Below are 144,179 nucleotides of genomic sequence, written 5' to 3'. Positions count from 1 at the left end.
TTTAGTCTGCATGATAAAGCTCCAGACATGCTTCACAGAAATCATAATCCACTTAAAGGAGGAAAATTCTCTTTCATCTCCTTTTCCTCTTTTTTTGCCCCCTGTATTCATTACCTCTACTGTTCATTTTTGTGACCATTGGATAAAGCAGACTCCATGCCCTGTGCTATGACATTTCATCAGAATGAGGAATATGTAGGAGAGATAAAAAGTATGTCTTGCAGTTTTTCAGAGTGCATTCAAGCATATTTAATCACTTGTATATTTTATATTATTATTTTGAAGGACATGAGAATATTACAAAATGAATTAGAAAGGTAAATTATTAGGTAAACAATGAACTTGAATCTCTCCTTGCTTAAGAAAATATTTGTAACTGGTTCCTATTCTCCCTTGTTCATAAACATATTCCAATGAATCTTGAAAGGGAAATTCTCTCATGTCCCACAGGCATATTTTTATCTGAAATTAAAAGAAAGATTATTGCTTCTCAAATTTCAAATTTTATTGTTAAAAGTTTTATTTTTCATTGCATGTAAATGCCTACAGGAACTTGTGGAAAGGGGGATCAACAGATCTGTTCTAAAATGAATGAAAAATTCAGTGTATCAGTAGCTGGAGCAGTGTCATTGTTATGGTTTCAATATGAATGGTGCCCCCCAAAGATTCATGTGTTAAAGGTTTGATGCCCAGAGTGGATGACTTGTGCAGTTTTGTGGACCTTCTTGAAAGGTAGGGCCTTATGAGAAACCCTTAGGTCATTAGGGCATGTTGCTGAAGAAGATTGTGAGATTCTGACCTATCCTCTCTCTGTGCTTTCTGATTCTTAATGTAAGCATCTTACTTTGCCACACACTACTACCATGATGTGCTGCTTTCACCAGAAGCCCAAAGCAAGTGGGAAACCCAGGCTTAGTCTAGAGTTTCCAGAACCATAAGCTAAATAAACCTTTTCTCTATAAATTAATTGTCTCAGGTATTTCATTATAGTAATACAAAGCTGACTAAGTACAACCATCGATTAATTATCAATCAAGTTGGAACTAATTAAGCAAGCACTTAGTATTTAATAGTTATTTATGAAACTGAGGAAAAACCATCATTTTGAATCTGCCCATTTCCACACAAAAAAAGTACTTTTTCCTTTGAAAGTGATGAACAAAACACCAACTTAGGACATCTGGTATCTGGACAAAATCAACTTCAAATACTAATCAAGCTCAATTCAGCCTGGACCATTAATACAGATGGAATTACTGTTCAAGTTATAGTTTCAGGATTATAATGAAAATGGGACTTTTCCAACATTGCAAGTGGACCAAGTTTTCAAAAATATGCTACTAAGAGTTATTGAAATAAAATGTTTTACTAGTGAGCATATGGTTTTATTTACAATTACTCTTTCATCCCTAAATAATTATATTCAATATTCATTTTGAAATTGGTACGAAGCCATGACAAAGAGCCCTAAGTATTTGGCAGCACAAAGCTGCACAATTTATCAATATTTGGTAAAGCAGAAACAGCATTTATAAAGACCAGATGGTCTTTGCACATGAAATTTAAGTAATGAATAGCATTTATATATGAATTATAGGGTGAAAAATAGAATAAACAATTTTTTTAAGAATATAGCAGGACAGTGATTTTTCTGTCCTACCTCTGGTTCTGACTCACATGGTCCTAAGTCATCTTTGGATGCCTTTATATAAATATTCAACAAATATTTATATTTTAAATATAAATATATTTAAATATATTTATATTTATATTTATATTTATATTTTGTAGTATAAAAAATACTACAAAAGTATAGGTAGTATACTGTAATGGATGTTAAAGATTTTCTGGGTTCCCAGTTACACAGATCATGAAGGTGTGTTTCAGAAAACGTAAAGGTTGAATTGCCCAATTGCAGGTCATGGTGGACGCCAAGTCAACATGCTCTCCCTTCTCACCAACCACGCAACATCATGCTTCCTCTTTAGATAGACTAGCTTATTTAGACTGATTAGCATATTATTAATATTCACTAAGTAGTGACAATGGATTAGGTATGAGACTAAAGAAATACATAAAGAAAAACACATATACCATCATGTATTACCTTCGTACAGAGGGTAAATAAGAAAGACAAAAAGTAAGATGGAAACAAGACTACCATTTTAGCAGGAGAAAGGACATGAAGGCTAGGGTTGCCCATCTTTTTGTAATTTTTTTATTTGCTATTTTTAGTTATACATGACAGAAGAATGTATTTTAACATATCATTCATACACAAGAGTATATCTTACCATTTTTGTGGTTGTACATGATGTCCAGTTACACTGACGGTTGCCCTTCTTAAGTCAGCTGCACTTCTGACCAAATGCTTTGATAACCAGACAAACCTCTTAAGAAGCATATCTAGTAGATCGCCTATTTAGAGTTCAGGGCTGACTTTAATATTGGCAATGATCTAAAACTTTCTATACCAATGTGAATAAATCATATGTATTTCACTTGTTATAATACCAGTAATTCTGCACATCATTACCTGAAATTACAATATAACTGTCTGGAATTTGGAACATTAAGCCAACCTGCAAACCTCAGGAATAAATTTGAGCAGAATTCATCTGAAGAGTATTCATAATCCAATTTTTGACATAATAAAAAATTAAAGTTCCAAAAAAACAAAATAACTTTGAGTTCCTAACAAAGGAATTTTAACTTACCATGTTCTAAAACCTGGCAAGTATATTTCAACAAGGACAAAACTCTCATTTAAATCACTTATACATGTATGCTATATAGATGTTTATTCATTTCCAAATTCAAAATCTAGTAAAGGTTATTTAGGTTTAATTTTGAAGCTAAAGCAATGTATTATAATGAAATGAAAATCATATTTGTAAGGTGAAGCAAACAGTAAATCCAGATACAAGGGCAATACACATCATCGTACTTCCAGTTAAATACATAAAAATATATGCCTGTTCCCATATTAATAAAATGATTATTAAAATCTTGGGAGACTTCCACACAAAGATGTCTGTGGAAAGATGTCTTCACTTTTTAAATTTGTTTCAAGTAGAAGCAATAAAAAAGAAAAATAGACAGGAAACTTATCTTTTAAAGAAATTAATAATCAGTCTGAATCCTATACCACAACCTATGAATAACAGCTGCCAAACAGTGTAACTAATTTCAAATCAAAAGAAGATGCCAAGAACTTATGCAAATCACTATAAAATTCCTTAAAAGGTCAGACTTATTTGAAATTGGAAGTCGCAGACCTAGAAGGTACTACCTCTAATTAAACAGTCGAGCAGAAGAGCAGACTGAAAAAAACAGGAAGCAAGAAAGTTGTCTGCTCACTCACTGCTTAAGTCTGCTGTACCCAGATTGAATACCTCTTGTTATTACTTGAAGCTATACTCGAACTTGCTTGGAACAGGGAGCTCCAGTGATTTGGATAAGCCATGGAAGAATTTCTAAAACATGTTTCCCATGACACAATGACTGACAAAAGGGCACTGAAAGCTTGAAAAAGAAATTCAAGAAAGCAAAGAGAAAGATGGGAAAAAGAAAGAAAAGGAGGAAGGGAGCGAGGGAAAAAAGAAAGAAGAAAGGCTTGAAGATGTGCCAGCATGGCATGAAGGAGGTAGAAATCTAGAAGAATCAGGAACTCTGTTGGCAGTAATTTATTAATGTCTGTTAAATAAAGTTTAAATCATTCCATGAAAAAATTATAAAGCAGAACTACTGTATCTGAACACAAAAGTGAACATGAAATAAAAGGCAAAGATGTGCTCCCTCAGATAAAAGACAAAAAAAAAATATTATCTTACTTGCTATTGCTATAGCCAATACATTACTTCTCTCAGATGTTTGCTTCTCCCAATACTAATTTCCTCTCCCCCCAAATGAGCAAAATGCAACAAAAAAGAAGTGATATGGTTATAGTAAAAGAAAACAAGCTGTCATGATTTTGGTTTCCTGGGAAATTAACACCAGAACTCTGAGATTTGCATGCAATAAAGAAATTGGGGAGTACTCTCTGAGAAACCTATCAGGGAATCAGGGAAATAGGACTGGACAGAGGAAGAGATTGAACTGGTTCTTTTTTGTTGTAAATTCATAGGTCTTGAAGTTGGATGATATAAGCCCTCCACAGTTCTTCTTCTTTTTAAACAATGTCCCTTTTGTTTTTCTATCTTCTTTGCATTTCTATCCCCATTTGACAATTTGAATGTCAGTTCTAAGGGGAAAAATGCCTACCAGCAATCTGACTGGGATCCAGTTAAATTAATGGATCAATTTGGGTAGAATTGACATATTTTATCTCAGTAATATTTTGCAGTTCACAGTATAAAATGATTGCATAGTTTTTGTCAGACATATCTTAAAATTTTCCTTCTTACTCTGATATCAAGTGATGCCATTTAATTTTTAATATTCAGTTACCCACTGCCTGCATTTTGATCTGTGCAAAAATCACCTTTTAATTTTTACTATAAGTTAGTGTCAAAATAGAAACTCTGAACAGTGAAAATGTGCAAAAATGCAGTGATTACAATGTGTGCATTGTGACAGTATGAATGCAGTGTCTTAACAATACACACATTGTCAGAATAAGAAAAGACAGTGAATTTCCAAAACCATTTGTTCACAAAATATGAACAGAAACATACTTTCACATGACTGCAGGAAATATGATGGACTGAATGATGTGGAGATTAAGTACAATAGCTGTGTTTAGTTCATAATAGTCATTAAAATGTGGCAGTTCTTAATATTTATCAAGAAACTTAACCTAGTAAATTTGTGTGTTGATTAGACATTGTCAAGTTCCCATAGCCAAGTCAAAATTAATAATAGGGAAGACAATCTATATAATATCTACCCACAAGTACTGATTTATTTACGTGATAAGTTATTTTTTGTCCATCAAAGTCCAACTCTTGCAAACTTGGAAACAGAGGAAGTGTAGGAAACAGCAAAATCTCAAGAGGTTTTAAGTAGTGCTATTAAGAGACATAAAATCAGGTAGAAAGAAAGTGTAGAGAGGCAGACAGTCAGGGAGACATAAAGAAGGAGACAGAGAGCCAAAGGTCTTAAACTTCTGGATATCCTCTGCACCCTAAGAATAAGTGAGCTACATACTAGTTGCAATTCAAAACCATTTCCTCTGATTCTACTCTCCAAAGGACAGATTAGCAGGAATCTATTTCATTTAATATGATTTTTTAAAGACAGCTTTTAAAGAAATATTAGTCATTTTTCCCCTTAAGGAAAGCTCCAAGGTATCCATTTACTTTTAATACAAGAAGGCATTTCTCTCTATTTAATTATTTTATCATTTTCTCAACCCTTAGGATTCAGCTCAGGTACCACCTCCTACACTAGGTTTTATCCTCCCCCTTTTAACTCTGATGCATAATTCTGTTTAATGAGCTCTTACAGCACTTACTTTTCCTCAGATTGCTACATTACACAAGTTTATTAGAGAAAAGGGAGATATCCAGTATTTTTATATCCCCAAGGCAAATAAAGATATAGCAGACATATAGTACAAATTAATTTTTTTTAATTAAGAAAAACAGGTTTGGGATTTTTTGGGGTTTTTTTGTTTTTTCAAACCTAAGTAATTGAAAGTTCTCCATGCATACTGGGATAATCACGACTCCAATATTTTCCACATACATTTCCCCTATCCTTATTATCGCCCTGCCCTGCATCTCCAAATCAAACCCTATCCATTTTCCAAAGATTTGTTCACCCTTCAGGGCCACACTGAGTTACTTGATAACCAACTAAGAAATGAAATGGGAGGGCAATTTAGAGTATCAGTGTTTTAGTCTGCTTCAGCTGCCACAACAAATACCATGAACCAGTGGCTTATACAAGAGATAAATATTTTCCAAGAATCTGGAGGCTGGAAACCCAAAATCAGGATGCCACCATAGTAGGAGTCTGGTGAGGGTTCTTTTCATCACTTGCAGACAACTAACTTCTCCTTGTATTTTCACACGGCCTTTCCTTGTTTCTTTCTTGTGTTGAGAGATAAAGCAAGCTCTCCAGTGTCTTTTTTTTTTTTTAATAAGGACACTCAACCATGAGTGCTCTACTGACATGATCTCACCTTACCCTATTACTAAAGCCCACCTCCAAACACCGTCATATCAGGAGTTATGACTTCATTGTGCAGATTTTGAAGAGATGCAAACATTCCATCCAGAACAATTGGAAAAAGTAAGGACTTAGAATTAGCTGGGCCTGGGTTCTAATTCTGAAACTACTACTTCAAAGGCATGTAAATTTGAATGATCCATATCTGTAGACTCATCTATGAAAGAAGGATGTCAAAACTAACTTCATCATCATGACCATTACCACCATGACTTCAATAATTTTTGAGTATTTACTATATGCTAATAATCCTTCCAGTGTCTTTACAGCTATTTTATTATTTAATTTTCAGAATAATCCTATGAAGTGGGTGCTATTATTCACCTAGTTTTATAAATTTCAAAACTGAGGCACAAAGAGAATGAACTACTTAATAGATTTGATATAAATATTTTTAAAATGCATAAATCGTCCAGTATATAGTAAAATTTTGAGTTCCATCCCACTTACATATGCAATAGATTGTCAAGGAAGTTAAACACAAAGTATCTGTATCATCAAGAAAGAATTGTTATGACAATTTTTCAATTTAAAATATTTTTCTTTTAAAAGCACCAAATTGTCTTTATACTTGAAGACAGCACACATGAACATACTGACAAAATTTAGAAAGAGATATTTGAGGTTTTTTTCCATTTCCTGTGGTCTTAACTGTGTCAATTCTTCTCAACTTAGTAGTACTATCTATCCAAAATATAGTTCCTCCTATGGCACTTGCCATTAAAAACAATTGACACCAATATGAGACTATACCTACTTTACTTGCATGTTTAAAGGTGTGCTTCTTCAGGATACTGGTGGAATATGAATTTCAAATTAAATTAGAACTTCTTTATCTGTGTTACACATTCGAAAGTCTAAGAACTTTTAAAAACTGTCCATGTCCAGGCCTTGCTCTCAATTACTTGATTTAAAATGTCTGGGGATAGAGTCTGTACATGAGTATTTTGGAAAGAAGAAAGAGAGAGAGAGAGAGAGAGAGAGAGAGAGAGAGAGAGAGAGAGAGAGAGAGAGAGAGAGAGAGAGGGAAATAGCCAGTTTTTAATCGGGAATGATTAATGTAAATGTTCAAAGTCAAAAGCACCATGTGCATTAACATCCATGACATAAAGAATGTTGGCTTATGCTTACCTATAAAATCTTGGCTTAAAGAAAAGTTATAAAAATGTAATCTCAACAGGTTTCCCATAACTAATCTGGAATCCTAACAAGAAAATAGCAGAACTAGAGATCTGATATTATTAAAAACTAGGTAAATAGGTCTGAGTCTTGAGCCTCAAACTCTCATTAATACCCTAGAATCATTTTCAACTTACTGGAGAAAAACTGCTTTCTTTTCCCTGAACAACCTGTTATGTCTTACCAAATTATTTTTATCCTCCTCTTAAACTATTTTATTCCCTTCTGAAATCCAAACCATTAGAATTACAGCATAGCCCAAGTTGAATAAAAATTTCCCTATTATGGGGAAAAACATCACTTACTCAACAAAGTTTCATGATTTGACTAATGTATGTATTATATATACATGGCAAAAATTAAGGAAATGAGAAGTTGAACAAGGGTGAGAATATTATAAGACTAAAAAGTGGAAAATTTATATGCATGGTTAATTCTTTCATATCTCAGAACTTAACCAGAAGGTGACCCTAATACACTGTAGACCTATATTGGTTTGTGAACCTATATTGCTGACATTTTTCTGAATTCATAATTAGAAGAGTTGTACTTGTCTCTCACATATACCTGTCACTGGTTCTCATATCTATGAAATAAAATACATGATTCTAGAAATAGCCAACAAGAAGTTCCTACAACTTTCTCTTTCTCAGGGAAAACAATTTGGAATACAGATAAAATTTTATAAATTCCCTAAAACTGGAGATTTAAAAGAGTGTGGGATTGTAAAGTGATTCACTTAATATGCTCTTTCAATTCAGCTGTATGCTCCTGCTAAATGAAATACCCTGAGGACAGTGAATAGCAGACTACTGTAAACTTGATTGTGCCAGGGCTCTAATCACAGTCATTAAGTGACTGCATCATTTTCACTGGAACAAAAGGACACAATCTCTGATACTTCATATGTGACCAGTAATTTCATGAATGTGTTTCAATTTCCAAGAACAAAAAATGAATGATCAAAGCAATTCACATACATGCTCACGTAGAAGAGATAGCAGTCTACATTCATTGACTATCATGAACCCAAGTTGGCTCATCTACTCTTGATCTCAATGCACTCTATAAAGATACCAGTTTGGTAATGGTTTATTTGTTATGCCATATATGTTATTAGAACTTTAAACCATCTTGTTACTTCATATATGATAAATTTTTTTAAATGGTTTCTTAGCCCAACTGTTGACCTTTGAGAATTTACAACAGAAAGCACATGTATTTCTACGAAAACAAATGAGCAAAACAGCATAATTTTGTCTTCTAAATATAACTCTACTCAACATTTTCTTATTGCCTCACTCATTACCACTATAGTCTAAGCCAACCTCATCTTTTGCCCTGATTAATGCAACACCTCCAAGTAATCTTTTCTCCATACTTGAATTAGAACCTTTAAAGAGGTTCCAGAGTGATCTGTGCAAAATGAAAATTAAGACATAGTACCAACTCAGTTCCTTCAATGCCTATTCATCCTCTTAAAATATAGTCTAAGCAGTTAGGCAGGTTCCTGGTGTACAACTTCACTGAACTCATGAGCTATTATTTCCTCTTCGAATTTATCTTCTAATCTCTTGAATTAGCCTTCTTTAGTGTGTTCTTGCTTTCCTCAAAAGCCCATCAAGTTTATTAAAATCTCAGGGGCATTATACTTGTTGAGGGAATGTCTTGCCCTAGATTTTGCAAGGCTTATTCAATTATTTTATTCTAGGTCACATTCATACGTCAGACAGATACCACTGACCCTAAGTTAGACCTATCCATTTCCCTTCATACATAGCACCACTTTTTCTGTACTTATACTGTTTTTATTAGACACAACTATCTGTAATTATATTTTATTTATATTCATGTGTTCATTTTTAAAAATTGAACACCTTTTAGAACATAAGGGCATGGAAGTATTCTCGATGTTGTTTTTCATCAGTGTATTTATGACCAAGGAAATGTCCAGAGCAAAATAGGTACCCGATAAATATTTGCTGAATAAGTAAAGGAACTAATGATATTCTATAACAGAGTAGACCTAAAATTTATAGTCCACACTCAACTCTACTTGAACAAAAGTAATCCACAATTTATTTCTTTCTGAAACTAATATATTTTTCTGTTATCTACAAGCATCTTTTGATTATTGTGATTATTAGAATTTCAGGACATAAGTTTCTCCTTGTTGAAGAAGAAAACATACAGGAATCATTGGTGATACAGGGACTTAAGCATAAAGTCATTAATGACTTTAATGTGCATCCTAAAATTTCTATTCCAGGACCAACCTAGATTGGAGAAAATGACTCGAGTAGGAAGCTGAAGTGGCATTTATTACCCAATGCTGACTCTGAAACCTTTATTTTCAAATGTTTCTAAATTATGATCATGTTGATAGAGTGAATAAAGTCTATACACTTATACCCAATTACTAGAAGAGGAGACTGGAAGCATCTACTAAAGTAGATCCTGTCAATTTGAAGCCTTTTACTCTCTCTCCAAACATATTATGCATCCCCAATCAACCTGATTTTCAGAAAACAGTTTTGTCTCTTAATTTATAGAGAGATAAAATCCATATATCAGCAATTCTCTCAAAATCTTTTTTTTTCCAAATCTGCAGCCTTCATACACACACACACACACACACACACACACATTTTCTCCAAACCTACCTCCTCTTTAAAGTGGACAGAGTATTGCTTTCCAAGCAAATTGTTCAAGTTATGGTCTGAATCCCTCTCCCTCTCTCCCTCTTGTTTCCTGAAGAAACTTACCTCATCACCTAACCCTTCTTTGTTTTATATTTGCAGTCATTCTTCTCTGCTAGATCCTATCCAAATCCAATCCAATATGCCCACTCATATGTTGAGGTCTATTCAATGTTAAGAAAAATCAAGCTATCTCTCTCACATACTCCCTCTTCCAGACACCATCCCATTTTCCCTATTCATAATCAAGCTCTTAATATTTAAAGTTATTCCCTTCTCTTCACTCCTCATGCTTTAATCTGTTTTACCCCCTTTAACTCCATCATAGGAAATCTTATGAAAGTGACTGAATCCTATGGTTTCAGTCCTATATCTCAGAAATAATTACCACAGTTTTCCTCTTTCTTTTTGTTACAACACTTCTTTTTCTTTTATCCTATTAGTGCCAGTTATCCTGGTTTTCCTCCCATTTTTCTGGATCCTCCTTCTTCTTCTCATCAGGCTTATCATTCCCCCAATCAAGAAATACTGCAGTCTCAGATCTTTGACTTGTACCATCATCCCATGCTGTAATCTGTCCCCCATGTGATTTGAGCCACCCTCATGATTTTGATTATCATGTTTACACTGATAATTCCCAAATGTATCCTTCTAGCATAGACTTGTTCTCTTAGCTCCAGTTCTTCTCATCACTTGCTGGAGAGATAGCAGAATCATTCCAATTGGCTGTCTAATAGAATTTCCCTCTAAGGGCTGAAGAAAAGTATGTGTCCTACTGTCAGCTAAACAAAAAAAACATTCTAGCCCCCAAGAAAGATGGTAGTCATCACTGCCTGCCACTCTGCCATCAATTGAGAAAGACCTGTGAATCTCATTCTACTGTACTTTGATGACCATTCAGGTCTTTTCATTAAGAGAAAATAAAATCCATTTTTATCCACAAAATTTTTTTGGGGGGGAGCCTACTGAGGATTGAACCCAAGCACTTAATCACTGAGGTACATTCTCAGCCCTTTTTAATTTTGGTTTGAGATTTTGAGACAGGGTTTCTGAATTGCTGAGGATCTCGCTAAATTGCTGAGCCTGCTTGAACTTGCAATCCTCCTGCCTCAGCCTTCTTAGTCACTGGGATTATAGGTGTGCACCACCATGTCCAGAAGTTCACAAGAATCATTTATGGCATTGATGCTAACAGTGACATTAAGTGACCTGGCCTTTTAAAGAGTCTTCCTTCTAAACTCTGAAAACTACAATGACAGCTGGGACACAGAACACTTTCCACCAACTAACCAATTTTCTTATTTCAAACTCTAGTGCTACCCTCTTCTGGAAATGTGAATGACCCACAAAGAGCAGTCGTATTTATTTTCAGTATTTTCATATGACACTACTATTCATTCAGTTTTTTTGTTGTTGTTGTTTTTGTTTTGCCTATTTCCTTGTTTTCTTTCTGACTCTATTGCCCACACCACCACATCTCATTTTTTCTCACTTTTCTGGTTCTTCCTCATTATTTCTCCTTTTCCTTGAGTGGATTTCAGACACACACATTTTATGTGTATTCTCAGCTTATGCAGTTAAAAATGTGAATTCTATCCATCAAGACAACAGCAGAAACTTAGAATGAACAAAAAAGAAAATCCCTGCAGTTGTGTCTTGTTTACTGAGTTGGTGGTTTGAATTGACTTTGCAAGGGAATATCTCTATAAATCTATCGTATATAATGTTGAGTTTTAAAGTCACTAAGCACTATTATTGACCACAGATGAGCTGAACAAAAGGTGAATGTTTTTCCTGACTTTTTAATTCATATTCTTTATCTACATACTGTTTTTCAGTACCACTTCCAAACAACTGTAGTATTACCTAACTTCAGTATCTCATTGCTTCATAGGGCCCTTACCATAGCACCTCACTGACCTTTATCTCTGAATTCTATGTATCTACGTAAGCCAGCATCAAAGCTATGGTATACCATTTGGCAATTCACATATAACATCAAAAATTGCCGGTTGTGCCTCTTTTAAGCCCTGATATCTGAAGAAGACAAATTAAATAAATAGGTTCTATTAATTCAAGGTTACCCATAGCATATCATGGTAGTTTCCCAGATTATACTTAAATTTTAAGTGTAATTTAATTTTAATTTTAATTTTAGTAATCTCTGTAAAATTAACCCAGGACCTATCTAGACATTTAAACTTCCCAATTGTAATTAATAGGATTACATTAGAGTGTGTGTGTCAGGGGTTCTCAGATACTGGGATCTGGAGGCAAGTCCTAGAGATTTGCTTTATTCACATGAGTTCTAAAATAGTATAACTACCACATGCTATAGGTGTTAATGGGTGTAAACTAGCTGTGAACTTTGTATGTCACATTGTATGATAGTAATTTACATGGAAGAAGAATATCATACAATGCCCACTTCATAAGATAAATCAGGAAAGTAGATTCACATTTAAAGAAAAGGAAATTTGTGATGGGACAAGTTAAGTATACTATTTTTTAAAAGAAATTGATAATGTAAGAATATGTTAATAGAAGTAAATTGATCTTTAATATAAATGCACTGGCCAGAATATTAGTTACTTCTCAGGGAAACATAATGATTCCAAGGGGATTCAAGAGAAATTTCTAGGTCCCTAAAAATATTCTGTAAAATTTCATTGAGCTATACTTTAAAATTTGTGTGGTTTATGTGTGCATGGTGTGTGTATGCATATATTCACTTTCAAAAGATTTTTTTGATATGATAAAAAGATTAAGTGAGATCTTTTTGATGAAGCTTGTCTCATTTCCATGTAGGCTTCATGATAACTCTGTCTATTTCTATTCTGTTTTCAACCTCTGCGTTCTTATAGCTTCTCCAATTCCAAGTAGACAATAACCTAGTGTAGTCAGTTGACTGAATTGAAAAAAAAATCAATAAAAAAACATAGTAGCAAATCTTCCCAGACAGGATAAGTTCATAAATCATTGCAGTTTATCTGCCCCATGAGATAGTCCCAATATGGATCAGTGATCAGTACCACTTATACCTCAGTTCAGTCCAAGTATTTTCATTGCACCTAAATAGTTCAAGGTCCTTCTGCTTCTTCCTTTATAAATGAGAATAAAATCCCAAGAGCCAATTCATAAGAATTGAGAATTTTGACACATTTTAGAGATGATTAGTATTAAACTTTTCATTTTATAAATGAGCATATAGTAGTTAAAAATTAAGTAACTTATTTGAGGACTCTCCCTATACACACCAGTGTTAGAAACAGAATCAGACCAATATCCAAATTAGCACAATTCCTTTCTCTGGACTTCTTCCTCTCCTCTTCCCACCCCCAATCCCCCCCAAAATCTTACAAATAAATGTATTTGTTTGGGCATATAGGTACATTTTTATGCATTTACTCCAAAGTTTTCTTTGATAGAGAAGAGTTTCTTTTGCCATAGGATTTCCCTACTAACTATCCTCTACATAAACCCTAAATGTTCAACATCTCTAGTAATAAGAGAAATGTAAATCAAAACTACCCTAAGATTTCATCTTACCCAATTAGAATGTCTATTATCAAGAATACAAGCAACAATAGGTGTTGGTGAGGATGTGGGGGAAAAGGTACACTCATACATTGCTGGTGGGGTTGCAAATTGCTTTCTGGAAAGCAGTACGGAATTCCTTAGAAAACTTGGAATGAAACCACCATTTGACCCAGCAAGTCCTTTGGTCTATACCCAAAGGACGTAAAATCAGCATACTACAGTGATGCAGCCACATCAATGTTTATAGCAGCTCAATGCACAATAACTAGATTGTGGAACCAACATAGATGCCCTTCGATAGATGAATGAATAAAGAAACTGTGGTATATATGCACATTGGACTATTATTCAGTCATAAAGAAGAATAAAATTATGGTATTTGCAGGTAAATGGATGGAGTTGGAGAAGATCATGCTAAGTGAAATAAGCCAATCCCCAAAAACCAAAGGTGGAATGCTTTCTCTGATAAGCGAATGATATATAATGGGGGTGGGGGCGGAGGCAAGAATGAAGGAAGAATGAATTGTATAGAGGTAAATGAGGGGTGGTGTGGGGGGAGGAAAGATAATAGAATGAGACAAACATCATTACCCTATGTACATATATGATTATACAAACAGTGTGACTATTTCATGAACAGAGAAATGAAAGTTGTACCTCATTTGTGTACAATGAATCAAAATTTAAAAAAAAGAAATAGAAGTAATCTTCTAAAAGGATTACATTAAAAAATAAAATAAAATTGCTTTAGAGCCATTTCAGTTATCAGAATATTTGTGCTATGACCATTAAATTTTGCCTCATTTCTTTATTTAACATTATTGAGGTTCTGCTCCAGGCCATACTCTATAGTTGCTACTTGGTGCTCAGAAATAGAGAAATCGTATAACCCTTGTAGTACCCTAGATTAATTAAAAATTTAAAATAATTATCCTAGAATGGGAGGGAAAGCATAGGAACCATGCATGCATGATTTTGTCAAAATGAACCCAACTCATATATAATTATAATGCACTAATTAAAAAGCAAAAAGCAATTATCCTAAAATTAAGTGCATAGAATAAAGAATATGACTCCATTCTTTACATTAAGAATGTTAAGCTGACAGCTTTCAAGATCTACCACTTCCTTTTTCCTTTCTGACTTACATCTGGGCAAGGAGATGGGAAACCCCAAATCCCTCCTTTGGTGACATACCCCTATCCACCCCCATCCACCCCCACCCTCCCACAAATACACATCATCAGCAAGAAAAAAAGGGAACCTTATTTTTAGCAACTATGCAATTATTCCAGAATACTTATTAAGTACCTTCTATATGCTGAAGACCATATTAGGTACTGCCTATCAGACAGTGAGCAAGACAGATATGGCCTGCTCTTGCTAAACTTTCAGAAGAAAGGAGAGGATTAAACAAATTGTTAGAGTGGAATGGGTATTATGTCGGATATGTTCGGAGAACCATTGGAGCTTATATCTAGGGTGACAAGCCAACTTTGTGAGTCATACTAGGCTTCCTGGAGGAAGTGATACTTAGATCAAAACATAAAGGGAAAGAAGTAGAAGGCTAAGAAAGAAACTCACCAATTCCTAATATTTCTTCTCCACCTCACCACCTCCTTCCCACAAAAGAGTTGATTTATGTCTTAAACTTTTGAAACAGAAAATTTCCCACAGCAATGTAGTGAACAACTTCCGTAGGCTGGGAAAGGAATTTAGAAAAAAAAGGAATTGAGAAACTCCTAGTAAGGGAAAGAAGAAGAAACCAAATGGAATATAATTTTTAAAATGGTACTTTTGAGTGATGTCACCAAAATGGGATTGGGTAGGTAGTTCCAGGTTCTGATCTGTCCCCGGAATTATAGAACATACAGAAACAGAACTAACTTTGTCAGATCTCTGAATAATAGGCAAAGGTTTAAAACCAAAAATAAAAATGTTGACTCAAGGTTTAAAAAGTTGTCTCCATTTCTCTTTAACAAAACCTCTCTCTAGTATGACATCAGTCTAGGATAGGAAAACTGTTCAATAATTTAAAAAAGCAATATCTTTTCAAAATGTTTGACTTTTACACTGAAAATTACCTTCTCAATGTACACATAAGTCCAAATGTAGTTTCTAGAGGATTTGTAATTTAAAATACATGCAAATTCCTAAAAATTCATATAAATTATTTTAGAGATGACTAATACAATGGAGGTTGACAGTTAAATAAGATACATTAGGAGGCATCAAGTTTCCAGAGAATTTCTTAAGAAGGTTTAAAGTTAAGACACCGAAAGGAATATTCTAAGTTTCAATATTATTCTTCCTTTAAAAGAATGAATTAATGTCCAGGTAATCACTTTGAAATAATATTATGAAAATTTATAATCAGATCAATTCCTCAAATATTTCCAAATGTGTGTTTGTCCTAATATCCCCTAGGAAATGGTGCTTATAATAAATTTTAAAATACAGTTATTCAATGGGAAGGTATACTAAAAAGCTTCTTCACAGCAATAGAAACAAACAAGAATGTGAAGACAGAGCCTACAGAATGGGAGAAAATCTTTACCACTTGCACCTCAGACAGAGCATTAATCTCCAGGATGTACAAATAACTTAAAAAACTTAATAACAACAACAGAAACTAAATAATCCAATCAATAAATGGGAAAAGGAAATGAACAGATATTTCAAAGAAGAATAAATACAAATAATCAACAAATATATGAAAAAATGTTCAACATCTCTTCCAACTAGAGAAATGCAAATTAAAACTTCACTGAGATTCCATCTCACTCCAGTCAGAATGGTAATTATTAAGAATACAAGTAACTGCAAATGTTGGTAAGGACGTGGAGAAATGGAACACTATGCATTGTTGGTGAGACTGCAAATTGGTGTAACCCTTCTGGAAAGAAGTATGGAGATTACTAAAAAAAAGTAGGAATGGAACCACCACTTGACCCAGTTATCCCACTCATTGGCATACATTGCAAAGGTTTAAAATCAGCATACAGTGACAGCCACATCAACATTTATAGCAGCACAATTCACAATAGTTAAACTATGGAGGAAACCTAGATGCACATCATCAAATGAAATTGGTAATGAAAATGTGGTATATATACACAATGTAACATAACTCAGCCATAAGGAAGAATGAAATTATGGCATTTGCCAGTAAATGGATAGAAGTGGAGACTATCATGCTAAGTGAATAAGCCAATCCCAAAAAACCAAAGGCCCAATGCTCTCTCTGAAATGTGGATGCTAACACACAATAAGGGGTTGAGGGAAGAATAGAAGTTCGTTGAAAGGGGAATGAAGGTAAGGGAGGAGAGATGGGAATACAAAAAATGGTAGAATGAATTGGATGTAAAGTTCCTACACTCATATATGAATACATGACCAGTGTAATTGCACTTCATGTAAAACCACAAGAATGGATTCCTAATTAGAATAAGTATGTATGTATAATATAATATATATTATACATACATATGCATGTATAATATATCAAAATATATTCTACTGTCATGTATATCTAGAAATAACAAATAAAAAATGAAAAATACAGTTATTCATTTCTTTGCTATAAATTTTAATAATCTACACATTATTATTTGAAATGTAAAGCTTTTAAAATTTTCAGTACAAGCCTACTTATTTATATTCCTTTCCTCTTTTAACTCTAGAAATATGTTTTGATACATTTGTGAAAACTATTTTAAATGTTTCTCTTGAAAGTAACATTTACCTAAACAATGGACATTATACTTCTATATATTACAACATATCTGAGGAAAAGCCATATCAGCAAAATCATACTATCACTGAATCTCTTTCTCTTTTTGATTTTATTTCTTCTATGGGCCTTTGATTCTTATTTTTATGAAGTAATAAAATTTTGCGAAGTTAATTCATAAGGTAATTAAAAATAACTTAATGCTAAATTTATTAATGATAATAAAAGGGCATAAGAAGTTTGAGAAATATATAAACTCCTTTATTTTGATTTTATCAAGATTTTTGTAATTGTTGTTTTGTGCTTTGGTGGTCCAGTGAATTTGGCAGGACAATAATAAACAAGAAATTTTATTCAACCATTTTTCACCCCAGTAAGTAATTCACAGATTGCTTCAGGATGTAAAGAATGTGTTCTGTGAAGGATTCATAGACAAATACATTTATAATTTTCTACTCTGTTGACAAGTTGGTCTTAGATTGAATCATACCACTAACTTTTCTGATTTTTTAGTGTGTAGACAGCAAATCATGGGAGTTTTCAGCCATCATAATCATGTGAGCCAATTCCTATAATACATATAGACAACAGATATCTCCTATGGGTTCTGTGTTTCTGGAGAAACCTAACTAATAAAATTTTGGTACTAAGAGTGGTTCCAGAAAAACAGAATTTTAAGGACTAGTTTTCTGAATTGGTTCTCAGTTTTCTGGATTGGATTATCTAATCTGACTGGATTTTAGGAAATTTATTACCCTTTTTGTAACAGTCAAGAGAGCACTGACGGTGCATAGAATTAACTGCTTATAGCAATACACAAAAATTCTCCACTGTATACTCCTAAACAGTCATCTGTAACAATTTAGGAACTGAGTGACCTTCTGTGTGATAGTTTTGAACACTTTTGGAAAACTACAGATATAATGGTTCATCACTTCTAATGTCAGTTCAACAACTTAGTGAGAAGTAAGGCATTCAAATTCTCAGCATAAAGACCTAAGAACTTCTAGGCATGCCCTGAAGGGAGTCTTCTCTTCTGTACCCCAGGGCTGTAATGCTGAAAAACCAGTTCAGAATCTCATCCTGAAAATTGGCAGAATTACAACAAAAGTTGAACTTGCAGCCTTATATAATGTCTACTGTTAAAAATGAGAGCATTACATTGGAACTAATTGTATCTTGTAAATTGGGATGCAATATGTGAGAAGATCCTGGTGGGTCTGAGGATACTCTACAGTAGGGTGACTAAATGAGGATATATGGGCTTTAAAAATGCTAGAGTTGAGCTGGGTATGTAGCTCTGTTGGTAGAGTTCTTGCCTTGAATGCATAAAGCCCTGGGTTCAATCCCTGGCACCACCACCACCAACAAAAATAAATAACCTCAAAAAATGTTAGAGTTAATAATAAATGACTTCACCACAAAAAATAATAACTATGAGAGGCAAAGCATTGACAATAGCTATACTTAACCATTTCACAATAAAAATGTACTTCAAAACATTGTGTAGTACATGATAATTCACACAACTTATATGTTATTTTAAGCAACAGTGAACACATTTTTAAAATGAAGAAAGAAAGCAGGTCCCTATGTTCTACGTTTTTCAGAAAATATCCATTAACCCATGGAAACATTATATACAGTCTCTTTGAAAATAATATGAATCCTTGTTTTTCAGCATAATGGAGATGACCTGGAACAAAGCACTACTAACAAGATTAACTGGAAAATAGGTCAATCCTAAAACCTAACACCATTATTCAGTCAAAATAAAATTTTCAAAAGACTCATGTATTTAAAATAAAACACTGCTTACTGACACATTGCAAAAACAAAATTTGCTACTAATGAGAAAGAACATCAGTTCTAATTCTTAAAGCTATAAAATCACTAATATCATCTAAGTAAATGTCATGGAAATCCAGTCAAGATTTAGGAAATAGAAATTTTAGTAATAAATAGTGTTAATTACTTTATAAAAGAAAGTCAATAAGCAATTATGATCCCAAATTCTGATTTTCTAATATTACTCTAAGTGGCTCAAGAATATCATATTTACAATCATTATTTTTACTTTAATTAAAAGTAACTATCATTACTCGATCTGTGGAAAGGAGGAAGAAATAAGTAACTAAAGGGGGCCTAATCAAATAACTACAAATAGGATTTTTGATATTACAAACATATGCTGCTACATATTGCATTTATATAATTACATATATAATAAGATTGTGACACTGAACCAGACCTTCAAGTGCTTATGATTTGGGCAATTAGTAGAGTCACACTTCTGCATGAAAATAACCTATTTGGACACTGCCCTTTTTGTGTAAATGACAGACCAGTTTTGCCAAAGGGAATTCTTAAACTCATTTAATATGTGGTACTCACTATAGTTGGTTTTATTTAAGCACCACACGAAGAATTTTTTCACAGACTATCTTACCCTCTTCTTCCTCTCTAGGTGATTAACTAGGTCCATTTTTAAATGGAAGATATACACTTGATATTTAAATGTAGTGCATCTATTCTTTTCAAATCTCAGAATGAAAGGCATCCAGTTTCAGTCTCTCTATGGAAAACTGAAATCGTCCTCTCTTTTGAAAGAAGAATAAATACTACTTTCCCTCTTCTTTAGCACTTGAGCCTCTTTACCTTTTTCAGTCCAGAGTATATGTTGTCTCAGTGTAGAGCATTCAAAATTTGTACCTTATCAAGAGAAAAAAGAAAATTAGTCTTTCATAAAAAAATAGAACAGCTATGTTATTAGTTCTTAAATCATATAAAATGTTGATTCTATACATTAGAAATACTTCCTAAGGACTTAGAGTTCAATGACAGTCCATAAATAAAATTGTTTGGGTGACTTAATGACAACTTTATGAAAAGTTTTTATTAATTATTGTGAATAAAAAGCATATATTAGTGCTAGGCAATTAAAATTTAATAACAGACATACTTCAATTATTTATCAATATTAGACAATCTTAAAACTTATGTGTAAGGTAAAATGCACTTTTATACTCTGTCATTAGAAAATCAAAGAATTGTGCCTATATTCATAGAAAATGGACTCATAGTTCTAACTAATGTTTGTTGATTTAGTTGTTTTTACTTTGAATCTATGAACTTTCTAAATGCTGGAATGGGAGGGAAAACAAACATTAAGCGAACAATAAAAACTATAATTTTGTGTATATTATGTGATGTATATGAGAGAATATGAACACGGGAACACTATTTGTAGGAAAAGGAAGAATCAAGTACATATCTTCAAATAGTAAATAAATAGAAAACCAGTTGTCTAGACTACAATTGACCACCAGTTTCCTTTTGTTATAAATTAAGTGGAGTATATTTTGAACTTACTTCATTTAAATTAAGGACAGTATATTCACCTTAGAAAACTAATAAATGCAAAGTATGTTCACTTAAAAAATTTAGCAAACATTTTTAAACAAAGAAAATAAAAATTACCTCAACATACACAAGTGCTGTTATCTCATCATACACTATACTTGTGTGCCTGTGTGTGTGTGTGTGTATATATATATATAGGCACACAAGTATAAACATATGCATTACATATACACTTTATAAGTGTAATGTGTATATACTTATACATTTGTATAATCAAATATGAAAATTTATGTATTTACTTTGTGATTTTTTTCTCTATATTTTAGTTAATATTAGATGTGATTTATTAGTTTCCACATTAAAATACTTTTTAGAGATGAGATTTTATTAATTCCTGATATGACAGAGTTAGAAGCACTTATGAAGTGTTGATGAAGTAAACAAGTTAAAGTGTTCCAACTATCTGTGGTATTCATCCCAAGGAAAGAAAATAGAGAATGGTTCTTGATTCACAGAAACAAATTCATCAGGAACAATAAATGCATAAGAATGTTTTAAGTTGTTGGAGCCACTAACCATGGTTACCTGTAGGAATAAGTGACGTGATCACTGAGAATTGCAACGCTGACAGTTCAGTGAATCCTCTTCTTTCTATAAGGATAAGCAATGTCACGGAAACTCAAATGTGGAACACAAGGATCTGGATCAAGAGTGGGCCAGATTCATCTAACTGACGTGTAAAACCATTTGTATTCAGCTATAGAAAATGTGATAGCATGCTTGGGGTGTAGCTCAGTGGTAAAGTACTTACCTAGAATGCACAAGGTCTTGGGTTAGATCCCTAGCATTGCCCAAAGGAAAGAAGCAGTAAGAGACGGGAATTAATCAGAGTTCATGCTTGTCACACTTTGTCTCATGTTGGACTATTACCACCTTGATCTAGAACTCAGGATCATTCAGGAGAGAGTTTCCAACACAGTGGAATGTTGTTATACAAGATAATCACAAATAGGATTTTGACCTCATTTTAATGTAAAAAACAAAAGATATGTGATGGCATTTTCCCCTGAAGTTAGTCAACTGTCCAGAAAACTTACTGTGTTAGTTCTCTAATTTGCTTAATCCCAGTTAAAGAAATGCTATCTATATCATTTTACTATATTTATAGTGTTTCTGTGAAGGAAACAAAGTAATTAGATAAAGAATGACTGAAGGGTGAGACCTATTTCAGAAAAGGTGGCAGAATAAGTCTACAGGAGGAAGTGACATTAAAGCAATAAGAAGATAAGTCAGTCAGATAAAGAGAAGAAATAACATTACAAGAAAAAACTGCATAACCAGATCCCTACAATGGAAAATCTTATAGCGTATCTGGGTAAATGATCATATATCAGTGTGAGGGACATACACATAAGATGTGACTGAACAGATTGATAGGGACTAGAATCTACAAAGTTGAGGATTTTGATTTTCCTCTGGATGCAAATAAAAGTCATTAAGCAGTTTTGAAAAGATAATGGAAATAACCAGATTTATGTGAGATACTAGTAAGAAGACTGTTCAAACACAGTAAGGGAGAATAAATGGTGACATATGCTAAGATGGTAATGGTGGATATGAAGAAAAATATGATACATACACACACACACACACACACACAAACACACATATACACACTACTTGGAGATATATTCCACAGGAAACACTGATGCACTCTGTGGAATGTGAAGAATAGTAAAGGGAGTGAGGATTATTTCTAGGTTTTGCTTTGAGTTAGTATTTAGCTTATTATGGTTTGGAAATGAGGTATCCCCTAAAAGTTCCTGTGTTAATGCAGTAATGTTTGGAGGTAAAATAATTGGACTGTGTGAGATGTAACCATACCAGTTTGAATGGATTAATGGGAGCATGCGTTCAAAGGTTCATTCACCCTGTGACCCCGTTTCTTCTTTCACTGCTTCCTGACCACCATGATGAGCAGCACCCCTCTATCATACCCTTTTGTCATGATGTTCTGCCTTCAGAGCACTGGACTTAGCCCACCATAGACTAAATCTCTCAAACCTTGGCCAAAATAATCTTTTTTTCTCTAAGTTGTTCTTGTCAGGTATTTTGATCACATTGATGCAAAGTAGACTAACTCAAAATTTGGTATAAGGACTAGAGTTGTTGCTGTGACTAAACTGACCATGTGGTTCAGAAGTCTTTATAATTGTTTTTGGCAAAGTCTGGAGATACATGCTGGAAAAGTTTTAAAATGTTGTGAAGGGAGTTTAATGAGTGCTTCTGGTGGATACTCAGAAGACCAGAATACAGACAGTAAGGACCATGTTCATGATGATTCAGAGATAAATAAAAACTCTATTGAGAATTGGATTAGAAGTCAGTCACCATACATTCTAGCAAAGAACTCATCTCCATTTTTCCCATGTCCTGAAACATTGTGTGAGCCTGAATTTAAAGGTGATGAGCTAATAAATCTGGTGGAGAAAAGTTCATGTCAGCACAGCATTCAGTCAGTGGCATGGATTTTGCTGGTAGATCTTAGCCAGGTTTACTGTGAGAATTGGGAGCAGAAAACAGAGTTAAAGGGTTTTTTAAAAACTTTCAGTATGTCCAGAAAAATGTATGTCAATCTAGGGCCCAGGAAGATATGCTTGTTGAAGATATTACAGCCACTGAAGAGATGCTAGGTGCTTTGCACAGAAATGATAGGAAAGAAGGCTTGAGGGCATCTCAAGAATTTGCAAGACCATACCCATTGCAGGCTCAAGGATATAGCAGAAAAAATTCCTTTGAGAAGAGATCCTGAGGGCACCCTGCTTTTACAGGGGACCTAGGAAGTTGTTTCACTGTGATGAGTCTAACAAGAATTAAGAGATGCCAGTAATATGGACTGTCTGCTGAGAAAAGTTGCTGCTTACAGAGGAAGTCAGGTCAAAAGAAAGGCCATGTGCACTAGAACTGGCAAGGCCACATAGGCAAGCTGCCAAAGTCCTTTGAGGAACACATCTTACCACCATGTGTCCTGGATGCTATATACAGAGTTATTGGACCTGTTTGTCTGACTGGATTTCCATCTTGTTTTATTCCCAAGCCTTCCTTCTATGTGTTAATTCCTCCTTTTTGAAACAGACATTTTTACTGTGTGCTGTTTTAGATATGTAACTTGCTCTTGATTTGCACATGGGCTTATTGCCTAGAGCTTGCCTTGAGTTTTAGGTGAGACTTAGGACTTGAATGTTCAGGTAATGCTAGAACTATTAAGACAATGGGACTCTTGGAGATAAAACAAATGACTTTTGCATTATGATATGGATATGAGCTTTTGTGGGTCAGGGACGAAATGTTATGGTTGGTTATGAGATGACCCCAAAATCTCCTGTATAAATGCAGGAACGTTCAGAGGTAAAATCATTGAATTGCGATCTATAACTTAATCACTCCATCCTAGTTTGAATTAATTAATGGAGTGGTAATTGTAGGCAAGTGGGGCATAGATGGAGGAGGTACGTAACTCAGGCGGCCTTCTCTGTGGTCCCTTCCCTTTCTGTGTCTGCTTCCTGGTTGTGGTGTGTTGAGCAGCACTCCTCCACCATGCCCTTTGATTATGATGTTCTGCCTTACCTTGGGCCCAGAACAAAGGACTCAACCATTGAATAAACCTCTGAAATCCTGAGCATAAATATACTTACCATCTTCTAAATTATTCTTGTCAGGCATTTTGGTCACAGCAATGCAAAACTAATTAACACATGGCTTATGGCACTGTTCAATGAGAAAGAAAACATTTGCAAAATGTATCAGCTCGGATGAAGGAGTAACTGAGGTTACATGTTAATTGCAGAGACACATAACATGTTTCCCAAACTTTCCTCAAAGAAAAGAACCACCAAGGGAACTTAGTACACACACGGATGATCAGTTTTTCTGTTAGAAATTCTGTTCAGTAGGTCCTAGTTGAGTATATGACATGTTGCTGTTGTTGTTCTCTCAAACTACACAGGTATTAAGTATACATATATACATATATATACATATGAAACCAAGAAGGTATCGATATATAGTGATATCCAAGATACCTTCAAGGCAACGTGAGAAAGAGTACCTCTAAGTACCTGCCTTATACTTAAGAAAGAAGAAAATATATCTAAATGCACATATATCTGTTCATTTGTGCAAAAGTGTTGTAAAAAGAATAAACCAAAAACTAATGCTGCTGCATATTTACAGGAAGCAGATGAAAACTGAGCAGAAAAAAACAGACTGGGAATGGGACTGAAGGGTTAAAAAGAATGACATTTCTATGAATATACCTTTTGTATAGTTCTGACTTTTAAACTATGAGAAAATTTTACATACTCATGTAAATAAATTAAATAAAATATAATGTGAAAAGATCTCAAAATGGAACACAACCTTTAACAAATTATTTTTATTACAAATCAATTTTAAAATTATACTGAAAGAAGTAAGGGACAAAACTAAACTAGAATTTTGGAAAACAGTATTTTGACCACACACTTTTGGGATCATACACATACTATAATTCTAGAGACAAAAATAACTATACATAAATAATGTACTTGCTAGAAATTTGATTTTCCTAGAACTGAGGAAATAAAGAATTGGATTGTGGGTAATAAGAATCAGATTTCTCACTGTGAAAGAAAGAATGATGGAGACTAGAATAAACCCTATGGTGTTGAATTGAAATCCAGGTATCCACTTGAACTTAATGGTTTGATTGATAGGTAGATAGGCAGACAAATAGATATTCAGATATATGTGTTTGTGCCTATATACACATGGATAAATATGAAAACACTGATGAATATAAAAATGGAGATGTGCATATGAGTTCATACATATTTTCTTAGTGTTTCTGTTGGAAGGACAATGAGGTATCTTGAGTAGCAATGAGTATACCTCATGTCAAGATGCTGGTTTATAAAAACTTTTTTTTTTTTTTTCTTGTTGTGGTACTGGGGAGTTGACTCAGGGACTCCTATCCATGAGCCACATACCCAACTCTTTTCATTTTTTGATTTTCAGACAGGGTCTTGCTAAGTTGCTTTGGGCCTTGCTAAATTGTTGAGGCTGGCTTTGAACAAGTGATCCTCCTGCCTCAACCTCCCAGCTAAAAACCCTTTTTTAATTCAAGGAACCAGAACTCCCTGTAGAAATAGCTGATTCAGTTCTGGAATAAAGAAAGTTTCACAAAGTAAGATGTGATATTACCCAAAGAGTGTATGATCAGGAAAGAGCTTTAAGGAGTACCAATAACTAAACAATTTAGGCAACAAGTTAATTAATGATAGAAGTATATTTTAGCCAATAGTATAAATAAAATAAATATTTATAAGTTCATACCTATCTAATTAAATTTGTAATTAAACAAATTTAGAAACGAGGGGGGAACAGTTCTTCCTTATAATTAAATTATAGTTAATAACTGTAGAAGGTATGATGGAAATAAAAAATTGACCATTTGTGATACACCATCATAGTTCTTGAAGACAGAAATTATTGATGAAGCTAAAATTAGTGTGGGGAAATGAAACAGGAAACAGTTGACTTACAGTTCTAAATCATCTACCCCCAAAATGCTTATTAAGTACAAACAGAAAAATAATAATTATGGAGCTACCACTCTAACCAAGTAACCAAAGTTAATACCACCCAGTAACAAGAAACAGGGATTCTTCAATTTCCTGATTCAATGCACTGAGAAGGGCATAGCATCACTCCTGTGTTTTGGTCGAGTCGTTACATAATCTCAGTCTCACCATGAGAAAATGTCAAACAAGAACATGCTGCAAAGGATTCTTTCTAAACTCAGGTCACTAAAAACTGAGGAACCATCTATTTTACATTGGAGAAGAGTAAAAAGATATGGCAAATAACTGAAATAAATGATCCTGGATTTGATTCTGGAGAGCAGGACAATAGGAAGTATTTGAATATGGTCTGTAAATTAATTAATAGTATTATACCAATGTAAATACCTTGGTTTCAATAATTTACTCTGGTTATGTGCAATGTTAACACTTGGAGAAACTATGTAAAAGCTATATGACATGCATGCTCCCATGTTTGAAGTTTTCGATAATTTAAACTTGATAATAGTTCAGTAAAAACTTAGTTTGGAAATTTCTGAGACTTCAAACTTTCTTATGAAGTAAAGTCCCCTGTTTAGCAATCTTACTGATTCAATAAGGAAGATAAGATTTACAAAAGATGGATCCTAAATTCATAAAGTATAACATGGGAAACAATTTTGTCCACTTCAAGGTATCACAGAATTGTATCATGAGTGAGATGCATGAACTACTCCCATATATGAGTTGGAAAACCATGGCATCAGAGAATTTACTCATTGTAGAGCCCTTTAGAGTTGACTTTTCCAACTTTATAGATTCAATTTCTATTAAAACACTTGGATACAGGCAGTTTGCAATTTTAAAATACAATCTATTTTATTGTTGAAAAGTTAACCTGACTTACTTGTCTAAAACATTTGGTTTGGAGAAACCTAACGCTTTACCATAGGACAACTCCTCAAGATTTTTATAGCTGCTACATAGTTTCCTCCTAGACTCCTTTGGTCTTGTCTATTCCCAGTTTCTTTAGCTACTTATTCTTTTATTTTAGATACCAGATGTTTTATAGCAGTGATCACTCTCTTTAGCATAACTTATTTGTCATATGGGGTACTTTAAACCTACCTGAGACTGTTTACTATGATATTCAGAAAATTCAAACATAAAATTTCCGATCAGCTGGTAAGTCTTCAACTAACATGATTCATATGCAACAACTGATATGTAAAAGGTAAATTCCAAAGTACTTAATCTTTAAGAGCTAGTGTATATTTATCTGGAATGTACATGCAATGTGAACTTTTTATCTACACATCCTTATCGTTACTCTGTGGCAGGAGAAAGGGGAATGCCTCATGTGATGATATTTAATACCCTACTGTGAACTAAGAAATCAACAACTTGAAAGGATTATTTTATCCCAATATACATATATAACACAATTTTTCTCTATTCTTTGCATTTTTCTCATCTTTATTTTTCATCAGTGGGCACTTAAACACATTCGTCAACCTGTATCATGAAAATCAAAGTAGACTACATTGTTTTAACTTTTGTATAAATACCTTCATAAGTAAAAGAAGGAATGATTGGGGCTAAGGTTGTGGCTCAGTAGTAGAGTGCTTGCCTAGCACATGTGAGGCCCTGGGTTTGATATTCAACACCACCTAAAAAAAATAAATAAAAAATATAAAGGTATTGTGTCCATTAACAAAAAACCAGAAACGGTTGTTAAAACACTCATTGCTCTCTGGGAGCCAAGTCATAACTGCTTTGTTAGGCACAGTGAAGCTATTTTAAAAAATCATATATTAAAATCCTAATGAAATTCAGACACTGATGTGTGCACAATCCCAGGAAAGGACTTTCTCACAATTTGTATTCTTCCGTATGCAACCCTAGCAAGTGAAGTTTAATCAGTAGCAAACTTCATTTTATTTATATTTATGAAATGTCAACTTAATTTTTAAAAACCAATATATCCCTCTTAATTTAAAACACTATGAATTTTCATCTTTAATTAAAGTTGAGACCAGGTCTCAGTTGGAATTCTGTATTCTCATTTTAAAAGAATGTTTTTGAGTATCATCTTCTAAAGTTCGTGTGGTGTGATTCCTTAACATAATTACAATCTTGGAAACTGAAGAAAAGGGTCGAATTTGTGATTTGAACCTGTTTGTAAGTCTGGATATTTCTTTAAAATGAATTCCCACTGACCACAATATCTGTACTTTGTCTTTTTTTTTTTTTTTTTTTCCCTTCTCTCTGCTAAAAATAAGAGCAACTTCATGTTCAATTCCAGCATCAACCACGAGGGGGCAAACATGTATCGTATGCACAATGGAGGGGATATTAACAATGATAAACTAGATCCAATGGGGGGAAAAAAAAAGAAGTGAAATCAGTAAGGACATTAGCCCATGTTAGAAAGAAGATAATGCCAATATAGCCCTTTGATGATAAGATGTTTAATTTTTATTTTTACCTCATATTCAGTGCCAGAGGAAGTATATCTAAAAGTTGGAGTCAAGTGTAACAATAGAGATGTGTAAAGCCCTTGAAATCACTAAGAGTTCTGTTCTACTTACTCTATTCTAATAGCTTTGAATTTTTTAAAGTAGATTTTAAATTGTATATATTTGTGGGGTACAGTGTAGTTTTTCAATGTGACTAGAGCATGTAATGATCATCAGATCAAGGTAATTAGTATATCCACCATTAAGGGTAGTTCTATAGAATACATTTCTGAAAGAATTGATCAAAAATGCATCCTCAATCAGTATGGAGGTTTCTGAAAGACTACGCATGGAAACACTATGTGCCCTGGCTATACCACTCTTCGGTATTTACTTTAGAATTAAAGTCATCATACTACAGTGATACACGCATACCCAAGTATATAGCAGTACAATCCACAATAGTCAAACTATGGAATCAGTCTAGATTTCCATCAATGGATACCTGGATAAAGAAAATGTGATACACACACACACACACACAATGGAGTTTTATTTAACCATTAAGAAAAATGAAATTATGTCTTTTGCAGGAATATAAATGAAACTTGAGTTCTATATGTTAAGCAAAATAATTCAAACTCAGAAGGTGAAGAATGTGTTTTCTCTCATATGTGGCAGCTAGAGAGGAAAAGGAAAACAAAGTTGGGGAAGAATCTCAGAAAATCAAGTGAGAACAGTAGAGGAAAGGGACCAAGTGGTGGACGGAGGCATGGAGAGTGCTGGGGTGTGATATTGACAAAATTATGTTGTTATATTGTATGCAGGTATGAATATGTAACAACAACTTTCATCATTATGTACAATAATAACACACTAATGAAAAAATGTGGAAAGAAAAAAGAAAAAAAACCGACAAGGTCACAATTAATATAGGAAGTTTTAACACAGTTAACTCCATAACTGATATACCAGGCAGTCAAAAGTCAATAGAATAGAAAATACTGGAACAATGTCATGCTAATAGTCAAGTCTAAACAATGCTCCTTACAACTGCAGAACACATGTTCAAGTAAAGTGGACTATTTATAAAAATAGATCAATACAACATGGATGAGCCCAGAAATCATTATGTTAATTTGAATTGAGCCAGCCACTGAAACAGAAATGTCAAATTATCTCACATATATGTCCAATCTAAAAATGTTGAAACTCACAGAAGCAGAGAGTAGAAGAGTTAGAATAGTGGTTCCAGCCACTAGGACAGGATTCAAGGGAGGTGTTGATCAAAGGTTACAAAATTTTAGTTATTTAGGAGAAATAAGTTCAAGAGACCTATTGTACAACATCATAACTATATTTAACAACAACATATTATATTCTTGAAAATCACTCAGTCAATTTTAAGTGTTCTCACACAAAAAATGAAAAATGCATGTTAATTAGCTAGATTTAGCCATTTCATACACATATATATATTTCTTTTCATCTTTTTTTAAAATTTCTTTTTTCTGTTACTGGGAATTGAACCCAGGGGTACTTTACCACTGAGTAACATCCCCAACTCTTTTTATTTTTTATTTTCCGATGGGTCTTACTAAGTTGCTTAGGAACTCTCTAAATTGCCCAGATTGGCCTCAAACTTGCAAGCTTCAGCTTTCCCAGTTCCCAGGATTATAGGCTTGCATCACCACACCCAGTCATGATGTATACATATTTCAAAATGTCATGTTTTGCACAATAAATATGTACAAATTTTATTTAATTTTAAAAATAAGTAAATTATCAGAAAATCAATCAATAAAATGGTCTCCATGAAAATCAGAATTAAAAGTACATTTCTCATCTAAGATAATGTCATTGACTTAAGGGCCAAGAAGTCACAGACAGAAATTCAGCTAAAATATGATCAAGGATTTCTGTGTACTGGAGTGAACTTTGGTGTTCTAGTTGTTGGCTTTTTATGTACCATTGGTGTTACGATTTTCAGACACTATATTATAACATGAAGTTAAAATTAAGTGTAAGACAAGCGGTCATAGTTGAAGTCCTCAGTTCCTAACCTATCCAGATCAGAGTCCATGGTCCATTTTGAAGTCATTCTTCTGTATACACCCTGAACTCCCTAAGCTGCCACCTCTGTTGCATTTGTCATGCAAATGCCAAGCTTGTTGAATGAAATAGAACCCTCTGCCAACTCAACACCTGTATCAAGCAGCTAAACATGACTAGAGAAAACTCAGTAACTTTGCTAATGATTCTTATTTAAATTCAAATAATTAACCCTAAGTACATTCCTAGTACTTATTAGAAAACTAACTGCTAATCAATTCTTTTGTCCTCTGTCCTAGGCAACTGTTAGAACTTCTCTTTTCTCATCTCCCAAATCTCTCCAAATCCTCAGCTGCTTCTTATTTCACTGAGAATATAGTGGAATGAGAACAGAAATTTCCAAGGGCTTCAAAGATTAAGTCCATCAGCTTGTCTGGGTCCACCTGATGCCATGTTCTCTTTTGAGGGAAACGTTTGCCCTCTGATCAAAGGCCAAACCCTCTACTTTAAACTGGATTCTTCTCCTCTTACCTACTCAAGGACTTCCCTTGTAGAGTGTGAGTCTTCTCTTTTCTGTATCATTATTTGCTTTTTGTGAGACAGTCATATCAGAATACAAAGATGCTCAACTTACGAAGAAATCGTTTTCTATTTCTACATCAAATTTTAGTCATTGATCCATGGCTCTGTTTCTTTATATAGCAAAACTACTGAAAAATGATGGCTGTCTTTAACATTTCCCCTTCTTTTCCTCCCATTAACTTGGTTCTGCTCTCTCCACTACACAAAAACTATTCTTATCAAGTTTATTAGTTATCTCTAGGTTACCAAGTCCTTTATTAAATTATCAGTTCTCTTCTTAACCTATTCTTGGTGTAGGAGCTATGATCACTCCTTCTTCCTTCTAACATCTTTTCCACTTCCCTTCTGGGGCTGTTCTACCTATCCCTGGTCACTTCTTCAGATTCTTGCTTGATCACTAGATACTGGAGTGTCCCACCGGTCAGTCTTCCAGCATCATACACTGACTTCTGTAATGATTCCATCTGGTCTAAAGATTTTAAATATCATGATAGCTCACAATTTTTTCCTGCATTCATGACACCTCTCCTCTGAATTTCATACTAGTATATCCCATTGTCTATTTTACATCTTCACTCAGATCTCATCAAGATCACACATTTAATAAGTTCGAAAACAAACTAATTCCCAAAAACTCTCTTCCTAGAAGGCCTTAAATAGTCTTTCATTCACCTATGTTTTTAACCCCTTATGGTAACAGTTGCCCCTTTGATCATTTCAGTTAGGCGAATACACATTGCCCAATTAGATAAATTACCCCATAGTAACTGTTTTATATCAGTCTGGTCTTTTATCTTAACTCCCTAACAGTAAAAGCAAGGTGAATTCTTAGCAATGTCTAAAGAAACCGTTTCTGTTTTGTTTATAGTCATTTCCCCTTTCAAAGTCCTATTTTTGTTATATATGCTACTCTTCAGTATCAAATACCAATCTTCATATAAATGATATTTTACCTTGTATCATTGCTTTCACACTAATGTATAAAACTCTTAGTCTATCTTTATTTACTTAAATATAACTGTTAGACTCCCTATCCCTGAACTACACTGTATACATTTTTATAAGAATCCTCCTTTTATCCTTTCTCATAAATCCAAATTATATAAAACAACATTGATTGTCAAGGACAAAGTGCTCAATTCTTTAGTAGACCAAGCTCCCAGCTTTAGGCAGACCCCTACAGAGTGATGAGAGCAGAAGACCTGGCAGTCAATCCTGTGACAGATGCTGGGACCAAATCACCCTGACAACTCCTCTCAATAATAAATCTGAGAAGCTAATCTCTGCTAAATTGTTAATGGCTGCTAATGAGATATTCAGTTACCTTTTCTCATAGGAAATTTGCATTTAAATGAGCCCCTCTGGAAGGACTCCTGTAACCCAAAGGTGGGTTCTAAATGCTGACCCTGGTCTCTGGCTCTGGTTTCACCTTGTCTCTTCTTGACACTCATGGCCTTAGTAGGTCATTTGATTTCTAATTTAAGACTATCTGAAAGGAAATATTTCAGACCTCAAAGTCAAGATCTAAAGTTTTCATTTCTAAAACAGATTGTGCAATGAAAAGTCATAAAGTAAAAATTTAAAAAGACCTCTTTCATAAGACTCTACTCTTTATAAATTAAATTATGTGGCAATTGCTGAGTGTCAAATTCCAAGAAGAGAAATTCAACCTTTATATGTGTAAATAAAACACTTCCTATTTATTTTTCCTTTTCTTTCCAGTTTCCCTATGCCTCTTACCACACTGTATTATCTGAAGCAGTTAAACACGACCATTTCATGCCTTTAATTTTTGTCTTTTCCATGCCATCATCGATACCCTGATTTCCTTCCATCAGTAAAAAGCACCTGACCAGAGTGTTTGACAGATAAAGTGTCTACATACCTGTGAGAAACTGTCTGCCTCTAGTGAGTCTGGCTTCACATAATGGAAAGAGTACTAGAGAGGATAAGAAAACATTCTGGGGCTGTCCCAATCACAACACTGCCCACTGCCTCAGACAAAATGAAAAAAATAGCTAAGTATCTTTTACTCTTGGAACAAAGATGTATATTAGCCTTTCTTCTCCTCACTTAAATTAGAGACACTGCCAGTTGTATATGTAAGAATCCTCACCCAGGGTTGAAGTTCAACTGTAAAACCTCCAGTCTTCCAAGTTTCTCAGTCTCTTGTTCTCTTCCCCTTCTCATCCTTCCTCCCTTTGACTTTATATGAGCCTTTATTTTTAAGACCGGACATCTAGCAATTCTTTCAACTCAGTTGTAAATTGTTAAGATTGAGCAGTTTCATTCTTCAGAATGGATGAACTTTAGATTAGGTAGAGGGAAATGAGAAGGGGGGTTATGAAAAATGGTGGAATGAGACAGACATCATTACCCTACGTACATGTATGATTACTGGAGTGGTATGAATCTACTTCGTGTACAACCATAGAAACTAAATGATGTACCCCATTTGTGTACAATGAATCAAAATACAGTCTTTAAAAAAATAAATAATGAATTTTTTTAAAAAAGTATTTAGCTCTTTAGAGATGAAAACCTGTCCAACTTGACAAGAATAATATTATAGAGTGTGCATTGCCCTTAAAGTTTGCACTAAGCAATTTCACATCAGATCATTTTATTCTCACAACAGTTCTATGTTGGGATTCTAATATTGTCATTTTGTTTTATTTTGACATGAACCTTTTATCCTGGAAAGCCTATGTAACACATCTCAAAATAATAAATTTAAAGGCATAAAATAGATAGCATATATATACATACATATATATATAGCATATAGAATTGCAAAGAAAACTATCAATTTTAAAATTTAATAAAATATGAAACAAATTTATGATTTAAAAATGTAAGGGCACTTAAACTCATTAAATAATTATAGCAGTTATCTATTAACTACTATACTTTTTAAAACTGAAATTAGGGGAATGGATTAATAATTCTGGTGCTGATAAACCTATATACTGGAATTAAACAAGTGAAAACAGCAGATGATAGGAGTGATGTTTTTCAGTGTTAGAGTGTGAATTTACATATAAGCAAGGGGAAGTGGCTAGAATGATCTCTGTGACAATGGATTAGAGCTGGAAACACTAGTTTGTACTCACAGTTTACAGACATTTGGACACAGACATTTACATGTAGAAATATTTTTAAATGGACATATAAAAATATTTAAAGATAAGTGTACATATATGGGTTAGTAAATACATATATATCTTTTCTATCTTGGTTAAGAAGTCCTAACAAAACAACACCAATTAGCAATGAATGTACCTAAAGCCCAGATCTTGGTTTGTGTTACCATTCTCCAATAAATGGAACCAGGGTTCCTTGGAAAAATGGCTGATTCTAGGACTAGTCAGAAAATAAACAAGATTAACCTGGAACATTTTATACTACCATGGAAATTTTACATGCTCACACACATAATTAAATCATAAAGGATTGTTAACACACACACAAATTACAGAGGTGAGTCAAAGAAACACAGATACCAACTAAGAACTCCCAATGGCCAATGCTGGAATAATTTGAACAAAATAAATGATATGACTTATTACCTAAAGAACAAATACATATCCACAAATCTATATTGACATAAACAAATAATTGAACAAATTAATATGTAGGGGAGAATAGACAAATCTTCTAAGCAGAAAAATTCCCAATACTTGATGCACACACTTCATCCTTAAACGTAATTCCTCCTCCTTAGGTTTGACTTCCAATAGTGACTTGCTTCCAACAAATACCAGTAAGGAAGGGATAGGCAATAACTTCACAATGGAGAAACACAGCAAACAGTGCCTCAGCTATGTCAAAAACAGCAGTCACACACTGATTGTAATAGTCTCTGTATGATGTGATGAAAGGCCACTTTATCTCTGGGGTCATCCTTTCAATAACCCATAACCCATAACCACAGTCTTATCCAAGAAAAACATCAAACAAACTGCAATAGTGGGACATCCTACAAAATACTTGACTGCTACTCTGCAAAACTATAAAGACAGTTAGAAACAAAAGGTTTGAGAAACTGTCACAGCCCAAAGGAGCCTAAGGAGACATGATGAATTAACATAATGTGGTATCTCAAATGGGAGCAAAGAACATAATTAAGGATATTAAATAAAAACCAAAGGAATGTGAATATAGACTTTACTTAATGATAATGTATCAACATCAGTTCATTAATTGTAACAGTTACCATACTAATGTTAAGATGTTAATAGAGGAAATTGGCATATATGGAAAAACTCTGTACTATTTCTCATTTTTTTGTGTGTAAATTAAAACCATCTAAAAAATAGTCTATTAAATAAAAATTTTAAAAGTAATGATTCTAACACTAGAGTGCTATTATTTTAAGATACTTATGAACACTGCAACAGGGAATTACCTATGATTTTTATGGATGACAATGTCCTAAGTATTCTTAATATTCTTGTGGTTTGTTGACTATATTTATATTTAAAGAACAAGCTAAATACTAAGTTTGTTAGAGATTAGTGAAACTAAATATATAATTTTGTTATCCCAATTCCATACTCCCATTCACATACCCCTTTGATATAGACTAGGAAGGCTCTGTTGCATGGTAATATTAATGACTTGGTTTTTATGAAAATATGTCTCAGATAAATGAACAAAGTAGTCCCATTTTTCAAAATTCTGAATTTTGCTACAACATTTTGACTATACCACCTCCCTGTTTTGGAACCTATAACTGAGGGGTGGGAAAGTTTCACTTAATTAAGGTGCTTCCCTGACCTTAAAGGACTGCACTCTTTAGATTGCTGGACAAATTCCCAGGGTACAGATGGCCTGGACCTAGCATTGGGCAAATCCAAGAAAAAGACAAGTTAAATGAGGAAACTACAACACCTGAAGAATCCCAGCATTATGGAACCTCCCTACTTGGAAATGACTCAATTAGCTAAGAAACCCTGGCTCAGTTGCAAGATAGCAAATGCTAGGCCCTTTTCTCTATGAACAAATAACTCTTAAACTGTTGATATGGTCAGTAATTTGGGAAAGAAACAAAAGACTGAGCTTGAGAATAACCTTGATAATAGCTGGTACCAACTTAAAAAGAAAAGGCCGGGGCTGATATGCATACATGTTTATTTCATTTTTAAGGTAAGCTCTGATAAATCCTTTAGGAAAGAATGAGTTACAGCCATCCGTTAATGTGAACTCTGCCTCTGGGTTTCCAATTGTTACTGCTGTCGCCAGAGCAGTCTGTTCAATTTGGTGATAGCTGGGGGTGCGGTCCGAAGGAGGGAGCTGGAGAATGAGGGGTATTAGAGCAAGCAGTTATCTGCCCACTAGTGAACCAATAAACAGCAACAAAATTCTGGGGTGACTCCTTTGTTTCCTTGGGTGCTTTCTCTAGTCGGCCCCGCTTCGCTCCTGAGGGAAATTCCCTATTTATTACGTAGGCAAGAGGGCTAGAGAGGTCCCAGCTTTTATAATTGTGAGTGGTTTAGCTGTTTGTGTGTGTGCGTGTGTGTGTACATGTGTTTGTGTTAGAGGGCGGTGGAGCGTACTAAAAGGGGCTTTGAATGATCGATTGCTAATTTTAAAATATTTTTGGAACATTTGAACGTTTATCTCAAAAGACAATTCCAGCTCTCAAATTCAGCGAAATGAACAATACTGACAAGGAAAATGAAGAGGGTGGGAAACCCACACAGGCGAATGGAGCTGCCCATGCAACCAGAGTGGCAGGGGAGCGCTTGGAGGAAGGAAGCTCTGCAGAGAAAGTCTCTCTGGATCTTGTCTTTTGGTCCACAATCCAATGCTGTTGCGACTGTAAGAGCATTAACAGAAAATAAACCTACAGCCCAAAGGAGTAGCGTTCGTCTGGCACAGTTTCCAGGCTTCTGTCCCCGCAGCTGGAAGAGATCCCTCTCCCCCCGCGGCTCGAGCGAAATGTGGTGATCCGGCGGAGGATGACTTCATGCACCCGAGGCTCGGCGGCGGGAGCTGTAGCTGCAGCTGGCAGGTTGGGTAAGGGCGGTCAGAAGCTGACCACGCATTTTACCCCGCGCGGCGACTGTGGCCGCGGGCAGCTGTCGCCTGGGACACTAGGTGACTCCAGCCAGGAAAGGTAAGCTGCCTAGCTGTTATTAGCCTTGGCCACATTGCGCGGTGCTTTCCGCTGGGTTATGGGGTTTGCAGTACAGGGGAAGAAGGGGGATAACCCTGAAGCATTCTGCGGGCGGTAGAGGGGCAACAACTGGGATTGAAATGTTAATCAGCCAAGTGCTGGAGATTGGAGGAGCGGTGTTACTGGGTAGACAAAGGCGGCGTTCAGTCACTCTACTTTTTGAAAAATGTTCGACCATTTCAATTCCAGACTCGTTTAGACCCTGAAGAAGATTCAAAACGTAAAATAATTTGAGTTGATCTTTCTACCTTTATGCCTTCTACCTTAACTTGATTATTTCTGGTCTTGGAGCAGCAGGTTCCTGGCAACAGCCTGGGGAAGTAACCAGACATCTTCCCTCTCTTTCAATGGTGCTAGGTCCTCTCTCCTCCCAGGTATCATACTGGGTCTATGCTCGTCTCAATGTCACAACATCTGTCTCAATACAGAGCCTTTAGAACGGTCTTTAGGTGAAGGAAAAACTTCCCTGATCTTCCGGAGTTCAGCTTGATTTGAGCAGCACTTGATATCCTCTCCCTTCATTTACCATCTTCTCTGTCAATCATTTCATTGATCTTTTTCGTAGATGCCATAGTGGGTTCACAGGACAGTTCTTGTCAGCTCATATCTATAGTCTCAGGTCCATGACCGATTTTGTCAAGGACCCAGAAAGGGCATTGCCTCACACAGGGTTTCCCGTTCAGTATTCTCACTATATACCCTTAACCTACGTCCTTCCCCCAAATAAACGGAATGAAATACCCTGCTTTTAGCCCAGTACCAACATGGTTTCCCACAACTCCCTTCCTTGTAGTCACTCTGGCTGGCTACCAGAAAGCTTGAGAGGACAAAGTATATTTGGGGTGTGAGGGCTGCTTCTTATGTATGCATAGGTAGAAACAAAAATGTAAATTCCAGTCTGTCCAGTATTTCTTGAACCATTTTTAGTCCAGATGGGGTGTGAAAGAAATAGCTGTTAGGGGTTAGGGCAAGTCTTTCCCCAAAAGCAAGTGTTATGTTTGCCCTAGGATTCCCAAGAACCTTAAAAGAGTTTTCAGAGAGCCTTTCTTCATTAAGCAGTCAGAAAGCCAGTGGAGCTGCCCAATTTAAGCCTCAGGCTATTTGAACATCTTTAAGTTTTTCTCCCCATTTACAGGTTCCTATCGCTTGTTTTAGGATTTCTCTCATAGACCCTTGTTACTGAGCTCAAGTTCTTATTCTTATTGCCTCCTAGGGATGTACATTTGAATAATATGCTGTGAAATGGTTAAGATGGCTGTTATGGGGATTGCAACTGTGCCACTTTGACAATAGAGAACAACTGGGATAAGCCAGATTGTGGTGTGTCTTGTGCCAATATTCTCTTTAAAAAGGATCTGTTATCTTTAACTTGAAATTAGAGTATGACTCAACAGCAATGTAATTTCATTTTAGTAAATGAAAATGGATCAATGAAAAAGAGTTTATGGCAAAATATTGTACCTCTGCTTACCTTCCTTTTTCAATGTAGCTTTTTAGACATATTGATTCTGAAAAATCATGTTAATTCTATTATATATTAATATTGCTTTTCTAATCACAAATTCTGCTTTTATATAATACAGGTCAGAAAGATTTGAATTTGTTTCTTTGTCTCCACCTTCAGTATATGAGGTAGAGGGAGAGGAGAGGAAAGGGTAGGCAAATCCCACTATAAAGTGGCCCACTTCAGGGACTGCCCCCTGGGATCTTGAAGAACTCAGGGCTAGTCTACTGTTGTTATTTAATACTATTGTTACTAGTATGTGTTGAGCATGGTTTGGATTTGAAATATTAAATATTTGAGATCCTAGAATTTTGACCCAGGCATACCACCAAGAAGAGGTAACAAAGAGCAAAATCAAAAACAAAACCCTCTATTCTGTCACCTTTCTTTCCTAATATGAAAATACTTGACAACATAAATTATTGTTCTTAAAAATAACTAGTGATAAATATTAATACAATCATTCTTTTTACTAGATTATCTAAAGGCATATAGAATATAAATGATAAATTGATCTTAGAAGTAAAATAATTTTTTCTTTAGTTTAAGAGTCATCTTTTTGTTGAAGATCAGAGCATAAAAATAGTATAATGATGGTTTGAAATTGATAATTTTTACTATTTCTAAAGAAACTACATTATTTGGCAAAAAATAGGGTCAGGATTAAGGGACTGGTGTGAAGGCGGTATAATAACTTCCTATGATTTTACAGGTGGGATTAATCCACTAAGTTATTGACTGGAGTTGAAGAAGCCTTGTTGGAAAGAAAGAAAACAAGTTAGAAAATTTAAATTTCATTTTGATACAATTGAGAAAAATAATTAAATTGAAGGATTTTCTGAATTTGTACCTTGTATGTTAAGTAATTTTGAGGAATGTTTCTAAATTCAGAGCCTTAAGTAGAAATGTATGTATGATTTTGTGACTGGAACTGATATATGACTTCATTTCCTTGCCTTTAAACATTTCTCAAGGAAAGGAAAAATTAATTGGCTCATGTTTGGAAGGAAGGCAAAATAAAAAAATGGAATGATGTGCATGATTAGATACTAAATTAACTGCAGGCACTTTTGTAGTTTTGACAAGATAGAATTGAAGTCAATGTATTGCTTTCCAGTCACAAGAAAATATTTAGTCTGGCAGACAGTCAGTGTTATGAGCAGCTTAGAGAATACAAATTTAGGGGGTAAAGTTGCTCATAACAAAAGGGCATTTTTCTGATGCTGCATTACTGTCATTAGCTATAATTGAAATAGGCTTATCTTGGGTTTTTGAAAAGTAAAAAGTAAATAAATAAAACAAAAAAATTTAGAGATAATAGTAAGACTGAGGAAGAAATTTCATTTCTTTTCAACCAGTACCTCTACTGAGAGTGTACTATTTTGAAAGTTGCCAGTGACCTCGTATTTGATAGATTTCTGTAATATTTCATCCTGTTCAGTTTTATTAACAAGTAGTATGTGTCAGGCTCTATGATACCTCTTGATATAGTTTCTCCTAATCCTGTTAAATCCACACCTAGCCTAGACTAAGTGGTCTTTACTTCCACTGTGTGCCTCAGGATGTCATACCTGTAGGTCTTCATTTGTTCCTTGAGCCCGCTGGGCTACGTGTTGAAACCCTGCTCACATCTGACACTGCCTCTTCCACGAAGGTTTCTCCACACCTGCCTCCCTTCCTTGGTCAGTTGTGCTTTCTTTTTCTTTGTCTAAATTCCTATAGCATTTTTTTTTTATCGTGTTTTATGCTTTCATGTGAACACGGTTTGTCTTCTTGTCTAATATAGCCCTAGACAGCAGGGTCGGGGACTGTTACCTGCAACTCATGGTATAGTGCCTAGCTACGTTACATAGTAGCTGTTCAGCCATTTGATTTTAGTGAAGAAATGAATTATTCCCCAGAGGCATATATCTATCTACCTACCCTTCTCCCTCAGAGCAGTTGGGCACTCAATATTTGTCCACGTACTGATTTAGTTTTTTATTTTAAAATAAAAAACCTTATTTAATAGTAAAAATATAAATAATTATATTCAACAAAAACTATTGAAAGCTTATGTGCCCTTTAATTTGTATTTAGCTCATGTATATTAAAAGTGTGGCATGTACAAAAAAAAACTTTAAGGAAGATATTGTATCTGCTTTCAATATACTTGCATTTCAAACAGGGAATGGCACCTAACACATATGAGCACTTACCTTGTTTCAAAGCACTAGGCTAGGGGCTTTCATCTTTGGCGTAGCATTTAATGCTTCTACTACATGCTAATTTTACATTGACAAAACTGAAGCTCAGAGATGTCACCTAAATGGCATGGATTCTTTCCACATTACCATGCAACTCTTTGAAGTATAACAGAGTGAAGGAAAGCATTTTTAAAACATTAAGGTCAGAGCCATCAGAGTAGTTTCAAATTGTTTTGTGATTAATTTTTCTAGTGTTTTCGTTTTTTGTAAATTCCAGGTGTTAACATTCCCTTTGATAACACAGTAAAAACTATGCATTTTCTCCCAAAATAACACACACGCACACACACACCCTATGACTTTGTATACAAGGGCGGGTATTTATGCATTCACAGAACTCTCCTGTGAATAGTTTAAAGCTGTTTTTCTTGGGACTGGGGTTGTGGCTCAGTGGTAGAGCGTTTGCCTAGCACATGTGAGGCACTGGGTTCCATCCTCAGCACCACATAAAGAAAAAATAAATGAAATAAAGTTATTGTGTCCATCTATAGCTAAAAATATTTTTAAAAAGGCTCTTTTCCTTGACCTCTCTGACAATATGTGTGTCTTTTATTAGCCCACACATTTCTCATGCTTGGTATGAGGTTCTTCTATTGTTCTCTCTGCCTTAGGACCTGCAATGACAGCCCTTCCTTAGCACTGACACAGACAGCTGAGATGACGGGGAAGCAAGTGCCAGTGAGAACAGTGATTCAGAGAACCTTGATTCATGGAAAAGACATCCTAGAAGGAGCTCTGAATATGACACATTCCAAATGGTTTATTTAGGGGTTTCCAATCAAAACCATTTTCACAAAAAAAGAGACAGTTCTCAGACTTACTGCCAAATATGTAGCAGAACATTGCCAGCAGTTGACTAGTGTAATCTACTTTGAAATATATTCATTTCTTTTAAGATGGATTTGTGTCTGCCTCAAAGTTACTATTTATTTCTGGTAATTCTGTCTGTAGTAATATTTTTGCTTTTGCCAAGTTAAAGAAAGAATGACAAATTATATTCATCCTAGGTTCTAAAACAGCTGCCATCCTAAAGAGCTACACATCAACTTAGATACACAGAAATGCATTAAAATTCTTAGCTGATACTTAAGGAGACTCCAACTAGCTAGCATGGCTCCTGCTAATGCTAGTGTTCAAAGCTGTGTGATGAGAATGACATTCGTCCATAAGAAAACAAGATGGAGAGATGGAGAAATAAAATTCAGAGGACAGCCTAAGCTGTTGCTTTCTTTGCATTTTCTCCAAATACCTTTCTATATAGCTAAAATATGATTATTATATAAGCTAATAAAATAACTGAGATTTTATAGAAGCTTCATAATATGCCAGTATGAGGTAAATTTGTACTTTATAGATGATTTTAGAATATTTCATATTTTTATTTTAGCAAAATATAAAGTTGGGAAAATTTAAATGTGTATGTTTTTATGTGTATGTTGTATATTGTATATTTCATGTATATTAAAATTAATATACATACTTGACTATTTTTAAGCATAACCTTCACTAGTATTAAATATTTTTAGAGTTGTGCAATCATCACACTATCTATTTTCAGAATCTTCCCAAACAGTAACTCTGTATCCACTAAACAACAACTCATCATTATCTGTGTCCTTTAGTCCCTGGTAACCTCTACTCCTCCTTCTGTGCATATGAGTTCACTTATTCTAGGTACCTTATATAAGTGGTATATATGGTAATTGTATGTATTAATATCATACAACATTTGTCCTTTTGTATCTGACTTCTTACACTTATAATGTTTTCAAAGTTCATCTACATTGTTGTATGTATCAAAATTTCATTCCTTAAGGTTGAATATTATTTTATTTTATACACACACACATAAACACACACCATATATATCTCACATACAGTAATTTTTTGTTGCAGACACTTTCAGTACTTCTTCTATTTCATTAAAGATGTCTAGCATATAACACTACCATACTGTCTTTGATAGATGTCTAGTAATGTGCACTATAAGTACACTATAATTTATTCAATCAAACCCCATTGATAAACATTCATTAAGTTCAGAATTGTTTTGTGATTTCACATTGTGTGGTACCGGACATAGTGGTATATACATCCTTGTATGTTGATGCTTTTATTTTTAATGAAAGAATACTAGGTATGGCATTGTTGGGTCAAAGATTATGCCCAAATATTTATATATTAATATGTACATTAACTATAAAATCATACCTTTCTTCAACAGATAGTATTTCTGTATGTTCTGGAACCATTTCAAACTGTCTTCAGAATGAATGCAAGTAGTATAAGGGAATCCATTTAAAATGATGTGAGCAAGGAAATAGTTTTATTTTTTTCATTTCTAGTTCATGGAGGAAAAAACACCATGCACAAGTTTGGAAAGATTTAAATCTCTTGATCACACATTTCATCTTTCAAAATATTGCCAAGTGCATCACTAATGTCAGTCAAGTCTTGTAATGACAATCTAGATAAGTAGAAACATCTATACCTATTTTCTTTAGTTTTTAAGCTCCAGCAATGAGTCATTTTATCTAGCCTAATCTAATATTTAGTCTGTTTTTTTAGTTCAAATTTATGTACCTTCTTTATTGTAAATATTTTGTTTTTTTCTTAGAGTCTCTTTAGTGTGTCTTTTTAAAATTTGTCCTGAAATATGATAACTAAAGCCTAACATTGTTTTATTTAAGGTAAACTTCAGAGATTCAGAATATGTGAAGGAGACAATTAGGAAACCTTAACTACCCTGCCCTGCTCATAAGAATCATATTTTGATAGCATTGTGCGGGAGAGGAGAAACAGAAGGCTTGCAAGAGATTGCATCATGTTTTATTTGAATTAGACATTAATATGCTAAAAGAGCAAGAATGAAGCAACATGTCTCATACCATATATTGAAGAAGCTACTTAAAACTAAAGGGTTGCCAGAACAGTCATTTAGATGGATAAACACATTCCATACTGTAGCTGATCCTAGACATATCACAACAGTATTTTAAGTATGCTTTTTCTTTGGTTGATTGGGATGGAGAGACTTAGAGACTTATTAATAATAATTTCTTCCATTATTTATCTTTGTCTTTGAAAAGGAGACTGAAAACAAACAAGTATTCTGGTGTTTGCCTGAACAAGCAACATGACCACACCTTCTTAAACAATGCACTGCAGTGGCTATGACACACAAGGCTGTAAACGTCAGATTTTGGGTCATTTTAATGATAACCACAACACAATCTGCTGCATTCCTTCTGCTGTATGCTGCAGAGTCTGACTGAATAAGTACTGAAAAATCAGCAATATCTTTAATACCATTTCTTATACTTCTCTCCATCATCTTTCATTATTCAGGTTCTCTCATTATTGAAAAATAATAGAAAACAACCAGGATGTCAATACCTCTATCCATTTGTAGGATTTGATACTGATAGGACTTGCAGAAATAATGTTGAATCTGAATTGATGGGTGCCCAGTGGAATCACTGAGAATAATCTGTCAGACTGACCTAAGTCCAAAGTCAGATTTAAGGGCTAGCAAATTTTAAAGAGTAGCTATGGTAATTAAGCAACATTTTAGAAAAGGAATATTATGTTCATGGATTTCTAATTATAAGGTATGTAATTATGTAGTTTAAGGATTCATTCTGGAAAGACTATAATAGTACTACCCTCGAAAATATATTGTGACAAATCATTGTCATCCAGATTGATCTGTCATCTGGTTCTTAAGAAAGTGAAAGGGAGGGGGGTATGAAAAATGGTAGAATGAGACAGACATCATTACCCTATGTACATGTATGATTACACGAATGGTATGAATCTACCTTGTGTACAACCATGGAAGCGAAATGATGTACCCCATTTGTGTACAATGAATCAAAATGCAGTCTGTAAAAAATAAAATAAATAAATAAATAATTTTAAAAAAAGAATGTGAGACTTCCTGGGGAAACTGCCTTCATTCCTCAAATATGTGCATTCCTAAAATGAATCCAGCTGAGATATACAATGGGGCTAACATTAATTTTTTATTACATAACTATATTTATTAGAATCAAAAAATGTACCTATTGAGAATCTCCACTGATAACTGTCAGCTAAGAAACAGCTAATGATCCTATAAAATACATGACATTTATTCCATCATCAGATTAGAGGGCAACAGAATTTCAAAGCAAGGCATGAGACACTAGCATTTGATATATTTTATAAATATTAAGATTTCTACTGGGTTTATTAATATCTATACTGTGGTAAACAGTAAATGTAAGATGTTATTTTGTAACAGTAAAATATCAAAAGTGTAAAAGTTTCTGCAACTCAAGTTCACTGTGGTATTGCCTTTGGTATAGACGTTTAAAAAATACTGTTGAACCAAATGCATGAATACCATTTATATTTAAAAGCCTCCCTCTTGATAAAAAAAATTGATATTCTACACAAATTCCTCATGATCATATTTCGTGGGTTTGGTGAGGGTGAATTATGGAATGACCTATTCTCTTCCCTGTTTCTTTTTAAGTCAGTTCTCTTCTTTGTGAGGTTTTGATAAGATGGGAATTAGATATGAGGCATATTAAAGTTTGACATATAGTTAGTAAGCTGTTCAAGACAAGCACAGGAAAGCCAGGGCAGGAAAACAAAGTCATTTCCCTCCTTTTTTCAACTACAAGAGATTTGGACTCAGAAATTTCAAAACACAAGATACATATTTCAATAATAAAGTGTCAGCAGTTCTTTTATCTGTGCTTTTCAATTTCATTTATAGTGAGGATCACAATCATAAAGAAAGTAAAATATTAGTGGAAAATTTATTCCACACTCATGTGTGTTTGAGCTAGTATACCTGTGACTTATCCATGGGGTTTTGTGAAGTCAGTATTTCACCAAAAAAAGTTAAATTTGAATCTAAAATACTATGACACTAAACAGTTTGTGAATAAAGGGATGAAAGTTGGAATTCTAGTTCTGTTAGAAAAATCTCTGTTCAGGCAAAATACTTGAATATTTTCATTATCCTAAGAAATAAAATGGAAAATGAAATAAAATAGCATTATGATGTTATGGAAACAAAGCACTAGAGTTGGTCTCAGAACATCTGATTATAAAACTAATGTGTTTCTTTTAACCAAATTGATAATAATTTTTTCTTGGAATTCTCAGGCAGCCTTTGGTTATTTTCAAGATCAGTTAAAAAACTCTAAGCATTATCTTCAAAGTATGCTGATCCCTGGAATTTCCACTTTTTACTTTTTCTTCATCTTTGGGGGTCTTGACAACACTTCTGTCAGATTCTGTCTTTCAATCTCAGGACTACCGTTTACTAGTTAGGTGATTTATAAGTTACCTAACCTTTGTGAGCTGTTTCCTAATATGTGAAACAGGAAAGTCACAAGGTTGTTATGCAAATTAAAGAAGATAACATAAAAGATAACTCCCTGTAATTTCCGAAACTTACTTAATAAGAGTAAATAAATGTTTTCCATTTTTATCATTTTTACTCTCTGGGCAATTTATAACCAGATCTCATTGCCACATCTTTTCCCAAATGCATATGAACTCTGTTTGCTACCTCTCCCGATGTAAATTGGAATAAGCTTTGAAATGACTCTGATTCTCACTGGGTGGCTGATGTTTCAGTAAAGATGATGCCAGTGTCAGGCGAGTCTGAGGCAAGGTGGTCAGACTCAGCTTCAGCAGTGCCTGTGGGAACTGGACTTCTATTTTCAACTCTTCAAGTAGCTGATTACATGACCTGGGAAAAGTCAATTTGCTGTCGAATCTGCATCTTATTTTCTTTCTGAATCATGCCATATTTCTAGTCACTCTTCACTGAATCATTATCAAAAATGACAGTAAGGGTATTGAGTGGGGGTGTTGATTTCATAAGTGAGTGCCATGTAAAATGGAGATGCCCCCTTCCTGAAGAGCAACAGTTGGCATTTTCTTTATTTGGTTATAGTGTTGAGGTTTCTGGAATAAAAAAATTCAATTTATAGAAAACTATTTACATTCCCTTCCTGTAACAAAAACCTTGGGAAATCCTGCTAATTATCTACTTAATGCTCAAATAGTTTGGTGTGTGTTTGTTTTTTTGATGTGTGACTATTTGTGAATTTCATATTGTTAATCTAAATAGTTAAGTCATCCAAAATGGAAAATTAATGTGTAAATCCATTGTATATCAATCCATTGCACAGTAATTTATTGTGATTGATAGAGTCTGTGCATGTCTATCTGGGAATAAAATAACTTCAGGCTTTCAAGTAAAAAGTCATAAATTGTTAGCATAGTAAGTTTGTCCTAAATTCCAAGCCAATATTGTTAAACTGAATTCATTAGCTATTCACTAAAGGTTTCAGGGGTAAATTCTGGACATGGCCTTACTCTAAAATGGTATGTCATGAGCAATGGAAATACCTGTTTTAAATGTACATATACATACATACATACATACATATGCTATGAACAAATGTGTGTATTTTATGTTATGAATTAATTTTATTTAACCAATTATGTGTATGAACATGTACTTTTTGTGTGTGTGTATTCAAGACTACTTTCTGTTTCAAATATTTGATTAAAGGTAGATTTCATTTGAATTTAATAGATTAGTGCATGGACAATAACCATTCTGTTTTTCACTTTCAGTATAGTGTTTAATAAACAATAGATATTCAAAGCACTATTATACAATAGGCTTTGGGTTAGATGATTTTGCCTAACTGTAGACTACCATTAAGAGTTCTGAGCATGTTTAGGTCGTCAGGGCTTAAGTTACGATGTTTGGTAGGCTGGGTGTGTCAAAGGCATTTCAACTCAGGATGTTTTCAGTTTACAACAGTTTGATCAGGCCATAATCCTATCATATGTTGAGAAGCTTCTTCATTTCATATTTCATGTAACCCCTACATAAATTGGAATAGGAATTTAGGATTTTTAAGTTTAGTATGTAAATATTTCAACATGTAGAAATTGCTACATCTTTAGGGTCAAAATTAATTTGAAGGTAATTGGTGTTACTGTTCTGGTTTCTAACAGTGTTTCAGATAATTGCATTGTAAAGATAAAAATATCCTTCTTTTAGGATTTCTGTACTATTAATTTCATTACCAAGATATGGATATTAATAAGAAGATGTAATATTTTCCAATACAATCTATAAAATTCTCACTTGGCAGGCAAACTTTGACAATAAAATATACTTGATATTCATATTCACAGTAACACTTAAGTGTGATCTTAAGAAAATGATTGATAGATGATAAACAATATACCTTATACCAATTATTAACAGAATATGGACTAGACAACATTTCTATAGTAGTTATTTAAATTTGGGGATTGTATAGTGCTTTATATCTACCACCTCAGTTATGAAAAAGGAAGTTTTCTAGAACCGCATGTCAGATTTCAAGTGAATCAGGTTTCTAAAATATTTTTTATTTTAAAAATACTTAATAAAATTTATACGTATTTTTATTTAAATATTGACTAGTCCAGGAAATGTTTGAAATTGTCAAACTTACAAAAATATCCTTTAAAGTATATGAATTTCTAATATAACGTATTTACTTAGCTTATTTATGCTGAACTTTATTTTATGCTTTTACATAATAGCTTCCAGGTGTTGTTTTTACTATTAAATGTCAGATGCTAAAAAGAGGAAATAATAAAGAAAACAATAGATTAATATTTTCTTTTTGTAAAATATAAAACAAAAAGAACAGAATATTAAACAATAAGTGTCATATTTACAAATGAATTTTTGAATATTATATATGTGTATGTATATTATATACATATAAAGGAAAATATCTTCCATATGAAAAGAAATAGAAAATTTAAGTATCAAACATCAATGGTTTGATTGAAAATAGAAAGTTTAAATATCAAACATCAATGATTAAGTGAAAGTCAAGTCATTATGATCTGTTAGCATATTCATTCAATATGTATACTTTACTTTTGAACTATTTAATAAGAAATTTACATATTTTAAAGTGTTTTTTAATATCTCACCATTACTTAAAGTGTGGCTGAAATGCTCAAACATAAATGTTTTAAGTAGATCTTTGGAATATTTATGCTGGCCATGAAAATACTGAATATAGTAGAGGAAGGTGAGCTGGAATAACAATAATACATTGTATTTCGTAAGCATTATAAAATTCTCAAAACATTTTTATAATCATTCTTTCACTGGACCATGCCAGCTCTCTAAAGTAGATAGGATAAGAATTATCTTCATTTTGGGGCTAGAGTTGTAGCTTAGTGGTAGAGCCTCTTGCCTAGCATGCATGAGGCCTTGGGTTCAATCCCCAGCATAAAAAAAAAAAAAAATTTAAGAAAGAAAGAATTATCCTCATTTTTACAGATAGGGAAAGTTGAAGTTTATGAATTTTAGTAATTTTCCCACTTAAGTAGTATACATAGCTATTAAGTAGCAGGGCCCAAATCCAAGCTCACTTCAGGCCATGGCCAGTCCAGTGCTTTCCTCTGTGCTACAGGAACTGTACATGTTTAAGATGTGAATCTTGAGTCAGGAATTTACATACATGAATATAGCACAGTGAATCCCAACATCAAGTATATCCACAGACACTAATTAAAAAAACAAACAAACTACAAATAAATTACAGAAAAGATCAGTAGAGTAGAGGGAGAAGAGAAGTGGGAGGAGAAGGGAGAAGAGAGAAGTGCTGGGGACTAAATTAGAGCTAATTATATTCCATGCCTTTGTGCTTATGTTAAAATGTATCCTAATGTTTTATATAACTAAAATAATTTTTTTAAAAAACTAAAAAGATAATTAAAAAAGAAGTAAGTATCAAATGGAAATTTGACTGATTCTGCATCTGGTTTTAAATTCTGTGAACCTTACTGGAACTCGAACCAGGAAAAACCCTGTGAACAATTTTCATTAACCCAAAGGTGGACATGTTAAGCAGGATCTTAGGTTTAAATCTTCTGCCCTCTACCATATCCTAATATGTGTATCTTTTTGCCTATCAATTGCTTCTCTTGAATGTATCATGCATCCTACTTAAACATTGTATTGCTAAAAAACACATTTTGACAATACTGGTGGCATACCTGGGTTAGATAAAATGCCAGTTTAGATTGTGTTAACATAAAGCTGACATTCATGAGATTATATAATTTTACCTAGTCACACACACATACACATATCCACACACATTTACTAGGTCTCTAACTTAAGTAGTAATTTTTCCTACACCATTATTTACATTACTTTCAACTTAATTACAACATACTACCATATGTCATTTTTAAAAAGATAACCAAAATTCACAGAGGGTCTGAAGATATAGCTCAGTGATATAGCACTTGGTTAGCATTAGTGAGACCTTGGGTTTGATCCCCAGAACTGCCAAAAATGAAAAAAACTCACAGAAAATTCTCCTATTTCCTATTAAACTTCTGTTAATTATAAAATTACCTAAATAGGTCATTTATGAGATCTGCCTTAGTTTATTTTATGCTTTTGAAATATCACCACTATAACCTGCTTTTTAAAATAGTCTGACACCTACCCAGCACTCTTTCACCTCCTACGAAAAAGTAAGAAAAAGAAAGCATTTATATTTTTAATTTTAATGAAGGGTTCTTGATTTAAGGATTAGTCATTTGTATTTCAAGTATGCTGTAACTAGTTGAAGTTTTTTCTGTATGAATTTTCACATATAACATCATTAATTCTTTCACTTGGGACATTTACTTTCTATCTTAGTTTCCTTCATTCCACATGATTAGAATCTTCTATGAAATAATATTATGGTTTCAAACTGTTTATTGATCACATATAATGCTAGAAATTGTTGGTTCTAGTTTTCAGTTAAGACAAAAATGAAAGAAATCATCACTATAGCATTTTTTACTTCATTTAGCTAATCAGCTGTTCATACCAATGATTTTTCTGTTTCAGAATTACAAGTAAAAATATCAAAAGTTTTACATATTCATGGAAGTAAAAAATAATACTTCTTGTGCTTAGTCTGTGCTAAATAATGTTCTGAAACCAAATGCATGCCCCTTCACAAAGGTCCTAAGAGGCAAGCATTATTATTACTTATCTTACAGATGGGCTAACTGGAGCATAGAATAATTGAGTAAATTACCTCTAATAGTACAGCTAGTAAAGCACAGAGGTAGGATTTAAAACCAGGTGGTCCATTATTGTGAGAGTATACATGTCTAACCCCTATCATGAGAAGAGTTTTGATTCCTACTCCTTGTGTACATACTTGCCTATTTACTTGCTTGGTAGAAAGAAAAGGAAGGAGAGAAAAGAGATGTCAAAATCCTGCAAGCTTGTTGACACTGTATCCTATAATGAAGTTCAATTTAAGGACTTGCAGAGATCTCAATAGAATAAATACTTCTAAAATTTTCCACAAGAAATCACTGGTTATATTATTAGGTGAAGACAGCAAGTGAATTTTATTTAATTATAACCACAATGGAAATACTATATTGCAGTCTCATATTTGGAACAAAAATATTCTAGCAATTTTCACAGTAGTAATTTTATCTTATTTTAGAATTATTATCAGATATATTTTCATCTTCAACTCTTGTAGTGCATTTAGTTTTTTTTATCTACCTTTTTAAAAAAGTGCACACATTTTTAAGGTTTCTGAGGTTTTAAATTTGACTTAAATCATTGGAACAACCAAAGAAAATTTAGAGATTTTACCAGAAGGGAGGCAACCTTGTCCCATCTCAAGCCCACCTCTATTTCCCTCACAGCTACAAAATTATTCTGACTGGTCAGATTTAAAAACATTCACTGAGTCATATTTTACTATTATATAGTGTCACTGTGTGTTTGAAGGTTTTCAGCAATGGTCCCACATTCTTTCTTGCACACTGCCTGTTCCTGTGAGAGTAAGTTTAGGGAGTAGCCTTGAAACCTGGACCTTCTCCCTCCAATTCCATGCACAATGAAAGACTTAATCCAGTAGAACAATGAACTCCTTTTGGCCTTTCATATGCAGATTCCATGCATGAGTCAAGTTCCATCTGGAGTGCAGCAAATCTTGCATGCTCTCTCCTCAGCATCTTCATTCATACATGTATTCAGAAAATAACTTGCTCTTTACTGATGTGATTACAAATCTCAGATATTTTTCATATTTTAATCAACAGATAATTGTACTTATGTTCCCATTTACTCTGGGTTACTCATATTTTCTATCTAACTTGAACTTATTTCTGTCTTCATGTGCTTAAAATTGTGATAGGATTTAATCAGGATAATTTAGGACTTTGATTATGTTTCCTATGAAACAGGCACTCACTGAACTAAGAGCTCCCAATATAATGTTAAATAGAATAATATATAATCCACACTCTAATTTTTGATTAAGATTCTTAAGAAAGTATACTTACATTAAAAGTCAAACAGGAAAAGGGTTCAAAAATCACATGCAAAATAAATCTGTTTAATATGCATATTTGACATTTGGGCGACAGAAAAAAATCTAACACATTAAGCTTTACATTAATGATGCACTGACACTTCAGTTGAACTGTTTCATTTGAAACAAGCAATTTTTTGTTTTTTCAAGCTAAGTCAAAAAAATCACTGGAAGTGATTATCTAACTGTATATTTCCTTACTTAATAAAATTGGGAGTATTTTTACTTATAATGTGATAATGTTCATGATGAGAAACTAACCTTCAGAATTTTGGAAATCAGATTTTTTTTTTGATGGAAATTCTGATAGCTATCAGTTTTAATTCATGCCTCTAAAAGTGGGTTAAAACTTTCCAATTTTAAGGGAAAAACTGGCATACTGTCTATTGATTCTAGGTTACCAAGTTTAATCTTGAGAAACAATGGGTGAAAGGAATCCTCAGCTCAAAAATATACCAGATTCTCATTCAGAATTTTTTTTCCATTGGTTAGTAAATTTTAGTATCACAACATTATCTGCAATGACAGAAGACACCATCAAGTAGTTAATAGTGTACAGTCCAGCAGTAGATTTTGAGAATTTTATAGTTTACTTCTTTCCATCCTGTTCCATGACACATTGCCTCCAACTCTAAAAATATCTTTTTTTAAAAATTTTTTAAATTATTTTATTGTAAACAAATGGGATACATGTTGTTTCTCTGTTTGTACATGGCGTAAAGGCATACCATTTGTGTAATCATAAATTTACATAGAGTAATGCTGTTTCTAGAGACATATGAATTGCCTAAACTGAACAAGAAGGACATACACAATTTAAATAGACCAATTTCAAGTAATGAAATAGATGAAGTCATCAAAAGCCTACCAACAAAGAAAAGTCCAGGACCAGATGGGTTTTCAGCCGAGTTCTACAAAACCTTTAAAGAAGAGCTCATTCCAATACTTCTCAAAGTATTCCATAAAATAGAAGAGGAGGGAACCCTCCCAAACTCGTTCTATGAAGCCAATATCACCCTGATACCTAAACCAGACAGAGACACATCGAGGAAAGAAAATTTCAGACCAATATCCTTAATGAACATCGACGCAAAAATTCTCAACAGAATTTTAGCAAATCGCATACAAAAACATATTAAAAAGATAGTGCACCATGATCGAGTGGGTTTCATCCCAGGGTTGCAAGGTTGGTTCAACACCAGGAAATCAGTAAATGTAATTCTAAAAATATCTTGACTCATTCATGCATCATACTTTCAAGAAATAGTTATTGGCTACATATACTATTATAGATAGGGTGTGGGAAACTAGGAAGTCAAAGATAATTAAGTCATAGACTTGACTCTCAGGGTTCCCCAACCTAAGCTTTTATGTCTTACTCTGAAAGTTGCATTAATCCTATGCAACCATAAGTAACAGGGTGTTTAGTAGCATTCATAAAAGCATAATTAAATGTAGATTAAACCAGATGATTTTTCAAAAATCAGATTTAATCAAAGAAAGCATAAGGATATTCTTTGGATTTGTCCTTGATGAGCATCATTATCTATCCTTGAGATGTAATAGAAGTCAGTGAGTAATTCATCAAATATTGCCCTATGGGAACCAAAATGAGTGATATTTTCTCCTTTAGTCATTGACATTCTACAGACATAGCCAAGGCACTTAAATTTTCTGTGCCAAGAAATTACCAGTAAACAACAATAATGGTAGGTGTGGGCTATTTATTGTTGTGGGTTAAAAAAAATTACTGAGCTATGTTTTGACTATTTGTCAAACATTTTGACACCTTGGGATAGAAAGTGCTGTTTAAATATAAACAGCATTTTGTGTTGAATAGTTGTTAGTCATTCTCATGAGAAAATGATCTATCAAGTGAAAGACTGGAGTATAGGAGAACTGCCATGATATAGGATTGATTTCTGCTAAAGAGACCTTAAAGTCACTTTGTGTTTCAATTTGTGGTTACTTCAAATGATTTGTAAATTACCCACAGTAAATACCCAATATAAAAAGCTATTCAAATTTAATTTCTAGCATGCCCTCCTGGGCAATCCCACCCCCACCTGCCTTCTCTTTTTCTTTCTCTCCCAGATCTGAAAAGTAGCAGTTGGTCTTAAGCTTTATCTATCTGAAACACCTTGAGGGTAGGTACTGTGGGGCTCCAATTGGGAGTGACTGATGCAATAGGCCTGGTGGGGCTCTCAGACTTTTGTTTTTAACAAGTTTCTAGGAAATACTTTTGCTGCTAGGCTGTATTTCACATTTGGCTAAACAATGCTGAAGTAAGACTATTTGAGGAAGAGGGCAGAAGAGCTATAGAGAGCTGATACCTGCTGCTGATCTTATTCACCAGATGTCTAAACTGTTGGGAAGATAATCTCTGAAGCCCAGGAGCTCAGAGAAAGAAAATGGCCCTCCTTTGAGTGAGATTGGTCTAGAGTAGCAGATAGAACCCCCCGGCCTTCTCACTCTTAAACTTTAGTTCAGGGTTAAATTATTTAACTTTCCTCTGCAGTGCTGTCTTTCTCAGATTCAAAAGAGCAGTGGTTAATATTTCTTCTCTGTCCTAAAAACAAACCAAGATGGAAAACACACACACACACACACACACACACACACACACAATTGGTTCCAATACTGTTATCCAACCCCCTAAATCTGAATGGTTCTTTCAGGTAATACTTTTTGGTGTCTAACTTTTCTCCTTCTCTAACAAAGTATATGGTGGGAAGGAATTACTAGACAGAAGTAGATAGAGCTAGAACCTTGTAGAGCAGAGTCTTGGGAGATCTGTGACTCACTTCCTTCCTTCCCCCAACCACTGTGCCTACTCTTCACTCCCCCAAATCCTGAGAATAAGGTTTAGTTTGCTTTAAGCTTCTAAATTATAACCTCCTTTTTCCAAGGGACATCATGATGTATTTTACTGAGGTGGAAAATCCTTTAGATTTACCCATCTAGTACTCTGATGAAGTAAAAAAAAAAAAAAAAATTATCAAATACCTGTTCTCTATTGCCTGAAGGCTAGGCATTTCTTTATTGATAATAGGTAAGGAGCTGCAAGGGAATAGCTCCTTTAAGGAAATGTCTGAAAAGTTCTGTCAAATCTGCACCCACCCCAAACACAATCATCCCTCTGATTTTATCAACTCTTATTATCTCCACAGCAGGAAGACCAACCTACTTGCTGTTCTTTCAACACACTGAGAGCAGACTCTCATACCAAGACTTTTGCACTTACAATTTCATCTATTGGGAGTGTTCTGGAAAAGAAATCCATATGTGTTCAAATGAACAGAATATTATTATAAGTAGGATAAAACTACTTTCAAGACTCTGGTCAAGTGTCACTTTATCAGTGACATTGATTGTGCTGTAAAATATGATTTCCATATATGCACATGCATGTGAACACATTTACTTTTGAATATATATATGCTCTAACCCATCCCTGATATATTTTATCCAAACATTTGTCTCTACCTGACAATATACGTTTAAGTTAATTTACTTAACATCTCCTCTGCAAATAGAATACAGATTCCCTGAGGGCAAAGTCTTAGTTTTTCATTGTTCCATTTTCATTATGAGGACCTACCTACAACAATCATTGACACATAGAAACACTCAATAGTTACCTCTAGAATGAAAGAATAAAAAGGTGATATTGCCTTACAAGATTATACAGTACAAGTTTTGGTTGCTGCCTAGCACGCATCTTTTCTGCTGTTGTTGTTGTTGGTGGTGGTGGTGGTGGTGGGGACTGGAGAGCAAACCCGGGGTGATCTACCGCCGAGGTTCATCCTCAGCTCTTTTTATTTTTATTTTTTAACTTTTTGATAGAGTTTCACCAAGACTGGCCTCAAATTTGACTTCCGGTCTCAGCCTTCTTAGTAGCTGTCATAATAGGCATGTGTCACTAGACCTGGCTCAAATGGATCTTATAGTGCTTTCGGACCACTGTTGCTCTGTATACCTTTTGCTTTAAATCATGTCATTACCTCTACTTAGGAAGGTTCACCTCTGAAACTTTTTGTTTTCTTTCACTCTCCTTTGTTTTCTTCAAAACATAATTCAGATGCCCTATTCTCCTAAATTATTTCATAAAAAACTCATTGTTTTTGTGTCCCTTTCCTATCCCAGTATCCTCAACTCTCACTTAACCCACTCTTTATACTATTCTGTCTAATTGATATGCATCCCCAACTTTGCTGTGTACCACTTGGAAGCAGGGACTTCGTACAATTACTGACATCAAAAGCACAATGTTTGTATGGCTGGCACATGACGACTATTCATAAATGTTAAATAAATAAACAATAACCCACCTTGTTTTTTTTTTTCTCTTCATGATAAGCTCTTCTTCATTGCTTTAAACTTCTGTAATAGCCCCAGTAGTATGAGAGTAATAAGAGGGCTCCTGAAAGTCAAGAGTATGGGCACTTATAACAAGAACCAGCTTGAAGATCAGCTAAGTCAAGGTTTCAGGACTAATTAGAATAATTCTCAAACAAGGAAGAGAGAGAATTTCAAGCTTACTGAGGATAGTAACAACAATCCTAGTGTCCATGATGCCATAAAGAAAAGCACTACTGTATTAAACTTAGCATTCTAACGAGTATCAGGTGTCTCTGGAGTATATGGTCGTTGATGATAAAACTCTTCAGAAACCTTGTTCCCTGGACTTTGACTTTTCTGGCATCACTGATATGTGCTGAGGTAATATATTAAGTTTACTGTATAATAATTAGTCTAGAAACTATTTCCCTGGGGGAGAAAAATAGTTAAAGAGTCAAAGCTTCCTCTAAAGTTTATATGCTGGGAGACAGGCACAATTTGGAGATGTTATCATAGCATGTGTGGCTTAGTCTGGCATGTGCTTAGATGATAGTGACCCATCCCAGCAGAAAGATCCTACACACCACTGAGAAAAACACAACTGAGCATTGTGAGTAAGAGTTGTTGCTTTGGTAGAAAAGTGTTGCATCTCTTTTTCTTACATCTTTGTAGAAAGTGAATTGTGCATGCCATTACTGGAGGATATTTAAACATGAGAAATGTGAAGTCAATATGATAGACAAAAATGTGCAGAGAAATAAGGTGAGTGAATAATGAAAGGCACAACTGGTATATTGGTAGGACTGGAAATCAACTATGACTAAATTAAGTTGATTAAATATAGTATAGACCATGTGGAAGAAAAAAAATCCATGAGGTCCAATTTAATGGAGAAAAGAAATAACCGGGTGAAGGAATATTTGTGCTATACAAATAAAGCAGCATATAATAAGAGATTGAGTATAGCAATTCCTTTGTCAGAAGCAGAAATCTAAGGTGAAAATGAGAACCCCACCACAAAGGAAGGATTCCTCTTCAGAAAGTGGCAGTTGCATAAAACAAGAAACTTGAACTTGCAGATAAGAGCTTGTCTTACTTTATTCACAAACCATCTGACTCAACTAACATTTGTTCCTTGGATTTCTTAGGATGAGTATATTCTCATCATACTACTTGTCTTTCACTTAATTAAGATATAGAATATCTTAAATTAATAATGGGATTGAGTTTAATTGTATTTTTTCTGACCCAAAGTTTGTTTCATTTTAAAGAAACAATAAGCAGACTACAACCTAAAGGCTAAATTCATTCTTGAGACAATAAATGATGTTTGCGTTTTTAAAGGATTGTAAAGGAGCTGAGGATATAACTCAATAGTCTCATGTAGCTAACTTGCCTATCACACATGAGGCCCATGTGTTCAGTCCCTAGCACTGCAAAAAAAAAAAAAAACAAATGAGAAATAGAAATCTGTATTTCCTATTTTGCCTGAAAAAACTTATATGAAGAAAGATTTGACTCAGGGTTTCAGAGGTTTCAGTCCAAGGTTCCCTGATTTCACTGTAGTGAGTCTGTGCTGAGGCCCAGCAACATGGCAGGGAGTGCATGATGGAACTGCTTCTTGGTGACTGGGAAGCAGAAGTGTCAGGGGGAGGAACAAGATATGGTCCCTATGGACACGCCCCAAAGCAACAACTCCTTCAACTGGGTCCTACCTCCTACAGTTTCCACCACCTCTCAATAATGCCATCAAATTATTAATCCACTGATGAGGTTGGAGTCTTCATGATCTAATTAATTCCCAGAAGCCCTACCTCTGGACATTGCTGCATTGGGGACCAAATTTTGAACACATGAACCTTTTGGGAACATTCCAGATCCAAACCACAACAAGACCTTATGTAGCCCACAAAGACAAAAATCTTTATTACCTGGAAGTTTCAAATTTTAAGGGATAAAATTAATTAGAGAAATTCTCACATTTGAATTATATATGTTAGAGAGAGAGAGTAAATTCACGGTAATTTTGTAATTATAACATCAGAGAAGAAAATGAAATTTAAAAACTTTGAAAGAGAAGCCTGATTGTGGAAGATGTATGGAGAGAATGCATAAGACAATGAAAGGGTCTAAGTTACTTCTTTGAGAGTTCTAGTGCTGACAGGACAGATATGGTACTGCAGCCTCCTGAGGTGTAAGAGTGTCTTATACTCTTGAGCACTCCATGGCCTCTGCTGCTGTCCCTTCTTTTGGATGGTTGCATTTTTCCCTTTCCATTTGTGTGCATAAAGCAGTTAAGCATACTTTCCCTATTCAAATGCCCGCAGGTCAAGAAAATTAGACCAGGTCAAAGACAAGAAGAGAGAGGCCTGTGGCAAACTGCAGAGATTATGCCCATTTCAGAGCAAAGAAATAAATCATTAGAAGTTGCCAGTTTCAACACTTGTTCTCTCTTTATTGATAACCATTTCTCTTTTTATGATGGTAGTATAGAGGGGTGGAGGCAGGAACTGCTTTCAGTTGTTACCTCTTAATTTTATTTGCAATTTTTATTATAATAATTGTATATACTGTAGGATACATTTCAAAATTGCTGAAATAGTTATCTTCTTGAAACTATATACTTTAATTGAATCAGTCCAATTTTAATATCTTCTGCATTTACCTTATGAATCCATCTATCAACATCATCTATTCTTCAAATACTTCCTGATAAATAAATACTATTCTTAGCTGCCACTTATTGATCACTTAAAATTTGTACCAGCTGCTGTTTATCCCTCACAAATATTATCCACATTTTGTAAATAAAGATATGGAGACTTAAGAGAGTGTAACTAATTCTCATATTTGCACAGTTAGCAAGTCGTAGGTCTAGAATACAGAAAGTTTGCTCCAGAGGTCAAACTCAACCATGAAGTTAAACAATCTTCAAAGAAATTAACCCATTTAGGAGAAATGAGAGGTAGATATTGACTTCCTTTTTGTAATAGCTGCCAGTAGGAAAAGTTTGACAGAAAAGTATTATTACTGAACTCTTCTGTTGCTCTAACCATTGAATTAAATGATAATACATCTCTTTTAAATATGATCTCTTTTGAATTCAAATTTTCTAATTATTTCAGAAATTTCAAAATTTCAAACTTTCTAATTATTTCACAAATGTATATATATATGCATACATATAAATTTTCATATGAACTTTTGTTAAAAGATTACAAAATATCGACTGAACTGACTTCAGATATTCTCAACTTTTTCTTAAGATACATTATGGTTTATATATTTTTTTTGGTTAGCCCAGAGTTATTCAAATAGCAATTGATGACTGACAAAACCGTGTTTTATCATACCAATTTTACTAATTATAACTTTCATGCTCTTTGTAAATAAACTATGTAGTTGTTTTTATCATTAACATTTTCTAACTTCTTCAGCTCAACTAAAAGCTGGCGTTAGTCAAATTCCCTCTGCCATCTTCAGCAGAAGTGTAGCTTTCATTTGGTGAGCATAAGAAGAGTCAGTCTGGTTCTTACATTTATGCCATTTTTCTATTCTTATCCCATCACCATGTTGCATTGCCCTAGTTTGAACTTAATGTTAGGAGGTAGTGCTGGCCTTTTCTCTGGTTAGGCCACTCCATTTACCCCATAACTAGTACCCATTTGTAGCTTCATAAATGAGATCATCTATAGTTTATAAAACTTTGTATTACTCCTGCAGTTTTATTACCCTTTTCATCTAAGCCATAACCTCATTTATTATCCACATCTCAAAATTTAAAGCTCTGAGATTCCCCTGCAATAATAATAGGGGGTTAAATGAATTTAAGATGACTATAAATTAAAGTAGTATAAACATGAGGAATATAAAAATCTAACTACTGTCTCTTCTGCAAATTAATATAAGACTAATACTAAAATTTGTTGTTTCACCACGCTTGTCTGCTTTCTGGAACTTACTATATCCCTATTATATTCCAGGCACTGATTCATTGTTTGGTTTCTTTTTTTTTCCCAAATAATGACAAATTTTTAGAAATTTGTTTTCCAAACAGTGAATGATAACTCAGTAAAAAATGCTGTGGTAGGCACCAAATACCAGGCTGTCCTACCTGTCCCCTCTTTTATACTACCAGTCATACCACCATGGTTCACTTTTACCTAAATATGTTACCTTTTACCTCAACTCCCATCATTGCAAGCTCCCTTCTCCCTGTCTTTTTTCCATCTGTTAACCTGACTGAAGATGAATAGCATTGGGTTGTTTACTCAGAGAATTGTCATCACCTTCTGCTGATTTATATCCAGGGCCTCAGAAACTAGAACTTCCACATTCAGAAATGAGGAGGCCAACACAGAAGGTGACATGAAGATGTGGCACAGAGTTAAAAGACAACACTTAACGAAACTTTCAATGTTCTCTCAGAAAACATACATACACACATAGAGGTATACAAAAACTTTCAGTGTCATTTCAGAGAGATTCTCAGAAGCCCTATGTATTTTGAACCTTGAAGTAAGGACTTGAATTCCAGATATTCTAAGATCTGTAACCCAGAGAACTTTCTACTTTTATCAAGTAGTTTAGATCTCTCATAATATTGCTTCTGCTGAATTGTTCCATCCTTGCCTTTGGTGTGAATTAATAGATAATTGCAAGGGTTTCTCTTTATCTTTTAACAGAAGCCATCACCCATTATATCTTCAATGCATAGCCTGTACAAGTGCACACACTGTCTTACATATCATTGCACAGGGAGAGGAGATGCTTGGAGTTCCATCCAGAGGTCCAGGGACTTCAGGTTAGCAATGGTCTATAGAATAATCAGTCTTTAAAATCAGACTGTTTATATAGTTCCCAAATTCTCTGCATTTCCCAGAGATGCATTTATTACTTCATAAATTATTTTGACGTTTGAGCTATACCATCAGAACTGAAGTGAAATAAAGCAAGATGTTTTTATTTTCCACATTCAGACTTAGATGTTAGAGGTCAGGCGTGGAGGCTAGCATGGTAGTGGTGCTGATAATCAAAATGAGAGAATCCCTAAATATTTATGCTTTTACTTCCCCACCTACCTAGAAATTGTTTCCCAGACTAAAATCAGGACACTCTGAATTTTGCTTTAATTAAGGAAGTTAGTGTTCCCCTTCATTATGTCTTTGTTTATGTTAAAATTACTACATCCTTGCCTATTGAATAAATCCAAAGTCTAAAGCCTGAAATTCCAGGCATTTCTATTGTTCCAAATAGTTGCTATAGCTCCATGACTTCCTCTTCTCCTACACAAAGGCCTATACTGATATCAAACTGCACATTCTCCTCCCAAGTGCTGGTGAGTTTTTCTGATCTCTGTGCCATTTTTCAGGCTATTGACCATACCAAAAAATTGATTTTCTCAGATTTAATGCATATTAAAACCGCTTTATTTTAATATACTTTTTTTTTTAAACCTTTGGCAGTACTCAGGGACACATTATCACTGAGCTACATCCCCAGTCATTTTATATTTTATTTTGATTCTCACTAAGTTGCCCAGGCTGGCCTCAAATTTAAGATTCTCCTGTCTTAGCCTCTGGAGTCTGGGATTACAGGCATGTGCCAGCATGACACCTGGCTATAATATGATTTTAAAGCTAATAAATTAGGCAAAAAATATTAAATGACTTTAATTATTGTTATCTTGTTATAAAACAGGTACAAATATACTGTATGCTATCCTGTAACAAACAAGTACCTTCATGAACTTTCTCTAACTTCTACAGTCTCATGTCTTCCAACATTTAACCTCACACTTGGTGTTCTCATAATACTTAAAATCTCTTAGCTGTAATCCCAGCTACTGGGAAGGCTAAGGCAAGGGGATTCAAGTTCAAGGCTAGCTTGGGGAACTTGTCTCAAAATTTTAAAAGAGGGTTGAGGATGTAATTTGGTGGTAGAACACTTGACTACCATGCACAAGGCCCTGGGTACAATCCCCAGTATAGCAAAGAGAAAAAAAAAATCTTAGATGCACTTTGCTCTACATTTTCTGGGTCACTGCATGTAGTTCTTTCTTTCTTTGCCTAGAATTCTCTCCTTCTTCTGTACTTCCACTGTCCACCACTCCTTCCCCATGTAAGGACCTATATTTTAATTTAAAAAAAAATTTTTAGTTGTAGGTGGACATAATACCGTTATTTTCTTTCTTTATTTTTGTGAGGTGCTGAGCATTGAACTCAGTGCCTCATGTGTGCTAGGCAAGTGCTCCACCATTGAGCTACAACCCCAGTCCTAATGACCTAGTTTAGAGATGGCTAGTTTTTAATGTTTTTCATGACTTTTCCTAGTACCCTTTTCTTAGAGCTACTATAGTACACTGTTTTGTACCTCCCTGGTTATTGTGCAGCACCTAGCTTATAAAAAGCACTCAAATGAATAAATGTTTATGACATTTAAATATAGGTACAACTGGTTTTGAAGAGGTGCATAGCAGTAATTATCAAAAGTAAAAAAAAAAAATTACTTATATGTTTGATCCAAAAATCAAAAATTCATGTACTTTCAGGGATCAGACAAGCAAGGGAAATATGTAGTATGGTGTGGGAGAAAATAATGTAGAATACAGACTACTCTATTTGACCAAGTTAAACATTTTACATCATAGATATAATTCGAGCCAAACAAATCATAACCTCCTCCTCACTTTTTTAAAAAAAAGTTTTAATTTATTTTACTTATTTTTAATTTGTTCTAATTAGTTATACATGACAGTAGTCTGTCTCACTTTTATTAAAACATTCTGATTCCTTAAAAATATATTATCATAAAAATGTTATTTGTGAATTTATTTGTAATAATGAAAAAATGAATTCAAATTAAATAACCTTAATTTGTAAATTTGTAAATGTAGTAATTAAAGCCTCATTAAACTGAATATGAATTATATCCACTGAATGTCACATTCAGAATTATATCCACTGAATGTCACATACAGAATTTCCCAATCTGTAACATTTGAAGAATGCTTTCACTATTGGAAACAGTGGTGGAAAGAACAGAACTATATGTCTGCTATAACTGCAACCATATAAATTCGTGCATCCTCTAAAAAAAGAATTGAGATTGTGCAAAAGGAAAATAACTAGGAAATAGGAAACGTTGGGAAACTCTTTCTGGATCTTAGAAGATGAAACCTAGCAAGCAGAATGAGGTTACTTTGGGTAAAAACTGAAGAATATGAAATGTTGACTGAGATAGAAATACCATTGTCATAGCAACTACCAAAGATTTCATTCCTTTCATAGGAAAGGAATGGTTTGGATTCTTTTTTAATGGAGATGATGAACAAGATTGCTTTGGAAATATTCTGAAATAGTATATGATAATATACAATAAGTCCGATTTTTTTTTCCTGGGGGAATGGAGATTAACTGGCATAACTTTAAGATCAGAAGTTAGAATAGTGCAGCCTTGGCACATTTTATGTACTGGTTAACTATTATTGATATACTTTTGATATGATACCATCTGCCTTCCCTGCATATAAAAAATATATATTTGATAATAAATAGTCAAGTCCTAGTGGTTTAAATTAAGGGTCTGTATACCAGCATCAGGAAGTGTGATGAAGTGCACCAAAATAAAATGAAGTATGGAACCAAGTTTGAAATTATGCAGTTCAGACCTCATCATTGCAACTGGTATTGTTACAAATAAATCCTCTTACCTCAGGTCTTAAACCAGTTAAATATAAACCATAAATATCTTTGATCATTTAACATGTTTTTTTTGTTGTTGTTGTTGGTGGTGGTGGTGGTGCTGAACCCAGGGCCTTGTGCATGCTAGGCAAGCACTCAACCAACTGAACTTCATCCCCAGTCCCCATTAGAATATTTAGTAACAATAATTATTTAGTAATTATAGTAACAATAATTATTATTATCAATAAAAGAGTTCAATGCTTCTTGTCAATAGACATTTAGTATATTTTTCTGATTCTTCATGAAGACTCAATTATGTATTTTCAGTGTTCTTCTATGATACTATATATAACCCACTAGAAAGGTTTGTAGGAATACTGATCACATCAATAGAAATCATTGTGATTTCTTCCTTGAAAAGGACATATTCTATCAGTTCGGTTTTCTCATTTAAGTTAAAATGCCATCCTAATTAACAAATACTTATGATGTTCAAACTTCTCACAAAGGTTTATGTATTTAATTTCAACTTATTTGAATTTAGATCAAGACTTCCCCTTGTATTATTTCCTGAGCCCAGATTTGCTATATGTTGCAAAACTGACCCAGCCTACTAGCTCTGAGGTGGTTCTCTCTAAACAATGAAGTCTTCCTGAATGGTGAATGAAATCCAAGACTTTGTCTGCTTTACTAACTAATGTACTAAAACTGCTCATTTTTCTTTGTCTTGGAAAATTTGCCTCTTTGACAGCTTCCTCCAGGGGTGACACTTTGGTATCTTGCCAAAATCAGCAGCTGAGGTATAGTGTCATATAGTTAAGGAGCAAGAGATTGTCAGTTATTGCCTAGGGGAAAAATTCACACTAGCATTTTTTTTTCAGTTTGACATATACATATATAGATCTGGATTTATTATAGTAACAGTATACCAAAAAAAATTTCTCATGCCACATACAAACTTTCAATATATCATTAGAAAGGAAAAAAGTCAAGTCCTAGTGGCTTAAATTAAGGGTCTGTATACCAGCATCAGGAAGTGTGATAAAGTGCACCAAAATAAAATGAAGTATGGAACCAAGTTTGAAATTATGCAGTTCAGACCTCATTATTGCAACTGGTATTGTTACAAATAAATCCTCTTCCCTCAGGTCTTAAACCAGTTAAATATAAACCATAAATATCTTTGATCATTTAACATATTTTTTTTGTTGTTGTTGTTGTTGGTGGTGGTGGTGCTGAACCCAGGGCCTTGTGCATGCTAGGCAAGCACTCAACCAACTGAACTTTATCCCCAGTCCCCATTTAACGTGTTTTATCACTTCCTGAAGCCACAAGTAAAACTAGTCTTTTAAACCCACTATAAAGACAGAAGTCATGTTTTATATTGGCTTCATTTCCATTTCTAAAACATGTATCACAAAATTAACCTCAGGTTCTTAAAAAGAACTCAGGGATTATGATAATGTGAATGGGGTCTGTCCATTCCTTCATTCAACACTTGGTGACCTGCTATTACATATAAAAGACTGTTCCAATGAGTTAAAATGTTTGAGGAACTATGACCTGTTAGTCATACAATTAATCATCATTCATACTGAAGTTTTAAATCAGAAGAAAAAGTAAACCAATATTTTTAATTTTTGCACAAAATTAGCTATAGGGAACAGAAGAAGATATTTTTCCTTTGAAAAATATATGACTTCTCTATAATAAATTGAAATACATTTTAACAAATTAAATTTCAGCTAAGGAAAATATTAATCCATCAAAATCATTCTGCAAAATCTCTTCTGCTTTGAGTCATATGAAAACTCGTTGCTAATTTGAGACTTTCTAAAGGTAAAGTCATAACTTGAGTAATTAACAACCTTGAAATAGAGTGAGGAAAGTGACTGGGGGGGACTAGCAAGGATGTTGTTTGCACTAAATTGATTTATATGACACTGCCCTAGTCATTCTTTTAAAAATTAGCCAGACAATAAAAACTTTCCACCTTCAAATATTAGTTAACCTTTTGACAAAGCTTTTTTCAGATTAATCTGAATGCAAGTAAAATGTGATGAAACAATGGAAGTCATTTTAGTTCCGTTGGCCTACATAAACAGCAACAAACTTTGTCCAAAATACTTAAGAATTTTCAAGTGCAGTTTAAACCAGAAGTACCTTTAAACATCCATTTATTTTCTAAAATTATAAGACCAAGTAAAACATCAATAAATGTCTTCATAATTATTTCACAAGATATTGAGGTAAATGGTACAAAATATCTGACATTTCTCAAAGTATTATAGTAATGAAGTATTTCTAAAAATGTCTCAAAGTAAGAGGGATTAAACTGCATATGTGTATGTTTAATATCCTTTCTCAAAAGACAAGAAATTACTGCCATAAACATGTATAATAATAAACTCATGGAGTTGAGCTGACAGCAGTCAGCGCATATGTGAATGGTATTTTTTTATGTTGCCTATATTCCTATTGTATTTCTTAAAATGTAATTGCATTTGAAGTATGCTGTTAATCGTTTTTCAAAGAAATTCACCATGAAGAGCTAATCTGAACTTACTTGAATAATATAAAGTAAATAAAAGCTGTAGCTCAATGGATCCTAGTGTGTTACAGGAGTTTTGCATATGAAGCTCTTAAACTGATTTGTTTTTGATTCTGAACAAATTCCTTGGTCTCTTGGTGAAGTGAGCTTGTGAGGAAATGTTCATATATACATCCACTTCACATGGAGCTAATAGCTATGTGATGCTAGGTATTTTGTGGGAATAAACAATTAAAGAGCAAGAAAAGTTGAATTTCTTTAAGAACACTGAATTTTAATGTATATATGAAGATCGGTTAATTACTGGAGAGAAACAAGCCTGCCAATAAAAACCAAATAAATGAAATTTCCTTATTTTGCTAAAAATATGAGTTATTTTGTATTGATCTATATAACAAAAGAATATTGTACTTTCCAATAATGATATCATTATAACACAGGGAATATGTTTCTGCCCAAAGTATCCACATTCTATGATAAAGCCAAGGTGTAATTATAAAATGTACCCAACTCATTGAATTAATAAAGTGTATTCTAAGTCTCATTGGGCAAATGTATGCACTGTAAAATAGTGCATATATATTTGAAGAATAGTGTGTATATTTGAAGAAAGGTATACATTTTGATACTAAAATCGCATTTCTACTATGTCTTATTTTATAATTTTATAATCACATAAAATTAACACATTACCTTCAGTCGTTACTTATACCATTATAAGTCTGTTCCCAAACAATAAAGGTATATATGGGAATAAGTGAGGATTCACAATTTAGATGACTGCTATCTTTTTTAAAAAGTTGCCAAGGTATGTTGAAGTAATAATTTTCATGTACAATGAGAAGGTAAAGTCATTCTCCATATTTCTATAATTCTAAGATGTCATGTATCCTATAACATGACATGTAAGAGGTAAGTTAGTGAAGCTTTATTGGAGGAGAAAAAGCCAGTACAACAAATGTGTACATTAAAAGGCTTTATAAATTTTTAAATGAAAATAAAATGGTATCAAAATGAAGGAAATACTTTAAATTTAGAGCTATATTCAAATTTAATTGTAACTTCTTAGAGAAAGAATAAACAATTGCAAATTTTCTAGGTAAATGCTATAGAAAAGGGCATGTATATGAGGTGGGAATTGTCTGGAAAGGAAGAAATCTGTCTAAAATTAAAAGTGGAAACTTTTTCTTGGTCAATCAAACCTGGAATATAGATACAGTTCTAGCAGCCAACTCTAGAGAAAAGCCTAATATAGGAATCTCCCAGATCACTCATCCTCCCTATTTTGATTTAGATATTTTACTTATTTGATCCTACAGGATTGGCAAATCACAAAATTTATCAGTTTGAATTGCAACTTTTAAATCTGTTTATTACTCTTGACATTAGACTATGAATTTCCTGAGGGCAGGTATTCTGTCTATGTTTCTAAGCTCAGGATTTACTGTAATCCTGCTTACTTCAGAGTAACTCAACAAATGCTTATAAAAATAAACTGAATTGTAAGAAAATCTGAGAATAAGACAGAAAATAAGAATGTGGGAATAAGGGCGTGGGAATTACAAAAGAATTAAGAGACTTTAGTTTGGTACAATGGAACTTCAAAGGGAATGTGACCAGAAGCCATGCATTCCTGGAAAATATGAACTTTTCCAGCATATCCTAGAAGGCTAAATAAAAGTGGGTCACACAAAGTGAAGACAGGGAAGAGGGCTCACATTTAACGTGTTCTGTTGGTACATTAGGCCTAATGTTGATGTGTTGATTTTAATTCTTACTCTGGGAGGGAAAAATGACAAACTACATTTTTTTAAGTCAGGAAATTGACACTTAGCATAGCTGTATAGCCACACTCTCCACCACCTTTATAGCTTCAAACCTTTTTTATTTATTTTTTGGTACCGGGATTAAACCCAGTGGTGCTTAAACACTGAGCCACCACATCTCCAGCCTTCTTTTCTTTAATTTTTTTAATTTTTTTTTTTTTTTATTTTGAGACAAGTTCCTGCTAAGTTGCTTAGAAATTCACCAAGTTTCTGAAATTGGCATTGAACTTGAGATTCTCCTGTCTCAGTCTCCTCAGCTGATAGGATATAGGCATACACCACCATGCTAGGCCTCAAGTCTTAAGGTCATTCAATTTGGCTGCCTTAAACATAAAGTATAATAATTTAATTTTAGAAGAATGAAAAATAATCAAAACGTTTAACTTTAGATATTAGATGATGCCCCTAAAAGGGGATATCCCCAAAATATAAATAGACTACATATGGTATTACACATGTTTTCAAGTTCAAGAGACAAGAAAGCAAGTAACAATTTGGAATACCTTCCAAAACATTTGAAGGTTGTATCAACACAAGGAGAATCTGAATGCAGTGCTGGACTGGGCGGACACTGAAACAGAAATTTGTGGAGTTCTTCTCTCTTACTTAGAACAGTCTGTGTGATTCTTTGTAATAAAATATGTTTCTTTGATTCTGTTTTCACTGACAAAGATTGTTCAAAGGAAGAATCATTTTTTAATATATTAATAGAGAATGCTATTTAACTCGCATTATATCCTAGAAAGTTGTTGGTAATCACCATATATATCTCTATATATTGAGACAGGAAATATTAAAATCATGGGTTCCAGAATCAACGGATTGAACTGTTTAAAGGAGGATATTCTTCAAATAAGGAGAGGTATATGGGACAAAAGCAAGCAGAGTGGAGAGAATCTAATTAATAATTTAGTGTGTTCAGAAAGCCCCATAAAACTCAAATACTGAGGCAGGGATGAATTATTATTTTTTTTTAATAACATGGATTGACAGTTTTTCTCAAGAATTTAGGATAGGAAGAAAAACATGTAGTCTACTCAATAAAAGGAGTATCTGTTTTCCTCATATTTCCTTGAAATTCTGGACTTGTTTTTGATTGACTGCCCTTTTTGGTGCAGGGGGTTGTCCAGGGGGATGACATACTGGTAGGATATAAGATTTGTGCTTTTCCAGTGCACCGTTGGCATTCTTCCAATTCTTCTGGAAAACATCATTCTTTCATTTATATGCCTACAGATCTGTGAGTTGAAATTTAGAACCCTGTACAACTTCTCAAAGAAAAGTATCAGGATATTCTAAAAGGGGCCATATCCAAGCCAGCATATTTAAAATAATTATTAGTTCATCATCATGTCCCAACAAGACTGCAAGGTTGCTTAGCAACAGAATCGGGCACCTTTATCCGGAACATGCATGAGAACAATGGTGAAAATGATTGAAACCTTAAAAAGGTAAATTCTTTGAACTCGGTTTTAGTAAAAAGACAATATGTGGTGAAGAGAATGCACTTTTTAATGTAAGAATTGTTATCTGAGCTTTATTTGACATCTAAACACGAACAATTTATTATAGAATTGATAGAATAATAACACTTTCAGTGTTTATGTAATTTAGGGCTTTTAAGAAAGATTATAGAGGTTAGTTCAAAGGTACAAAATATCTATCTCTATTCTGCACATTAAATTATCTTTAAAACTAAGAAGTTTATAAAGAAAGGAAGACTCTTACAAAAATAAATGAATACTACGAAATATTTGATAAACTGTAAAAGTTCTATTTCATCTCATCACATATAACTGAACTATCAAAAAACTCAAAAATTGTATTTGTATGTTTTCAATTTAATAGTATGATTATCCACAAAACACACCCAAACATATATCTCTCTGGTTTAAAATATTGCCCCTTTGAGAGTACTAGATTGACTATTTTTTGACTAGCTAAATGGATGAGCTGACTTTGTGCTATGATGTTCATAAAAACAATGTCCTTTTTTCTTTTTTTAATGGTACTGAGGATTGAACCCAGGGCCTTGTGCTTGCAAGGTAAGCACTCTACCAACTGAGCTATACCCCCAGCTGTCTTGCTTCTTAATGAAAATAGAAACAATCTGGTTCATGCAGGCACTCTTTATGTATAACATCCAAAAAGTTCAAAAAGTGTCAGATCCTGGATGGGAAGGCAGTGAACCCTGACTCTGATCCTAGTTCTATCTCTGGTTTCAATAAGTCTCCAAACCACTCTAGACCTTTCTCTTCATTGATGAAATGAGGCTTCGAACATGCTTTTCAGATTTCCTACTTGTAAGTCCATGTCTGCCAACTCTTAGTGCCTTTCTTTTTGTCTCATGAAAGAAATGGTTGTTTTATTGAATCAGATATTAGGCCACTATCTTTTTTGTAAATATTAGTAGTAGCAGTTCAGCAATACCATATGAACATCAGGCAGAAATTGTTCATTACTGACTTTTTTTTTGGTTTATATTGTATGTCTAATTATATGTTGCAGAACTGATGTTTAGTTCCTGAAAACTGAAAACATGCAGGGCAGATTTAAAATGCTACAACCCTTTGTAGTGGGACATTCTGTTTTAAAACAACTGGATTCTTTCAACACAGTCTTCAGAAGAGGGATAAATGAGCACATCTGTTTTCCTTTTCTTGAGAAGTTTAATAAAATCGCAAAAGGTCATACTTAAACATGCAAATAAGATCAACAACAAAATCTTGGAAAACAGCCAATGCACCAGAAAAACAAATCCAGAGGACTAATTACAAACATCTATGTAGGCATCAAAACAGGGTGGAAGAGAAGGGAGAAAAATACTGTATTGACATAGCAAAGAAATAACTTTAGGAGATAACTTACCCCATGACATTGGACACACTGCAGCCAATAACAGCAGACACTCCTGGCATCTACCATTTGGTAAACGATGTATTTATAAAGTTGTTGGAAGCAACAAGTCTAAAATCGTGAGTCAGAGAAGTAGAATCATCAACCATGCCCACACTGGTTATAAATTCTATTTTTGATACAAAAAGAAATTGGTGGAAATATTTTCATTACAAGAAAGTGGAAAGTGGGTTTAAACTCTACTAGATGATGCTGGGCCAGGTTTCTGACCCAGAATGTGGCCTTAAAGAGTTCTAAATTTGAGAAAGACATTCTTCTTCCCACCACCAAATGTCACTTCTTCTACTAAGAATTCTAGAGAAAGAAAAATTTTCTTAAAGACTACACATAAGATGAAAGTCATAGGTATTTAAATCCAGGAACTTAATATTCACCTGAGAAGCAATCAGACTTAGGGAGAGGGCCAGCTTTCCAATACCATTGATGAAGATGTCACACTTTCAGTTGAAATCTTAAAAATTATGAATAGAAATAGAGAATTCTCTGTAACTGGTATTTTATACTGATTCAAGATAGTGGGCTCCAAAAAGTTTATCTGGGTGAAAAATAACCTGCTAGATAATAAAGATGCCACTATTATGGAAACCATGATAAGAAGCAGAGACTTATTTTTATAGCAAAGAATATCATCAAGTTTCGGAGAGAGACTTTATGGTTGACACCAGAATCAGACTGTAGTTATACCTAATATAGATTTTTAGATTATGGAATATGTAAAGATAAACTTACAGGAGTCAATAAATTGTACATAATGTGTGGTAAAAGTAAACCTACATTTTTCTTTCAATGAATAATTTTACAGTATTTTTGTAGTCTCTTTAGAGTCTACTTTTTAAAAATATTTCAAATTTGGAAAATAATAAGTTTAAAATAAGATGAGCCAGATTTCTCCATTCCAGTTTCTGATGCTCAAAGTGAGCAGGCTTCAAAATGCAACATGACTGAGGCCTATGGGAATCTGTTTTCCTTGTACTTTGTGAATAATAGTGTGCATTCTGTAATATGCCTGGGCACAAAACGCTCATTGGTTATGCTTTTCGGACAAATTTTTAAGACTAGAATAGCAGTCACCTTCAGAATCTCCTTTTCTAATGAGAGCAGACTTTAGAAAGACTATGCAGATTGCTTAAGTTTCATTGAGCTCCACTTTTTTAGTTTCTTTCTCCTTGAGTCTATTACTGTACGCTCTCTGTTACCTAATACCTGCTGCAGAAACCATATGCCCCCAAGTTCTCTTCCCTCCTCCACATCGTCAAAACTTCCTTTTGGATTATTCAGGCTGAGGTTTAAAAAAAAAAAAAAAAAAGTGACTAAGATCTTAAAAGTACTGACATTTGAGTTTCAATGGGAAAGAAAGACAAACTAAAAGAAGAGGTTCTTAGATAAGGAATGAGTCTACCAAACATCACTTAGTAAGTGGGAAGACATTTTTAGGAATCAGAACTTTTCTGCTTCATCCAATTAGAAGACTAGTTCTGTAAGCCATATAGCTGGAGAGAAGAAACTATATCAGAGGCTGAAGATATCAGAAAACAAAAGCAAACATTATTTCTCTTTAGGTCCTAAACAGAAAGTAGGTTTACTGAAAAAAGCAAAACAAACAAACAAACAAAAAAACAGTAAAATTGCTCCCTGTTTCCTGAATCCAAAATAGGTGAAAGCAAAAAGGAGTTGGACAAATCAGAAAGCAGTTCCTCCTTTGTCCTGTCCATAATGTCAAAATGAAATAGTGGGGGGGAAAAAAAACTCAATTTTTAAAAATTACATGTTTGGCAGTTATGTAAATTAAAACCAATTGATCTTATATTTATTCACTTACTGAAAGATCATTTGTTTTGAACATAATTTCTGAATATAGATGCAATTTTCTTTCAGCAGAATCAGACAGTATAAAGATGCTTTTCTGTCATTTACATGGACTATTAGTGGTTATGGATCTTAATAGAAAGTAAAAGTAATTTTATAACATTTCATTGTTTATGATTTTTAACATCAAGTTTTCATATCAGAAGTCTTATTAGGAAATGAGGAAAAAAGTAATGAACCAAGCAAGTCAGTTCCTTGATTTATCTGATAATTATGAATATGAGTACAGTCATTCTCTACAAAACAACAGATCTTAATTAAAAAAAAACAAAAACAAAAAACCCTGATTCTAATATGTTCTTCAAGGAAAAGTATGACAAGATATAATCAGAAATCCTTTTGAATTTTTTGAGGTTAAGATAGTATTGTACTTTGAATGAATTTTACATTTCTCCTAGGTAATTTTCACTATGAAATTTAAGGTGGTATAAAACTATATTTATGAACCAACTTGAGCAGACACATCCATATCTGATATTGATAACATTTCCATTTTTCCTACTTTGTTTCATAAAGTAGGAAAGAAATGTTCTGAAAACAACAAGTACAAGCTGGCAGGAACAATGTATTCACCTCTCTTTGCTTTCTACTGTTTGTGAGCCCAGTTGCAACCAATTAATGGCCCACATGACAGAATTTCTGACAACTAATTGACTCTAATTTCACTAGCTTTGTTCCTGCCAAAGCTTCACTAACTTCACATATGAAGTTTACCCTACTAATCCTTTTTTCCTTCCAAGGTTCCTTATACTCAGAAGGCCCCTCAGTAAACTTAGTCAGCCAACACTCAGTACAGGCAAAGGGAAAAGCAAGGTAGAATGAATGTAATGCCAATTAGTATGACTAATTAGAAGCCATGTTTTGAGGTTATTAAATCAGAGGAGAGGGAGAAATGATAATGATGAGCAGCTTTAGGAAAGCTGAAAGTTTTATCAACCCAAATTAGCACCACAGGTGAGTTTTCATGGACTTGATACACATGATATACACTCAATTTGTGCTCATTGGTAAGAGCAACTAGTAGTAATGAAGGAGAAAATAGTTATGTTATCTGAACAAACCAGGTTGTCCACACAAAGTAATAACAATACTGCTTACCTGATAATTTATTAGGATTTGTTTGTTATGTTAGAAGTCATATGAGATTATTTGAATCAAAACATTACAGTGAATATCATGGTGAAATATGATACAGAGAACTCAGAACAGGGAAGAGCATAAGAAAGAAGGAAAAAGAAATGAAAGAGTTGAAAGATTTATTACTTTGAGGTAAGGTTGCTAGGGGAGTTTATGTTCTCTGAATGTTCATAATACTCTTTTCAGAATGGCATTAACATACCCATTTTATGAACAAGTGCTGAGGCTTTTCAACTATAGGTTATCTAGGAGGTGTTCCTGCTGTAGAGGGACAGTCATATCAAGAATTTCAATCCCACTAAACTGAAACTGGTAGTGGTATGATTAGTTTTGACCTAAATTTTGGCTGCATTTAAATATGATTTGTCTTTCCAGGTTAATAGTCTGTGTTTCATTACGAACTACAATTCTTTTGCTCATAAAATTTTTTCTGAGTTGCTTCTGCCATTTATAAGTTTTGACTGGTTTTGTATGAGCAAAAGCCTGGAATTACATGCAAAATTCTGTGTGCTGTTGATTGGTTGATATGAGGATATGTAGAACTGTTAGATTCTCAAAACAAAAGCAAGTTACTAAGTATTTCACTTCAAATCAGGTAGTGAATGCCTCTTCTGGATTTAAACATTATTTTAATTATTTAGAATCCTTACAATGTTCCTGAAATAATTATTAACAGTAAGAAAACTGAGGCATAGGTATATATGATAGAGAGAGAATTCAAACCCAGGCCAGTTTCAGTCCTGAGTCCCACTCAGTATAAATAATCAACAAATATTCATTCATTTCCTTTACCTCAGTTGAAGACAATAGAGGTATATGGAATAAACAGAATCCTTAAGCAATACCTGAAGAAAGTAGTTCTTCCTTTGTTTTAAACAGGTTAGTTTAAATACAATTGATATAAGAATACTGCTGATTAGCATTTACTGGCTATTCATACTGTTTTAAAAACTGAGCAGTAAGTATTTTATAGCCATGGGGCATGGTGGCAGTGCTGGGCAAGTACCCTACCACTGTGCTACATCCCCAGCCCAAGGAATTCTTTTTTATTTAAATCTCACATATATACTACCTGCCTTAGCTAAGGTGTTTGAATTATCAACATGACCAGGTACCAGCTATGAAATAAAAAGAGGTTTCCTGGATTGTTTGACTAAGACATCCAGGAAAGAAGAGAGAAGCCCTGGTGGTAAGCCTGAGGAACTGTTCATAGAAAGGCAGCAGTACTAGTTTAAGCATTGTATTGCTTGTTTAAGAACTGTGGGCCCTGATAACCCAAAATGGAGGTTTTGATAAAAACTAAAACATGGTTCCTTATAGTTTGAAAAAAATAAACTGCTATCTATTCATCTCCTCAGTTTGAAGCCAGTCTCAGCAACATAGCAAGACCCTCAACAACTTAATGAGATCCTGTCTCAAAATAAAAAATACAAAACACTGGGGATGTAGCTCAGTGGTAAAGCACCCTGAGTTTAATTCCTAGTATTTAAAAAAAAAAAAAAAAGTTTTGGTCATAACATTGTACCAACCTCATAACCTAGATAATCTTGACCCTGCTTTCTGAATTTAAATAAGAACAAATTGCACAAATCTTTCTTAATGTTATAAATTAACCCCCAAAGGTAATGTATAATTTTATATAATCTACTTTCGTATACATTTGGCATCATTTTGACTTTCACTATTGATTTGTTGTGTTTGCTGGCACACAGATCATCTTCTGATTGTCACATCTGGAATACTGATTATTTTGCATTTTAGTTATTGGCCTTTAAAACTCAAGCAGAGTCTGGGAACATGCAAAGTAAACAATCTTCCTACTATCACTTTCATTAAAAAGAATTCTAAATCTACATTAGTATTTGAAGAAAACTCACCTGTTCTATCTAAATGACATTTTCTTTTAAACAAATCATGAAATATAAATTAGACTAAATATAAGCTGTCTTTTTTTTCATTCAGAGCAAATGACAATAACATTTTGTACAGAAATAAAAGATTTCCTTACCAACAGTTTGATTCATTGCTCTCCTCTTCTTTGAAAACTAATTCTAATTAAGATATATTTATGTCTCAATGAAATCATCAACAAAACCACTTTAGCAATTCTTTTGAGTAATTATTTCACACTTAAATACCTTAAACATGAACAGTCATAGCTGAAGTGATAGATTTTAGTAATAGTGAGACTTGATTCATCAAGGAAAATACATTGGGGAAGCAGATGGACTGTGAAAGAACAAGAATAATTTTAAAGTAACTATGGCTTTGATATTTAAACCAACAACTAAGAAAAATCATAAAGAACAAGAGAACAGGTTTCATCCATTTTAAAGAAAAAGAGTATTTTCAGATCACTTAACATTTACTAGGCATGTTGTAATAGTCTGGTAGAATATGTAGATTTTTAAATGTATTATTTAATTTCACCACATCACTTTGTAATAGATAATGAGATCCCTATTTGTAGATAGGAAATAAGCTTTGAAAAATTAAGATTGGTACCTAATTTAAGTAAGTAGCAAAACCTAAACTGATCTATTCCAAAGCAAAGCTCTTTCTTATCAGTGTGGATCTTTATCACTTTGAGAACTGACGGACACTGAGTATCCTTCCAGAAAAATGCACAGATAACAACATGAGGTATGCTGCATTGGTACAAACCTCACTAAAGGTTTATCATAGTTGGACTTGCTTCTGCTGAAAGATCTTTTGCAAAATTGCTTTCCCTTTAGATAGTAGCCTTCAAATATTTTTTCTGAAGACATTCCTACTTATACATATGAGAAAATTATTTTGCTATAAGTCTAATACATGAACTTGTATTTAACTATATCTACTTAGATGTTATATATGCAGTGTTAAATGTTACATACTCTGCAGAGGCCAGGATTCAAGCTGTGTCCACAACTGTACAGTATACAATGGTTTTCTTCTGATATTTTGAAGTATATAATCGAATAGTTATAGAGCCAAAAAAGCAAAAAACAACAACAAAAAAACCCTCCTTGGCTCCTCAGCTTACCCCATTGCCTTAGGCCCATTTATTCTTGTTTCTGCTTCCCCATGGTATGAAGAGAATGTTTTTTCAACCTTCCCTCAAAATCTTCTTCACTCCAAGTGCATCTTGCATAAACCCAGGCCTTCCCACACAGTCAGTTCGCTCCAGGAAGTCATAAGTTCTGTGTACATAAATGTGTGTTTTTGGACTTCTCAAATAGAGCCCTTGTAGGCAATAACAATAATAAGAGAGGTGAAAGTGATATCAGATCTTCTGAGTCTCAATAATGCGTACACACTAATGCACTGTGTAACCCTGGAGAAATCACTTAAACACTTAAAGTATCAGATTTCTTACCTGGAAAATGGGATAATAAATGCATTTACTTCTTAGGGTTATGGTGTAAATTGAGATGATATATAGTAAGCATTAGCACAGTGCCTCTTACCAAGTAACAGCTGTTCATATTGTTAATTGTCTCCTTTGCATCCCTATGCTTAGCTTAGTGCCTAATGCATAGTAATTTTTCAGCAAATAGCACAGTTGTTAGTTCTAACCTTTAAGCAATGCACTCCCAGGAGTAATCAACCCCTCACCATTCACTTGTCCCATTAAAAGGGAAATAGAAGCCACCTACAAGAACTTTTTGTCCTACTCTAAATCTCTTGGCCACCTCTAAGTTCTGATAGTCCTGAACACCAAACAGATTTGGGAATTCTTAAAATCATACTAATATGAAAAGAGTTGATTTTCCCTAATCTAATATGTTCCAGAATCTTAGGGTCACCAAGCTTTTATTAGTGTAATTTAGTTGGGGCTAATTATGATAGTCAATCAGTTATTTTTTAACTCATTGATATTTTTAAATTCAATACTTTTCAACCCATACTTCACAGAGGCATACTTCTTATTAAAAGACTCAACAAATAATCTTTTAAAAAACACAAATCAGATATCATTTGCCTGCTTAAAACCTTCAAAGACCATCTATTAAAAAGAGACTAACATATAAAATATTTAGTGAGACTTAGAAGTACCATGTGCCGTGACCATCCCAGCATCTTTTTGAGAACTTCACCTGGTTCCAGGCATTTTTGAGCCCTCAGATATGGCAATGTCATGACTACATTTTTTATTTTTGTGCCTAGATCAATTTCTCGTTGATCATTTAGATCTCATTTGAATTGTCACTGCTGCTACCTTAGCCAAAGACATTAGCTTCTTCAATTTCCTTCCCCATTATACAGTTCTGTTTCCTTCACTAAATGAAATGTGTTCATTTCTTTACTTTACCTACCCCCACATCTTGGATATTTGCTTAAGAGCAAGGATTTTGTACTTCTTGTTCACCAGTGAATCTTCCAAAGTTTTCAAGAAAGCAGGGTGGATTTTCAGGAAACGTGCAGAACAAATAAATAAATATAAGCAGGAACAGGAAAAAATGATGAACACTACAAGAAGAATATTTCTCTTTTGAAAGACAAGAGTAATAAAAAAAATTCATTCAATAGAATCAATCAATCATACATAGTTGCTAACATATGACATAATGGTTCATATTCAATACAAAATGTTCTGCTTTCTGGTCTTTTAAATTAAATAATTTAATTTCAAGGTAAATAAAGCTAGTAGAATATTTAGAAATTAGATTAAGGGGTGGCAGTAAAATATACTGAGGTAGACGGTTGTGAAAGTATAAAAGCATAGAAGCATAAAAACAATTTGTGTTTGTTATTTATTTTCTTTTTTATAGAAGGAGGCAGCCTATAAATATGAGGACAAAAAGCTTCCACTAGTTTTGGTGACATGGGGATGACTGATGTCCTGCATAGGTAAAGTTTCAGAGCAATGGATAAACATGTTAGGATGGGTAAGTCAGACAGAAGTACATTAAAGAGTAAATAGAACATGAAGTAGTGGAAACAATATATGAAGATAACAATTTTCATTACCTGTGAATTGGATAATGAATATTTATGAAGATGAATGGAAAGTTTCATGTTGCATGGCTACGTTCTAGTATTTTAAGGAGTTACCAGTCTAGTATAAGTTTATATTTTGATGGGAATAATTCATAAGGAGTAGGTGAATTGTAGAAATTCAAAGTTTTGAAGTTCTTGATAAAATGAGAACAAATGGAAAACTGACTACGTGCCATAGAAATGACGTTTTAACTCTTATAATAAAAGGAAATTCAAAGATGAGAGAAGATGCAAATAAATTCATGAATTTGACAGTGGGTCATTTACCAGTTTCTGTTTTCTTAATGAGATATGAGGCAAGTCATTAGCTGAGAGAAAGGAAACTAAGAGGATAGAGGGAAATTTGAGGAGAGTATGGAAGGTTTATGAAAAAAAAATCATCTTTAAGGGGAATGAGAAAGAATTTACTGTGAGTCAGAGCAATATTCTTAATCTTGAAAGCCCATTTGAGGTGGGCAATCATTAATTTATTGGAATACAAATTTTCCCTGCCCTGTTTTTCTCCAGCTACCTGGACATAAGTTACAAAAAGAAGTAGAAAAGAGTGAGATACACACACACACACACACACATACATAACAGTTATAAAAAAAAATTCAAAGAAATGGAATATGAGGTTCTAGTTTATCAACTTATCAAAATAAAAAAATAAGATGTTGGCAAAGTTCTTCAGGATCTAATTTTGTTTGATTACTTGAAAAGGAATTCATTAGCAATGTCCAGTAAGATAAAAGTGTTCATAACTTCTTGTACATCTATTTTAATTTTGGAAATCTACTCTAAAAATAATTTATATTTAGAAAATTATAAAAAGGTGTTCATTGTTCTATCACTTATAATAGCAAAAAATGGGAAACAACTTTAATTGCCAACAATAGGGAAATGATCTAGTAAATTATATACACTTTGGAGCAAATTACACATTAAAATTCTAATTACAAGACAACAGCAAAATAGAATAATGGTTAGTGAAGAAAACTGTCTATCTTGTAACAATTATGTAAACATCAGTATTTAAATTAAAATGAAGTTAAATGTTTAAAGTTCTATAACACTGAGCTAAATATTTTAATAATGAAATTTTTATGTTTCAAAATATTCTTTAATATGATTCTTTTTATAATTTTGCTTTGTAAGAGTATTAAAGAAACTTTTTCTACTTCCTTTTTTCTAAGACTTTCTGATTAATATATTAATTTCATACTTTTAAGTAAATAAGCAATCCAGTATCAGAGAGGATTAGGCTTAATTTGACAGTTCACACTTCCAAGTTATTTTGTTTAGAAAACCTGTATCCTCTTGTAAGTGTTTAAAGGATCATTCCAAGTTTTTTTTCTCTCTCTCTCTTTTTTTTTTTTTTTTTTTGGCCATATTTTTCCTGGAGTAGAGATTGAGCAAACTACTTAAATTTCCTCGCCATTCCATTCTCATTTATCTTTCCCTTCCCAGAAATGATAACAGATGAGTCTGTAGGTATATTTGCCAATTTCTTAATTCTCTTATTATCCACATTATGAAAACTTGCTGATATGAACACATCTAATATTTTAAGAACCCTTTAGTTCCTGAATTATAATTTGGACTTTTATTACAAGGATCTTATATAAGATAAAATATGGACTCAACTTCTAGAAGTCTTTTGATTTCTTAGTTCAAACCTGAGAAATCCTTACTATTCAGCCATATGATGAACAATTATTTGCATAGGTAGGAGTTCCTGATTATTGGTTAATGGATACCTGGAAGTATTCTTTCCATTTTTCAGAAATTCTCTATTAAAGTTTCTCTCTTCACACACATACAAAGAGATAAACTCACTTTGATTAAGAGCACAGACTTTGCCACTGTAAAGTCTACGGTTGTAACTAATTCTAGTTCTGTGGTTTGGGGACCATCTTACTTTAGGCAAATAATCTCTTAGTTTTATTATTTTCATCTGTAAAATAGAGATTAATCAGAAGGGTTATTTTGAAGATTTGTCTGATTTAAAATGAAGAGAGTTTCTTTTGCAGTACCAGGTACAAAGCACACATGTAATATACAGTTAGTAATTTTATTATTTTATTATTATAATTGATAATAGGGACTAGACCAAGGGGCTCACTATCTCTGAGTTATATCCCCAGCACTTTTTATTTTACCTTTGAGACAGGATCTCAGTAAATTGCACTGGCTGGCCTTGAACTTGAAATCCTGCTACCTCAGCCTCCAGAATCACTGACATAATAGGAATACACCACCATGCCAGGCTACTTTTTTATTATTATTTAACTCTTGGCTTTACATAAGTCTGTGAGTCCACACGTTTTGAGAAAAACAAATATGATATAGTAGAAGAGATGAGAAAATGGAGCAGGGAAAAAATGGCCAGCTGACTTATGTTCCCAGGGGCAGTCTATGAGGAATTGCTCTCTTTTGAAAAATACAAAAAAAAAATGTGATGACTAACTTATTTTAATTATTTTTAAATGTTAAACACAAAATTCCCTGATAATTTTCATATTTGTACCAATAAAATAATGATGTATATTAAAGATAAAATATTTATCTATAAATACATAGTTTATATTTGTGGGACATTTCTGAGGGTGATTAAAAAGTAGATGGTGAGTGACCTTTGAGTAGCAAAAGGCAGATAGGGAAATGGCCTTTTCTATACCTTTGGGTAAAATGCTTCATAAATTTAGCTACAAAGCTGTATGTATATGGCTGTTAGGCACCTACTGTGTCAAAGATATCTCTTGTGGAGATTTGGATATTGTCATGGAAGGGATTTATAAAAGTAATGTGCCAGTATCATCAGCAACCAGGAGTGCTGACAAAGTGAGTGTCCAATTTAAATTCACGATAATGCTATCCTATAATATCCTTTCCTTGTGATTTTTTTTAAAAGATGAGTAGAATATGTAGAAAAGTGAAACCTTTATAGAATGAAATAACATTACATCATTTTGATAGCATAAAATACATTAGGTAAAGTATTACTGCATCTTGAATTAATATTTCAGCATTCATTAGACATTGCCTATAATCAATGTTTATGATAATCACTGTCCTTTAAAATAAAATCATGCTGATAGCACAATCACATATCAAGTCAAACTATCAACAGAAAGTCAGCATTCAAAAATAATTGATTTATTTGGAAGTTTCTTCCAAAAAATTGATATCAAGAATTATTTCTTATTGAATTGGAGTCACTAAGGTTTTTATTAGTATTAATATCAGTAAGGTAAAGCAAATTTACATATTCATTAGGGAGTACAGAAACATAATCATAAAAGAACAATACTTGACTCTTAAATAGATTTTATTTTTAGAACAGTTTTAATTTTACAGAAAGTAAGAGAAGATAGTACAGATTTTCCATTCTATACTATACCCATTTTTCTTTATTTTTAAAAACTTAGGTTGGGCACAGTGGTGCATGCTTGTAACCTCAATGACTCAGGAGGCTGAGGCAGGAGGATCATGAGTTTGAAGCCAGTATCAGTAAAAGCAAGTTGCTAAGCAACTCAATGAGACCCTGTCTCTTAATAAAATACGAAATAGGGTTGGAGATGTGGATTTTTCCTTAGATTTTACCAAATGTTCCAGGGTTCCATCAATATATCGCATTATATTAGTTGTCACGTCTTCTTCGGTTTCCCTTGGTTGTAAGTTTCTCAAATTTATTTTTGTAGACCTTAACAATTTTGAATAATTATGGTCAGGTATTTTGTAAACTGCTCTACTATTGGAATTTGATACTTTTCTCATGATAAGAGTTGGATTACAGAATTGAAAGAGGAAGACCACAGAGGTAAAGGGCCATCTTGTCATATCACGTCAAGGACACATATGATCAGTGTGACTTGTAATGCATGACTGCTTATGTGAGCAACCTTGATCACTAAGCTTAATAGTGGTCGTCACCTCTGTGCATTATAAAATTACTCTCTTTTCCCCCTTTAAAAGAAGTCATTATGTTCAGCACTCAACTAAGGAGAGGGGAATTATGTTCCCCCTCAGAATAGAGTAGCTACTTAAACTATTTGGAATTCTCTGGAGACTTGTCTGTTTCCCATGTATTTTTAAAAAAATTTTAAAACTTTTGTTCTACTTAGTTGTACATGTTAGAATGCATTTATACATTTTGATAAATCATATTTAAATGGAGTATAATTTCTCATTTTTCTGATTGTACATATTGTAGAATCACATCAGTCATGCAGTCATACATGTACATGAGGTAGTAATGTCTGTTTCACTCTACTATCCTTCCTACCCCCATACCTCTTCCCCTCCCTTAAATCCCCTATACCTAATCCAAAGTAACTTTATTCTTTCCTACCCTCCCCATTGTGAATTAGCATTCATATATCAGAGAAAACATTCAACCTTTGGTTTTTTGGGTTTAACTTATTTCACTTAGCATGATCTTCTCCAGTTCATCCATTTACCAGCAAATGCCATAATTTCATTCCTCTTTAAAGCTGAGTAATATTCCATTGTGCATATGTACTACATTTTATTTATCCATTCATCTATTGAAGGGCACCTAGGTTGGTTCCATAGTTTAGCTATTGTGAGTTGAGCTGCTATAAACATTAATGTGACTGCATCACTGTAGTATGTTGATTTTAAGTCCATTGGGTATAAACTGAGGAGTAGAATAACTGGGTCAAATAGTGGTTCCATTCCAAGTTTTGTGAGGAATCTCCATACTCTCTTCCATAATGGTTGTACCATTTTGCATTCCCACCAGCAATGTATGAGTGTGGTTTTTTCCCCACATCTTTGCCAGCATTTATTGTTGCTTGTATTCTTGGTAGTTGCCATGCTGACTGGAGTGAGATGAAATCTTAGTTTTGATTTGCATTTCTCTAATTGCTAGAGATGTTGAACATTTTTCCATATATTTGTTGATAAATTATATATCTTCTTCTGTGAAGTGTCTCTTCAGTTCCTTAGCCAATTTACTGGTTGGGTTATTTGGTTTTTTGTTTTGTTTTCTTTTGTTTTGTTTTTTTGAGTTCTTTATATATCTTGGAGATTAATGCTTTATCTGAGGTGCATGTGGTAAAGATTTTCTCCCAATCTGTAGGCTTTCTCTTCACATTATTGATTGTTTCCTTTGCTGAGAAGAAACTTTTAGTTTGAATCCATCCCATTTATTAATTCTTGATTTTACTTCTTGTCCTTTAGGGGTCTTGTTAAGGAAGTCAGTTCCTAGGGCAACATGGTAAATATTTGGGCCTACTTTTTCTTCTAGTAGATGTAGGGTCTCTGTTCTAGTGCCTAAGTCTTTGATCCACTTTGAGTTGAGTTTTGTGCAGGGTAAGAGATAAAGGTTTAATTTCATTGTGTTATATGTGGCTTTCCATTTTTCCCAGCAACATTTGTTGAATAGGCTATCTTTTCTCCAGTGAATGTTTTTGGCACCTTTGTCTAGTATGAGATAACTGTATTTATATGGGTTTGTCTCTGTGTCTTCTATTCTGTACCATTGGACTACATGCCTGTTTTGGTGCCAATACCATGCTGTTTTTTATTACTATAGCTCTGTAGTATAGTTTGAGGTCTGGTATTGTGATGCCTCCTGCTTCACTTTTCTTGCTAAGTATTGCTTTGGCTATTCTGGATCTCTTAATTTTCCAAATGCTTTTTCTAGTTCTATGAGGAATGTTATTGGGATTTTAATAGGAATAGCATTAAATTCCCATATATTTTTAATTAATCATTTATTTATATCGGTGAAAATTCATGGGCTTTTATTTCAGACTTTGGGTTATATTATACTAATCCTTTATTTATCTTGCTCAAAGAGGTCCAGTTCAGTCATTGCAAACTCTTTCAGTTGATTGATATGCTACTTTGACATGACTCGATGTGGGTTTATTTATTTTTAATCACCTCCTTAATTTTTTGGATTATAACATGTCTAGACTCACCTTTTATATTTCTAGTTCCAGTCCTAGAATTGACCATTTCTCCAAGCAGTTCTATTTCATTTTTTGGGGAATGGTATTATACATCAAGATCTGAGTATTAGGTATATTTATTTCTACTGGAATGAAATTCTTTCTAGATCTTCTCAACTGACTGGGCCAAGCTGACAAACCTCATACATATACAGATCTATAAATATTTGTATATATAGCCATGCATATCTATATTAGGCCAAACGTCTAATTTATTTTGATGTATCTAACACTAATTCATTACAAATGGATCATCTTAGTCTTATTCCCTTGCATTTGTGTACATTTTACTTTGAAGAGATCACTTAACTTCAAAAGTGTGAAACTCAAATTAATAATTTTGATAGTTCTTGAGAAACTCTTTCCATTGATTCCTGTGCTACCTTGAAAAGCCATATTCTGTGACAGAATCATTCCTAAAGTTTATATCATCAAACTTCAATTTATGGCCAGCAGCACTTTTTAAGATCAGTAAACCTCCACACTTCTGGTTTTGACAAACTCAAGTAACCCCATTTTTCTCAGGTCTTTACAATTATAACTAAAGTGCCAAACTTAATGTATAGAAGTAAAAAATAAAAAATAAAGCAACAACAGAAAGCATAGGAAACAGTGTAAGGTGTAAATCACTAAAGACCTTGGACTTGAGGAATGATATGGCAATGAAGTCTTTGTTTCCTTATTGCCTCCTAGATGTCCCAGACTATAACCACCAACAGATACAAAACAAAAAAAAAAAAACAAAAAAAAAAACAAACAAAAAAAAAACAAGATAAAACTGTTCCTCCAAGACAAAGTATGAGGAAAGGGATTGTTAACAACAGAAAACCATTCTGGCAATACATGCACTACTCCAGCCAAGCACTAATGGAAAATTGCATTGTACCATGCTCTGTGCCTTAATTTCAGTGATTGTACCATGCTCTGTGCCTTAATTTCAGTGAGACCAAAAAGGAGTTGCTCTTCCACACCATCCCACTTCTATCCTCCAAAAGCAGGTAGTATTCCAATCTCCTTGCAGGAGTTATTTCAATGTCCAGTGGTGAGCTAAGCTTCCAGCCCCATGCATGAAGAAGGTCACCTAACGAGGTGATGCCAGATAGGGCTAACATTTTGTCCCCACCGAGTCTCGGAGTATTAGCTTCCGCCTTTACTTGACATTGATGAGGAGACATGGCAGGTTGGAGATAGTAGGCACTCCACTGTCCCACAACATCTGGTGTCAGTGGTACCCATTGGAGACCTGAGCTACTACCTACCTCAAATCAACCAGATGGAATGTGGAGGTAAGAAAAAATCCCTTTGTTGCTTCACTTGTCCTTCCTCTGGTGTCAGGGAACCCATTAAGAAACAGTCTCTATTCCAAGGCAACAAGATTTTTTATTACTTCCTTTGGGAAGGTATCAGCAAGGTCAAAGGGAGAGCTGAACGTTTTCCCATCTGCCTGCAGTAAGTCAGTGTGAGTCAGTGACACACTTTTGCTGAGGTGGTGTCAGTAGGGCCCGGTAAAAAACTGTACCTTCTCTTTATCTAGCACTCACATTACACCTCAATACAGAAAGAGTTCCTGCTAAAAAAAAGTAATTATAATAAAATATATTAAGACTCAGAGTTATTAAATACTCAATGTTCAAAATAAAATTGAAAATTACTCATGATACCAAAATCCAGAAAATCACAAAGTGAATAAAAAAGGCAATATGCATACACCAACACTAAATAAATCAAGTGTCAGAATGTTCTGGCAAGGATTTTTAAATAAACTATCATGTAAATGTTTCAACAAGCAATTATATATTTCTTGAAATACATGGAAAAATATAAGCAAAGAATAGAGGTTAGATAAATTAGTGGAAATGATCAAAATAGAAAATATAATAACCAAAATAAAAGGTTCTTTGGAAAGACTCAAGAGTTGGATATAATGAATCATCAAAGAATCAGCAAACTTGATGACAGATAATAGAATTTACCAAATAGGAAAAACAGAGAAAACTAAACTTAGTAGGGGGTGAGTTAGGATCTCAGGAACCTGTGGAACAATGAAAGGAGCTAATGATCATGTCATCAATATTTCAAAATGAAAACAAAGTGAGACTAAAATAGCATTTGAAGAAATAATGACTGAAAAGTTCCAATATTTAGCAAATAAATAACCCATAGATTCAAGAACTTGAGCAAACCCCAAATAGGATATATACACAGATATCTATGCCAGTATGTTGTAATTAAGCTTCTGAAGAATAACGACAAAGAAAATATCTGAAAATCAGACAGAAAGAAATAATGCCTTGATTATAGAGAAAAAAACATTTCAAATGACAATAAAAATCTGATCTGAAAAAATGGAGGTTAGAAATGTTGGTATAATATTTTTCTAGTATTGAAAGAAAAGAATTTGTCAGTCATGAACTTCATTATCCATTTTCTCATTTGACTTATGTTAATGGACTAATCATTCTGAATCCAGCATTGCAACCACTCTTTTACAACCATGCAGCCACAGTATTTCCAAAGTGATCTTTTTAAAGTGGACAAAATCTTTAACCCACCCTGATCATATTATGCAAATCAAATTCTCTCTCTTCTTACTTCACATGATAGCTAAACTCAATCAATGGCTGCCCATCTTCCTAAAAATTTAATCCCACATCTTTATCATACCTGACCATTCTTTACCTGACTGCTACCATCCACCCCATTGTCTTTGTTCTTTACACATCCCTTTGAGCACTCCTCCTCCCCCAGCACTGGGGATAGAACCAAGGAGCTTACACATACTAAGTACTTTAATATTGTACTACAGCCCAGACATCTGCATAATTTTTATACTGGTTGTATGTGACATTCTTTTCTGTTCTGTATCTAACCATTCTTCTTCTTGCCATTATAATTTTTTCTTCTATCTCAAAAACTCACCCCTCCTTCCTATTACATATGTAACTCCAGTACTGCCTTCTAAAGGAAGATGTGTTATTATTCATCGTTTACTACTATCTTACAGTAAATTAGTGAATTAAAGTTCTATCTGTGTCTTCCCATACAACTCTGTACTAGTTTGTACTGTAATTTATGGATTTACTTATCTGGATGCCCCAACAAAATGAATCCTAGATGGTAAAATAACGATTTTAATAGGAGTATCTAGCTTAATTCATGGCAGACATTCATAGTTCATTAAATGTATGTTGAGTAAATGAGTGAATGAATGGTCAACTTGAAATTTTAATTGCTTCCTTCTTCACTAGGATTCTATCAAACATAATGACAGGTTTCCAGATTAGGGAATTAGAATCCCATATCCAGTTTAATAGAGGAAATTAGTACTGATACATCAGTGCTTACGTATATGAAAGGAAAACCATTAACTTAGAAATTAAGGTTTTCCATTTGGACTTGGAAGTCAATCACTCGTCACACTACTGCCATCCATCATATCTGGTGCTGTCAGTGCCCCACCCATGTTGCCCAGCACTCATCATTTCAGTGTATAGTGTTAGAATCATTTTACCTGCAACTATCTATGTTGGGGCAGATCAGAATTTTCAGGAGTTCATGTATCTGTGTAGCTTTTCCACCAATTCAACGGGATTCGGTAGTATAGGTCCATCAGCTTTCTCACACATCGATTGGGATAAGTCTAAGGCATGTTCTACAGAGTCACAGAACTCCTTGGAAGGACTAACATTTACTGACAGGAATAACCTGCTCACTAACATGACTATTACCTTTCTTCAATGCCTCTATTCTCAATTCTCATTCTACTCCTGAGTCTCCTGGGACTTCTTCCCACATGAACATTTTGTATTCTTATCACAGGTTCTGTTTGTGGTGAAACTCAACCTAAGATAATCTCAAACTATTTCTTGCCTCCTACAATGCACCACCTCTTACATACCATGGTATAGGTAACCAAGGCATTGGTCGGTTTATGTTGCTCTTCCTAGATCCTAATATATTCAAACAGATGGGAGAAAACATGACCTTACAAAAAGGAATAATTTATATAAGAATGCCCTGTGGGTGAAGAGAGGGAGAGATAGTGTGTTCTCTTGCCCACATGAGGGAATAGGTACCCATCAGAGAGATGGGTTAGTTATGAAACAAAAGCTATGAAAGTAATGTATCAGAAAATAAAGCTCTTTCTGCCCTCTTGGAGCCTGTGGAGGCCTGCTGGGAACAGGACATCTAAAAGGCAAATATGCTTGGAAGGCTTTGGTGCAAAGCCATTTTTACTGGCTGTAAGTGGGGTCTCCAGAACCAAAGGGAGCACACAGCTCTTCTAAAAATTGAAGGTATTTATGATAGAGATGAAACCGAGTTCTACTTTGGCAAGAGATGTGCTTATGTGTATAAAGCAGAAAACAACACAGTGACTCTTAGTGGCAAACAAAACAAAACCAGAGTAATCTGGGGAAAGGTAACTCATGCCCACGGAAACGATGGCGTGGTTTGGGCCAAATTCCAAAGCAACCTTCCTGCTAAGGCCATTGAACACAGAATCCATGTGATGCTGTACCCCTCGGGGATTTAAACTAATGGAAAATAAATAAAAATGGGATTTGGGCTCTTGTATTTTTTTTTTTTTTTTTATTCAGTGGCTCAAAAATTTAACTGACTTCAATTGGTTTGCTATATGCTTAAAATGGTGGAGGTTGTTCAGCATTTTCAAAGTACAAAGAATTCAGAAGGCTATATGTAATGGACAGTATGGGGCAGTTTCAGAGATTTAGAAAGTAACAGGTCAGTGTGAGTATCTTAATAGACATGCATTTTGGAGGAAATAAATATACTTTGGGACAAGTGGGAAGATGACTTACTCATTAGACAAGTGAAAGAAACATAAAATTATCTCAAAAGAGCTGGGAATATAGTTCAGTGGTAGAGTTCATGAAAGCATGAGACTGTATTATCCACCCCCACAAAAAAAGCTTTGTAATAACTCATACTAGTTCAGTATAGATTGTTTGGGAAGCTTATGAGTGAAATGGAACTGGGAATAATTTCAGTGGCAATTATATATTGATGCTAGATTTGTTAGTGCTTTCAGGTGGGCTGAGATGAACTATTCTTGGGATTTGTGACCAAAAGATTATATATTACTTGATTGGTGGTGTAATGCAAGCTGAAAATGTTAACTTAATGCTACATGAGCTACATGATTCTACTTCAGAATAAAACAGTGCCTGGACAGATAGCTTTTCTTGGTTTCATGTTTTAATGTATAGTGCAGGTCTGAAGTGATTTAGCAAACTACGAAAATAAGCAGGGCTTCAGATGTTTTAAATTTCAGGGGCTGGGGTTTTGATTCAGTGGTGAAGTACTTGCCTTGCATGTGTGAGGCACTGGGTTGATTCTCAGCACCACATAAAAATGTTACTGTGTCCATCTACAGCTAAAACACTTTTTTAAATAAGTTTTTAGATTTCAAAGATGTGCTAAATATTGTGCAATAAACCAGTTTGCAGTAAAAATAAACAAATAAATGAATAAAGACAAAAAGGCAGGAATATTTTTAAAGCAGGGGCATGACCGGTTGAGTTGACCAGAAGGATCATCTGGATCTAACAAAAAGAAAGCCCTGGTTTGCTTTATTTATAGTGGTACAGATCAAAGGGTTTAGTAGTTATAAAGTTCCAGTGTAGGAGAAGTCTTGTTTCCATGCTCTCTTCTCAATGTAGCAGGGGTCTTGCAGAAAAAAAGGTAATTTGGCATTTGGTTCTTGGTGAGTTAATCCCATCTCTAGGGCTGTGTTTGAACTTGGAGCTGTGAGCTAGGTCAGGGTGCCAGCATGATTCAGGCATTCTCAAACTGGGGAATTCTGCCCAGGAGTTCCCAAAAGAGAGGCTTCCCTACCTAATGGCTCCAGACATTGCTCAATCCACACAAGCTTATAGAAGGATCTGAACAGTGTTCCATTAATGATCCTTGAAATTTATGGACAGATGGTCTATAACAAGTGAGACTACAATTTGAGAAGATTTTTCCCTTATTCACTTAGGAAATTGCTATTGTTTTGGAATCCCAGTCTCAGTGCTTTATTTGCTTCATTTGCCTCTTTTTCCTTTTCTCCTAATATCCAGTTTCCTAAATCACTGACTAGCAGTCAACAAATTTATTCTATCTCCACCGACCCGTCACAAAAAGGACCACACACACACACACACACACACACACACATATACACACACACACAGTTTTGTGTATGGCAGAGCTTAAAAAGACATTAAAGGTATCTGTGAAATATCCTTTGACAAGTGCCCATGTTTATTTACAAAATTTAAGTTTAGTCAAATCATTTCCTAGAAATCTAAGTGGAGACTCATGAAAAGAAGTCTAGGTGAAGACTGAAGAAAGGAACAAAGGATAATGGTCTTTTAGGAAGTCTTTGCTTGTCTTCGCATCCTATACTTTTGTCAAATGTTTGTCACATATTGCTTTATGAGTACTTCAATTTATAAATCATGCATCTCGTTAAGTTATTCTACTGTTAATGAAAGGTATGCTTGAACATTTACTTAAAACTGTTAAAAAGTGAAATCTATATGTGTAGATAATTTCTGTTTTCCTTGCTGTCTCCATTTCAGTTGCCTGATTTTCTGGGAAGGACTGGTTTCCTCAAAGAAGGAATTTCTAATAGAAGTTCAAAGGTCATCTCAAAAAAAAAAATAGAAGGATCAATGAATTAAGAACAAGAAGGTTTGCAATCAGGTAGGAACTCTGAAACTTCACAAATTCAGTCATCTTAAATTAAATGTGCTGATAGCTGTTTGGATATCTCATCTGCCCTACAAAGAAGTTGCTCACAATTCCCTTGGAGGTAGAGGTGTTTATCAGAGAATACCTTGGAGAAAAGGGAAGACAATAACAGCATAATATTTTTTTCCATTTTCAGCTCAGTGTTACTAAGTACACATAGTGATCCCTGTGGTCTAATCCCAGGAGCTTATGCATGTGGAGCAGCAGATTAACCCTTTTGGTATTTTCTCCTAAGATAAATCATTTTCATAGGTTGTAAACATGACCCTTTAGTTGCTTATCAAAATTAAGGCGATGATGGCACCAAGTCTCTTCTAAATGAGGAATAGCCCCAGTCAACGGTGTGAGAAAATCAGCTTGTTTCTTGTTGGAGCACATCTAGCCTTGGTCTATGTGCAAATGAGTGCATATAGGAAGGTGGAAGGGAGAAGGATGGGACGAGTGAAAGAGGAACTCTGTTGTATTTACCTATGCAAGTCAGAGTCCCACTGACAATTTTCTTTTCATTTTTCAATTGCAATTTGAGATTAAAATTTATACAAAGGACCTTCCCTCTCTATGGCAAAACAAAAGACAGTATGGCATCAAAATCAGGGGCTAGTTTTCTCATTTAAAGTTAGGCACTCAGTATTTAGCATAGCACTTGCCCTCTAGTTGATACTCAAAACAAAGACATATGATGAAGGATGGATGGATGGATGGATGGAAAAAACTTAACATGGTAGAAAAAGCACCTGCCCTTGTATTGCCTTGTGTGTTGACTTAAGTCTCAGGACTCAGCAGTGTAACTGACACATGGATTATAAGCAAAAAATTTACTGAATGAATGAATGGGTCCTCCTAAATCTAGGGATACTTAAAAGATCAATGTAGACTCCATATTCGCCAAAGTCTATGGCAGAAATATCCATGACATGATTGCTTGGATCTGAGACTACTGATGAAGCTGACAATGTATCTGGTTTTCCAATTGATTTTTAAATTTTTTTTAATAGTTGCATATGGACAGAATACCTTTATTTTATTGGTTTATTTTTATGTGGTACTAAAGATGGAACCCAGTGCTTCACATGTGCTAGGCAAATGCTTTGCCACTAAGCTATGGTCCCAGCCTTCTGGTTGATTTTTAATAATTTTACATAACATTCTTCACATTTAAGCATAACACTTATATTAGACTCACTATCAAATGACTCGAATATGTGTAAAAAATCCCCCTGATAAACATCTAAACTATATGATTTGCAAACATGTTTTTCAAGCATTTTTATGATATGATTAAGGGCAATTTCAGAAACACTAGCTTCTAAAATTCTTATTTCCACATGGAGTACAGCCATAGTACTGCAACAGCTATTTGTCTGTTAACTGCTGTTTCTATCTTCTGCAGTTCCAAGGGAGAACAAAAACTATTTAACTAAAGAAAGAAGTGTAAATTTAGCATAATGCAGTTACAACAAAACTATTTTGTGAAATTATGGATAATATATTCTATCCCTCTATTTTCTGCCCTTTTCACTCTCATTCTTCTTTAAATATAGGTAAATTAAGCTTTTATAGTTATGCATGATATAAATAACTACTTCCAGACAATATTTTTAAATATTGTCTTTGAGTAAACAGCAGGTACTAATTTTTATGAAATCAAAGTTATCTTTAGAGGTTTGTACCTTTCCATCTTACTCTAAATGTCCTTTTTCTACCGTAATGTTATAAAGATATCATTGTAAATTTTGTCCTAGAAATTCTAGTGTATTTTTTTAGTTAAGATATCAATTTACCAAGAATTGATTTGTATAAATAAATAAATAAATGAGTGAAAGGAAGACGAGTAGAAGAAGGGGAACAGAAGGAGGGAGGAAGGAAGGGAAAGGGGGAGAACTGGGGTGAAATGGAATAAATTAAATTCCATGCATGATTTTGTCAAAATGAATCTAACTATTATGTACAACTATAATACACTAATAAAAGAAATAAAATAAAAGTCAACATTCCCTTGAGTAAACAAAATACTGATGTTTACTCAAAATACTGATGTTTACTGATGTTTTTAACTGATGTTTATTAATTAGAAATATTTCATTGTGCATGAATAAGTAAAACAAATTATTATTACAGATAAAAACTATGAAAGGCAAAAAAGGGGTTGATTTGCGTATTTGATCCAATTTTATGAATAATTAATTTTTCTAGGACTACTTACTTTATTCCAGTAATCTTCAATAATATCTCTGAATTTTTTCAAGTTTCCAAATATGATACATCTCTGGGCTCCTTATTCTGTTTCATGAGTCTGTTTGACTACTTTGAAATAACACTACACTCAATGTAATATAGCTTTATAATAATTTTATAGTTGATAAGCAAATCCTACATTAATATCCTTTAGGAGTATTTAAGCTCTTCTTGGTCATTTGACCATTCATATAAATTTCAGAATTAACAGTTCCACAAAACCTCTGTTAAATATTTTGATTGAAATTATAATCAATGTGCACATAAAATTAGAAAGAATTTCCATCATTATAGTGAGTCTTTCTATACAGAAACAAGGTTTATCTCTGCATTTATTTTGTTTATTTCTCTCTTTCAGTACAGTTTTGTAGTTTTCTCTAAAAATGTCTTACACATCTTTATTTAGATTTATTTCTATGTAACTTTCTTTTTAACTGTAAATGGTTTTTATATTCTTTAAACCAAAGATTTTAGTTTTATCTATCACTTTCCCTCCAGTTTTTTTTTTCTGAGAAAAAAAATTGGATAAAAATTTATTGTAAAAGATTTAATTTGCAATAGAGACAATACTGGGATTGAGGTGCTCACTGGTGGGAATGACACCTGTTGTTCATCATGCAGTAAGAATGTCAAGTACATTAAGAGATTCTTTTCTTCTTTTTTGGTATATTCTCAGCTCCCAAGCATAAAATGAACTTTTGAATGTCTTCTAAGTATTAGCATTCTTCTTATTATTATTTTAATTGTACAATTTTATGGGGTACAATGACTTTTGATCCTGTTTTTACCAACTCCATAGCTCATTCAATTGCTAAAGCCAAAAACCTTAGCTTTATCTTTAAACCCTCACTTTTCCTCAGTTCCCATATCTTGTCCATCAGAAATTCTTGTCAGCCTCTGACCTCAGAATACATCTGAATCCATCTCTCACTCTCTTCCTCAATCTCCAGAGATTGCAATAGGCAATCTCCTACATGATTGTCCACCTTCCCCTCTTGTTCCAATCCTTAAACATAGCCTATAAAACAATTACAAAAGTCAGAATAGTCTTCTAAAGAAACATAAATCAGATAACATCATCACTAAAAACCCTGGTCCTCAACACTTTTAGAAGATCACTGCTAGAGTATATGAGCAAAGGAGCTGGTATGAGATTGGGGAGTCAAGTAAGGGCTGAATGCACCAGGTCTTTAAGTTCATATTGTACTCAAAGTTCATTGAAAAGTCACCAGAGTTTTAATTAGTGATACAATTTTTAAAAATCATTTTTGCAATTATATGTAAGATGCAGGGGAGGGAAAGGATGGAAAAGATTATGGAAGTATTGGAATCCAGCTGTTGATGGAGGCTATTGAAGGACTGAACCAGTTCAGAGATGACAGCATGATCAGGTACAGTGGAGCTGGTGAGGAAGGTGGGATTTGAGGTTTATGTTAGAGATAAAAACAACAGTATTTGTTAATGGAATAAATAAAAGAAGTGGGGAAAGAAGTAATCAAGTATGATTCCCATATTTCTGGTTTAGGTCTCTGAATTGAACAATGTCCACTTACTAGGAAAAAAGGAAATAAGGAGTTCCCTTTGTACATTTGTTTGCAATGTCAGTTAATTGATGACTTATGCAACTTTAATATATCCTACTTTTCCTGAAATAGTTTCTACTTAGTTTTATAGAGTGAAGACTTAAAAGACATACTGAGAATTCCACCACAGCCTTTTTTAAATGGGACAAAAACTACCCTAAATAACCTGCCCACACAATCTTTCTTTTCTTCAGTTATCAACTGGCCCCTGTCCAAATCCCTGCAGCATCCCCTTCTAGAAACTAAAAACTTAAGAACTTGAAAGGGATAAAAATACCTGTATCCCACATAGCTGCATAATATGGATTCTCTCTGATTAACTAACTGTATCATTTCCCAGGGTTGAACCCAGGGGTGCTTCATCACTGAGCCATATTCACAGACCTTTTTTTTATATTTAGAGACAGGGTCTTGCTAAGTTGTATAGGGCCTCGCTAAGTTGCTGAGACTGCCTTTGAACTCACAATCCTCCTGCTTTAGTCTTCCAAACTGCTGGGATTATACACATGTGCCACCACACCAGGCTAACTGCATCCTTTACCAAATGGCCCATCTTTTAGTAGGTTCTGTGCATTGTGCATAATTGGTGAGAAGAAACCAAGTTACCCTATTCATGAAGCTTCTCTTTTCTGAAAATAATGACTTCTTTTACATTGAGGTTCTTTGTGAGTTCTCAGGAGTTAGAAACACATATTTTGATTTGGAAATTTGTTGAAGGGTTTCTAATGGCTGTATTCCTGACACTTCATCCTATGGGATCCTATCCTTAGGTCATGTAACACCTCATTAACCCACTGGTTCTTGGAAAGTAGTGTAAGTCAGGATCAGTTATCTCACTGTGGTATAGCTCCAGATTTTGTTGAAGAGGTTAATTCTTATTGCAAAATCTAAGAAGCATAAATCTTGAAGAATAATATGTAGAGCATAATCTTTTTGCCTTATAAACCTTTATGAAAATACGGTGGGACAAGACTAAGTCAGTACTCTTCTATGACTCATTCAACAGAACTGTATCCTACTGGTGAACATGGAATCCTGTTCTAGGAGAGGAGAAACCTGGAACTTGTTAATGGTCTCTCTCCCTGGACAAGTTCTACCAAAGAAATTTTTTAAACATGTCCAACATGACTATTTGACAATAAGAATTTTCATCCACACATTCCTTAAATATATCTTATATGCATGTAGATCTATATTCAGAAATGTTAGAATTTAGTATTTAGGATTCAGAGTTCTGGTTATTGAGACTGATGTTTGAGATAGTAAGATGAAATCTTCCTCAGTCATTACTCTGTTCCTTAGAATAGTTCTTTAAAATAAATATGAATTATTGTCTGCGGGGAAAAAAAGAATAACAATTAAACTGCTTTCTATAACCTGCATAGCCTCATTCAGTTTCTCCTGCCTTATTTTCCAAAATACTTTACTTAACTATTGCTCCCCGTCACACATTAATCTCCAGGATTTTTCTTTCTCTCAAAGACTTGTTTAGAATTAGGACCTTTGTACATGCTTTATCTAAAAAGCTTGTACAAGCTTTATCTAAAAAGCTTGAAAATCTGTAACATTCCACCAAACAAAATCTCAGAGAACATTTGCCTTTCATTTCATGTGAACATTTGGTAGAAGACATTTTGCAAAAGATAGGATATATTTTACTTCGTAGACACTTCACACATTTAGGAATTCACAAGTTTATAAAATAATAAGTGTGAACTGATAGACCTAAAACAAGAATTACAGTTGGTGAGCCCTGTGTTTTAAACATACAATTTTGAGAAATGATAGACAGGAAAGTTACCTCAGAGTTTCAATAATATAGGAGAATCATATGAGGTGGATTCTGTATACCCATTACCATCTCCAGAGATTACGAACAGCAAATGAAAGTAGGTTCAGGGACCAGCCTTTTAACCAATACTTAATTGATTCCATTTCCAATGACTTCCACAGCCTCTGGAGAGGAACCAAGCTGATATGTTTGCTCAGATACAAGAAAGGGACCTAAAAGGCTAGTGCACATCACCAATGGGATACTGTTGAAGATCAACAGAATATATATAGTTTAAGTAACTGAAAAGAAAAAGAATTTAATAAGGATGAGTGTGTAGATCTTTCCCAACCACTCTTGGTTAAGAATTTTAAAAATCCATTCATAGAACTGATAGCAGCCAAACTGTGCTATGCATTTTTTAAGTTGCTAGATATTAAAACATTTAATTAAATAAAATAACAATATAGTTTTGTTGCTATAAAATGATACATACATGTGTCACAGATAAACATTTATAGATTAAGGATATAGATACAGATGCATAGATATGTAAAATATGTGATCTAAGTTCAGTTACTCAGCTGATAATTCATATTATCTTTATAACTTCCTAAAGAACCTCTCCATCTGTGAAGTGTCTGTTCATTTCCTTAGCCCATTTTTGATTGGATTATTTGTATTCTTGGTGTAGAGTTTTTTGAGTTCTTTATATATTCTGGAAATTAATGCTCTATCTGAAGTATGAGTGTCAAAGATTTTCTCCCACTCTGTAGGCTCTCTCTTCACATTGCTGATAGTTTCCTTTGCTGAGAGAAAGCTTTTTAGTTTGACTCTATCCCAGTTGTTGATTCTTGCTTTTATTTCTTGTGCTATGGGAGTCCTGTAAAGGAAGTCTGATCCTAAGCCGACATGTTGAAGATTTGGACCTACATTTTCTTCTATAAGATGAAGGGTCTCTGGTCTGATTCTGAGTTCCTTGATCCATTTTGAGTTGAGTTTTGTGCAGGGTGAGAGATAGGGGTTTAATTTCATTCTGTTGCATATGGATTTCCAGTTTTCCCAGCACCATTTGTTGAAGAGGCTATCTTTTCTCCATTGTATATTTTTGGCCCCTTTGTCTAATATGAGAAAGTTGTATTTATTTGGGTTTGTGTCCATGTCCTCTATTCTGTACCATTGAACTGTCTATTTTGGTACCAATACCATGCCGTTTTTGTTACTATTGCTTTGTAGTAGAGTTGAAGATTTGGTATTGCAATACCCCCTGCTTCACTCTTTCTGCTAAGGATTGCTTTAGCTATTCTGGGTTTCTTATTCTTCCAGATAAATTGCATGATTGCTTGCTCTATTTTTAAGGTACGTCATTGGGATTTTAATTGGAATTGCATTGAATCTGTATAGCACTTTTGGTAGTAAGGCCATTTTGACAATATTAATTCTGCCTATCCAAGAACATGGGAGATCTTTCCATCTTCTAAGGTTTTCTTTAATTTCTTTCTTTAGTGTTCTGTAGTTCTCATTGTAGAGGTCTTTCACCTCTTTTGTGAGATTGATTCCCAAGTATTTTATTTTTTTCGATGCTATTGTGAATGGGGTAGTTTTCCTAACTTCTCTTTCCAAAGAATCATCAGTTATGTATAAAAATGCATTGGATTTATGAGCATTGATCTTGTAACCTGCTACTTTACTGAATTCACTTATGAGTTCTAAAAGTTTTCTGGTGGAATTTCCAGGTTCCTCTAAATATATAATCATGTCATCAGCTAACAGGGATAGTTTCAGTTCTTCTTTTCCTATTCGTATCCCTTTAATTTCTTTGGTCTGTCTAATTGCTCTGGCTAGAGTTTCAAGGACAATGTTGAATAGAAGTGTTGAAAGAGGGCATCCCTGCCTTGTTCCAGTTTTTAGGGGGAATGCTTTCAATTTTTCACCATTTAGAATGATATTGGCCATGGGCTTAGTGTAGATGGCCTTTACAATGTTAAGGAATGTTCCCACTATCCCTGTTTTTTCTAGTGTTTTGAGCATGAAGGGATGCTGTATTTTATCAAATGTTTTTTCTGCATCTGTCGAAATAATCATGTTATTCTTAACTTTAAGTCTGTTGATATGGTGAATGACATTTATTGATTTCTGGATGTTGAACCAACCTTGCATCCCTGGGATAAAACCCACTTGATCGTGGTGCACTATCTTTTTAATATATTTTTGTATGCGATTTGCTAAAATTTTTTTGAGAATTTTTGCATCGATGTTCATTAAGGATATTGGTCTGAAATTTTCTTTCCTCAATGTGTCTCTGTCTGGTTTAGGTATCAGGGTGATATTGGCTTCATAGAATGAGTTTGGGAGGGTTCCCTCCTCTTCTATTTCATGGAATACTTTGAGGAGTTTTGGAATGAGCTCTTCTTTAAAGGATTTGTAGAACTCGGCTGAGAACCCATCTGGTCCTGGACTTTTCTTTGTTGTTAGGCTTTTGATGACCTCTTCTATTTCATTGCTTGAAATTGATTTATTTAAGTTGTGTATGTCCTCCTGGTTCAGTTAAGCAATCAACAGATATATGAAAAAATGTTCAACATCTCTACTAATAAGAGAAATGCAAATCAAAACTACCCTAAGATTCCATCTCACCCCAATTAGAATGGCGATTATCAAGAACACAAGCAACAATAGGTGTTGTCGAGGATGTGGGGAAAAAGGTACACTCATACATTGCTGGTGGGGTTGCAAATTAGTGCAGCCACTCTGGAAAGCAGTATGGAGATTCCTCAGAAAGCTTGGAATGGAACCACCATTTGACTCAGCTATCCCACTCCTTGACCTATACCCAAAGGACTTAAAATCAGCATACTTCAGAGATACAGCCACATCAATGTTCATAGCTGGTCAATTCACAATAGCCAGATTGTGGAACCAACCTAGATGTCCTTCAATTTATGAAAGGATAAAGAAACAGTGGTATATATAAATAATGGAATATTACTCTGCCATAAAGAATAATAAAATTATGGCATTTGCAGGCAAATGGATGAAATTGGAGAATATCATGCTAAGTGAGATAAGCCAATCTCAAAAAACCAAAGGAAGAATGATCTCGCTGATAAGCAGATGATGACACATAATGGGGGGTGGGAGGGGTTAGTGTTAGGGTTACGGTTAGGTTTAGGGTTAGGGTTAGGGAGGGTGGCAAGAATGGAGGAAAGCAGGACTGTATAGAGGGAAAAGAGGGGTGGGAGGGGTCGGGGGAAGGGAAAAAATAACAGAATGAATCAAACAACATTACCCTATGTAAATTTATGATTACCCAAATGGTATGCCTTTTCTCCATGTACAAACAGAGAAACAACATGTATCCCATTTGTTTACAATAAAAAAAAGAACCTCTCCAAAGATTGTCTAGAAAAAAAAAGTAACTAATTCTTTTTCCCAGTCCTCTTTCTGTTTCTTTCCTTCTTGAAAAACTTAGTCCAAAAGCCATTAAAAAAGCTAAGTCTTTTTTAAGGAGATGTCGAATGTTTATTACAGTATCAAGAGCATCCACGTGGGGAAGTCACCACAGCAACCACTTGACACAACTAGTCCCAGCCTGAGACTGAATGGGGAGAATGTTGTGTGAGATGGGATGGCAGCAACAAGAATTTATTTAAATACTATTGATTCAATAAGTAAGGATATTGAAGATTATAGTATTTATTTTTTCTCAGTGAGGAGGGACTTAAAGTATGAAAAAGACAAAAAATTGAATTAATTCTGTGGCATTACATGACAATGGATAATATTAAATGAACTCATTTTTCAATATAGATAGATAAGAAATAAGCAGATATAAAAAATATAAATATATAATAAATGTTTATTCATATGTATTTTCATATATATGTATTTATGTATTTATATACGTAAGTTCCCTAGCTCTGTCTATTGACACCTCCTAGGGCAGCTACTTCCCAATAACAATGAGCACAGCTAGACTCCAGTTCTTGTTTTCTAAATATAGTTTTAACTAGAGGAATTGGAACTTTCTGAAGGAATGGTTGATTCAGAGCAACAGAAAAGAAAATATAAAATGACTCTAGAACATGTAATTGTTCAGGTGGATCCAAGATATCAATGAATAATGAGAAAATGTGAAAAGACATAAAGCCACATTGAAGGAGTTTCCATTGGATAAATTTGAGTAATATAAGCCTGAAAATAAATAATCCCTGAATAAGACTATGAATCTGCACTACTATGATATTAAATTAATTATAAGTTTGATAGTTATATAACCACAAAGTATCTTACCATAAAACTGATTAATAAGGAAAAATAATTTTACAGAAGACAGATAACATTCTTAATGAAATGAATAAAATTAATACCTCAGTAGGGTACATATTTTAAAAGTCTGCCAAAATTATTTGACATCATGCAGCAGGAAAAAGGCTTCACGTGACATACACTGAATCTAATCATGGGTCAAACACAAATAGCTAAATTCTAGAGAAGTAACTGAAGGTAATCTTTAAAAGTTTCAAGGATATGAAATTCAAAAGAGCCCCCCAACCAAAATTTCCAGAATAAGAAACTAAACACAGAGAAAAAGTAAATACATCACGTGATTCCATACTGATCTTTTTGACATGAAGGATGTTGAGATTAATGACAAAATTTAAAAGGTGACCAAAGATTAAAGCACTACAGTAATGAGCCAGTGTGAATTTTTTGATTTTCATAGTTAAGTCTGATTGTATGTTCATAGGAAATTCTGAAGTATTTGGGGTTGAGAGTGCAGGGTGTTGACATCTCACTCTCAAATGGTTTGTGAAAGAAGTCCTTTTTTACTGTCACTTCAAATTCTCTGTTGATTTGATTTTTTTTTTTCAACCAAAAAAAAAAAAATATATATATATATATATATCCCTGAGCCAGATAATCCTTCTCTGGATGACTAGCATAGTCAAAGGCTGGTTACATTAGAAGTCAGTTTCTAGTCTATTTGTGTTAATCTCTCTAACATGTTCTAATGGCAATATGTCATATTTAATTTGAGTTTTTTCCTAATGATGTTCTGTTTCTTTGTTTTTGGTATGTCAAATGTCTTTTAAATTAGTTAAGTTCTGTGTATTAAAATAAACAAGACTCATGAATATATAAGTTCTAGAAAATTTGATTCATTTCCATCTGCATTCAAATTGGAAAACACTGGCATGACATTTAAAAGGAAAATAAATCATAAGGAACACTCACAATCAATAATTCAAAATAGTTCAGCGTATTTACCCTGCAAGACATCTATCATAAACCAGCAGGATGACAGCTATAAGTTCAACCAGAAATGTAACCTTTGGAAACAGGCTCCAAGTCAGGTTATGTGACAATTGAATGATCAGTAAGCAAATTTTAAAGTTTCTTGCTTTTAACAATTTCTGGAATCAATTTTTAGAATACTGAAGCACTGCTTTTTAATTCCCAGAAACCTGGGAAATGATTAGTTAAAACAAAATCTGTTGTCCTACTGGCCTACACCTGGTTATAAATAGCAGTAAGACATGAGAACACCCCGGGATGCCAAATGGACTTTCTAAATATAACTTTCCCTTCCTCCAAAAGGTTTGAGAAGAATACTATCTTTTGTAAAAACTTGGCCTTTATAAAGGGCACACAGACTCGAAGGTCAGAGACTGTTAGATCTAGAAAATATTTGAAATATTTCCTTAGTCTGGGAACCACATTTTAGAATCATGAAAACTGAAGGCAGTATTAGCTGTGACCAGTTATTTAAATTTTTGTCATTCGTAACTAACTTTTGAAATGCTATTTATATATTAAAAATCTTTGAGACTCTTTTCCTTGCTTCTTTCTTCAAATGACTCTGCTTACATATATAGTGTTTTACTACTAAATTACTGTACAGTGAAGAGTACAGAAAAACATTATAATAAAGGAGATAACAGTTGAGGACAATAAGCTGGGGAATAGAGATGTCAAACCCCTTAAGGGAAGAATGGGAGTGAGGGAAGAAAAGAGAAATTTAATTTTTCTAAGGAAAAATGAATGGCAAGTTAGATAATGTTTGCATAGCCATAATACAGCCTTTCTTAATTTTAATTCCAGGGAAACGTCTGCTGTTTGTATTATTGCAGACTAGGGAGTGAACAAAGCACAAGATTTTTCTGTTTTATCATTTCATGTGATTTCTTAAAAATTTCTACAAGACTCTTTTTAGTAAATAAAAAACTCAAAAGCCTTGTCTTTTACTTTTTCCCTGCCTGTTTGTACTTTAATAAGTTGGTAAATGTTATTAAACTCAAAAGTTATGATTAGCTCTCTCCATAAATTCTTAAGAGACTGGGGAGTGTGTGTGTATGTATGTGTACTTGTTATGTCATCAAATATTTTCAAATAATGTGCTACCTTTGTAACCAGTGATACACAGTTCTCAATTAAAAATGATTACAATATAGACAAAAATTAGATTCGATAGTGTGGTGAGCCATTGATCAGTTTTTTTTTTTTCATTTTTTCAGACTGCATTTTGATTCACTGTATACAAATGGGGTACAAATTTTCATTTCTATGGTTGTACATGATATAGATCCACACCATTCACGTAATCATACATGTACATAAGGTAATGATGTCCGTCTCATTCCACCATCTTTCATACCTCTGCCACTTCCCCCCTCTCATTTCCCTCTCGTAATTTAAAGTTCCTCAATTCTTCTCTCATCCCCCACCCTCCTCCCCCATTATATGTCATCATCCACTTATCAACAAAATCATTCAGCCTTTGGTTTTTGGGGATTGGCTTATTTCACTTAGCATGATATTCTCCAACTCCATTCATTTACCTACAAATGCCATAATTTTATTCTTCTGTATGGTTAAATAATATTCCATTGTGTATATATACCACAGTTTCTTTATCCATTCATCTGTTGAAGGGAATCTAGGTTGGTTCCACAATCTAGCTATTGTGAATTGAGCTGCTATAAACATTGATGTGGCTGCGTTACTGTAGTATGCTGATTTTAAGTCCTTTGGGTATAAACTGAGGAGTGGGATAACTGGGTAAAAAGGTGGGTTCATTCCAAGTTTTCTTAGGAATCTCCAAAAAGTTTTAAAATCACCATAGGTGACTTACATATGCAGTTGAACACCCCTTCTCCATTTAGTACTATATGGAAGTATAACCAACTATGGTTCAAATTTTATATCTGAAACCTGTTTTATTCTGAGTCATTGGTCAAATGCATATTCTATGTGTTTATAGTTATTGTATTTTGAAAATATTAAAAGTCTGTGAATTAAAGAAGTTGGTGTGGGTTCATATATATCAATGAAAGCCTAGAAGATATGATAAGCACCGGGCCTTCTAATTATCACTGAGATGAGTCTGGTTGACACAAAACATTATGGGAATTAGATACAGATATTAGTGATTTATAATGATGAAATAAAATCTTCTAGTTATGTAAGCATCAAAGAAATTTTAATTTATACCACAAGGTAATGAATTCAAGAATTTTTATTTTCAAGTATATTTACTTGTACCTTATATTGTGCATAAAGCCCTTTCTGAAATTTAGAGGGCAAAGTAGAAAAAAGAAACTTTACTCTTAAGTAATTGATACTGTTGTCAGTGTTGAGATATTTTGATTTCTCAGTTCACTGAAACTTTATTAGATGAGTTATATTGCATTTCTTACAATCAGCATTTAGCATTTTAAATAATTTCTTGAATGCTTGTGGTAATAGAATAGAGTTGTAATGATTAATAGTAGAGTCAATAGTAAAACAGTTCAATATTAATAGTGAAGTGATTTTTCTTCCTTTATATGTACTGGGTCACTTTGCCACTGATCTACAAGTCCAGCCTTTTAAAATACATTTTTTTTTTTTATTTTGACACAGCGTCTCACTAAGTTGTGTAGAGACTCCCTAAATTGCTGACCTTGGCCTCAAATTTGTGATCCTTCTGCCTCAGCTTCCTGAGTTGCTGGGATTATAGATGTATGCCACCTAATGATTTTGATAATCTATAGAATGTCATGATTTTTCCAGACAACAGTATGATTCTTGAACAAAATTAATATATTTATTATTAATCTTTTACCTTATAATTTTTTATTTAATTAATATATTGATTTTACCTCATCTTATCATTTATATTTTAAATATTTTATTTCATAGATTATCTCATTTGAAAGTGTCTGTTAACATCTATATTCATTATATTTCATATATACAAATACATACCTTCATATCCAATAAAGACATTCTTAATTACATTTAAATTTGTTTATTTTGTGTTGTTTTTCAGCATTTTCTCTTCTCTCTGAACTTATTTCACTATTTTTTAAAAATGTCTGGAAGATATAAAAATAGTATTTAAAGCAAATATGTGGGAAAATCTTGAAATAACTATAACAATGGCAGAGAAGAAGAATATTAACCATTGTAGTGAAGAGTGTTCCATTAATTGAAAAATTAACAATTCTCTCATTGAAACATATAGTAGAAGTGGAAAACATTCATTATAATACTGAGTAGTGACATTCTCAGTAGTCAGGGACAATAAACACTTTATAGGAAACTAGCATCTGCAAAGCAGATAAATTGGCAATGATTATACATATACTTGAAATATGTTGAAACAATCATAGCAACTGTTTTTGGCTGAAAAGAGGCACATAGGAATGTTTAAGCACTATTTCAATTGAAATAGATAGTTAGATGATACACAGAAAATATTACAGAGGAGCAGACATTAGCATTGTGTGAACTGTGTTTCAATAATGCATTCTCACTTATTCAGAAAGGAAAAGGTCATTGAATTAAATTTAAATGTAGAATTGTGATATCTTAAAGTGCCATTCTTAGACCTATCGTATTGCTGTTCCTTTTGCATGCATCGAATAATACCGCCCTCTTGTTTATCCAAGTTAGAAATCTAGAAGCAACCCAAGATTCTCATCCTAGAGTCCCCCAGCCTTAATTCTTCCCCCTCAGTAAGTCTCTAAATCCTGACTCTTCTGTACCAGATAGCTTTCTTTTCTACTTATGCTCTCTCATTGCCAGGACCTAGCAACTCTGCCTCAGCCTGCCTATTGAAGTCAACTCTATTTAACAGTGAGCAGTGCTATTTTTAAGCCTTCCTCTGCCATAGACAATTGTACTTTCGAAAGCTTCACACTATATTTTATCAAATATATATTAAAATGTATACAAATCACATATTCAACATAACATATAGTAACTATTTGAAAGCTGCCTAATATTCTATTTGAGGAGATGTACAAATATTGGTGTTACAAATATTACTTAATATATTTTATCTCAGTTTTGCAGGGGTTTTTTTTCATACTTTGGAACCATTTCTCAGGCGTCAGATATTTTTTAGATTCTTCTCATATTTCCTAGGGAATGTATGTTTACTATTTAAGGCTGAGCAGCCCTCATAGCGAGGCATCTGAATATCTAATATCGGAACCATCACTGAGATGATTAGACCAAATATTTGAGTAAATGGGAAGCATTTCTAAAGCAAACAGAAATTGAGGAAGACATGATGGTGTTAATATATATGTGTGTGTCAGATGATAATATTTAAAAAGCAGGTTCTGTAGAGATTCAGAATAACATCACTTTGTGGAGTAATGCCTCAAAACAGTATGTGAAGTATTTACTTTTTTAAAAAGAAATATAAATGATGGACCATCAAAAGAGAGTGAAGTAAGTTTAATATACCCCAAAACAAGTGCTGGAAAATGGTAACTGCTTGTGTAAGTAGTTAATTCACCTGTTAGCTTCATAACTTAAGGTTTCCAAACTGTTATTTCATCTTTAAGACTGAAATAATGAGAATACTATTGTGGTAGAGTCATTAAAAAATTTAAATTATTTTTATATACTTAATGTATCTGACACATTGTTTAGATTTTTGTTATTGTTATGATTCAAAAGCACTAATAAAAAATAGCTGTTTTGTTAATCTTGTTTTCATTGTCAGATCTTGGAACAGTCCAGAATGCTTGAGCTTGATTAGACCCTTCATTGTGATTTTTTTGAAAAACTGGTTTTATTAATGCATTGTAGCTATACATAATAGTGGGTTTCTTTGTGATCTTAAAGATGGAAAAGTTAATAATGAATTATTTTGGAAGGAAATGTTTTAGGGTTTAACATCCTTTCAAAAGTTAAATATTTATATGACATAGAGGAAAAATTCTTAGTTTAATAAGAAGGTATAGATTTTAAAAGTATTTTCTCTCTTTGGACTCATACAAAGCCAGGAAAGGAGAAGTCAAGTCAAAGGATTTAGAAAGTATTATGTAACAAAGGACTGTCAGCCTAAGGCTCTTAATGCTTTTGTGATTTTGATGTGAATAAACCCAGATTCTAATTCTGAGGTCAGTACTGCCACTGACTACGGTCAGTGCCACTGACATTGGTCAAGGCAATTAACCTCTCTCTGCTTTAGTTTCTTCATTTGTAATATGCAAGTAATATTACATGTCACTTGCCAACAGGCGGTACTTCTACAGCTCACTGTCTCAGCAGGGGTATTGCAAAGATTAGTTGCAAATGACAAGTCCTTTAAAGTATTAAATAAATGATGTAAAAAGCCCTACATGAGGACAGAGCAAATTATTTCATGCATTAATGTGCAACTTTAATCATATACATTTGATTTTTAAAAAACTTTACAAAAGTAGCTCTCAATACATTGAAAATAGAATAGAGTTATTTGGAATTCTAGAGTGTCTTCTATTGCTGTGGTTATTTTCCATAAGTCTTCCTTTATAATCAGGTATATACAGAGAAAAAATACTTTAAAATTTTAAAATAATGAAGTCTCTTACTAGACAGGAAAACAAACTGAATAAAAGTAAGGACACATGCTCTCTCAGCTAAGTTTTACTACAAACAATATGACCTTGAAAAATTACTTAAACAAAGAACTTAAGATCACAAACAAATATACAAAACACGTTTTCTGTGGGTAAGAACAATATACAAAATTTTCCGCCAAAAATGGTGAGGGATTCAGAAAAAAGTTTCATATTGCAATGAAAATATATTAGAGGAAAAAGATCACTAAAAAATAATTCTCATACAATGCAGAATTAAGTAAACAATAATGTTGAAGTTATTTAATCTACCTGTAGCTAAGGAAGCAAGGTGACCTATAAAGCAGATTTGAAAGATAAGGATTTTTAATTTAACTGATTGGATAGAGAACAGCACAAGAAAACCAACCTATGGGAGACCACCAGAGATACTGTATATATTGCAATCATTGAGCCTCACTATAGATGGGAGAGAAATTGTAGGAAAAGAAGGTGGGAAAGTGCATTGGTTTGAACTTTTAAGTGTCATGAAAAAATTTTGAACTATGTTTTGCGGCTTCTCAAAAAATCATGAAAGAGTTTTTATTACTAGTTATGTTTTATAAAGCTAATTCTGACAATAGCATAAAGGATAAGTTACAGAATATGTTTAGATAAGTGAAGAATGTGTTTAGATAAGTCAGTAGTTAGCCTACAGAGTGGTCATCAAAAAAGAGAATGAAGGTTGTAGCTGAAGCAGAATGGAAATGAAGAATATTTAAGAAGCATCAAATAGAAGGAATTAAACATTGAGGTTTTAGAAATGTTTGGATTTGAACTATTAGTCAGATGGAGTAACCAAAAACAATTCTGAGATTGATGTCACAGATGCAAGAGAAAATAGTGATAATATAAACTAAAAATTAAGAAGAGAATGAATAATTTTAGGGGTAAAGCAGAGAGACAGAGATAGAGTATTCATTTTAGTTTACTGAATTAAAGATTTAAAGAATATTCATGGTTGGAGATCCGATAAGTAGTTAAATTACTGAGGTGGAACTTCAGAAAAATATCAGGCCTCAAAATTATAGATTTGTGTGTCCTCAATATGCAGGTGGCAGTTAAAGCTAATTGAGGGATTAGCTCTCAAGTGAAACAGTCACACAAAAGAACTTACTTGAGATGACCTTGTATTTTGGCCAAAAAAGAAGATAAAGAATCCTTAAGAGATAGGTGGAGGAAAAAGCAAGAAGTACAAGAAGATTATGGGAAAGCAAAAGAGTGTAGTAGCTATGGAAGCCCAGGCAGAAGAATGTTTCAGGTAGAAATGAGCAACATTTTTAAATGATACATGCAATTTATATCATTGACTATTGTATAAATACTATTGAATTTGCTGAGTAATCAGTAATGGTTTTTCTTTGAAAAACAATTACAGTAAATTTATAAATATATAAATTAAATTGCAAAAGGAAATAAATTAAGGCAATGTAGAGGAAGCAGGCAAAATTCCAGTTTTTTCCTGTAAGTTTAGGAGGGAATGAAAGAAAAAAAATGAGTATACTATAGAACATTTAGAGTTGAATATAGAGTTCCATAGATGTTGAATATAGAGTTGAATGTGAATAGGAAAAGAAGAGCTTAAACTATCTCTGTTTGCCAACAACATGATTCTACATTTAGAAGACCCAAAAAGCTCCAGTAAACTTCTAGAACTCATAAAGGAATTCAGCAAAGTAGCAGGATACAAAATCAACACCCATAAATCAATTGCATTCCTATACTCCAATGATGAATCAGCTGAAAGAGAAATTAGGAAACACCATCTCATTCATAAGAGCCTCCAAAAAAAATAAAATATGTAGGACTCAATCCAACAAAAGAGGTGAAGGATCTCTACAATGAAAGCTAAGGAACACTAAAGAAATTGAGGAAGACCTTAGAAGATATAAAGACCTCCCATGTTCTTAGATAGACAGAATCAGTACTATCAAAATGGTCATATTACCAAAAGCTCAATACAGATTCAATGCAATTTCCATCAAAATTCCAATAACATTCTTTATAGAAATAGAAAAAGCAGTCATAAAATTCATTTGGAAAAATAAGAGGCCAAGAACAGCCAAAGTAATCCTTAGTGTGAAATACAAAGCAGGAGGCATCACAATACCAGACTTTATACTACAGAGCAATAGTAACAAAAACATCATGGTATTGACACCAATGTAGGCAAGAAGACCAAGGAAACAGAACAGAAGACACAGAGACAAACCCATATAAATTCAATTACCTTATACTACACAAAGGTGCCAAAAACACACACTGGAGAAAAGAGTCTCTTCAACAAATGGTGCTGGGAAAGCTGGAAATCCATATGTAATAGAATGAGAGTTAACCCTTATCTCTCACCCTGCACAAAATCAACTCTAAGTGGATCAAAGACCTAAGAATTAGACCAGAAACCCTGCACCTACTAGAAGAAAGGGTAAGAGCAACACTTCAACATATTGACACAGTAACTAACTTCCTGAACAAGACTCCTAAAGCACAAGAAACAAAATAAAACATCAATAAATGGGATGTCATCAAACTAAAAAGCTTCCTCACAGCAAAAGAAATCATCAAGAGCCTGAAGAGAGCAACTACAGAATGTGAGGGAATCTCTTCACCTCAGATAGGGTGTTAATTTCCAGGATATACAAAGAATTCAAAAAGCTTAACACCAAAAAAAAAAAAAAAAAAAAAAAAAAAAAAAATGCAATCACTAAGTGGGCAAAGGAACTGAACAGACACTTCTCAAAAGAAGAAATTTGAATAATCAACAAATATATGAAAAAATGCTCAACATCTCTAGCAATTAGAGAAATGCAAATTAAAACTACACTGAGATTCCATCTCACTCCAGTCAGAATGGCAATTATCAAGAATACAAGTAACAACAAATGTTGGTAAGGATGTGGGGAAAAAGGAACCTTATGCATTGCTGGTGGGACTGCAAATTGGTACATTCCCTCTGGAAAGCAGTAGGAATGGAACCACCATTTGACCCAGTTATCCCACACTTCGGCCTATATCCAGAATATTTAAAATCAGCATAAACAGTGACACAGTCACATGAATGTTTATATCACCACAATTCACAATAGCTAAGCTATGGAACCAACCTGGATGCCCATCAACAGATGAATGGATAAAGAAAATATGGTATATATACATAATGGAATATTACTCACCCATAAAGAACAATGACTTTATGACATTTGCTAGTATGTGGGTGGATCCGGAGAATATCATGCTAAGTGAAATAAACAATCCCATAAAACCAAAGGTTGAATATTTTCACTGATATGTGGAAGCTAAACCACTATAAAGGGGTAAGGGAAGAAGAAAAGTTCAGTAGATTAGACAAAGGGGAATGAAAGGAAGGGAAGGGTAATAGGAATAGGAAACACAGAATAAATCTAACATCATTTTCCTATGTGTGTATATGAAATTACCTTAGTGAACCCCACCATTGTGCCCACCCACAAGAATGGGATCCTAATTAGAATAAGATATATCCTATGCTTGTAAAATTTTATCAAAATGAATTCTACTGCCATGTGTAACTAAGAGGAATCAGTAAGATAATTTTTTTTTAAAAAAAATCACTCTCTAGCTCTTTTCCTGTATATCTGGGAGTGAATGAAAGAAAAAGAAATGAGTATATTGTAGAACGTACAAAGTTGAAAGAAAAGAGATTTTATAACAGGTAAGATGTAAGAAATTTTATAGGCATTGGAGAAGTAGCTAGGCAAAAGAAGAGAGTCTAGAATCTGGAGACAGAATCTGAGGAACGAGAATGGGAGAGAAGGAATCAAGAAAAGCAGTCAGATCATGTATGGTCGTCACATATAATCCCAGCAACTCAGGACGCTGAGGCAGAAGTATTACAAGTTCAAGGACAGCCTCAGTAACCTAGGAAGACCGTGACTCAAAATAAAAAATAAAAAGGGTTGGGCTATGTAGCTCAGTGGTAAAGTGTTTCCTGGTATTACAAAAATAAATAAATAAGGGAAAAAGAAGAAAGAAATGCAGAGGGCTGGGGTTGTAGCCAGCATACTAGACCCTGGGTTCAGTCTCCAGTACCACCTAAAACAAAATGAGAAAGAGAGGAAGAGAATGAAGTACAATCAGATATTATTGTTGGGCAAAAGATTCTTGAATACAGAGCTAAGTACCGTTTTATGTGTGTGTAATATAAAAAGAATTACAGCAATTTGTGTAGAATGACCTTGATCTTCCCCATAAAGCTGTCTGGCAAGTAGAGAGAAAGAAAATGAAATACAAATAAGGCTTAAGGAGCAAAAAAGAAAAGAAATAGCTGTCGTTATGGATGGTACAAGGGTAAGCCAAAAATAGGCAAAGGGGCAAAGGGATTTATAAGCAGCTTTGACGTCACTTGTTGCTTAAAGTAGACAGTGAAAATATTTCCTAAAGAAAAATGGGGCTTCTGGCTTTATTAACAGTTGCAGACTAAGATTTCTTATTTTCAAGATTTTGGGGATTTTTTTTGTTTGTTTGTTTGTTTGGTGCTGGGGATTGAACCCAGGGCCTTGTGCATGCAAGGCAAACATTATTTTCAAGTTTTAACTGGCTAAGCGTTATAAGGGGAAAAGATTTGCATCTAGGCTAAAGGAAATTTCAGAGATGAAATTAAGTATTAATACAATTAACCAACTCATGAATTTTTAAAAGTGTAAAAATATATTCATGAAAAAATAAAGCCTGACATTTGCACAAATGGTGAAAAATGTGGGAAAAACTACTGGCATCTTTGTTCTCATCAGGCTACTGACAGTTAACTCTACTAGTAATCCATGTGTTCTTTACCACCACATACTCATAGTTAATATTTTTTAAATGTCAGATTTACCTAAAAATGTATCTGATGAAGCATTAAGAAGTATTAATTTTGTTGACTCTTGACCATTGAATACATATCTTTTTAATATTCCTTGGGACTAAATTGGAAGTCTCATGAAGCATTTCTGCCATGTACCAAAATGCATGGTTGTATCAAGTAAATCTGTGTGACTGTTTCAGTTGAATGTTAACAGCAACCATATTTTTTGTGGAACACCATCTTTACTGGGAAGAACAACTGTCAGGCAAACTGCAGTTATTCATACTTGGACATTTGGCAGGGATTTTTTTTTTTTTAAAGAACAAAAGGAGCTTGCTATTGTAAGAGAAAGAGAATCCAAGAATATCTGTGGCCAATAAGAGAGCTTTCAAACAAAAATTACAATTTTGGAAAAATTATTTCTGACCCTCTGAATTTCTTAATTTCTCATATCTTAAAGACTTTTCTGACAAGAAAGGCAGCATTACTAACAAAAGTGATATCATATAATGAAAGATACTACCATTTGGAAAATTTACAAAACCCAATGAAGCAATATTTTCCAAATAAGCAATTCCTGATATTAAATATATATTTAATAGATTATCTGTATTATCAAAATAGTAAGTATATAATAGATATTAAAATATTAAATATATAATGTATGGCATATTTAATATATCTATATTATATTAATATATTAAGTATATATTTAATATAAGACATTGGTCATTTGGGAAAAAATATATATATGGGCAAAAGATTCATTCAAAGTGCAAGATAAACAGTGTATAGTAAGCATATTGACATGGTTTTAGATTCCAAATTTTTAAAAATCCATAATTATCTGAAAAGACTATTAAAAATTCTCTCATTTTCCAAACAAAAAATTTTGTATAAGGCCAGATTTTCTTCAGAGTTCAACTAAAACAATATGTTGAGACAGATTGAATGCAGAAGCAGATTTAAGAAACCAGATGTCTCTTATAAAACCAGACATTTGCAAAATTAAACCAGTTGCAAATATAAAACTATACTAATCTTGTCATTATTTTCTTTCCAGTTTGGAAAATATATTTCCTTTTCATTAAAAATATTTATGTAAACATGTAATAGATTTATTGGTATCTTTAAATGTTTTCAGGTTTATCATTTTATATCTGGCATATAATGGTAGGTTATTCAACCTAAATGAAAGCTCACTGAGGTTTTCCATAATCTTCAAGAATGTAGTGGATATCTGAAACCAAAACAATTTAGAAACACTTATGTTGACCAAATACTAAGCACACAGCAAACTACTAAAGGGCTTTCAACACACTTCACATGATTTCATAAAGTAGCAGTCAAGAAGTTATATAATTACATTAGTATTAGTGGAACAGGAAGAATTTTCTTTTTTTTTTCTTTTTAAACTTTTTAAAGAAGTTACACTATTCATATTAAAGAGAAGTCTTCAGTGTTTGCTGATGACATTCTCTCCATTCTTTCTTCCAAGTCTGTGAATCTCATTTCATGTGTCCCATTTACAGGAGTAAAATTAGCATGTTCTCTAGTCACCATTTGGCTCATGACTCAATGTCACTATAAAAATCATTTTAAGCAGCTTCATAGGTCCAGCTTCTACAATACATCGATGCGGAACACTTCAGTTTGTTTAATATAGGAGACGTAAGTACATACTTTCATAGACTCTTGAAATCTATCTCAATTTATAAATTTTACTATAGTAAAATCTTCCAGTTTATTTTCTCAAATAATTTGTGTATATGGTATTAGAAAAGGTAAAGGGCATAAACAAGGAAAAGACCAACACGAATCATGTATTTCAATCCAGAAATCAATCATACTAAGCAAGAATTTTTAGATCATGGCATTATGCTGCTTTGTTATTACAAAGTGAGAAAGTGAGGTGTTTTGAGGGGGAAAAGAAAGAGCAAGCTTATCTTTTAATCATGAATTTTGATTGAATTGTTAAATAATTTCAGAGATTTATGATTTAAAACAATCTAAATTTTGAGTAATTCGGTATTTAAATAATAAAATGCCTTTTTCCTCCTCACCTTAGAATTTAAATATTACTGCAATTGGATATTTTGTATATTTGGGTACAAAAAAAAAACCAACCACCATATTTCCTTATCTATATCTAACATTAATGTTTTCATGTCTAGAAAATTCTGATTATAGCAACACAAACAGGAAACTCTAGTGAGAACTGAAAGTCCACTTTTAGCTAGTTTTCGTGTTTTTTCTAATTATTTTATAAGGTCAGACTATATGCTAATTGCCATTCTATCAAACTTCTATCAGTTGCTGACCTTTATTTGACTTTTTTGGAATTTCTTTCTTTCTACTTATTTATTTATTTATTTGTGTGTGAATATCTGTAAGACATAATTTTTGGTGACAGTTCTCCAGAATTTCAAAACAAAAGTATTAGTCATCTGCATAGTGATATATTTGATGTAAAAGATATTTGTGAATCTCTGGTAGTTGTATCACTAAATAAAACTGCTCTAAATGTTAGACTGAAAAAAAATAGCCATCCATGCACGTGAAAGCAGCCATGTTTGAGCACCTAAAAGGAAGTCATTAAAAGAACAATAATAATGGAAAAAGGAATATATGGAGTACACAGCATCTATGTTTTATTTAAAATGTAGTTATATTCTGTCATTTACATATTTAGTGTGTGCTGTTTGTCAACTATTGTTCTTTCATTGGAAAATAAATTCATTGTTTGGAGAAAGAATAAATAATAAAATGCAATACCATTTTTATAATAATGGTTATTTTACTATAATAAGCATAATGGCTACTGTAATTAGAAGCCTAGTACTTAGTTTCTGTATTACTTTAAAGATGTAGTGTTGGGTTCATATTATCCTACAAATATATTTCAGAAATGCCTAGGAGAGGGGATGTTCACAGGAATCTTCTCACAATTGTTCATATTTTCTTTTGTGCAATCCATATGAAATCTATGTCAGTTCATTTTGAAGACATGCACAACATATGGTCATCTTTCATAATCCCATTTTCCCTGACATGTCTTAACCTAGGAGTGCACTATGTGAAAAGTCATAGTTGTTACTTCTCATAAATAGAATTGCCACTAGAATATTTTAACACTCCCAAATATGTAGATAATAACATAGTATGCCACTTTTTTAATTCACATTTTTCTCATGGAAAACATCACCACTTTTCTATGCTGCATTCTTGATACTTCAATTTACCTTAAAATCATTATAAACAAAATGAATTAAATAAAACCCCCACATGTATTATCATAGTAGTCTATGCAGAAAAATACTAATGGAACAAAAAAGGACATGTATTACAAAATAAGACATGGATTAATGGCATGGTTCTATGTATGATTCAGAGGCCACTAAAAATCTCTGAGATGTATTTTCTTTATCTGAAAAATTAGGATTTTTTTCCTACTTTATGATGTTGTTATAAAATGAGAAATAATAGTAGGGGATTTTTTAAAGCCTATTTCTTGAAATGACATAAAAACAGACTTACAGTGGAATGACTATAGTTTATTCTTCTACTTTCACCTCTCCTTAGACATTTATAAGATATATTTTGCCCATCTGATATGCATTTTCATTTGTAAACCTTTAAAGTAACATAAAAACTAAATAGTGTGTTGGTCAATAGTGGTATAGATAATAAAAATATCTCTACAACTAATTGCATTGAATTACTCCAAGGTCAAAAACTTTATCCAAACCCCAACTTCCTCACAGAAATAACCTGGTAATGTAAAAAAAGTAAAGTGGAACTTTGTAGACCTAAATCCCAGGCAGTTATTACCTGTGTGAAGATGAGCAGATCATTTGAACTATCTGATTGTGATTGTTCACCTGTAAAACTTCTAGATTGACATAGATGAAAACTCTTAAGTAATTTATTACAATCAGAAAGCAGGAGAGTTCTCTGTGGCTACTGATGAAAGGCAAGTAGTATTTTTTTTTTTTCTCATTGGTCTTTTCTATTCAACATACTTTTCTTCAGTACTATTTGCAAGAGATTCTGCTAGAAACTGTTATGTAATTAAAATATAAGCAAAATGCAGTTCCTGTCTCGATGGAGCTTGCAATCTGTCTGTAAGGAAAGGTAACCATAATGTTGGCTAGAATGTAAGTGACCTGTCCAGGCAAAAATCAGGCTCACAGAGTGCTAGCTGAAGAGACAGGGAAAAGAGGTAAAAGAAAGGAATGTTTTGGCTGAATTTTGAGGGGTGAGTCCATTTCCACAAGCAAGTTTGTTGGGTAAAGGCATTCCAGGTGGAGTAAAAGACTTGAGCATCAGCAGGAAAACTCTGGAAAAATATGGTGCATTATTCTATGAAATGTCAAGTATAAGAGTGAAGGTTGAAATAAAACAACAAAAGTGGGTCCTAAGCAGATCATGGAAAGCCTTATAAGAAATTTTTGTTAAAAATTCAGAATGTGTTCTATAGGTTGTAGGTTAGACTTTGGAGAATGGTCCAAAAGTAACTCCTGTGGCAGCATGACTGAGTCATGGAGAATCTTGGGGAATGGGAGTACTTAGTCATAATCCTCTAGTAAGGGTTCCCTGTTTTACAGAGAATAAATATGAGTGATATAAAATAAAATGATTAGCTCACAAGTGGGTAGATGTTGATATTGAGGGAGAGAGATTAAAGGAAAATATCTACAAACATGGTATGTTAATGTAAAGTGGGTGATGTCATTAGAGATGGAAGGAAGTAAAATAAATTGCATGTATTAAAAAGAAAAAGGCCAATTCATCCAGAAGAGAAAGAAAATCCAGAGACATGTTTGGGAAAGGAACAACTTTAAGAGAACTCATAGCAGAAGTCCTGCATCATCTTAGAAAAGGAAGACACAGAGTCATAGTTTAAGCAGGTGGTGTGTGTGGTGCGTGGATGGGAAAGGGCTGGGAATCCTTCCTGTGGAGAATAAAAAAGGAAGAGTCAACTGGAGGGGAACAAAAGTATTTCTGCACAAGTGTAGTGTATACTAATAATAGAGTCAGAACTCTCTAGGTGAGCCAGTTGGCACAATTTTGTGCCTTTTTCTGGCAACACTCAGTCACCAGTAGTGAGATCAAAAGAAGTATACCATTCCCCCCCACCGCAGGAGTGTAGATAGAAAGGCAATAATGACAGTAGATCAAAGGGATTTCTTGGTGCCAAAAAGAAGCTGCAAGAACTGATGGGCAACCCAATTAATATAATGATGAATCTAGGTAGACTAAAATTAAAAATATTAATAGGAATTAAAGATGGGATTAGTGTGAAGAATTGATCCATTAAGTATAAGAGGAAAAGAAAAAAGGTAACTATGACCAGAGGAGAGAATTTCTAAATTCAGGATTTTAGGAGTGAGGCAGTTCTGAGTGTTCATTGTTTAGATACCTTTGCTTGAAGGTATTATCACATTATTATCCAGCTGCTTCAGTTTCCTAACAATGTAAGAAATTCACTCCATGACTTAGTGGCAGAGCAAGGACCAGAATCCAAGATCCAGGTACTTCACTGTGACAAAATATCAGAGCTGAACAACTTGTTAGAAGGAAAGGTTTATTCTGGCTTATGATTTCAGAGGTTTCGGTCCATGGTCTGTAGGTTCTGTTTCCTTTGGGTCTGTGATAAGGCAATATAATACATCATGGCAGGAGCATGTGGTAGAGGACACTGCTCACCTTATGGTAGTCAGAGGTGAAAAGAGAGCAAAAAGAGGGGCAGGGTTCTAATATGCCCCATTTCAGGATGTGCCTGAAATGACCAAACTTCCTTCTATTAGGCCCTACCTCCTAAAGGATCTACCACCTCCCAATAGCACCACAGCTGAGAACCAAGCTATCCACACATGGGCTTTTGGGGGACATTAAGTATCCAAACTCTAGCAGACTTAAAGTATGTATGTCACCAAGTTTTTTTGGAAAGACTCATTTTCATTGATTCTGCAAATTCAAAAATTTTATTTCCCAAAATATCATCGAGGTTTGTTATTCCTGTCAAGCAATGACTTGTTAATGAGGGCAAAGGAGTTGTCTTCCCGGGTTGAAGCAGTATTTGATCACTGGAAGGGATTGCTGGTACATGGCTATAAGAAAAATCAAACTAGATTTTGGTCAATTTCTTTGACATTCTTAGATTATGAATAGTACACCTGCTTACTATTACCCCTATGTTGGTTGGAGCATTTCCCCTTGACCCTACACCTGATCTCAAAATCTCTCTGTGACTGAAGACTTATTAAAATGACATTAGAAAAGGAGAATTTTATAATCTAAACCAGGTATCAACAAACTATGGCATGAAGGCTAAATTTGACCCTCTGCCTGTTTTGTTTTGCTTTGTTTTATAAACAAAGTTTGTTGATTATACCTGTTTAACTTATTGTCTGTGGCTACTTTTACATTATAAGAACAAAATTAAGTAATTGGAATAGAGATCACATGATCCATAAAACCTAAATATTACTATAAAACCCTGCACACAAGCTCTCTGATCTTTGATTTAAAAGCTTAGCACAAGAATCAAAGCACTCCTTCTTTTGTGAACATGTAAACTATAGTTTCACATGCATATTGAAGACCAATAGTTTTAAAAGTTTTTGTTAAATTTATACCATTGACTACCTTTATATTGACCTATTAATTTTCCTCTTTTTTGTAGTCCCTGCTATGTGGATATTTGTTAGCAATGACTGATGTAGAAACTACATATGCAGATTTTATTGCTTCAGGAAGAACAGGTAGAAGAAATGCAATACATGATATCCTGGTTTCCTCTGCAAGTGGCAACAGCAATGAATTAGCCTTGAAATTAGCAGGTCTTGATATCAACAAGACAGGTGAGTCATTTCATATACATCTCTCTGTGAACATGGAATGACATGCAGCACTTCACTAAATACAACAGATGTATAAAAAGCCACCTTTTAAAGTAATCCAATAGAAAGAATTAGAAATAGTCTAGGGCGAGAAGAAAGTATATGACTACTTTCTTAATCACTCCTACTTTGTTTTCAATGACTTTTCTTTACAGTTTCCCACTCAAATGCAGAGTCTTTAATCTGACTTACTAACACAATCAATAAAACACATGGCTTTTATTTTAGTCCTAATTTCTATAAAAGCTCAAAAATTGTTTATGTAGCATATGTAACAAAGTTGGAGCTCCTATCATTAATGATTTTGGCCTCCTCTAACTTTACTAGGTAGATATTTAGTAGATAGAATATTGTTAAGACAAGATTCTTGTTGGGTGCAGTGGCACATGCCTATAATCCCAGTGGCTCAAGAGGCTGAGGCAAGAGAATTGTGACTTCAAAGCCAGCCTCAGAAAAAGTGAGGTGCTAAACAACTCAGTGAGACCCTGTCTTTAAATAAAATACAAAATAGAGCTGAGGATGTGGCTCAGTGGCTGAGTGCCCCTGAGTTCAGACCCCTGTACCCCAAAACACACACAAGCACACACAAAAAATAAGATTCTTAACTTAGACTTATTCTTAGACTTCAGTTCTAAGAATAATTTCAGAAAAAAAGGGCTCAGGACCAGTTTTACTGAGGATGGAAATAAACGTTTGTTAAATAAGTAACTCTTGGATAAAAAAGGTTCTTTGATTTTCCTTTCATGATTGAATGGTCTTGTAAAAAATATTTCATTACTGGACTTTAAATTCTTATACAAGGAGTTTGACTTCACCAATGAAAAGAAAAAAAAGAGTTTAATAATTAAAATTCTTGGTAACCTTAATCTTAAGAATAAGCTACCTGCTAGTTCCTCCATCTGTAGCTTTTGCAAATATGAAAATTGAATGTGTTTATTTGAGAAGACTTATGCAAAAATAATACATTTTTTCATTTGTTTTTGGGAATTTGTTTTTTATCATAGTTATATTTTCATGTTTAACATGAAAATGCTATCTTCAATAATTTTCATTAATTTTAGCCACCCTTAATATTAGGACATTTTTAATCACAGTATAATTTCTTTTTTCCCTGAAATTAAGAATTGTTAGCTTTAAGATCTTTCTTAATAGTTAATCAATTTAACATTATTTAAATTACATGAAGACTTATAAGTAAAAAATAAGATTTTATATTGACAAATATAAGTAAAATAATTTGACACTTATGTAATATCTAATTATGTAATTTAAAATAAATCAAATATCTTCATGCTGCTAAATATCTCCTTTTCTATATATTTCAACAATATTAATTGCAATTCCCTAGGACCTTGCAAAATTGTGTTTTTCTTCAAATCATGAAGTGTAGAACTAAGCAAACTATCAACAGCTACAAATAATAATGATATAATATGTAAGTGTAAAATACAAAAAATGAAAAATGTATAATAGCAAATTTAACATTGCTTAACATTGTAAGAATTCCTTTGTATTTCTAAGTGTTCCGCATTTTAGTTTATACTCAGTAATACCGCTGCCTGTGTTTACCTTGGTTTGTTAACAAACATCTATATGGCTACAGCTCTGTTTGCAACATAATGTCCTAAGAAGTATCCCCTAACACCTAGAAAGTCCCAATCCCCATGAGAATCAAGTTTCTCATGTATTTTATGCAATCATTGTCAACCTTAAATAGTCTACTATCTTACATCTGCCGCAATTTGCTTTCATTCCTCTAGTAATCAAGACCTTCTTTTTATCAAATTCTTCTTGCATGCTAATCTACACATCTCAGATTCAGGCCATCTGCACATCTTGGGAGCCTGTTCATTACTTTAACAATACGAATAGTGTACAAACAATGATAACTAATGCTTGGTCACTTCTTTGGTACAGATTTAGAATAGAATATGATTTTTATGCAGAACTACTTAAAATTTCCCTAAGGACTTATTATCAATAGAGGTTAGTGAAATGTTTTGTGTGTACCTTCCAAGACTAAAGAGTAAATTGACTTTAAACTTTATTGTCTAAAGAATGGACCAGTAGGGGCTGGGGTTGTGGCTCAGTGGTAGAGCACTTGCCTGGCATGTGTGAGGCACTGCACATGTTCGATCCTCAGCACCACATATAAAATAAAATAAAGGTATTGTATCCATCTACAACTAAAAAAAAAATGTATATCTTTAAAAAAAATAATGGACCAGTATAATTCTCTCTGTCCACTGAATTATGATAACAGACTGCTAGTATATAATTTTTGTTACTGCAACACCCCGAAATATTTTGCCCACCAAGCCATATTGGTTGCCCAATAACCAAATGACACATTCAGATATTTGAATGTTTTGAGTCAAGGAATGCCTACCGCTTGCTCTCAAATAAAGTGAACTAATATGAGGTGAAAGCATTATTCAGTTTCAGTGTGTACTATGTTACTAAGATAGTTGTTGTGGGTACAGTTATGAGGATGGTCTTATTAGAATTGTGCATCTGTTCTCTAAGGGCAGGCCAGAAGCCACTATAACTTTTGGAAAAGAGATAGACCAACTGACATAATGTCCTTTCATTTTCTACTATCACTTTTAATTTAAACTAATAGGACCTCTAAGAAATCAGCTGAGTTATTCTCAAGTGTTATAAATAATGGAAAATACAACTTTTAAATATTTCTTCAAATATGACAAACATCAAAAGGTTAAAAAAAATATGCTCCCCCTGATATCTGCTTAAAGACCTACTTATTTCTTCATCCTGTGAAGCTACACTTAAGTGGCATGACTTGGGCATGATATTTCCTCGCTATTTATCAAAAGCATAACTGATCATTCTTACAGAGCTGGGGCCTTCTGGGAAACTGAGGCAGCAGGAACACCCCCTCCCCTTCAAATTCTAATTGTTGCAATCAAATCAGAAAGATTTCAAACATTTTGATGAGTAGTAGGCATGAGTTTACTGAAGAGAAAGGGGACACTCTCAGGGGATTGAGTGGGTCCTCTCAGAGAAAAGGAACAGCATATCTTTTCTGCACTTCAGTTTTATTGGGATTCCAGAGAAGTTTCCAGATAGTACCACCCAGGTACACTTCTTGACTTCTGACTGACAGCAGGATGACATCAGACTTTCAAGTATCCACTGCCTTGACAACTCTAGGTCACTTTGGCCGATGCTGACTGGTTCTAATTGGATACTTAAACATAAATTCTTACAGATTTTATGGTTATCTTCCTAAGTTTCAGGATCTAGAATATGGACAGGATCACAAGTCTCCCCATTCAGGGTAAATATGGGTTCCTCTTATTGACATCATTTTGGGCCTGTATTCCTCCTGTGGCTAACAGGTAGTTTGCTGAGGAATGTGACATATCCTGTTCACTTAAGCCAGGCAAGGCTGCAGGTAAATTGCTTATTGGAAAAGAAAGCATGTGGAGGTTCAACACAGTGGGCCTATTTTATAAAATTATTCCCTTAACCTCATGTTCACACCACTTGCATCTTTCTGTCCCCTATCAATCACAAGTAACTCCAAAAATCCAAATATTATTTTATTTTTGAGTCATGCATCCTAATGTCACAGAATAAGCCAGGCTTTCAAAATTTGTGCTACATCCTTAATAGGAACTGACTACCAAGAAAATGCACTTGTCTGTATGAAGATTTTGACTTCTTTAGTTTTTTCAGAAGTTTCCAGTATGACATATTGAGAGTTAGTAAATTTAAGGAGTAATTTTTATTCTGCCTTCATCCTTTTCTCATTTTCTCTTACAGAAGGCGAAGATGATGCACAGCGAAATTCAACAGAACAAAGTGGAGAAGCCCAGGGAGAAGCAGCAAAATCTGAAAGCTAAAGCCCCACTTTGACCTCTAACAACACCTGACAATGTGGCAAAATTCCAGGCTTTGCTGGAATGCATTTGTTTCCATGACAGAAAAGAGGAAAAAGAAAATGGCTGTGCTGCATCCCAGGAAACTGCTCATTATCATGTTAAAAATGGGGGCAGAGGCTGTGGCTGCAGACAGACTTTTCTCTACCTCTGTCATTAGTAATGGTTGATATCATGTGGCTTGTGTTTGGATGTCATTTTTGTATGGATCCTTTCACTTGACCATATGAGAAATGCTTGTAGAGAGTAGCACTGACCTAGATGATGATTCCTGTAGCATCTGGCCCCTCACAATGTCAGAGGATTTAATTGTGTCTAATTGGAAAGGGTTGGTTGAACCCCAGAGTTTAAATATCTCTGGCTCAAGTATTCACCCAGTAACAGAAGCATCTAGAAAGCACCGTTTTTAGCATTATGTATCTGTGTGTTACTGCTGTGTTCTTTACACTGTTTTGTATTGTACAATATAGATGCTCAGCACTGCCCCCTTCTTCGATTGCTTATGAAAAACAAAAGTGATGTACATTACTGTGAATTTTTATACCACTCATTTTTAAAAGGGCTGCCTGGGTTTTTGTTTTTGTTTTTGTTTTTTTTTTTTTTCATAGTGTGGTGGTGTGCGCAGAACAGAACACACTTTTTAATAACAATCCTTCCCCTCCATCATTGTGTATTGATGAATTAAGCTGCAAGTTTCATCAAGACTCATTTGCTTTATTATACAGGCATTTGAAAATATCCATCAATGTGAATATTACCTGAATTCAGTCTGTTTGGTGACTGCACAGACTGGAATTCAATCTGTCAAGTTGTTCTGTTCCTTCCCAACTGGGGGACTTCTCCCAACCAATGCTCTTAATTTTAGTTCTAAGAATCTTGGAGAATTGAGAAAGTACAAAAAATAATAATAATAATAATACCAAGAACTGGAAAATTTGATTCTGTGGAATCAAATATCTCACAATGTTATATGCTACTATTTAAATTTGGAGAAAAACTTGTCTCCACCAGGTTGAAAGGGATGGAGAAAGTGATCTTGCAATCATGTGGACACCAATCACAAAAGTAAAGCCCTTGTGCTCTGTTTTTCATGTCTTTTTTCCAGCCCTCTCAGATCCAAATGTTATTATGCACTTTTTAATGTTTGTAAACTTTTACTAATAATTAGTTTGAATTGCATTCTGATACAGTAATTATCACCATTAGAATCTAACAAAATTTTCACTAATACTGTTGATAGCCTATGCTGTGTTTTGACATCATGGTTCTTTTATGGAAAGTTTCTGTGACCTGTGTAATCTTTCTGGTCAGTATTATGAAGTCATTTGTCAGTGGTAATAAATAAGGAACCAGTAATATGCCAATGGCTCATGAGTTACTGGACAAATAGCAGATACCAGGAGTCTCTTCACAATTAAGATCCCACTAAGTTGTCCTCAGGGAGTAGGCACAGTTCCAGGTACAGTAGGTAGTAAATCAGCATTTCAAAAGGTAATCTATCTGGTTAAGCCAGGAACTCAACCTTTCTCTAGTTACAGAAAGACTGAAAGGTAAGTCTGCTCACATCTCCCTTTATAGCCGTTTTCACTGGCCGAGATATGGGCATGAGTCTCTTTAGATTATCCATCACACTACCATACAAAATAAAGTTAACAATTTGAGTCTTTCAGAGGACAGATTAAATTTTAGATTATTTCTTCTATCTAATCCATCAGAGGCCAAAATATCTGGTGAAAATTTAAACAAATCCATCTATTAATAGATTCACAAGTGTGAACAGAAGTTCCTGGGAATATTTTCGACAATCTCTGGTAGTCTGTTTCAAACACCCAACCCATGTAATTGGTTTTTGATGTCCTCATTTACTCTCCTGATGGCTTTCTTATGGAATCTAAATTTCTCTTCCTCCTTAAAGTTGTAGAATTCCAAACTGATTTCATGTGATTTTGCAAAGTTTAAAATCAGTGCTGAGTATATGTGGAAGGTTTATATTCCTATGTGATATACTATTATTAATGCATGTGATGCCATGCGTGTCTTTGAATATACATAAATAGTGCTCGAATGCAAAGTCATATGGAGCTTTGTTTGATTTGAACACTTACTGCTACTTTGTCTGCTATATACAAACCCAGAGGCATTCCCAAGCTGGGAAGATAAAAAAATGACTTTCCAGAGCATCAACATAAATTTTGCACTGTATCTTCCAAATTATATTAATATTTTTAGTTTGCAAGTCAATAATATGCATGGATCTGAATTTGAGAAGAGGAGGAAAAGATAGGAAACCAAAGGAATGATTTGACGATAGGCATTGGATGTCTGTAAACTAGCTATTCCTGTACTAATCTCTTTGCCCACATATTATCCCATCCTCAAACAATTCAGTTAGAATGGTATCTTTATTCCATTTCACATATTGGCACTCAAAAAGATGTAACTTTTCCAACTGAAAAAGTGAATAAGTGACGAAATTAAAATTTGAGTCCATTTTTCTATCTCCTAGAAACTCTCTATGGCACATGCCATAAAATTAAAGTCAGTTACAGAATATATTTATCTGTAGGGAAGTTCTGGAGAAGGACTTGCACTGTCTCCATATTTTAGAAAAGAAAACTGAGTACCAAAAAGGGGAATTGCCTTTCTCAAGGTTACCTAAATTGGTAATGATAAAGACGTAACTAGATTACAGAAAGCATACTGTTTAAAAAGAGAGAGAGAGAGAGAGAGAGAGAGAGAGAGAGAGAGAGAGATGTAACTGGATTACAGAAAGCATACTTTAAAAAAAAGTTGATTACAACTTATTTTAGGGAATATACATCACAGAAGGCATATTTCTGACATGTGGTCTGTAAATTTAGCATTTTTGCATTTCTTATGTCAAATGCTACTAATTTTGTTTAATTGCCCAGAAAAACAATATTTCAGTTTTTGACTCATTTGCAACAAGTGTGAATGTGTCAAACTTATTTTTTTATCAATTGTAAACATCCAGTGCTAACACTTTTTTTTATCCTAAGTTCATAGAAATGCTTCTTCCAATCAGTGACAGAAATCATAGCCTCTAATTCTTAGGCAATACACCCAGAGCAGCCCTCTGTAAATGCCCTACACCTGAGATTTACTCAGATATGGTGGCAATGTACCATTTTAGAAGATGAATGATATTGCTGTTTCCCTGAGAGAAGCAATAATGGGTAAAGAAATGCCAATGCCAGGCAGGAAAACTTCTGAGTGAAACCTGTAGTAGCAAGGAGAAAATGTATAGAAATCAAGTGAAAACAGGAAAGGATCTGTGATTTACAATGTCTTAGAATACCCTAAATTGTTCTTTAATTAAAAAGAGTGGCAGTCTACAGTCATTGTGAGCTTGTATGACTTTTGTATTTAGCAATGTTGCATGCTCACATAATTGATATTAAAGGTAACACATTTTTCTGAAATATACAGTCTATTAAGAGTATTTATTGAACACATTCTGTTCTACTTGGTGCTAGAGAAAGTGCTGCAGGTGATAAAGGAGAAATCCGAAACCTCAGCCATCCTGCAGAGGATGTATATATTCTTCTAGGTATGCTCTCCTGGCTTTTTCTTCAGTAATATTCATTTCTATTCCACTCTAGCAGCCTACTTCTTGGACTTAGTCATCTATCAGAACCATTTCAGCTCTTGGAACTGAAACCCCAACATCAGACCTACAGTTCTTACTTGCTTATCTGCAGGCAGGTGATTTCCAATCAAGAGAAAAATGGGTGTTTATCAGGATCCCCTGAAAGATTTTACAACATCCATCCTTTACCCACATACACATGGATACATTCACATTTCCCTTAAAATAAATCTCTACACGATTTAATAACTTTTTTCCTCCCACCTGCACCTCTACCACTCAAGAGCCTCTGATGGAGAAGAAATTCAAGGTTTCCCTACACCCACCCTACCTACACTACTGCAAGACTTTCAAATGAGTCAGCAACAAAATTCAGTCCTCACAGAAACCCATGGTTTCACTGCATTAAGGATAACATTTTGGGGTCAAGAAGCAAAGAGAATTTGACCTCTTTTATCTTAATATTGCTCTCTTTTTTGTTATATTATGTTTATTACATCTGGGCAATAAAGATCAAACAGAGACCAAGGTGGAATTTAAGAGAAAGCGGGATTGCTGTTTGTTTTTTTTCTTAAATCATGAGATATTACTCATCCATTTATTTTGCAGTATTGGGAATTGAATCCAGGGATGCTTTACCAGTGAGTTACATCCCAATCCTTTTTTATTTCTTAACTTGACCAGCTGAGGCTGGTCTCCAACTTGAGATCCTCCAGCCTCAGCCTCCAGAGTCCCTGGATTGTAAGCGTGCACTACCACACTTGGCTCTAAACAAGTTCTTAAACCAAAGAGACAAAAAGGGATGTAAACCTTTAAGTTCACCTTATTCAGGTCACAAGGATAAAACACTACCTAAGGAGTTGGGGCAAATGTAATGTGAGCCAGTGAAACTAACTGCACAATTCTAGTGTCGTTTGCCCAGTATATGTCTAGTTGAGGATGTGGTCATGCTGACCATCTCTTACTGTAAAGTCAAAATGAACAAAACCCTGAACATAACCCATCAACTTTCTAATTTGTACCACATCTCTTTTCTGATCATATCAAGCAACCTTCCTCCTAATCTACAATCCATTATTAATTTTTTGCCTCAGTGCTCTAGAGCTCACTTTCTTGCCTTGCTGCTGTCTCTGACCAAAATAAAACCAATAAAACCATCTCCCTTGTCCTTACTTGCCTTCCAGATGGCTGTAAAAAGTTTATTGCAATGCTTATTCATTCCTTACAACCTCAGTTTAGACATGAGTGCTGCACAGTTTTCTCATCATGTCTTTAGGGAAAAAGAAGCTTCTAACTTTCTTGCTAAGATTTTATTCCTCCATCTGAAGTTTTTAAACAATTTTCTTCTGGCCATAACAAAAAGGGACTACTAATTGTCCTTTCCTTTTCACTGACTTTACCCTTTTCCACAAATGTGCTCGAGTTTTCAAGTTTCTCTTTTACCTTCATTGATTTATGTTTCTCAAAATAATAATCTGTTCCCTGTTTTCATGTTCATTTCTTGTTATGGTTTGGATGTGAGGTGTCCCCCAAAAGCTCACATGGGAGACAATGCAAGAAGGATCAGAGGAGAAAGGATTGGGTTGTGAGAGTCTTACCCAATCAGTGAATTAATCCCTGGTGGGATTAACTGAGTGGTAACTGAAGGCAGGTAGGGTGTGGCTGAAAGAGGTAGGCTTTGGGAGTGTGGCTTTGGGATATATATTTTGTATCTGGAAAATTGACTCTCTCTGCTTTCTGATCATCGTGAGCTGCCTGCCTCTGCCACACTCCTCCACCATGATATTCTGCCCCACCTCAAGCCCTGAGGAATAAAGTAGACCATCTATGGACTGAGACCTCTGAAATTGTGAGCCCCCAAATAAACTTTTCCTACTCTACAATTGACTGGTCAAGTGTATAAGTCACAGTGGCAAAAACGCTGACTAAACACTTCTTATCCTTCTGTAATTTGACATGCAGTTAAATTTTTCTCATCATCAATGACATCTTTAGTAGCACCTAGACTTTAAGTAATTATCATGAAAGCCATAGCCAATGTGGAAAGTAAAGTAACAATGATTCTGAGGACTCAAACTTTGCATTAAATCAAATATAATGTTTTTATAATTTTAACTGACATTACTAGGACAAAGTATAGCTGCATCATCAGATCTTCTTCAGGATAGAATCCACATCTTTCAAGAAAAAGTCGATTCTCTCTCTAGGATAGCACCTTCCATAAGACTGTTTTTACCCTATGATGAGAGTCTCCTCATAGGGTCTTTTTTCTTGTTTTTGTTTTTGTTAACATCCTGAGATCCTGTAGTGCTCATTTCTTCATGGGGGCAATTGTCACATGTGGGCACCAACCTAAAGCCTGGACAACTAGAAATAGGTGAGGACATTTCATGATGTTTTACATTAGACTTTGAAATGATGGCCAATGATACCACTAGTTCCTCTCAACAGCAGTTCTATACAAGCACAATTACAGTCCCCCTATACCTCTCTGAATTAAGCCTAGACAAATAGATTAATCCAAACTGTCAAACAGATTTTTATTAGATTGCCCACTGGCATTTAACTCACTTCACCCTGAACTCTCTTTTGAAATGCTTCATTTGCTTACCTATTGACTTTTTAAAAAATTATTATTTTCCAGGTGTTTTTATTTAGTTACTTATTTGTTGTTCCTTTCTGATGCCACCTCACTTCTCTTGATTATTGCCACCTTCTCTACTTCCTTACTAAATATTATGGTTCCCTGGGATTCTGTCCTCTTTCCTCTTTTCTTAACCCTTTCTCTAGATAGTTTCTTCCACATCCTCATCACCAACCACCACACTTATAATGGTGAATCTCATATCTTCATCTCCAGCCCAGAAGTTACTACTGATCACCTGACCTATTGGATAGTTCAACATTGGTTTTCAAAGAACAAAAAACACTTTAAAATTTGATGATCCAACATGAAATCCAGTATACAATCCCATTCACAAACCTGCCTGTTCCCATATGTTCCAAATTTCATATAATGGTAATATTGGTTTCCTAGTAACCTTACACCAAAATTCTTAGACCCTTTTAAATTTTTCCTCTTCCTTCAATTTCTGTTAGTTCAATTCTAATTCTTCACTATTTCTTGTCCACTTCTTTTTGTCTGCATTTCAACCCTTTAAATCATTATTTGTCTGACATAATATAATGACCTTCTCATCAAGATCTGCCTCATCCAGCACTCTTCCTTATTCATTTTGCAACCAGATGTATCTTTCTAATACATAAGTCTGATCATTTTATTCCCTAATCAAAAAATCCTTAAGTTTAGGCAGATAATTTTTTGTGTACGTATACAAAACATTGATGTATTGACTTTTTTGTTGTTCTCAAAATCTTCTTCATGCTTGATAGTAAATTCTCTTTGATCCTTTCAGACTATGCTTCATTGCATCCTTTCTTTAAAGACTTTTTTATTTGCTTCCCCATTCCCAAAGCCTGCCATAGGAAATTAGCTGTTTCACACTCTTTGCTCCCTAACACTTCATCTGCAAATAGGTCTCACTACTTAATCTATTTGTTTGCATGCATCTCCCTTCAAGTAAGTTGAGCTATTTGAGGTCAGCAGTTCTCTATTCATCTTTGTATGCTCATTGTCTATTGAACACTCAGTAAATGTTTGTAAATGGATGGTGTCATCCCTTTTGAAGCTCAAGATATTAAGATATGATTTACACATTAATCAATTAAAAGAACATGCAAATCAAAGATAAAGTTGAAGGCTAAAAATAGTCTACAAAATATTGCATTGCAGAAGTTCAAAGTTTGATATCTACCACCTTTCTTATAGTTTCTGCTATAGAGTAACTTTATAAATCTGTATCTCAAATTTTATGTTACACATACACACACACATACACACATTAGATATGACTTGCAGGGATAAGATGTCCAAAGGGTAGTACATAAATAAATGAGCAAATGAGGGTAAACCACCCAGTTAAATAATGATACCGGTAAAGACATTTCTGGGCATTCTATAGAATCAATTTTCTGGAATTAAGATTAGCCAAGAGAAAGATGTTATACTTATTCCTTTGTCCTATACAACACATTAGTCAAAAGGAAGATCTTCATTAAGGTTTCTTGAAGCCTTAAAAAAATTATATACTATGGTTTCAAAGAATATCTTTAATGAAAATATACTAATAATATTACACATAAATAGGAGTTCCAATAAGAATATGATAAACCTCAATGGTATGAATTCTTAGAAAAACAAAAGAAAAACAGAAAAAGATCAAGGACCATATATTTATATACTCAAGGAAGAAACCACACTGATATATAAAATATAGAGAAACATAGTCTTTTTCCTGACTATTGTGTCTTTTAGAAAACACATTAAATTAACATTGGAAATATAACAGGACTATAGAATATGATGTACTTTTTGACTCTGAAAGAAAGAAATAAGACAGGCAAAGGTAATGATGTAGGTAACTCCTAACAACACATTTGCACTTGCCATGATTTATTTTACACATCACTTGAGTAGGACTGTGTGACTATTATGATTGTCTTACTGAATTTCTAAATTTTATTTTATCCCACATACTCTTTGGAATTCATAAAACAATTAACCATTAATTTTAAGGGTAAAAAGTCAGGTAAAAATAGCTATAGCTAAGGAGTGAGAACTTAACCTGCCTTCTCAGGTGGTCCTAAATGAAATCTAGTAAATCACCAAATTGATTAAGTATTAAGTGCTTATTAAGTTTTAAGTCTCTTTATTTGATGAAATAAGAAGTAAAATTAAGAACACAAAATCCAATAAACTAACAGAAACTGAAATACATGATGAGGAACATAGTTTTAAGTAAGGTGACTTTTCTGAAGTTCCATTTCCATTAGAATTTATTTTTGGCTCACTTGACTCCCAGAACTCTTGCAACACAGAATTAAGAAAATAGATACACAGGTTAAAGGTTTAATAGGAAAAACAATATTTGTGCATGAATCATCAATGCCAGAGTTATTCTTTTTTGTGGGTAAACCAGATAATGACTGAAACAGACAAAAAATTTAGAATTAATATTAAGTCAGCATGAGTAATTGAGAGCTATGAGTTAAAGGGAGGATTGGGAAAGCAATGAAACTGAGGTATCTAAAAATAGTTTGGGGGAGATTGATATATAAGAGGCTTCAATGAAGAGAGAATGAAACAATTGGAAAGTAGATAAAAGGCTTTTTATAGGTTCTAAAATAAACTTTCTTTAATATTCTTAAAGATATATAAGTATTGGGAATGCTTTTCAATTATTTCTGAGTTTTAGATGAGAACTCTTAAGTTGCATACAAAGGCTGTCATAGTGGACCCTAAAAGGTCATTAAAGTATATTTGTTTAATAGAAAGGGTAACACAAGCATGTATATATTTATAATAAATGTCTGAAGATGATAAGCAATAATAAACATGAAACATTCTATACAGATTCTGGAGAGAAATATCACTTGAAATAACATAAAGAAAGATGGTTCAAGAGGCTGAGGCAGGAGGATCACAAGTAACTTAGTGAGACCCTGTCTCAAAATTAAAAAAAATAAAAAGGGCTGGGGATGTGGCTCAGTGGTTGAGTGCTCCTGGATTTAATCCCTGGTACAGAAAAAGAGAGAGAGAGAGAGAGAGAGAGAGAGAGAGAGAGAGAGAGGGAGAGAGAGAGAGAGAGAGAGAGGGGCAGGCTGGTTGACTAGAATTATTTCTTCAAATATTGATTTCATTGCAAAAGAAAAAAAAATTAGGAAAAAACACAGAAAAAAGGTCAAAGTAAGGTCCAAAGACAGGAAAACATAGCCATATATTTTTAAAACAATGCAAGTTAACTTGAGTACAATATATAAGCATAAGTCTAGAAGAGACACTGGGCTAAATGGAGGGATTGGATACCAAGACTTTATGAAGGAGAACCTGGAAAACCCGAAAGCTGATAAAATCACTGACGACTCTAGGGTATGCCTAACAGTTCTGCAGCAGCTGTCAGTCAGCTCTAAGAGATTAGTCAGGGCGAAGGGCATAAACACCAAGGCGTATTCCCCACACAAGAACTCTCAGCCACAACTGGGTCCATGCCAAGAAGCCCAACATAGAAATGGAAGAATTCTGAAAGAGAGTGGTAAGGTTTCCAAGGCAGACTAAGGGTTAGAGTGAGAGTAGACATAGGAATTATTCCAAGGTTAAAAATTAAGCAGCTTAAAATGTCATAGATATCAGGAGGAAAATGAGAAGGAAGAGATTACCGCTGGCAAAGCAGCTGCTCCTGTTCTTTGTTCATACTTTCTACTCATGCCTTGATCAACTCCTCAGTTTTTAAAGTATCATGTTTCTCTGCTGATAACATGTAGTTCAAGAGAAAAAAAATTCTTTTTATATAGCACCAATAGAGGGGGTATACAAGACTCCTTTATCTTTTCTTCACATATCTAAGTATTATGCTCTGAACATGTATCCAAAGCTTGATTACACTATCTCCATTTTTCACAATCATTCTAAAATAACAGAGTACTTATCTCATTGTAAGTGAGCAACCTAAGACCCAGAAGTGAAATGACTTGTCAACAGTCTTGCAGTTTTGTGCTACAAAGCCAGAACTGAAACTCATGGTCATTTTCTCTGATGCCAATTCCTATATTTTTTTACTAAACAATAACTTAGCAATACAACAATAATACAGGCCAGACATATAGTTTTATATTCTCTAGTATTTTAAAAAAATGAAAAGCAGTAAAATTATCCAACATATTTTTAATCTTCTCATTTAACAAAATTATTATTATTGTTGTTATTATTATTATTATTATATTATTTTGGTACTGGGGATTGAATTCTGGGGCACTCAACCACTGAGCCACAACCCCAGTACCATTTTGGATTTTATTTAGAGACAGCATCTCACTGAGTTGCTTAGCACCTTGCCATTGCTGAGACTGGCTTTGAACTCGTGAACCAGCTCATTTGTTAAAAGTATTAATGCATTTTTTGGTACCAAATATTCAAAATCTAATGTCTGTTTTACACATGCATTTCAATACAGACAACTTAAATTTCAAGTGTTCTGCTAACCATGCTGCAGGGCAAGGATTCACATTTGGTGGATGGAGTTATACAGTGTACAAATGTATGTATAGTTCTCAATGATTCTCAACTTTCACTTCCTGTCAGAAGAACCTGGAAAATTTTTTAAACATACTAATAACTGAGCATAATCTCTACAGATTCTAATTTTATTGTAGGGCAAAGTCAGTGCATCAGTATTTTTAAACTTTGTATCAAAGCATCATAAATAAAAGTATACTTATGTTCACAACTTTATGAATTTGCCTAAAAATAAATACTTAGGTAACCAATATCCAGGCCAAGGATCTGAATATTCTAACACCCTAGAAGCTCTGTCATATACCTTCCAGTCACTATCGTCTGGAAAGGGACATATACCCTAAAACTGGTCAAATGTTAAATATCCTTCTGTCTTTTCAGAGCAGACTCTAGAGGTCAGCCCCAAATCATCATTTAAAGAATTAATGCTCTTTGCAGATGGCCCTTCCAAAGAGTTCTACTATCATGTTTCTTAGGTCAACTTGAAACCCTGGAAATCATAATCCACAAGCCAAGCAATCCATCTGCTAGAGGTTCTCAACTCCAGAGAGTGCAGGTCCTACAAAACACTTTATCTCTTTATCCATGCTGGTCCAATCTCCATTCAGTCCTGGGTCACCGAACTGTCTCCATCTCTGTTCTGCTCTTTTTAAATTCATGATCCCAGGAACTTAGCCCTCTCCTCTCCTTTCTTGAACTCTGCATCTATTTTCCCACCTAATGTACAACAGATTAGATGAATGACAGTCCTATATAGCTAGTAACACAAATTTCAGTTTTCTGTTAAACAGTCTAATAAAAGCATAGGTTTACTATCTTTTTCTTGGTACATAATTCCTCGAATTTTACTGCAATCCTTCTCATTACCACACAAATACTCTAGTCCCATAAAATAAGTTCTGCACAAACAGCATTTGCTCTTCTTATTGGTCATTTACATTCTCTTTATTCAAGTGATTTAAAACACATTTATTAAGTAAATTCAAATTTAAAAATTTGAATAATCATCAATTAGAATATACCTCAACTTCAGTTTACTTGAGAAAAATAAAAGTCTTTTAAATCTTTGAACCCCTTGCTATAATAAGTCCTGAATAAATATCTTCTAGATTTATGAACTACCTAGCAATATTTTGCCTTCCATTCAGAATTACTATTGCTTTACAGTGTTGATTTATGTCTCAGCTCTCAGAACAGTGCTGTGATATACTTCCAGCCCATACAAGAGTATTTTGAATGAGTATGGTTTTTCAAAGACAGCACTTACAGTTTAGAAAAGGAAAACATGACCATCTGTTCTCTCCTTTCTTAGTTCAATGTGACAATATCCTAATTCAGCTGTCTTCTTTGTGGCTTGTCTTCCTCCTACCCAGCCCACCTGCCTTGTTCCACCAGTTTCCAACTTCAGTTTCCTCACTTACATTGTGTCTGTCCACATTCCTCTCCTCCTACTCACTATCTTTGCTTATTTTATCTCTTAATCATTCTTATAATCTGAAGAATGCCCAATCAGTTACACTTCGTTCTCCATCCTCCCCACTCTGGCTTCCTTCCTTAATCTTTCTGCTCAGAACCTTCTGTACATGGCTCAGTCACTACTCAAAATTTAGTGAGAGAAAAGGAAAAAAGGAAAGGAGCACCATACCTAAGCTTCTAAGATACAGTTCAATCTCAAGTTTTTTGAAAGTGTGGAAATAACCTTTAGGTAGTTCCTTTGTGAGGGATTGGAGTATAGGCAAAGTAGGAAAAGAGGAATATATAAATAACATGGGTGGCAAGAGCAATCTTCATCTCTATTATTGTAGATTTCTACTGAGTCATTCATCAACTATGAGAGGTGGTAGGTGGTAATCGGTTCCACAACTGCCATCACAAGTCTGAACTTGTATAAGTTCCCCAGATCTCAGAGTTTCACCCTGATTTCTCATCCTGTCCATTTAGTGGAACTGTGGAACTTGAAATGCAAAAATTTAAAGAATATATATATTATATATAATATGTATGTGTATATATGTGTATTTTTGTGTCTTGATTAATTCTCAAGTGTTAATATTCTTCTAAGGAACTATTATTCAACATTCCTAAGAGATGCTATTATTTTTTTAGGTAGGAAACTGAGTTTCAGAATGGTTAATTGTCCAAAATCATAAGTTTAATAAGGAGTCTGAGTTCTGAACCCATTTTATTAAACAAATAATATTTATATACATGCATACATATATACACACATATATAATATACATTATTTGTTTGTATATGTGTATATATAATGCATATGTTATTTGTTTGTTATAAGTACCACATACTTTCAGAAACATGACTACCAGTGGTTTAACCATAGACATGAAACCAGATTTAGTTGTATCACAGTAAATTCAATACTTAAATTAGAGGATAGCCTCTGGTCTATTGTAGGAAAGCCAAATTTTGTGGAGCAAAGTTATTAAATATTTGAGTCAGGAGTTAAGAGAGAGCCTGTTGTAGCTTGGATTTTAAGCCCAAAGGCTCATGTGTTAAACCCTTGGTCCCCAACTAATGGTGCCATTGGAAGCTGAGGAAACTTTCAGAAATCATATGTTTAATTAATAAGGAGTCTTCCATTGGGACCCAATGGAAGAAAATTAGGTCATCAGGGGCATGACCTTGCAGGGGATATTGGACCACTAACCCATTCCTCTTTCTCTCTGGTTCCTGAACTTCATGAAGTGAGTATAGTCCTCCATCACAGACTTCCCACATAAAGCTTTGCTACAGGCCCAAAAGCAACAGGGATAAGGGACAATGAACTGAAACCTTTGAAGTCATGAGTCAAAATAAGTTTCCCTCCTTTTAAGTTGTTTATCCTGGGTATTTTGTCACAGTTATGGAAAGTCAACTAACACAAAGAGTCAGAGAAGGAAAGAGGGAGAGGAAAGAAAAACAGCTTCTGAACTATTTAAGAATCAATGCAAGTTCAGCCTTAACTCCTTCTTAATGAGTGTTAGCTTTTAAGTCTCACAATATCAACAGATAGTAGAATGTACATAAGTGCTCTTAATAATATTTTATATTATTAAAAAATTAAAATTTTTATATTATTAAAAAAATATATTTTATATTTTATAAAGCAATCAGATATGACACTGGAAGGACAAGCAAAGCTTTGGACAGAGTAGTCATTTGAAGACCTTTTTATCCCAGCACTTCTGAGAGCAGTTTTCTTATTAGTCTTGACTCAAGTGCAGATAAAAATACACTTTCTTGGTAACTGAAACCAAAGAGTCTAATAAACACTAAGAAAAAAAATAAGAAAAGAAAAGCAGAGTGTGTACAGATTGAGTGACTTTGAATGACTAATGAAGGTTTCTCATTTTTAATATGGTTAACTTCAGTCCACGATCCTCAGGTCCTTCCATCACTAATGAGATCTTCTAATGGGAGATAAGCTACTATACATAAAATTTCCCTTTTTCATCTATAGGTCCTTCCTCTCATTCTAAACTAAGATGTATTTTTATTCCAATAGTTAGATATAAGATGAAAGTTATCTTTAAAGCATTCACTTTCAAGTACAGTATTAATTATATGATTAATGTGATATTCACAAGTCATTCACACAGACCAAGGAAATACTTTCATGATAATTAAAAAGAGGAGCTCATCCATCATGTATAGAGATTATGATGCTTATAAAATTATTTATTCAATTAGAAAAGCTAAATTTAAATGTATTTATAACACTAGTAAAATTTAAAGTATTTTCCTCTTAGCCCTAAGTCAATTTTCTATAACATTCTGATTAAACATTTACTATAAAATCATCCCTTAGTAAATATTTGTGTTCAATGAAACACTTTTCTGATAGTAAAATCAAGATATTTAACAATAATTAAACCAGTCTTTCATATATCTCAAGTAAAAAATAAAAAGTGTGCCTTTATTTTTTCTACATCTTTATATGTTTCCATGTTTCTATTTTTTAATTGGCATTTTTGCAAATATTCATAAATAATATGTAATAGATATCTGCCTCCTGGTGGCCATATGCAGTTCTATGAGAGAAAAACAAAACAACCACCCAAAACTCTGTGTCTCCTAAAGCACAATGAAAAGATTTTGTTTTAGAAAACTGCTTACTCTGAAAAGCCATGGAAGGTTGGCTTAGTACCAATAAGGGAAAAAGTCAACAGTGGCAGCCAAGGACACTGTAGAGCACAAACAGGCCCCCTTGTCACTCAACTGACTTTTTGTTTGTTTGTTCTAATTAGTTATACATGACAGTAGAATGCATTTATGCATTTTGATAAATCATACATACATGGCATATATTTTCTCATTTTTCTGATTGTACAAGTTGTAGGACCACATCAGTCATGCAGTCATATATGTACACAAGGTAATAACGTCTGTTTCACTCTACTATGCTTTCTACCACCGTACCCTTTCCCCTCCCTTCACTACCCCCTACCTAATCTAAAGTAACTGTTCTTCCCAAGTGTCAATCCCCCCTTATTGTGAATTAGCATCTGCATATCAGAGAAAACATCTGACCTTTGGTTTTTTAGGTTTGGCTTAGCACAATATTCTCCAACTCCATCCATTTACCAGCAAATGCCATAATTTCATTCTTTTTTAAAGCTGAGTAATATTCCATCATATATTTAAACCATAAATGTATGCATATACATTCTAAAGAGTTCTCAAAAAACCAGTTTGGCATAAAAACATTTGCCTGGGAATTCTAATACACTTATTATAAATATCTTCCCTAAAACCAAAGTCCTAAGACCATGGTGCAATTTGACTTTATTAATTAAATGGAATAGACTTCATACATTTTTTTTCTTAATCTAAGGTTGCTTTAGTCAATCAGATACTGCCAAAGAAACATATGCTTCCTTGGCTAAATGTCTTTACTTGCCAATAGAAGAGACCTTTGGGGAAGTATTAAGTTCCTTTTTGATAGGAACACAGCATTGCCTATAAAAACAATTTTATAATGAGGATTTGCTACAAAAATAATTTGGTGAAATGATTTTTAGAAAGTACAAATTATCAAAAACCGAGTCTGTTTTTGAAGTGTTTCCCAGTAGAAAAATAGTAAAATGTTTTGTATGTCATGTAACTAATAAATTTAAATTACTTAAAAGTTTTATGATAAGAAAGAATAAAATAAAAGTACATTTCACTAGACAGTAAAAACAACTAAGATTATATTTTGTAAATGGTCATATTAATCAACTCAAGACTGACTACTTAAATCACTTTTGACTAGGATATCAGGATTTCATTGGAACAGAAATGTAGAAAAAATACTTATATTTTATTCCAAACATCTCGCAAAGATTCTTTGATGTTGGTTTGCAGATGGAAGAAGATTAACTTGATATTATTTAAACAAAAATAATAAACACAACAACCAAATTTACTGAATACAAATTAAGGAACCTACCAGTATAAAGATATTATTAAACTATGTCAGAATTTTTTCTTCATTTTTCACTATTGTTTTGAGAAGACAGCAGGGTTCCATTATCATAGAATACCTGCTTTAACAACTGAAGAAACAATTCACCAGAAGAAATATATTTGACTACCAAGGGTAAAGATTTATTTACTCTTGATAGCACTCAGTATGAATTTTAATTTTCATTTTATCTCTGATTCTCAAATGTTGATTTTTTGCTATGTTTTCACTAGTGCATTATCATTATACATAAGTGTTTATTGAGAGATATTCATATATGCTCATAACTTACTTCATTTCCTGTATTTTCCCTTTCCCTCCCAGTCTCCCTCTCCCTATTCCCCTTCTTCTACTCTTAAGAACTTGTTTGTTGACATGTTTATTTTTTGTTTACTGATACATTATTATACTTAAATTATATATACATGGAAGATTCATTGTGGTATATTCATATATGCAAATAGCATAATTTGGTACATTTCCTTCCCCAGTTCTCCCCCCAACTTTCTCTCACTTCTTCCGTTCTCCTGATCCCCTGCCTCTCCTCTTCCTTTTATTTTTGTGAGATCCCCGTATTTTTAATTCTTTTTTTCTCTCCAGCTTCCATATATGAAAGAAAATATATGATCTGAACTTTCCGAGTCTGGTTTATTTTACTTAGCATGATGTTCCCCAGTTCCATCTATTTACCAACAAATGCCAAATTCATTCTTTTTTTGATGTTCTATTTAGTTATACATGATAGCAGAATGCTTTTGATTCATTGTACACAAATGGAGTACAACTTTTCATTTCTCTGGTTGTACACAATGTATTAACACTATTCGTGCAATCACACATGTATACGGGGTAAAGATGTCTGTCTTATTCCACCATCTTTTCCCTCCACCCCCACTCCTCCCCTTATTCCCCTCTACCCAATCCAAAGTTCCTCCATTCTTCCCTTACCTCCTGCATTATGTATCAGCATCCACTTATCAGAGAAAACATTTGACCTTTGGTTTTTTGGCATTGGCTTATTTCACTTAGCATAATTCTGTCGCCGCCCAAGGCAATTTGTCACCGCCTGCAGCAACGCTTTGCGCGGGTATAGAGGATAGAGGAACTGAGATTTGATTGCTTTGAGAGGAGTGAGAGAGAGAGAGAGAGAGGCTTTGCATAAGAGAGAAAGACTTTGCTTAAGAGAGAGACTACACTTTCAGAAATCCATGTCTTCTCAGTTTTGCTGCTGTTTCTTAAAGGTGCGTCCTACATCCTGTGAACTAAGGGTCCGTCTACCTAAGGTGCTTTAGAGATGTATCCCGCATACTGCAATCCGTGATCTGCAACCTAAAGATGTGTTCTCAGTTCTCCACTCTCCTTCCGCCGCTGCCCCTACTCGCTGTTTCTATCTGCTTGCCGCTTCTTCTTCTTCCTTTCTGCTAATGGCTTCTCTGTTTCTTTCTGCTAGCTGCTCCTCTTACTGTCGCTCCTTACTCGTTGTCACTTTTCTTGACATGCTGCTGCTCCTTATCACTTTTCTCTGCCTGCTGCTGCTTTTTACTCCTTATCACTTTTCTCTGCCTGCTGTTGCTCTTTCTCTACTACCTACTGTCCGCTTATATTCCCTCCAAGAGGTGGAGGGCGGAGCCACGCCAGTTAAAATCAGGCAAGGAGCCAGCTGCTCAATCATGAGCAGGCACAAGCAGAAGCACTTGAGAACACCTGTGCACCCGCACCTTCAATGTGATCAAAACAGGTTCTGGCTAGCTGCCAGGTGCCATCTTCAGTGAGTTCACATGGCATAGCCCCCAACATAATACTCTCCAACTCCATCCATTTACTTGCAAATGCCATAATTTTATTCTTCTTAAAGGCTGAGTAATATTCCATCATGTATATATACACCACAGTTTCTTTATCCATTCATCTATTGAAGGACATCTAGTTTGGTTCTACAATTTAGCTATTGTGAATTGAGCTGCTATAAACATTGATGTGACTGTTTCACTGTGGTATGCTGATTTTTAAGTCCTCTGAGTATAGGCCGAGGAATGGAATAGCTAAGTCAAATGGTGGTTCCATTCCAAGTTTTCTAAGGAATCTCCATACTGCTTTCCATAGTGGTTTCACCAATATGCAATCCCACCAGCAATGTATGAGTGTACCTTTTCCCCCACATCTTCGCCAACACTTATTTTTGCCTATATACTTGATAATTGCCATTTGAATTGGAGTGAGATGAAATCTTAGGGTAGTTTTGATTTGCATTTCTCTAACTACTAGAGATGTTGAACATTTTTTCATATATTTCATATATTTGTTGATTGTATATCTTCTTCTTTGAAGTGTCTGCTCAGATCCTTAGTCTACTTATTGATTTGGTTATTTTTTGTATTTTTTGTGTTAAGCTTTTTGAGTTCTTTATAAATCCTGGAGATTAGTGCTCTATCTGAAGTGAGTGTGGTAAAGACTTTTTTCTACTCTGTAGGCTCTCTCTTCACATTATTGTTTCCTTTGCTGAAAAAAAAAACTTTTTAGTTTGAATCCTACCCATTTATTCATTATTGATTTTATCTCTTGCATTTTAGGAGTCTTGTTAAGGAAGTCTGGTCCTGAGTCCACTTAATGAAGATCTGGGCCCACTTTTTGTTCTATTTGGTGCAGGGTCTCTGGTCTAATTCCTAGGTCCTTGATCCATTTTGAGTTGAGTTTTATGCAGGGTGAGAGATGGGGGTTTCAAATTTCATTCTTGTTTATGACTAAAACTCTATTGTCTATATGTATCACATTTTCTTTATCTATTCATCTTTTGACAGGCACATGGTCTGGTTCCATAACTTGGCTATTGTGAATTGTGATCCTAAAAACATTGATGTGCCTTTCTCACTACAGTATTCTGATTTTAGTTCTTTTGCAGTGGTATAATTGGGTCATATGGAAGTTCTATTCTGAGTCTTTCGAAGAATCTACTGCTTTCCAAACTGGTCATACTAATTTGCAGTTCAACCAATTATGTGTAAGTGGACCTTTCTCCTCACATACTACCCAGCATTTATTATTACTTATATCCTTGAAGGTTGCCAACGTAATAGGAGATAAAATATCAGTGTAGTTTTGATTTG

At 33.9% G+C, this 144,179-nt stretch overlaps 2 protein-coding genes across 3 annotated transcripts; both read left to right on the top strand.

Annotated features, from left to right (window-relative positions):
• The first annotated feature begins 37,358 nt into the window (after window positions 1-37,358).
• Window positions 37,359-128,332, top strand: Pkia (cAMP-dependent protein kinase inhibitor alpha). 2 transcript variants are annotated; one of them, XM_047522409.1, is made up of 4 exons: window positions 37,359-37,502; window positions 92,609-92,732; window positions 120,766-120,943; window positions 124,772-128,332. In XM_047522409.1, exons 3-4 carry the CDS (start codon window positions 120,793-120,795, stop codon window positions 124,849-124,851), a joined length of 231 nt encoding a protein of 76 aa, XP_047378365.1. In that variant the 5' UTR covers window positions 37,359-37,502; window positions 92,609-92,732; window positions 120,766-120,792; the 3' UTR covers window positions 124,852-128,332. The 2 variants fall into 2 exon arrangements, with proteins under 2 accessions (XP_047378365.1, XP_047378357.1); XM_047522401.1 differs by lacking the exons at window positions 37,359-37,502; window positions 92,609-92,732 and adding an exon at window positions 115,617-115,748.
• Window positions 90,223-90,555, top strand: LOC124963027 (60S ribosomal protein L35a-like). Its single transcript, XM_047522387.1, has one exon. It carries the CDS (start codon window positions 90,223-90,225, stop codon window positions 90,553-90,555), a length of 333 nt encoding a protein of 110 aa, XP_047378343.1.
• Window positions 128,333-144,179: the final 15,847 nt, after the last annotated feature.

Source organism: Sciurus carolinensis, chromosome 1 (genome assembly GCF_902686445.1).
Source record: "Sciurus carolinensis chromosome 1, mSciCar1.2, whole genome shotgun sequence".
NCBI classification, from domain to species: Eukaryota; Metazoa; Chordata; class Mammalia; order Rodentia; family Sciuridae; genus Sciurus; species Sciurus carolinensis.
This window is presented reverse-complemented; position numbering and strand designations above follow the sequence as displayed.

Excerpts from the sequence above, each read along its gene's own strand:
- Pkia (XM_047522409.1), top strand. The coding sequence starts at position 120,793 with ATGACTGATGTAGAAACTACATATGCAGATTTTATTGCTTCAGGAAGA. Across the intron at positions 120,944-124,771 it reads TCTTGATATCAACAAGACAG|AAGGCGAAGATGATGCACAG; the intron begins GTGAGTCATTTC and ends TTTCTCTTACAG.
- LOC124963027 (XM_047522387.1), top strand. The coding sequence starts at position 90,223 with ATGCTTGGAAGGCTTTGGTGCAAAGCCATTTTTACTGGCTGTAAGTGG.